Raw genomic sequence first — 144179 nt, 5'->3', positions numbered from 1 at the left:
ATTAGAAATCCCACAGGCGGCTGGGCGCGCAGCGATGCAGACAGAGCCAGCACGTTTGCCAATCACCTCAAAAATATCTTCCAACCAAATCCGGCCACTAGTGCCTTTACTCTGCCGACTTTACCATATGAGCCTCAGCTTCAACATGAACCAATCGAGTTTCGCCCAAACGAAATCGCTAATATCATCAAAAACCAACTAAATCCGAAAAAATCACCAGGCTGCGACCTCATAACTCCCAAAATGATCATTGAGCTTCCATATTGCGCCGTCTGCACTATCACCCAGCTCTTCAATGCCATCGCAAAACTTGGCCACTTTCCAGCGAGATGGAAAAAGTCAATTATAATAATGATAGCAAAGCCGGGAAAAGACCACACAATTCCCACGTCGTATAGACCTATAAGCCTACTTTCATGCTTATCTAAACTCTTTGAGAAATGCATTCTGACTCGAATAAACACATACCTAAGGATCCAGGAAGGAATCCCGTCACATCAGTTTGGGTTTCGTGAAAAGCACGGTACAATTGAGCAGGTCAACCGGATAACAGCAGAAATTCGGAATGCATTCGAAAAACGCGAGTACTGTACCGCAATATTTCTAGATGTCTCTCAAGCATTTGATAGAGTCTGGCTAGAAGGTCTAATGTACAAAATCAAGACAATGCTCCCTTGTAATACCCACAAGCTTTTAGAGTCTTACCTCTACGACAGAAAATTTGCTGTGAGGTGCAACACTGATATATCTGACGAATTCACTGTTGGAGCTGGAGTTCCTCAAGGAAGCGTACTCGGACCAACATTATATGTTCTCTACACAGCAGACATCCCGACAAGCACACGATTAACAACATCTACGTTTGCTGATGATACAGCTATTCTTAGCCGCTCAAAATGCCCGATGCAAGCAACTGCGCAGCTAGCTCTTCATCTGGTGGATGTTGAAAAATGGCTATCAGACTGGCGAATTAAAGTAAACGAACAAAAATGCAAGCACGTTACGTTCACCTTGAATAGGCAAAACTGCCCGCCCCTTACGCTAAACAACACCCTACTCCCGCAAGCAAACGAGGTAACATATCTAGGAGTACACCTCGATAGAAGACTCACATGGCGTCGGCACATAGAAGCTAAAAGAACCCACCTAAAGCTAAAAGCCAGCAGCCTTCATTGGCTTATCAACGCTCGGTCTCCCCTTTGCCTTGAATATAAAGTCCTGCTGTATAACTCGGTACTTAAACCTATATGGATGTACGGCTCCCAGTTATGGGGGAATGCCAGCAATAGCAATATTGACATAGTCCAGCGAGCTCAGTCGAAGATCTTGAGAACAATCACCGGGGCACCTTGGTACGTTCGCAACGAAAACATACATCGCGACTTAAACATTCTTCCAGTCAAAGATGTGATCGCAGAACAGAAGGAAAAGTACTTTAGCAAGCTATTGTCGCACCCTAACCACCTGGCGAGAGGTCTAACAAGGTTGAGTAACCAATCACGACTTCGTCGGAATGACCTACCCACCCAGCGACCGTCTTGAGGAACGTGCAACCAGAATGCAGTCTTAGTCTACTGTTAGTTAAATGTTAATGTTAAGATTTGAAAACTTATTGTTAGTCTCAAAATTAAGAGAAGATCCAATAAATAAAAGCAAAGTTTAATAAAAAAAAAAAAAAAAATCTTGAAGCAGTGTTATTCCTAGACTCTAAAGCAATCACGTAGTTTGGGCGCCAGGTGTAACGAACTGTTTTGCTATGTTTTGCTCGCAACAAACGCCGCGGCTAGCTCACATAGGTTGAGGGTACGTTCCACCGAATTTATTGATTCGACGTGATTGCCCGAGCCCAGAAATAACACGGTATTGCTTCTTTTCAAATAAATCCCCTTTATTGTAATTAATTTACAAGGCAATAGAGAGAATCTCACCGGCTGTCTGGCTCAGCCGACCGACCGCTCGTCCTCCCGTCGATCCCCGATCCCCGCTCCGGGTTGGTGCCAATACGCACGCCCTCCCAAAGCTTGCGCCCGGCAGGTCGTGCGGTCTTGGTGCCTGGCGCCGAAACGGCTCTCGGTTCCCTTTGTTCGGACTCACGGACTCTGGTTGCGGGGCCTGTGTTGCTGCTTGTCGTCTTCCGCTGCCGCTGCCTGTCCGTCGCTGCTGCTCCCTCGTCGACGCTGCTCTACGGTTGCCACTGCTCCCTCGTCGTCGCTGCTATGCTGCTGTCGCTGCTCCCTCGTCGTCGCTGCTCTCCTGTTGCCGCTGCTCCCTCGTCGTCGCTGCTATGCTGCTGCCGCCGCTGTTTCTTCGTTTGGGGTGCCGTGGACTCGGAACCTTTGGCTTGCCGGGATTTGCCCTTTCGCCGTGGCCGGCACCTAATCCGTGTTAACAGACCGAGTGGCTCACTTCCCAGGCATACGCCGGGCAGGATATGCTCCTCGCTGCTTAGCGGCCGGATCAGGGCACGAAGGGCCATCCTACCCTACAGGACACGCCCCCGGTCGCGTTCGCCACTCGCCTCCAAACACCTGCGTGCCTACGCCCCGCAGGATCTATGGTAGGCCAGAGGTTTGGGCGTCGCGTCTCCTTTGACTCCAGGTGGACCGCTGTGCATACGCTCCAGCGCCTGGATCAGGATTCTCTTGACTTCCCGGGGTGTCCCTGCCTGGTTTCACTATTGGGCTTGAGTTCCCGGGTTGGCTATCCCTCGCGTTACAGGATCACACCTGGATCGAACGGTCAGGAGCAGACAAGGCGTACGCCAGGCTGATCCGTCGTTGCCGCCACTACACCAGGATACCTGTCGTGTCCGGGAATAACTCCACCCGACTCTTTTACCCTTGGGCCTCAGCTTTGCCGCGGATCCTTGATCCTTTTCCCCTGACTCCTTGCTCGATTCGATGCGCGTACCGCCGCCGGACTTACCCACAGGGGGTCCTTAAGCAATTTTCGTATATCCTTGCTCACTCGCTTTAATAGCCCGCACTGAAGACTGTCGGACTTACCCACGGGGGGTCCTTCAGCCTGTACTCCTAACTCTTCAAGGAAGCTTTCCAACTTGAATGGCAGACTTACCCACGGGGGGTCTTTCACTCACTCTCCCAGACTCGGCCTCGATTCGCTCCAGGGGCCCTCCTTATATAGTGCCAGAGGCGCCCGTTAATCCTTGCGAATCCACTTCCTGCCGTTAATCCTCCGCTCCTTCACTTTCTCCGTTAGCTTTCTCCAAGCCCGCCGTCTTTCTATCGGCGGGCTTTCTTTATTGTTCCCCCCCGATTGCCCCGTTTGGGCCTCCGATCCGCATTATTTTCGGGACTTTGTCCCGATACCCCGCGATCCCCCCCCTGGACATTCAAATGCATTTCTGTGTTTTTGTGCATTTTGTAAACACAGCTGCGCGGTCGCCGGCCGCTTCGTTCCCCGCCGTCCCCGCTGTTTCCTATGACCTTCGAGCGCCCTCTTCCGTGCGCGACGCCGTGCTGGTTCCTCTTGCCCCCGCTGCTGCCCCCGCATGCCGTCTGTGCTCGACGCATTTCTCCCTTGATACCTTTCTCTTCTTCCGTATTTCTAAACACAGCAGCGCTGGCCCATCCGACGCTGCAGTGCTGACTTGCATGTTCAGCGCGGAGCACTGAACACGTTGGAAATATCGCGAATGGTCTGTTCGGAGTACTCGATGATCAATATGCCAAACGGATGGAAGAGATTATTGGCAAACTAAGAGCCCAAGAAAGCATCACTCATAAAATAGTGGAGAACCAGACTTTAATTGTGGATACCACCATCAATTCTCTGTTGCCGAGTAGTTCTTCCCCGCGCCTATTAGCGTTCGGCTGGCGTAAGCGACCATTCGCTCGCCCTCCTCCGTGTCCTGCGTCAGCACTGCGCCTACGCCGTAATCGCTGGCGTCCGTTTGCAGCACAAACTTCTTCGTGAAGTCGGGGCATGCCAGCACCGGGTCCTCTGCTAACCGTGACTTTAACTTTTCGAACGCTTCTGGCTGTCTCGACGTCCACTCCCACTTTGTTCCCTTTCGCAGGAGATCGTTCAAGGGTTTTGCGACCCCCGCGAAATCGGGAACGAACCGTCGATACCACGACGCCATTCCTATGAACTGCCGTACCCCTTTCACGTTCGTTGGTGGTTCCAATTCCGTGATCGCTGCGACTTTTCCCGGATCCATACCAATTCCGTGACTCGTTATCCGGTGGCCTAGGTACAAAAGCTCTTCCCTGAAGAAATGGCACTTCTCTGTGTTTATCCTTAGGTTCGCCGCCTTCAGTCTTCGGAAAACTTCCCTTAAATTTGCCATGTGCTCCTCCCTCGTTCGCCCGATCACTATTATATCGTCCTGGTACGCGAATGCGTGGGGAGCCATGTCCGGGCCTATGACCTGGTCTAGAGCCCTTTGAAAAGTTGCCGAAGCCGAGTGTAGTCCGAACGGCATCACTTTCCACTGGTACAGACCTTTCACTTGTACAGTAATGGCCGTGTATTTCCGGCTCTCTTTCTCAAGTGGGATTTGCCAATAGCCGTCCTTCAGGTCGAGGCTGCTGAACAATTTTGCCTCCCTCAATTGCTCCAAAATGAAGTTTATTCTGGGCATCGGGTACGCATCCTTCACTGACTTTGCGTTTATCTGCCGAAAGTCTACGCACATCCTCCACTGACCCGTCTTTTTCTTCACCATGACAATGGGTGAGCTGTAGGCGCTGTTTGAAGGTTCGATGCATCCCTTCTCCAGCAGTTCTTCCACCTTTCCATTGATTTCCCCCTGTATTTTGGGGTTCTTTGGGTAATATCTTTGTTTAATTGGGATGTCGTCCTTCATTGTGATTTTATGCTGGGTTATGTTTGAACAACCCTTCTGATTTGTGAACGCCGCCAGCTCTTCTTCGATGAACTTTCTGTCCCGCTCGCGCTCCCATTCCTCCGAGGGTCCCGCTATGGCTATGGACAGCCTATCCTCCAGGCATCCGCTCCATCTTTCTCTTCTTGGAATCGTGACTTGGTGGCCTGCGCAGTTGATTGTTGTTCCGAATTCTGCGAGGAAATCCCATCCAAGCACCGCGCTGTCTCCCATGCCTGGCAACACTATCATATTCAAATCCTTTTTCTTGTTGCCAAAGCTTACAGTTGTTAGGAGTTCCCTTTGAGTTTCTATGTGGCTCCCGTTGGCCAACTTTACTAGTCTCCTTGTCGCTTTCCGTTCTCCGGCGATTCCCGGGTCCTCTGCTAGCTTTTCTGAAATGAAGCTAGCCGTTGCCCCGGTGTCCACCATGGCCCTCACTTCTGCTCCTCCGACCTTGATGACCGCCGCCAATTGCTGATCGTCTCCGGTTAATCCTCCAACTATCTCTGAGAGGCCGCACCTCGCGATCTCCGCCTTCCTCTCTATGGCTGGGATCGCTGCACGTTTCCCGCTCTCTGGCAGCATTCCGTGCTTCTCACCCCCACTGCGCCGCACATCCTGCAGAACAAAATTCTGGGGTTCCTGCACCCGCTGGCCCAATGGCCCATGCCTCCGCATCTGTTGCACGCCTGTGCTGGGTTTTCTACGTGTCCATGTCCAGGCGTCGCTGCCCGCTGCATATTCGGCTGCCTTTGGGTTTGGTTTGCTGCCCATTGTTGGTTCGGCTGTTGTTGCCTTGGGCCTGCCCATTGCTGGCTCGGCTGCTGTTGCTGTGGCATTTGGCGATGCTCCTCCGGCTGCCATCTCTGCCCCCATCCCTGTCCTGGATGGCTCTGTTGCTCCGGTGGTTTATGGTGCAACTCCTCCTTTGGCCATCTTCTGTCTACCGCTGGGGACTGTCTATTGAAGACCTCCTCTTCCAAAGCCAGCTCTTCGAATTCTTCGGCTAGACCCATAACCTCCTCGAATGATGCACATGCGTAGGGTCTCATGAACATCTTCATGCGTGGCATGCAGTTCTCCACGAGCCTATCGATGACCTCCTTTGTGGACTTTCCTAACGGCTTCATTAGCGCCTGAAGGTCCACCATGTACTCTTTGAAAGGCTCTCCTCGCTGTTGCTTTCTCTGCTTTTCCTGGTCTGCCAATTTCTCGAAGGCAGGAAAAAGGCCTCGAAGCTCCTTCTGAACTCCTTCCATGTGAGCCACTCCTCGTCGTTCATTAGGAACCATTTTTGCGCTCTGCCCTGGAGTAGTTCGGGCATCGCTCGTGGGATTGTGTTTATATCCATCCCGTATGTTTTGGCAGACCATGCTACTCGAACTCGAGAGGATCCCCTGTTCCGTCGAATCGGAACGACCACTCTCGGACTTGTCTCACCACCTTCGCATAATCCACCTGTACCGGGACTGGCTTCCGCGCTTGTGGCTCCATGCTCCTCATTCTCTTCATTTCTGGCACTGCCAGACTTTGGATGAGCTTTTCCGATTCGCTCACCGCTCTCTGCCTCGGCGTGGTCCTCTGCGCGAACTTCTCCTGGAATCCCCGCGCGACCACCATCACTTCATCCTCCGTTGTTTCGTCGACCCACCTTGCCACCAGTGCCCTCATGATCTCCACGGTTCCATCCGCTGCGAGACCGAGCTCTCTGCACATTTCGCACAACTCTTCTTTGCGAAGCGCGTAGATCCAGTTTTTCCTCCCCATCTTGAAGCAGTGTTATTCCTAGACTCTAAAGCAATCACGTAGTTTGGGCGCCAGGTGTAACGAACTGTTTTGCTATGTTTTGCTCGCAACAAACGCCGCGGCTAGCTCACATAGGTTGAGGGTACGTTCCACCGAATTTATTGATTCGACGTGATTGCCCGAGCCCAGAAATAACACGGTATTGCTTCTTTTCAAATAAATCCCCTTTATTGTAATTAATTTACAAGGCAATAGAGAGAATCTCACCGGCTGTCTGGCTCAGCCGACCGACCGCTCGTCCTCCCGTCGATCCCCGATCCCCGCTCCGGGTTGGTGCCAATACGCACGCCCTCCTAAAGCTTGCGCCCGGCAGGTCGTGCGGTCTTGGTGCCTGGCGCCGAAACGGCTCTCGGTTCCCTTTGTTCGGACTCACGGACTCTGGTTGCGGGGCCTGTGTTGCTGCTTGTTGTCTTCCGCTGCCGCTGCCTGTCCGTCGCTGCTGCTCCCTCGTCGACGCTGCTCTACGGTTGCCACTGCTCCCTCGTCGTCGCTGCTATGCTGCTGTCGCTGCTCCCTCGTCGTCGCTGCTCTCCTGTTGCCGCTGCTCCCTCGTCGTCGCTGCTATGCTGCTGCCGCCGCTGTTTCTTCGTTTGGGGTGCCGTGGACTCGGAACCTTTGGCTTGCCGGGATTTGCCCTTTCGCCGTGGCCGGCACCTAATCCGTGTTAACAGACCGAGTGACTCACCTCCCAGGCATACGCCGGGCAGGATATGCTCCTCGCTGCTTAGCGGCCGGATCAGGGCACGAAGGGCCTTCCTACCCTACAGGACACGCCCCCGGTCGCGTTCGCCACTCGCCTCCAAACACCTGCGTGCCTACGCCCCGCAGGATCTATGGTAGGCCAGAGGTTTGGGCGTCGCGTCTCCTTTGACTCCAGGTGGACCGCTGTGCATACGCTCCAGCGCCTGGATCAGGATTCTCTTGACTTCCCGGGGTGTCCCTGCCTGGTTTCACTATTGGGCTTGAGTTCCCGAGTTGGCTATCCCTCGCGTTACAGGATCACACCTGGATCGAACGGTCAGGAGCAGACAAGGCGTACGCCAGGCTGATCCGTCGTTGCCGCCACTACACCAGGATACCTGTCGTGTCCGGGAATAACTCCACCCGACTCTTTTACCCTTGGGCCTCAGCTTTGCCGCGGATCCTTGATCCTTTTCCCCTGACTCCTTGCTCGATTCGATGCGCGTACCGCCGCCGGACTTACCCACAGGGGGTCCTTAAGCTATTTTCGTATATCCTTGCTCACCTCGCTTTAATAGCCCGCACTGAAGACTGTCGGACTTACCCACGGGGGGTCCTTCAGCCGTACTCCTAACTCTTCAAGGAAGCTTTCCAACTTGAATGGCAGACTTACCCACGGGGGGCTCTTTCACTCACTCTCCCAGACTCGGCCCTCGATTCGCTCCAGGGGCCCCTCCTTATATAGTGCCAGAGGCGCCCGTTTAATCCTTGCGAATCCACTTCTGCCCGTTAATCCTCCGCTCCTTCACTTTCTCCGTTAGCTTTCTCCAAGCCCGCCGTCTTTCTATCGGCGGGCTTTCTTTAATTGTTCCCCCCCGATTGCCCCGTTTTGGCCTCCGATCCGCATTATTTTCGGGACTTTGTCCCGATACCCCGCGATCCCCCCCTGGACATTCAAATGCATTTCTGTGTTTTTGTGCATTTTTGTAAACTCAGCTGCGCGGTCGCCGGCCGCTTCGTTCCCCGCCGTCCCCCGCTGTTTCCTATGACCTTCGAGCGCCTCTTCGTGCGCAAACGCCGTGCTGGTTCCTCTTGCCCCCGCTGCTGCCCCCGCATGCCGTCTGTGCTCGACGCATTTCTCCCTTGATACCTTTCTCTTTCTTCCGTATTTCTAAACACAGCAGCGCTGGCCCATCCGACGCTGCAGTGCTGACTTGCATGTTCAGCGCGGAGCACTGAACACGTTGGAAATATCGCGAATGGTCTGTTCGGAGTACTCGATGATCAATATGCCAAACGGATGGAAGAGATTATTGGCAAAACTAAGAGCCCAAGAAAGCATCACTCATAAAATAGTGAGAACCAGACTTTAATTGTGGATACCACCATCAACATTATGAGGAGGACGACGATCGAAACTCAGAAGAGGACTTAAAAACCAGTCTGGCCAGAATCAAGGTGAGAAGCCATGCGGCTGATCGGTATCTTCCGCATGCAGCCTCAGAATTGGTCGACATAGCAAGCCACATTCGTCGAGTCCAGGATGCAGTGTTGAATGTACTAATCGGTGCACTCGAAGAAAAATTAAGCCCTGCGTTGGTTTCGGTGGAACAAGTAAAACTGGTGATTACAAAAATACAAACACACCTTCACGGTGTATCGGATGGAGCCAAAGTCCCTACATCACATTGTTGGGTCGAGCTCAATTCAACTCATCAGGAACAGTAAAGATGTCAGGGAGCTATGTTCACGAGTGGCCGTCACTGGAAAACGATAAAGACCAATATAATATTGGAGTCAAACACTGGACCAGCTAGACCGACTACATGAAGAGGTGCAGGGATTAAAAACATGGACGAAGCAGACGCAGGAAAAATGTGGGCAACGAAGCAGGCTGGAATCTAGCTCATCAATACTTCGGGTGATATTGTTGGGAGTAGCGATCCTCGTAGCCGTATGGGCAGGGTACACACGGTGTGCCAGGGAAGACACCCAGCAACCCATCACCAGAGGACGATACCAACCCAAGAAGAAGAATTTCAGCTGATCGAGCAACACCTAGCCGCGGTAACAAGGGATGGATATCACAGGAGATTCGAAGTATACGATCCTGGGACTCCTCAGTAAAAGGCAAGCAAGAAAGCACAAACATAGTTAATAGGAAAAATGTATTAAGTTAAGAAGCATCGCCGTCAACGGTACCCATCGAGGAGCCACCACTATCAGTGGAGAGGTTGTCGTCACTGTCCCAGCCGAACTACGACTAAGACGCCGGATCAGGTCGCGGTCCGCCCATCCCATGAGAGGCGGAGGGTACCGCGGCGAGGCATGATGCGGCCATCGTACCAGAAGTTGACACCGGAGCTACGTAACCGGAGGCTGCGACAATATTCGTCCATAAATTTTAGTATGCTGGAGTCCCGATCGTGACAGGCCCCATATCGTACGACCGTAATAAAGGACCAATAACCTGAAAGATGAGCAACGACATGATCAACAGAGATACTGAAAGTGATGCATAGAATGACCCAACAGCCTCTATTATGAGTAACTCAATGGGGGGGGAGAATGTTGGCACCTATTGACCTACTACCCTAGATTACACACTAGTAATTTGATCCAATATACATCAGCATGTCGCAATATACAACCCATTAACCTATTGGCACACCTAGTAATAATTAGCAATAAGCATAAACAATATCCAACCTAATAACCCAGCACTAGTAGACGGCGCCAGAAGCAGAAATCAGCATTATCAGCAAGAAGAATGACCGACTGACCAAAAACAAGCAAAAACCAAGTATGTACAAGCAATGCATAAACAAGCAATCTGAGTCAGCAGACTCAGAGGTGGGTGACCCTGGCATTAACATCAGGTTTAGCACGACCATAACATTGATCTTCCTTAGATTTATTTATGTATAATTTAGCATCTTATATAAAAAATGTTATTCTGAAATGAAGATACATAGTTGCGAAATCAGAGTCAATCGTCTCGTTACTCAGTGTTGAAACTACGGCACTTAAAATTGACTTCCCGTGATCCTGTGTAAAACGATTCACAAGGTAGGACTCTCTTAAACTATCTACTTCGCGTGCTTCAGTATAAGCGGACCACAAAGAGAATCCGCGGCATACCAGTCTACTTCAAGTGTTGCTCCCGTCAACGGACCATAAGTAGACCCCGCGTTACCTAACTACTTCGAGTGTTGCTCCCATGAAAAGGACCACGAGGAGATCCCGCGGCATACCAGTCTATTCCGAATGTGCTCCCGTGAAACGGACCACCAGTAGACCCCGCGTTACCTAACCTACTTCGAGCGTTGCTCCCGTGAAACCGCCAGTAGGACCGACCGATAAGAACCACCATACCACCGGCACTTGAGGAAAAGCAGCCCAGGACGTCAAGCACCCTACATCAACTCCAGCCTGATCACAGCAAGCGCTTGGTCAACCCGAGCAGTCCCTTGCAGAATCCGGGTAAATTTAGTCAGACTATTTACGTTCTTTGACTACGACTCCGGGACCTACCGCTACTCACCGCGAGTTCAAGTTTGACGTACTTGCCGCATAACGCTCTACTATAAATTATTTCTTTTCTATAAAGAAGCGAATTCGATGCAATTTTAATATTTAAAAATTATTTGAATTTTAAAAAATAAATAAAATTTTAATATGTAAATAAAATTAAATAAATTTTTAATTTTCAACCAACCATTAATTAATTAATTGATAGTCGAATAAATCTATAGTCGAGGAAATGAGTATTTAAAATATTTGTTCGACAGTGAACAATATACCGAACCAAATTGTAGGGTATCGCGTCACTGGGCGTTCCATATATAAATATGAATCTGTAGACTCCAAACTCGCTTCTGAGAGGTAAAATCACAAGAGTTTGGTGACATTGAAGTCCTTTGCATCAAAATCACTCTTGTCCGGTCAATCTTTGTATATTACCTGTTCTTACATACAACCTTCGTCCGAACCGCCAACAAACTGGCAACATTTGTCCGCTATTCGTTTGGTTTCGATCGTCTGTCTGATGGTGACCAGCTGATAGCTCTGGGGTGACTTTAATATCCCAGAACTTATGTGGTCAAATGTTGAAAATTCACCGTCTTTACAGCTTAACTCCCACCACGACTTCCCTGCGGGCATGTTTGACATGTCACTTAGGCAAATTAACCACGTTAGAAATTCTTAGGTCGGCTGTTCGGTCGGACTTATGTTTCGTTTCTGATCCTGATGGAATTACTCTTTCCAGATTTTTGGCCCTTTCTTACCCTGAGGATACATATCATTCCACTCTTGAGCTTTCAATTGAAAACAATTACTTAATTGACCTTAAGTCTACACTTAAATCTCAGAAAGTTCATTTCTTTCGTAAGGCTGACTTTATGAAATTAAATAAGTAATTTTGGAATTTGATTGGTCTGATTTACTGGCATGCGAGGATATAAACATCGCATTACAAAAATTTTATTACACTTTGAACATATTTTTCGACGCTTGCGTGCCGTGGAAATATCCGTCCGCTTCAACGAATCCGCCTTTGTATTCAAGGCATCTTATCAATTTAAAGAATAGTATGAGTAGACTTTTAAATAAACATAGATTATCTGGCTGTACAGTTAGTTATTCAAGATACTTAGTAGCTCGGTCCAATTTCAGCGTGCATAACGCAGAATGTTATAGTAGTTATGCTGCAGGGTTCAGTTTATTCAGGATCCGAAGCAGTTTTATAACTTCGGAAACACTAAGCGTAAACATGTATCTTTTCCCCACTGCTTACGTTTGAAAACTCTTATGCGAACACTGATCAGGCAATGGCCGATCTCTTTGCACAGTTTTTATAAACTACGTATTCACCTAGCTCAGCTCAGCCTTACACTTATAATATCCAATCAGCCAACCTTACATTTTGCCCATCTTTCGATCAAAGTGGTGTGTTATCGGATCTTCTTAAGGTCAAGCCCGTGTATTCGCCAGGCCCTGATGGAGTACCAGGCTGTGTTCTGAAGAACTGCGCCGAGGCTCTGTGCAAACCGCTCGTTAAACTCTTTAATCTATCGCTGGAAACTTTTGGTGACCCCGACGTGATCCTTTGCTAAAGGATCACACCCTGAACACAAGCCACTCGGCAGTTCATCTCAAAAAAAAAAAAAAACCTACACCGCAACCATGGGATCAGAATCAGACCCTGTAAACCCAGAATGCTCATTGATGAGCAAATTGATACCAACATAGCCATCCAAAGGCTAATAAAAAATTTCACAAAGGACTCCGAAGAGCGAAAGCTCAAGGACGGATACTTCGAGGAGAGACTAAAACAGCTCACTCACTCATGGACCCAATTTAAAAGGAACGACGCCAAGCTCGTGAGCTGGCGCTAAACCCGGAAAATGATATTTCACAAAAGCAAAGGCGCTAGAAGAATTGGTGAAGAAATATAAAGCCATATTTCCGATGGAATCCCATCAGGGTCAGGCCCGTCACAAAGGCCCCGAAAAACAGGAGAAATCTTGAGCCAAAGGCACAAGCACAAGGAACCGAGGGAGAAGACCCTCACGTAACATCATTAAAACGCAGACACGAAGGACGGCTAGATGATATGGAAGACTTTCTGTGCAACCGCACCGAACGACGGGAAGTGTCCACCCACGTCAGACCAACACATGAAGGAGCTATGGAAGGAAATCGTCACGGGATACCATAATCTCATCGACCTGGACCTAGCCATAAAAAATGATGACACACCGATGACAGATTTCAGTGCTACGAGCAGAATACTTTTCGTTTATGAGCGAAGGATCGCAATCGACTTCAGCATCAACACAAAAACCCGCGATCGTACCTCCGTGTGTAATACCACCAGTAGAAATTCCAAAGTTTGATGGAGTCTACCGACATTGGCTACGATTCTACGAAATTTTTACGGAATGCATCCACGATCAAAACTACAGCGATGCAGTAAAATTCCGTCATTTGGAGAATCATGTAACAGGTGAAGCACAAAACCTAATCGCAACGTCGATTGGCGGACAGACCAGTTACCAGGATGCATGGCAACTACTATAGAATCGATACCACAATGAACGGCTGTTGATTAAATCCGCGATCCAAGAGCTGTTCGGACACCCCAGAACAAATGATCGCGGACCAGCTGCGCAGCTTACATGACACCGTGCTCCGAACGGTCGCCACTCTCGACGCACGCAAAGTGTCAACAGACAACTGGGACCCGATCTTATACACATCATTGAGGAAACATTGGACCCACACACGCTGTCATTTCTAGAACTAGTCATCACCGATCCAACCAATCGACAATCTCTGAAGATGATGTTAGAAAACCTTGAACGTCAGACAACAGGCCGGCTGTTCGGTGGTATCTTATCAATGTTGGAGATCTCACCCACATGATGCAAAATTTTTTTTTTTGTTATTAACATTAGATTTTTAGTAACTAGTTTTAAGATCCACAATATGTTCTAGTGCAAGGGTACACATCGGTTCACTGAGACGGTCCAACAACAACGCAGAGTCGCATTGATTGAGTCCCTCAATGGGGGGGGTGGGGGGAGAATGTTGGCACCGGCGGCGTCGCAGAAGCAGAATCAGCATATCAGCGGGAATAATGACCGACTGACCGATGCAAGCAAAAACCAGGCCAGCTAAGCCGAAATACATGTACACGCAGTACATGAACAAACAATCTGAGTCAGCAGACTCAGAGGTGGGTGACCCTGGCATAAACATTAGTTTTAGCACGTCCATAACATTGACCTTTTAATTTAGCATCTTATATAAGAGTTGTTCTTCTGAAATAAAGCTAGTTCCGAAATCAGAGTCAATCGTCTCGTTACTCAGTGTCTGAACCACGGCACTTTAAATCAACCTACTTCGAGTGATCCTGTGTAAAACGGTTCACAAGTAGGACTCTCTGAAGGCTACCTACTTCGCGTGGCTCCAATGTAAACGGACCACCAGTAGAACTTTCATCATCGAATCTACTTCGAGTGGCTCCTGTGTAAAACGGACCACAAGTAGAATCCGCGGCATACCAGTCTAATTCAAGTGTTGCTCCCGTAAAAAGGACCACAAGTAGGCACCGCATTACCTAAACACTTCGAGTGTTGCTCCCCGTGAAACGGACCACGAGGAGATCCCGCGGCAGACCAGTCTATTTTGAGTGTTGCTCCCGTGAAACGGACCACCAGTAGACCCCGCGTTACCTAACCTACTTCGAGCGTTGCTCCCGTGAAACGGACCGCCAGTAGGACCGGCCGATAAGGAATCAGCCGGACCACCATACCACCGGTACTTGAGGAAAACCACCCCAGGGACTTCAAGCACATTAACTCCTGCCTGATCACAGCAAGCGTCTGGCCAACCCGAGCAGTCCCTTGCAGAATCCAGGTAAATTTAGTCAAGACTATTTACGGTCTTTGACTACGGCTCCGGGACCTACCGTTACTCCAGTGAGTTCAAGTCTGACGTAGTTGCCGCATAAACGCTCTACGGACGAACACTATGGGTGTGCTTGGTTTTATTAAAAGATGGTCAAAAGAATTTAAAGACCCGTACGTAACTAAAACTTTATATATATCACTGGTCCGTCCGATTCTTGAGTATGGATCGTGTGTCTGTAGTCCTCAATATGGAGTACACCAAGATCACATTGAATCTGTACAAAAAAACTTCCTTACTTTTGCGCTTAGGGGACTTAATTGGGATGCAAATCTTTACCTCCCCTCTTAGGGGGAGGTAGAAGACTTATACTAATCAACTTACTATCATTAACAAATCCGTAGAACGATGCCTGGGTGTCATGTTTTTATATAATCTTATTTATGGAAATATAGACAGCCAGCATTTACTAACACGCATAAATTTTAACGTTCCTATTAGAAGGACTAGAAACTTTCGTCCTCTACTCTTCAGCCATTGTAGTTCGACATATGCCCAACACGATCCGTTCAGGGTATTATGTTCGGACTACAATAGTCTCTACCACATCTTGTCACTCGGCTCTACTAACAATCTTAAATCGGTTATATTAACCGGCTTATCTGTGCAACACTCTTCCTCGTGATATCTAGACGTTATAATTCAATATATTCAACAAAAAGAACTTAAGCCTAGCTTATCTATTGCGGCGAAGCAGGGCGAATTCGCAAGAGAGCGCAACTGAGCTTTTATTTCGCTCCCGCTCTTCCCTATACTAACTTAGACTAGACTTCAATCAGACGCAGACTAGCTCTCACTAGCTAGCCAAGAACGAACCAACCTGCAAATCGATGCTTTGTTGTGATCAAGGATGACCGGCTCCCCCAAACGAGTGAAGGATGGGTCGCATAATCGAGTTACATCCTTGAGAAGATGGGCTTGTTCGCTCCGCTTCATTGAAGACCGTCTCTGAAACCTACAAGCTTTCTAAGCTGTGTCCAATGCCAATCTCCACCTACACTACGCCGAAATATGAGGACGTCCAAACACAATCATGTTGATCCCAGCATACCGTGGGTGGCATGTACGAGAGTTAATTATCTTCTTTCTAACCTCCCTTTTTTATGAGCTCTGAATCCAACCAGATTCTACCTGTAATCTCTGCAAAACATCACTTTGCAGAACGGAGTGAAGGAGAGTGATTGGCTTTATAAAAAACGAGGAATTCAAGCTAAACCATTAACAAATATTACTTGTATTTTGAATTTCAAGTTAATAAATTAATAAAGTTCAATATAATTATCTGCGGTTGGACGTTTTTTGGACATGAAAGCACCATGAGCATAACTTTCCTCAACTATAACATACTGCAAGCTTTTGTCTATATCTAATATTTCATAATTTTTTAACAGTTCAAAATTTAGATTGCGCATGCTGATTAATTGATTGGTGTTATTATTATTAAGCAATCGGACAATTGCATTTGAAGTACGATAGGTACGATAGTGTTAGCTGCATATATACCGGGTTGAATTTCTTGGTTCGAATTAGAATGGTATTTTCATTTTAAGTTAGCTTGACTTTTTGGACAAGCTTGGATCTTGCCGGTAACACTATTGTATTGTGACTGGATCTGTGAGGTATGATTACATAAATAGGATAGTTTAAATAATCTGTTCTTATGGTGATAACTGGCAAAAAAATATAATATGAAAGTTGTGTTGAAACTATATATTTAGTAGATTGCATTTCCAAAGTTCAGTTTTTGTCAGTTTGTCAGGTCAGTTTTTGGCCAGAAAACGTTTACTTCCAAAAACATCTGCCAAGTACTGTGAAGAAAAAAATTACCAAACCTGTGAGAGTAAAGCTCCCTCTTTTCTCTGGAATTACTCTTTCCAGAATTTTGACCCTTTCCAAACCCTAGGATCCATATCATGCCATTCTTAAGGTTTAAATCGAAAATAATAGCTTAATTGACCTTAAGTCTACATGTAAATCTCATTAAGTTCGTCTTTACGAAACTGAATAAATTAATTTTTGATTTTGATTGGTCCGATCTACTGGCATGTATAGATTTAATCATTGCCTTACATAAATTTTATTACATTTTGAATATATTTTTCGAAACTTGTGTGCAGTGGAAATAGCCGTCCGCTTTAAATAATCCGCCTTGGTATATAAAGGTATACACCTATTAAATTTAAAGAACGTCATGAATAGACTTTTAAAGTCATAAGCAGAATTTTTTAGGAGTTATATTCGTCGCTGCCGGATTCATTTTACTCAGGATCAGAAGCAATTTTATAAATTTGTGCACTCAGCGTAAACAAGTATATTTTCCCCCCTTTGCTAACGTTTGAAAACTCATATGCGAACACTGATCAGGCAATGGCCGATCTCTTTGCACAATTTTTTTCAAACAACGTATTCACCTAGCACCACTCCAGCTAAGCCTTACACGTATAATATTCAATCAGCCAACCTTATATTTTGCTCATCTTTTGATAAAAGTGGTGTTCTATCGGATCTTTTTGAGGTTAAGCCTGTGTATTCGTCAGACTCCGATGGAGCCGCCAAGAAGATCTAAGCCGAGGCATTATTGCTAACCGCTCTCAAACTCTTTAATGTATATCTGGAGACTTCGATATTTCACCCTTATGTGGAAGGAATCTTATATTATTCGTTTGCATAAAAAAGGAAAAAATCCGACGCTGCCAATTATAGAATCACTTTCAAATTATCAAAAACTCCAAAGCTTTTTGAAATATTAATCACCCTACATTTGCAAAATCTATGTAGTTCATTAATATCACCGTGCCAACATGGCTTCATGAAGCGCCGACGGTGTCTTCAGTATAGATTCACTAGTGTCCAATCTAGACACGTCAATTTATGGATCTAGCCCCTCACCAGGCTACGTACTTTCTGTATGGATACGCCTTAGAACGATAAACTCAGCTTAACGATCTGGGTGTCCTATTAGATATCAAACTTAAATTTACCGACCATATACCACCATGGTTAATAAAGCAATGGGTGTGCTTGGTTTTATTAAAAGATGATCAAAAGAATTTAATAACCCGTTGATCCGTCCGATTCTTGAGAATGGATCATGTGTCTGGAGTCCTCAATAAGTACGCCGAGATCACAAAGAATCCGTAAAAAACACTTACTATTCTTCCCCTTAGAGGACTTAATTGGGATGCAAATCTACACCTCCCCTTTTATCAAAGTAGACTTTTATTAATCAACTTAGCATCATTAACAAACCGTAGAACGATGCTGGATGTTGTGTTTTTATATAATCTCATTAATGGAAATATAGACAGCCCAGTATTTACTAACACGCATAAATTTTAAACGTTCCTAGTAGAAGAACTAGAAACTTTCGTCCTCTACTCTTCAGCCATTGTAGTTCGGCATATGCCCAACATGCCCTTTAGAGTATTATGTTCGGACTACAATGGTCTTTACCTTATCTTATTAGTATGCTCTACGTATAACCTAATACCTTTTATCCTTAACGCATTATCTGTGCAACAATTATCCCCGTGATACTACTCTTACTATCATGGATCTATCCCCGCGAGTCGTACGTTATGCGCTAGCGTCCCTCGGTCGGTTTGGCGACAGGTGGGCTGTACGTATGCAGGGGGAATGCTGGCACTGTATTACTTAAATTCTTGATACAGGGTAACCTTGATATATGCACATATTACAATATTCAATTCTCTCAATTAATATATTTTTTGGCTATTTTTATAACGGCTCAAATATGGTGCGCACTGAGACGAAGATAACAGGTGAAAAGAAAAATATACGTATGGTATGCTTATTTTTCTTGCATCGCCTGGCTTGCGAGCCTACTATTTGAGAAGAGCATAACTCAAGCACCCTATCACACATTTTTGCTACCAATGCCTTGCAATCGATAATAAATATAAGGAGATTAAAGTATTCAGTTAATCAAAATACAACTACAATAAATAAATATCTAGCTAATTCTGCGGTTATATTATTAATCCTAAAAACTTTCTGGTCGTTCGAGCCGGATGGCCATTTACATTCTTGATATTTTATCAACTTGGCCGTTGTTGAGGTATTCTATAGATTTCATATTCTTAAAGAGTTTCACGATGTTGTTAAAACTGAAAATCGGCCACACAGTATAAGACACAAAAAAATAAAATTGAATTTATAATTAAGTTACCAATTCAAATGTAAATTTCAGTCAATGTATAGAATTACGTCAAAAAAATTCGTGCCAAGAATGCACGTTTTTTAGAAAGTATTCCATCCGAATAAATTGATTTTGTGGTTATTTCGCTCGGCTTTATTTAAAGGCCTCGACTATTTACAATGTAAAAGATTCAATTATGAATTGATGATTAATTATGACGTACTCTGCTCTTGTCCTCCCGTCGCTATTCCAAGAAGAAGGGTCAGCCTGGTGCTTAGCAGCCGGGTCAGTTTGTAGTTCCCTTCGTTCGGACCCGCACGGCACTTCCTCTGCTCCTATTGTTGTTGCTTTTGACGCTTGCTATCTACCAGCTGCCTCACACCTACATGCATACACACTGCCGGACTAGCCCAACTCGACGCGCTTACCCTAGGCATCATCTGCGTCACGGGTCACGTATCGCACGGATCCTTTCGCACTCGCTTATCACTTTACTTTAAGGCGGTCAGACTCTCCAAATGTTATTCCTTAACTCAACACTCCCAGCTTCCAAAAAAGGCTCGTTTCGGGACGCTCTAATGGTCCTCCTTATACAGCGAGAAGCAACCGTTAATCCTCCTCGATTCGATTCTAGCCATCAATGCTACTTTTAGGCATCACACCACACCCCCAACAGCGGGTTCTCTTCCGATTCTCCTGGCCCCGGATCTTTGCTGTTGCTATGCGTGGTGTCGGATCCCTTCCAGAGATCGCACCGTTCCGTGAAGTCTTCCATTTCTTTCTTCTCCGCTGTGATTTGCCCGGCTGTTCCGTCCTTCCAACGACCGCTGCGTTCCACGTCGTTTCTAATCCACCGCACTTCCTAATCACGGCCGCGGTGCCCCTCTGAGAACCGTTACGTTCCAGGCTGTCGCTCCTTTCTTATGTTCCTTCTCGCTGCCTTCGCCGCTCCTTTTTTCCTGCGCTCCGGACTTCTACTTTCGTTTTCCACCTCCCTCCGTGCTGCCTATGACAACAAATCAAGTTGATTCAAACCAAATAATGAAATGGCCGCCCAGTTGAGTGTTAAATGAACACGGGGATTGAAAATGTTTTATGGTAACGGCACCAGCTAAAAGCTCCACTCAGTCCAATCCGGATAACCATGTTTAAAGGCAACGAATTCATGTAGCCATGAGCTAAGCTGGATTTATTTCGAGTAAAGCAACACAGATGGTTCCAACGTGTCATATGGCTAGTAATGTAGTGCATACCGCACCACCAATGGACGTGGCTGTATTCATACCGAATGATAAACGAATCAGAATTTATTACAAGGCAATTCAGCAGAATTTGTACCGCCAGTCGCCAGAATGGATATTATTCCGAATGTCAATCCAAAGAGTCGGTACAAACCTCATCACCACCGGTCCTTATACTGGCGGAATAGGCGATCACCAGCCCCATTTTGTCACAACTCAGTTCTACCATTTTGAAGGCGGCACAGCGCCGTTTATATATTTTAACAAGTCATATGGCGTAGTTGTCATCTTCATCAGCAGAGGTTGCCGGAGGTAACTATACTAGTTCCCTTTGATCACTGGCTATTTGGCGTATCAATAAACGCTACGATGGTACCGGAAGATTACAACGGAGAAGTTATAGGTGCTCCTGGAAAAATCAGACAAGGATGATAAGAAAAATCAAGATACACATAATTTTGCCTCTTGGGACTTGTGCTAGTATAAATATCGCAATTATTACTAATTAGTTCAGTCAGTGTAACTAGCCGCAGCGGTCCACTAATTTCCCGTTATCAGCTGTTCCTTATTCTTTGATTCTCCCAGATTCGCATGCGCTTTGTTGTTCTTTTTTAGCGCATGCACTTTGGGAGCTTTGGTGGAGCTTTTGCGCAAGCTCTTAGTTTTATGCACTTGTTATTAGACATTGTTTTGGATCGGAAGCGGCATTTGTTTTGGGGTTAAATTGACCCATAATAAATTTTTAAAATAGAAATTGAATCTTGTCTATTTAATTCGGCCGCTTTCAAAACGCTGATAGCTCAACAGTGCCCAGGATGTGACGGTGAGCACGAATAAAGTGAGTGCAATAGATTTTTGAGTATGAGGAACTAGGACACAGGATACTAAGATTCTAGGATCGTATCAATCAGGACTATAGTTTGGCTATTTTGAAAAACATACTGTTCGGAACTGCAGAGTGATCCAATTGCTCCACAATCTCCTTCTACACTCGAATAGTCAACAGCAAAAAACGAATAAGTCGGCACTTTTATCGAAAAAGATCGAAAAAATGCAATAGTTCTATAAATACCCGTAAGTTTGTATACTTATGCAAAAAGTGTGGTTGTTATTGCCCTTAGGGTGAAGAGTCTTCCTGTGTTCTCATGGAGCGCAGCTTAGCAGATAAGTTAGACTTGAACGGACCTCAAGAACAACACTGTTCGTCCGTAGAGCGTTATGCCGCTACTATTGGAATCGCGGGAGTAACGGTAGGTCCGGACTCCGGAGTCGTAGTCAAAGCCTAATGAAGGCCTGACTAATGTTATCCAGGATTGTTTCATGGGCCGGTCTGAATTGGGCGCGCCTAGTTGAAGCCAGGATGAGGGGATAAGGTTTGCGGGATAAGAGTCCGTAGCGGATCGTGCTACGGATGCCTGGCCTGGGGTATGTGTAGATTTTGTTTCGGTTAATGATCCTGCTGGTGGTCCTTCTGCCGGAAGCAGCACTCTGAATGTAGTTTCTTCTGTTGTAGTTCGAGACTGTCTTTATTATGGAGAAAGCGATATTTTATAATATGCTTAAATACATACATATGCTGATTAACAATGGTTCGCAGGTCAAGAGGTTTAGCGGTTAGTTGGTAATTCTTACCACTGATATTGCTGATTTCGATTTCTTGCCCGTTTCCAGTAGATTTTGGCGCCGTCATTAGAACAAAGTTTATGCGAAAGTCACCAATCAGTACCCACACGAAGCGTCGAGTATTAAGTATAGTAATGCCCATTTATGCTCCTCTGGGACTTCTTGGGTTTTTTTTTAAATTTTTAGCAAAATAATCCTTCAAACTTCCTCTCTTCCTCTCCTCTCGACTTCCTCTCTTTATCTTAAAGCGGACGGACGTGTTTTTTTTTGTGCGCACTACGTTTTTGTAAAATTTGTAAAAAGCTTTCCATAAACAATCGGTGTTTATTTCTTTTCATATATAAAAACAAATTGCAATTTTTAGATCCGTATCGCTTTGCGTGTGCAGTGATATATTTGGAGGTAAAATAATAATTTGTTTAATTTTCCTTCCAAACATAGCCCTGCTCTGTTTCTTCATCTCCTACGGTGTTGCTTCTATTCTATTGCTTCTACTCCCGCTCAATAGAGATTCTTATCTCTATTTCTTTGAATCTTACTAACTTGCACTAACTTCTCTCTTTAATCTCCCGCTTTCGTTTCCCTGGTACAGTGGTTCAAGGTTCCTTAATAATAAAATCAAATAATATTAATAAATTAATTATTAATTTTTTTAATAATTTTTAATAAATTAATATTAGATTTATTCGTTTCTGAGCTTCATTAGCGGCTGACTTCAATAAAATATAATAGACTGCACGCAGGCAGACGAACTTAGAAACAGTTTACAGTTAAGTACATAACCATCCACATAGTGCGTTGTACACTCATGTATAAATTTATAATTCCAACACTCCTTCTCAACGCATTATGTCTTCATTACAAAAGTCCTAGTAGACTAATACATTTCTCTTGTTTTACTCTATTCAAATTCTTTGTTAATACATCAGCAATCATATTCTCAGTAGATACATATTCAATATTTATAATTTTACTTTTATACATATACCTGACATGATAATACTTAATATCAATGTGTTTGCTTCTCGCATGGAACTTTGGATTTTTGGCTAAACATTGTGCACTTTGGTTGTTGCTAAAGACCTGTAACGTTTTGATGCCACCAATCCCCATTTCGGTAATCAGCTTCTTGATGTACATTGCCTCTTTAGCAGCGCCAGACAACGCAATATATTCTGTACAATCAGCATCCACGTAACAATGGATATCTCGACCTGTGCGTTTGAAACAAAGTTGTAGCTCCGATGTGCCTCTCAGGTATCTCAGTATACGCTTAGCAGCTGCCTCGTGCTCCCCATGCGGACTTGCATTTCGCTGAGCAAGTTTTACTGTTGAGTGTAGGATATCTGGCCGGGTAGTCATTGCCAGATACATAAGCGATCCAATAAGGGATTGGTACTTGACTTGGTCCACTTGGCTGCATCCTTCATTGTCACATTTGATTTGATGACCAACTCTAGGGGTATACTATTAGGCTTACAGTCTTGCATTTTATACTTACTAAGAAGTGTCTCAATATATTATTTGTGACCAATCCTTACTCCACCAGTGTCACCCTCTCGCTCAATTTCCATACCCAGGAAATGTTTCAATGTGCCATTGTCGACCACATCAAACGACTGTGAGATTAGCACCCTTGATCTCATTCAGGTCATCTTTGCTCGAACTGGATATGATCAAGTCGTCAACGTACACAACTACAATTCCCATGATGCCTTGGGTATTGCGTATGTACAAACATGGCTCACTCGGACACGGAGTAAAACCAATCTTCAATAGAACGGCATTGAGCTGCTCATTCCATTCTCGCCCACTCTGCTTAAGGCCGTACAACGATTTGTGAAGCTTCAGGACCCGTTTTGGAAACTGTTTGTCAACAAAGCCTTCAGGCTGCCGCATATATACCTCGTCTTGCAAGTAACTGTTGAGGTATGCTGACGAAACGTCCATCTGATGCAGAAACATCTTATATTCCACGGCCAGGGCGATGACAAGTCTAATTGTTGAATATCTAGCAACTGGAGAAAAAGTTTCGAAATAATTAATTACCTAGGCGCTGTGCGCACCCTTTAGCAACCAGTCGTGATTTAAACGTCTCGACGTTGCCAAACTTGTCTCGTTTAACTGCAAATACCCATTTGCATCCAATGGTCTTCTGGCCTTCGGGTAAGTCAACTAATGACCACGTACCATTGGCTTTCAAACTATTCATCTCCTTCTGATCGATGCCTTCCATTTGTCTCCATGCTCTGAGCTTAGTGCCATGCTGTAACTACTCGGTACTGAGACATCCTCAGTTGTCAGGATATGTTAGCATGGTATATTGCTTCTTCGGGCGTCCAGGTAGCCCAGTGAGTATCATCTTTGGGTCGTCCTGGTCCTCTTCTAGCCTCAACATCTTGAGGTTGCTGTTCCGATAAAATGCTAGAAACTCACCTCAGGTTCTACTTGCAAAAACTCATCAACTGGAGTTTCACATTGGAGTTCAACGATCTGATATTCAGACACCTTAGCCAAATCCTTTTTGATAAAATCGTCTTCAATAAAAATTACGTCACGGGCTGTGATGACTCTTCTTTTCTCAAATTATATAAGCGGTATGCCTTTGACAATTCTGCATATCCTACCAAAATATGCTCTTCACCCTTTGGAGAAAATTTCCTCTTTCGCATCTTGTTAAGAACAATGGTCTTCGCACCGAAAACTCGCAAGTGCCCTACGCAAGGTTTTCTGCCAGTCCATACTTCAAAAGGGGTCATACCATGTAAAGTTGACGTCTCTGCGCGATTTCTCAAGTAGGATGCAATCTTGATAGCTTCTGCCCAGAAACTTGCATTGAGTCCAGCCTGTACCACCATACTACGCGCCATTTCAACCAAGGTTCTGTTTGCGCGCTCAGCTACACCATTCTGTTGCGGTGTGTATGGCACTGATAATTGTCTCTCAATTCCATTGTCAATCAAAAACTGCTCGATATGCCCCACTCAAGTACTATCGGCCGTTATCGCTTCTCAAGACTTTCAACCTTTTACCGGTTTGATTCTCAGCAAGTGTCTTAAATTCTTTAAATTTTTCTAAAATCTCATCCCGTGATTTTAAGAAGTACACAAACACATATCTAGATTTATCATCAATAAATGTTGCAAAATATCGTGCACCTCCAATAGATGCTTGATTAACCGGACCACATATGTCTGTGTGCACCAAACCGAGAATGTCTTTTGCGCGGCTCTCACTGGCCTTTGGAAATTTCCTTCCGCTGATTTTGCCTTTCGCACATATTTCACACACATCATGGTTCTCAAAGTTCGACTTTAGGCCGTTCACCATATGTTCCTTAACCATTTTGTTAAGGCTCCCGAAATTTAAATGTCCAAATCTACTGTGCCATAATTGTGGTGTCGTCACCCGCGTAATATTAAAACACTTATTATTTTCGCTTTCAAATATAAACAAACCGTTTTGTCTCTTGGCAGTCAATATAACCGTGCCGTCGTTCTCAATTACACTTGCGTTATCTCTTGTAAATGTAACATTAAGTCCATTGTCAATCGCTTTTGACACCGATATAAAATTACACTGCAGGTGTTTCACGTACAGCACATCCATTAATGTAATACCGAAATTTTTCCAGATTACACGTACACTGCCACGGCCTTCTGACTCAACAAATTTATTGTCAGCTAAGAGTATACGCTCTTTATGTTCTTTAAAGTTAGTAAACCGCGATTTTTCACAACATAAATGAGCTGTGGCCCCCACTGTCCAAACACCACATCTGTCGACTAATTTCGGCTGCTCACTTAGACAAACGCTGGTATGATTTCTCACTTCTCCCATTCTCCGTTTCTTTCTTAGAGTCATTTCGTTTTTTTGCAGTTTGCAGCTTTGTGGCCGTATTGCCCGCACGACAACACTCTAACGGCTTTCTCGCATTCGATTGGCGCCCGAAATTTTTTCTGTTCTTTGTGTTATCTCTGGTTTTCTCATTTACGGTGCCCGCTGAATATGCATTTTTTTCAACGGCTTCTTCATACACCTCGATTCCTTTATGCCGTTCACCTTCTTCTAGAAGGTTTGACTTTACTTGTGCAAACGAAGGCAGTTATCACGCGTCTGCATAGCAACAACGAAAAGTTCGAATGATTTGGGCAAACTCGATAGAATCATTATTACTTTCACTGGATCAGATAGCACAATATCCAATTCACACAGTTTATTACATATCTCAACAAATTCGTTGACGAATTGTAACACACTCCCGCCCCTTGTTGCAATTTTAGCCCTAACAATCTTCTATAAAGTTGAAATTGTTGAACAGGGCCATCCGGCATATGCAACTCCACATTTCGCGGGAGGTCATACACTTTTTCACTTGTGTCATTTGCGCCCCCGTCATGTTCATAACTATGTATGCTCGAGCCTTTTTATCAGTTTTAATCCATTTGACTAAATCGGCACCGTCTTCTGGTTTAACCAGATCACCACTGATCACATCCCAGAGGTCTGACGCTATCAGGAAACTCTCCATGGTCATGCACCATACATCATAGTTACTTTCATTTAATTTTTCAATTTGCCACGATACACTCATTTTTGCAAATTCGAGTCACTTTTCGGAATGTTCAGAAATTTTAGGTTACACGCAGTTTATACGCACTCTGGGCTCATAACCTATTAGATTTATTCGTTTCTGAGCTTCATTAGCGACTGACTTCAATAAAATATAATAGACTGCACGCAGGCAGACGAACTTAGAAACATAAGTAAGCGACAATTAGTTTACAGTTAGTACATAACCATCCACATAGTGCGTTGTACACTCATGTATAAATTTATAATTCCAACAATTAATTATTAAATTTTTAATAATTTTTAATAAATTAATTATTAAATTTTTAATAATTTTTAATAAATTAAATATTTAAATTTTTGATAATTATGGAATTTAAATTCCATAATTCCATTAAATTCCAAATAAATCTGTACATTGAAGTATTGTAATAAGACAATCTCGTCTTCCCAGCCTACCATCCATTGCTTTTACACGCTAAGTGTGCCGGGTTCACGGCCCTCGGTTTCGGATGCAATCTCACGTAGGTCTGGTCTCCACTTTTGCTGTGACAGTTGTCGTGCTGTTCAGGACGAAATGAGATCGTTCATGAGGCAGACTAAAAGCGGTTTCAAGGAGTAGATTAGTGGTTTTCGTAAAATCAATGACCAACTGTGTGCGCTCGATACACAGTTTAGTAGTCTTCAACTACTAAATGAGTCTCCAAAGCGTAAGAAATCCGCCTTTAGTTATGTGCTTCGAATAATGTGGGTCGAATAATCTTCAGCCTGCTCAGCCGACAACAATGCAGCCGCTTATATCTCTGGCCACCCCAATGGCCGGACCTGAGAAAAATTCGGCTTCCGAATGTCTCGGAATTAATGAGCAATTGTCCGATATGTCCTCTGTGGCATCGCTTCAAGTGATCCCAGATCCAATAATTTAAACCCCTGTAACAGTCACCAACAGGGTAATCAACTGTATTGGTTACGGCGGCACCAAAACCCTTGCAGGTGATCCCACCATCTAAACATATTTTTGTTTCCCAGCTTGCCCCTGATACTTCGGAGATTGATATCTCGGCTTACATCAAAGCCAAAGCAAAAGCCGACATAAAGGTGGTGGATATTACAAAATTCATATATTCATACATCAGGCACACGTCATCTTTCAAAATACGTGTGCCCTTGCAAATGTTCAAAACGATTTGTTCCGCCAGCTTTTGGCCAGAGAACATTTTCGTCCAAGAACATCAGCCAAGTACGGTGGAAAAAAAGAAAACCAAACCTGTGGGTGCAAAACTCCCACATGTTACGGCCATTGATCAATCTTCCACCTCATCTTCCTCAATTTCAAAAAAACTAATGTCTTCATTAACACTTACCTATCAGAATACTAGAGGGTTACCTAGTAAACTTCCCAAACTGTATTCTGATAGTTCTTTTTTTGCATCTCACATTATTGTATTTACAGAAACATGGTTAAAGTCGGAGATCTTAAGCTCCGTAGTTTTTCCTAGTAGGTACACCACTTTTAGATGTGATAGAACTTTGCGAAGGGGAGGAGGAGTGCTACTTTCTGTAGACTCCAAATTCGCTTCTGAAGAGGTAAAATCACAAGAGTTTGGTGACATTTAATTTCTTTGCATCAAAATCACTTTGTCCGATCAATCTTTGTATGTTACCTGTTCGTACATACCACCTTCGTCGAACCGCCAACATACTGGCAACATTTGTACGCTGTTCGTTTGGTAAAAGATACTTTATTTTTCCTCAATTATTTTTGCACGACAAGTCAAGACGGTCATCGCAAACAAAATACGCTGCAGGCAATGACTGGTCACTGCTATGCCACGTCGAGCTAGTGCGCACTGACACGCATATTATGTCAGAACCGCTATGTTTTGGTCGGCTGAATTTCCAAAATTATTTTCACTTTAAACAGAGTGGACCTTAACTTAAAAGACTACATAAACTAAAGCGAAATGTGGAGATGGACTTGGTCTTCATTCGAGCATGCCAGGAGGAAACGTTTGTAGATGAAATTCGTCGCTTAAAGAAAAATGCTCGCCTAGCAAACCGGTAAAGCAGCATATTCAAATGCCCGTCGTTTCTTGACGAGGTTGAATTGGTTTGTATGCATATGAATATGGTTTGTATTCTGTGGACATCGATTAAGTAGGACTACAATATAGATAAGACTGATGTTGGTTTTATTGATTTTTGTAGTTAATCCTGGAATCAACGTATGAACGTTGGCGATGGCAAACTAAAACAAGTTTCGGAATTCATTGTTTCATGGTTTCGTTAAACATTACGTTAAGTTAAAGATCTCACAGGCAATTAATTTTTAATCAAGATATTACAGCGGAAACGCAAATGAAACAAATAAGGAACGATCTTATTTAAAACTCCGGCCAAAATAGATCTAAACAACAAGGATTGTTCTAAAATAATACTATAAAAATTTTATCATATTTAAATGTTACATTTTAAGTATATAAAGCTCAAATTTTGGACACTCTGTAGAGTTAGTTTTTTTTTTTTATCTAATTTTATGTTGGAATTGCAACGTAAGCAACAAACTCAAAACGTACAATCCCAACCCTTACCGTTTGGAAAATGAAATCCCACAAGGATCTGTACATCTGTAACCCTTTTTTCAATTACCTATAACAAAGTCAATAAAATCATAAGTCCCCCGCAAATCGTTCAAATTTACAGCATACCCAGATGACTATACAATTATGAAAATACACGATAGAAGAGACACGTCAATAAACATAAACCCACTGCTCACAAACATTCAAGAATGGTGCAATTACTCTGGAGTCAGTCTTTCCATTCCTAAAAGTAGCTAGCACTTCCAATTTAAAAAACGAATAGACTAAATATTATAAAATGTCTCTCTAGCACAAGTTTCAACTGCCACATTAAAGCCATTATTTATGTAATCAATTCAGTTATCATGTTAAAAATTGATTATGGGTTATTTCTATACGGAAAGGCACCCAAATCAAAACATAATAAAATACGATAGAAACGATATACCACTCAGCTATTAGATAGCCTTCGGGGCATTTCGCTTCTCAGCAATAACATCACTATAGAACAGAGCACTAAACATGCAATATTTAAAAACTTTAAAATGATTTCCACCTTCAAGAAAACGCCTCTAGAACAGTTTATTAAAGAAATTTCAAAAAAAAAAAAACGAATCCCAAAATTTTATCAACAATAAAGATTACGATTGACCACTGCAAAGCAATTGCTACTCTACCCTATCCCCATAACAATTAAAAAGAAACATGCGTCAGAGAAATTTCAGAAATAAACTACAACGTATCAGATACCCTTAAATACATCAGTAATCACATAAAAGCCCAAAATGACCTTATATGGAACCACATATCTGTTCACTACAACTCATCAACACAAAAAAACAGAAATATATCGAACTTTTAAAGACAACTTTATCTTGAATAGATACCATTAAATTTATGAGACTCCGAATAGGACACACTAAACTGACACACAGCACCTATTTGATTAAAACTACCTCCACCCGTATGCCAACAGTGTAACCTTAACCTTACCCTATCACACATATTCCTACAATGCCCTACCTACATTGAACATAGACGTAAATCCTCCAAAAAAAACTTAGAAAAAATAGTAGATCCCATAAATATAACCGCAACTATCCAATTCCTAAAATCCATAATCCTTTACAAACAACATATATGCTCAACCTTTACTGTACATAACTAGAATAAGTTCATATAGAATATAGGACTTGTTAGCATACCTGTAAATACCAATTTAAAAAAAAAAACCGTTATTGTTACAAATATCATATCACATACTATCCACCTATCCACCATTGTTACATAACACATATTACATATTATAAAATAGTTTTTAAGGAGGCCATTTGTAACTATTGCTTAACATAAGCAAACCGGCATAACCGGGAGCCTGTCGCAAGAAATTTTTCGTCCATTTACGTGGTATGAATGAGTACAGGGTGGGCCACGTAGCGGTCACTTTTTGAACTAATAGTTATTTCGAGAACGTCACCACATATGTCAGTCGCATGTTAATAGTTGTTCAATATATCAACTCCGGTTCACGAAATAGAACGCTTCTCAAATGAACAACGCTGGGAAATGGTAAAATTTTACTTCCAAAGACGCTGATGAAGGATTTGGACGAAAAATCATCTTCTCGGACGAGGCGCATTTCCATCTTGGCGGCTATGTTAATAAGCAAAACTGCCGTATTTGGGAACGGAAAACCCTTATGTGATCAAGGAGAAGCCAATGCATCCCGAATGAGTGACTGTTTGGTTCGGATTATGGTCTGGTGGTATCATTGAGCCGTTTTTCTTCAAAGACAGTGCGGGAAGAGCCGTTACGGTCAATGGCGAGCGCTACCGAACCATGCTAACCGAATTTTTGTGGCCTATAATCGACCAAATGGACGTTGAAGACATTTGGTTTCAACAGGATGGCGCACCGTGCCACACAAGCAATGCCACAATCGATCTTCTGCGCGAGAGGTCGCTTGGCCGCCTCGTAGCTGCGATTTGATGCCATTGGACTATTATCTCTGAGGTGCCATTAAGGATAAGTGTTATGCCAAGAATCCACAAACAATTGAGTACCTGAATGCCGAAATCGGCGAAGTTATTGGCCAGATACAGCCCCACACGCTCGAGAATGTCGTCAAAAATTGGTCTGATCGCATCGGCTACTGCCACGCCAGTACTGAAATTCCTGGCACCGCCTTTTCCGGCCGTAATGTCAAATTTCATTCGAAAAACGAAAACAATTCAATAAGGTTTGCTCTTCGAAAGTCAAAACAAAGTAGGCGAAGTAATTCTGTCGGCCCTCTGCTGCTGCTACAGTTCGAAATTACGCATATTTGATATTAGTTATTAACCAATAATATTTTCTTGTCATTCTAAATATTTTGCGCGGAAAACTTTAACCCCATGGTTCAATGATTAAGGTATCTACCTGTTAATCCTAAGGTCGTGGGTTCGCTTCCAAGCAAAAAAATCATTATTATGAGTTGATTTTTGTTTACATTAATTTTTTTAATATCGCAGTCTCAAAATAAACTGTTACATTCAATATTTTTTTTTAAATGGGGATTTTGAATAATTGAGATTGTTTTAAACATACAAATTTGTAGAGGTATATTATAGTCTGTTACAAAGTACGCGCGATTCCTTGATAGCTTAGAGGCTTGCATGTCGGTCCAGTATACAAAAGCACAAAGGTTCGAATCCCAGGGTGAGTAATTATTAAATATAGTTTTCAATGATAATAATGTAATGTTACTTAACATATTAATTTAGTTTACAACATAAATTAACAGCAATTTTTAAGGAATACATTAAAAATAATGATTATTAAATTATGATTAATGAAGTACCGCACGGAGAACCGCCACAAGGCTGCTCTCATGTATATTTACTAAATATAAATAATAATATTTAATAATAATATCTAAATAATATTTAGCCTCGGCAACTAAGGACCCGTCGTCGTCCATCCGTCCTCCAGTTTCTTGAGGAACGTGCATCGCAAAAAGAACGTGCATGCGCATTGTGTTACTGCGTTCGTTCCCAGAAGCCTACCCGCTGACACGCATCAACAATATATTGGAGCGCTTGCGGGCGCATATCTTAGCGGGAAGATAGCCGTGAGTGTACCGCCGTCCCAGAAGCATGACTCTTCTTCGGTAACGAAAGGGTCATCCCACATGTGAGCCGACGACTTGAACAATCTGAATTAAACAAAACTCTGCTACAGAGAAGGATCGCATGGCTATTATTTGGGCTATGCGCAAACTACGCTGCTATCTCGAGGGATATAAATAGCGCATCTATGTTAATATCTATAGCGAAACTGAAGGTCCCGAGAATGAGGACGGCAACGATTAGCTCCGAGCCACATATCAAGAGTACCCAGATCGTAAGTTTACACCATCAAGACCAAGATAATTTTCTGAAGTCAGAGCAAACTCTCACACCCAAGGCCTCTCGATTAGTTATGCTTACATAGGCACTCATATTTTGAGAGCATTTGTAGAACCTGCAAAAAAGATAGCGTCGTGAACTATTCAAGCAACAACGAGGATTCTCAATGGTGCAAGCCCACACGACAAAGCGACTACGCTGGATTCGGTGTTGACACAGAATCGAAGTTATGGACTTGGGGGAAAATGCAATCGAGGACGAAGATGATTTCGAAGAGATCTTTGCAGGCTAAATGAAGAGAATAACGAATCGGGAGAGTCCCATGCGATCGAAGCTGGAGACAACGACGAGGCTGGCAATGGACTCCACCGGGACCCCCATCGGAAGAGGTTAGGTTAGGTTAGGTTTGTAGTGTGTGGATTTCCAACAGGGCACGCATGCGAAGAGCGGTCATAAGATAGACCTTGAAAAGCTTAAAAGCTTATCACCGAATTTCATTGATCTGCGGTCACCTTGGATAAGTGAACGAAACATCACGCGATCTTATCTATGTTTTTGCATGATGGAGATAAGAGTGCCTTATGAAAAGCTTTTTCTCTAGCATAGTTAGGGCTAGATTTGCAGAGGTGAGAGCGGTGACATTCTGTGGGACGAGCTTTGATAAGCTATACGGCTGCAATTGTAAGCCAAGTTTAATTAATATATTTAAATAGTGCTGAATAATAAGAAAATCAAATCCCAGACAAGTTAGCGGGATTCATCTAATAGAGTTTAGTTAGTTGATGCCCAGGTTGTTTATAAATTCAGTGAAGTGCAGTTTGTTTTCATGAAATTATTACCCCCCCTCCCCGAGTGCCACGTGCCAGTGGGGCTAGCACCAGATTTTGTAATCGGCTAGTACAGGATTATGTAAGCGTCTAGCATCCCTATTATGCCACCGGCTTGTACCAGGTGTATGCAATATGGAATGAAATATTGGAATTACCTAGGCAAAGATTCGACGCGGGGATCGCAATCTTTTAATATATTTTGGATTTGACGACAAGCCCTCCTTTTCGCTACACGGAGAGAAAACTCCAGCGAATTATTGATAAATTTGTAACTATAGAAAATGCAATTATGTGAATATTGCCTGCTGAATTTTATTCAAAGCTCTCAAATCCCTTTTGTTAATCATGAAATTATTCTGCGGAAGAAAGAATATTATACATTAATTCGAATTTTGCACATCCTTTAGTTTTTTTTCAATAATTAATATCTGAATATCCTTTGTTATTTTATTATAAATATATAGATTTATGTATATATATATAAGTGATATGAAAATATAAGGAAAGAATTTAGATTTAATTAAATAATGATAACTTTGCGATAATATTCGAGCATGGCCAGGCTAATTTATTGCTCTATTTAAATTAATAATTATAAACATCTCTAGCTATTCCTGTCCTTGAGCTCAACGGCGGCGAACATCGGTGAGTGAATATCCCTAAATTGAAATTTTAATAGTTTTGCGACGCAAACAGTAAATCTTAGCAAGGCATGAATTGAATAATTTTGGATTAATAATAATTTTAACTAATGAAATCGCAAATTTTCTAATTCCTAATTTAATTACTACATTAATCCCAAACGTAGTTAAACTGATTTATTGAATTTAACCTAATATTTTTAAATCTTTTCTTTATATCTAAATATAAATTTAAGTATCACATAGGATTGTGATATGGGGCGAATCAAACGTCGTAGATCTCGCCAAGGTCGGTTGGGTTAAGAATAGGGTATAATGAACATCTAATACCCTAGAAGTGATCAAAGTCATTCTCTCTTTCTTTCTTCTGAGCCTGTTTGCCTTTTAGGTGATTTGTTTCCTTAGTTTTCTTTTGGATTTGAGTCAGTAGGACAATCATCCGGGTTTTCTTTATTAATTTGCATCTAGTTAGTGCACTTAAATTTATTTTGATGATGTGTAGTATGGATACGTGAAAAGAACCACCCCCATCCGTCGAGCTTAGTCTAAGACTACAAGAAGTGCACGCCCTTCACTCCCATCCATACGACCCCAAGGTATATCCTCTGGACCTTGCAGTAGATCTTGCAATTTGGTTCTGTTTAACTACAGCCCGTACACCCCCACGTTAGAAGTTGGCTAACAACGTAGGGAGTTCGAACCACACCCACAGATTACAGGTTAGGGCGGTGATGCAAGGGGGACATAAAAGACCCCCTCGCTTCCACTTGAGCCGCTAGGGCTCCTTGTGCTGCCGCTGGAGCAAGGGTTTCACCGAGATACCACCCCCCTTTCTTTCTACCAGGGTGCATATATATGCCTAGACTACCTGTGGCGACCCATGGTCCCAGCCTGCTTTTTTTATGAAGGCAATCAGTCCGCGTGGAGAAATCTCTGAGAGATCGTTAAGGTCCGAGAGTTCTTCGGACCCGAAGTGTTTGAGTCTGCTGCGTCCGAGTGCCGGGCAGTAGCATAAGAGGTGCGTTACCGATTCTACCTCCTCTTCATCCCTGCAGCTCCTGCAAGCCTGGCCGCCTGTTCGCCTATCAGCCAGTGCACAGTAATTGCCCCAATCGCTAGGCTGCATTCTGGTCTGGTGAGAGCAATAAGTCTCGCCGATCTTTTCTGAGAGCGTGTCCGCCAGATCAGACGAGATGTTCTACAGGTCTGGAGATTACTCCATTTCCTATTGGCCGCCAGGTCGAAAAACTCCCTCCACTTTAGCCTGCAAGTAGCCAAGGGTATGGCTACAAGTTCTTTCTCCGGTAGGAGAGGGTTGGTAGTCCCTGCCCTAGCTAGTTCATCTGCAGCACAGTTTCCCGCGTGGTCCCTGTGACCGGAAACCCAAATGAGGTAGATGTTGTTCAGCCATCTCGTTGAGAGATCTGCGACAGTCATTGACTGTCCTGGAGTTGGATGAGAATCCGTCAAGTGCCTTGAGCGCTGCCTGACTATCTGAGAAGATACATATTGTACCCCGATTGCCCCTTAGAGCTGGGGATTCCAGTGCTTCCTTAATGGCTGCTACCTCAGCCTGGAAAACACTACAGTGGTCGGGGAGTCTGAAGAACTCCTTTAGGCTCAGATGCTCACAAAAGTAACCGCCTCCCACCTGGCCGTTAAGTTTTGATCCATCTGTGTAGATATGAATGGAGCCCTCCGGTCCCGGTATCCGGGCATCCCATTCCTCCCTCGAGGGGATTAAGATTTTGTAGTTAGTGGTGGGTTGTTCGATGGGCACACAGTAATCCGTACCCCCTCAGGCATGAAATGATGTAGGTCCAGTCTGGTATGACCGAAACTATTCTTGCTCCATAGATTTGCCTCTCGCAGTCTTATTGCGGCCAGAGTGGCTGCCTTTACCCCCATTAGTTCCACTGGTAGTAGGTCGAGGATAGTGTCTAGGGCATCACTACGCGTAGTGCGTAGACTGCCTGTTATACAGACTTCCGCCATGCCCTGCGACTTGCTGAACTTTTCCCTGCATGTGGAGTTGTCCAGGGCGGGCCACCAGACCACAACACCATAGAATAAGATTAGTCTGATGATCGCTGTGTATAACCATCTGACCATCTTGGGGGACATTCCCCATTTCAGGCCTACCGCCTTGCGGCAGGTATAGAGTGCTATTGCCGCTTTCTTAGTGCTATCAGCGGTGTTCAGCTTCCAGTCCAGTTTCCTGGTTAGTGTGATGCCTAGGTACTTCGCACTATCACTAAGAACTAGTGTTTCTCCTAGGAGCTTCGGAAGTCTTAGGTTAGGTATTTTGTACTTCCTGGTAAACAGCACGAGCTCTGTCTTGGACGGATTGACTCCCAGCCCTTTCCTTTGCGCCCAGGCCGACAGAACTTCGAGCTTCCTTGTCATTAGGTCGCATAGCGTCTGTGAGATTTTCCCTACGAAGGCAATAGCAGCATCGTCCGCATACGCAATGATCTTACAGCCGCCACCCTCTAAGGATCGCAGTAGGCTGTTAACCGCCACGTTCCAGAGTAGTGGTGAGTGTACACCTCCTTCCGGGGTGCCCCTCTTGACGTATCTTCGAATAGTCGAACCTCCAAGAGTAGCCTCGACACTCCTGTTAACCAGGATCTGCCGTATTAGGTGAGTTGATCGGTTGTCTATTCCAAGTCCCGTCAGTGCGTCGATTATTGAGCACGGCAAGATGTTGTTGAAGGCCCCTTCTATGTCTAGAAAAGCCACAAGTGCGTATTCCTTAAAGTTGATCGCTCGATCATAGTGATATCGTGCAGGGCTGTTTCTGTTGATCGCCCCTGTTTGTAAGCATGCTGAGAGCATGAGATGTCATTTGGGTTAATGTTTAGTTGTAGATGGAGACTTAAGAGTCTTTCCATAATCTTAAGGAGGAAGGAAGACAGACTTATAGGTCTGAAGTCCTTCGGGGTGCAGTGGGATGGTTTCCCCGCCTTGGGTATGAATACAACCTTCGTGCACAGCCACGCCGTTGGTATCATACCAGTAGTGAAGACTGTGCTGAAGATTTTCTTAATCCATTTCCTTAGGTTAATACCGGCTCTGGATGACTGAGCCGGTAGAATACCATCCGGTCCCGGAGATTTGATGGGTTTAAAACTGTCTATTGCCCATTTAAGATTTCTGTCACTAAGTAGGTAGTTGAGTGGGCCCTGGTGACCCTGGCTACGCATCACCTGGGTTGTTCCTTCCGATGAGCAACCCGGGAAGTGTGCGTTGATAAGGGTCTCCAGGGATTCCTGGCTTGAGGTTGTCCAGCGCCCCTCCATGTTCTTAATGTAGCCTGCGATGGGGGCTGTAGTAGACAGAATCTTTCTTAGGCGGGCGGCCTCTGATGTCTCCTGGATGTTGGTGCAGAAATTGGCTCAGGCAACCCTCTTTGCCTTGCGCAATTCTTTGTTATATTGCCTAAGTTCAGCTTTATAGGCTTCCCACGCCTCGTCTGTGTTGGTACGGTGCGCGTGGTAGGGAGCTAACGACGAGGTCCACCACGGAGGCTTCTTCGATCTCTTGCTACCTATTCTTTTCTTGGGGCAGGCCTTGTGGTAAGCTTTTGCGCTAGTCGCAGTAAGCTTATTTACCATGGCGTTGAGCCCCTCATAGGTCTCGATGGTCTCTGAAGGCGGTTCGATTAAGGATCTATCTAGTATCTTTTTATAGAGCTCCCAGTTTGCCTTTCTAGGATTTCGAACTGCTTGCTTGGTGAAGTTTTCAAAATTTACTACTATCTCAATATAGCGATGGTCTGAAAATGAGTGTTTGTCAAGGACTCTCCAGCTGGTGATTGCATCAGCCAGGGAGTGCGAGAATAATGTGATATCAAGAACCTCCCTTCTGTTCTTGACGACGAAGGTGGGTTCTGAACCTCTGTTACCCACTAGAAGCTTAGAGCTGAGGATAAAATCGAAGATTGACTCACCCCTCTCGTTTTTGTCAGTGCTTCCCCACTGATTGTGATGAGCCTATTATTAGGCTATATTTATTCGACCTATTATTAGGTCGATTTCCTTCCTTTCGCTGTCTTCCACAAGCCGCCTGAGTAGCGAGTGCGGTGGAGGTCCTAAGTGGTCATGACCCATATATGCCGAGCATATTCTTAGATGGCCGCCTGGGCCCTCTATCGATGCGGCTACGTGATCTTCATTGCTGAAATTTGGTAGCAAGAAGGTATTAAGGCTTTTCTTTGCGAGTATGCATGCTCGCTTTTTACCTGTTACATCGGCTGTGTACAGCCTGAAGTCCGACGCGCCCAAACCGAGAATCCTGTCTCCCTGGATCCAGGGTTCTTGGATGAGGTCCACGTCAGCTCCACTCTCTGCAAGGTCCGCCGGCTTCTCTGTCAGCCATACGCGGGCCCTCGGTTTGCTGGGGATCTTGTCCCAGTCCACCGCCTCCAGACTGGCTCCTGGGTAAGCCTCCTCAAGCGACGCAATCATTCGCTTGTAGAGGCTTACAGACCTCGCATCTTGCACGCTATCACCTTGATGCTACCCTGGTACCACCCTGCGTCTTCGGCAGTCCGGTGGAGGTCCTCCGCTCTTGAGCATCTCCCCATGAAGTGCCCATGCAGCTCGTTCACCACCTTCCGCCAAAGCGCTTTGGGATCAGGCCATCTTTGGAGCCATTATCAACGACCCCAATGATGGTCCTGCCCTTAGTAACTTCGGCGAAGGATCTGTTACTTTGCTGTGTCTGCACCTTCTTCTTCTTACCTAGGGGCGCTCCACCGTCGGTCGAGCCTCTGCCTTTTCGCACTTGGTGCACTCTCCTTGGCAGAGTCGACTACTCCTGTCGGCTTCTTTGGGTCTCAATCGGCCCCCGCTATTGCTGGGCTGAAAGTCAGGCAGGATTTCCCCCGCCCACTTTATTATTTCAGCCTGATCGGATTGGATTCCGCCGATGGGTCTGCCTCATCAGGATGAAGGCCGCTCTCCTCCTATCCTTATAGAGCCCTTCCGCTGCAGGGGGCCAGCATCGTCGGACCGGGGCCTTCCTGTAGGGTGCCGCCGGTGCGAGAGGAGCTCGATCCTGGATCTTGCCCCCCACACCGTTCGGTGGTCCCATAGTGGGCCCCGTTTTGGGGGGTCGGGGCTTGGCATCTCCCCCGACACCGGCGCCGCTCGCCTTCGGATGTTGTCCCTCAGTGGGGAGCTTCGCCATCCCAGCACCTCTTTGGCCTCTATCTGCCTTGGAGATTGACGGATCCCGTGATCCCATTTTCGGGACTTTCTTAGGGAGTTCCGTTCTCCACTATTTGTTTTTGTTTTTATATTTTTGCAGTTCATTTTTTGGACCCACGAGTAGGCGGGAAGGGGTTCGCCCATCATGGACATAGCCCGCTTGTCATGAAAAGCCTGATTAAAACTGAGGGTCGGCCGGTCCCCCAGAGTCCGCATATAACGTCCGTGCATCCCCCGGACAGCATCCTCGCATATGCTGTTCCACCTTGGAGTGGGGTGATTTGAGGAAGGGAGTTTTCTTCTCCCCGCCCGACTACAATTCGCCAGCGGCCTCGGCAGAGACATGACCTTACCGGGACCTGTTACCAGCCGCCCTCACGTGGAGAGTATAGTCGCACTACCATCGGTGTACACAGTTACGGCACATGAGCTCATGCGTTTCTCCCCCTGTTGTACCCGTTGGCTAACGGCCTATCATATGGTTAGAGCAAAGTCATATACGTGTGCTGCCCCCACCATAGGCAAGGAAAGATACAATAAAAATTTTGCATAGCTTAACAACACTTAACTTAGTTTCAGCACTTTTCGGCCTAGTTCGAAAGCATTTTGTTGTTGGATTGGAAAGTAAAAAAAAAACTTATCGCACATATGTATTTGTGATTTTGTGCAACGGTATTGAATTTTTCTCTGTCATATGCTTGGGCACCCCTGCCCCAGAGGAACTCCGACAGCTTACTCTATTGTCTTATCTTTTTTACCATGAAAGCAGATCTGCCCACTACCTTATTCTACGTTCAGCACGTCCGCTCCAATAACAACATCGTTTAATAACACAGGCCGACAATTTCCAACTTTTTTTTCCTCCACGCATAATTTTACCTGCTCCATAATCTTTAGGCTCCCCTGAACCAAAGTCCAGAACAAACATAGGTTCTATCACCCACAGTTTCCGCGGTACACCTATGAGAAGAAATTGATCAAATTTTACCATATATTGAAGTATGTAGGCCGTGTAATGGCGATGACCATCATTGTTTCTAGTACATATCATTTTTGAAATGTATGTGTACCAACTAAAATTAAAAAATTTTCCATTTTGCCATACCATGCAGTAATCTTGATAATCTCACAACCATATGTCGATTTGTGTTCGATGGTCTTGGAAAAGACATCTTTGGAACATTACTACTCGCCTTCGGGTTGGACCTTCTATTCAGTCTGATCTTATTGGTATATAGTTAGCCTGCGATATGTGTTCGATCCAATGTGTTCAATGAGGACATTGAGAAAATATCGTGTTTTAAAATAACTAGGAGATAAATATAACAACTAGCATGGAGGCAACACTAAGGAGGCGAGTGGCTCTACTGAAAGCAATGTCTATATCACGGTTGGAGCTTAATGCAGCGCTCTTCCTCACCCGTTTATTAATTATATATATATATCATGCTGGACTGATTCCGAGAACCTCAACTTTCATATTCTTACAGCTGAAATTGCTGATCAAGAAGATTCTATCGTGGTCCCGTCTTATTTGAATAGATAGATACTGCTTTCGATTCCGGCAAATGCTAGCCGGAGTCTCTTCACATCACTAAGCAAACACGCACTACAGATTGGAAATGAATTGGCGTACTTCGATTCCGCAATGATGTCCATATACGGTTAATTTAAACCGGCGCTAATAGGAGTGGGAAATGTATTGCCGTGCTTCGATAGAACTGGGATTGAAGTTCTATGTTGATAGCTGACATTTCCAGGAAAGCCTAAAATGTTTAAAAACACGCCCTGCAGCGTACTTCGATTTCGTAACGATGTCGATATAGGGTGATTTTACAAAAAAAAACTTAGGATAGAGGTCTATCTATGTTGTATCAGACATTTTCTAAGAAAAGGATGACCCTGACGCCACAGACTGCATTCCGGCCGCTATAGTTAATCCGGCCTTATTCAAAGCAGTAGAAGCATGGCGCAACAGTTGAATTACACCAACAAACATATTTCCCTTAAAATGCACCTAAATTAAAAACTTCGGACAATAACCTTGGCAACAGCTCGGCTCCAGCAAATTTCAGTTTGAGTATTGGTAGTAAGAACAGGAGCCCGAGACTTTGAGCACAGAAGCTTCAACAAACCGCCGGGAACGGCCAAACATGATTTAGGATGCGTTCCGTAAGTAACCGTATTGAACTTGAGGCTTCAGAAGCTCATCCTGGGGGTATTCTTGCTAGAGAATATATTGAAGGTAGCTGGTAGAATGCAGAAGACATTCTAATAAAATACATTTTTCAAATGTCCCTATTTAGCGACATGGAATAAGGCTGAAACCTTAGAAGAGTATGAAATAGCTTGGGCTAGATGACAGGCTCGGCCATTAAAATGTCATTCAATGTGTATCCCAAAGTTGTAGCAGCGGAGTTATTACACGCAATGATGAGGTAGGAAATACATGCAGACACCTGCGTTTCTGGCTGACGAAACAACTTTCTTTCAGAATCTCCTAAGAGATTGTTTGAGACTTCAACCAAACATTTACCGAAATCACTTCCAACGCAAACCAGCATCACATAAGCCGGAATCTGACACTGGGAATTTTAACTTGCGCAACTGTAGCTGGTTCACATGCCAGTAACATGTTAACTTATAAGCAAAAAGCCCTCTCCAGCAAAAAGGACGTGTAGTTTTAGCATCGAATGAATGTTTCAATCTCACGAAATCAAACAAGCAAATAATAGACACTTTCTCTCAGTGTGCAAGCATAAACAACCGAAAAAGGCAACCGATCCCGGCCCATTTACCGGCCCAGTCTCACATAAAGAAAAAAAATTAATACAAAATATATTATTACAATTGTACCATTAAAAACCAGGTAAATGGTTATTTAAATTTTACCTGTTATCTACGTTTTAATAGGAAGTTCGCGACCACATCATTACCGCGACCACCTGCTTTGCCAGGAATGCTGAATTAACCGTAGAAAAAATCATACGTATTAACGTATGTATAAAATCAATGATGATATTTTCTTGTTTAAATGGTATATGGAAAGCTAAAAAGAGCATATAAAAGTGCGAATAAAGATTAAAGAATGCGAATAAAGTTCGTACCCCAAGCAATGCATATATATATTTTTTTATAACTGAGAGACTAGTTTGCGTAGAAACCGACAGACAGACAGACGGACATGCTCATATCGACTCAGCAGGTGATCCTGATCAAGAATATATACACTTTATAGGGTCGGAGTGTCTCCTTCACTGCCTTGCACACTTTTGACCAAAATTATAATACCCTCTGCAAGGGTATAAAAAATGTGGAAGCATGGAGGAAATGTGGAGGCAATCATATGGCGAACTTAGGATGATTTGTGGTCTACAAGGAGCTGAATGCACATACGCATGCGACAGAAACGCAAAACATACGAACGCATACATGGCAATACAAAAAATGTAATGTATGCCCTTTAACTATGGATTTTTTCAATAGAAAATAAAAAGTTTTGCAGTTTATTTTAATAACTATATTTCAAAGCAACTGAAAAAACGACCACCCACTAGGTTGACTTGAGTTTAACATAATTTTGCACATTGAACTAGCCGCAACTCGTTTTCACTACTGATGCTCCAGAAGACGTAATCGAAGGGACAGTCAAAATCTGTAAGGGAAGAAATAAAAAATAAGCAGAAACCTCTAATACAATCAGCATCGATCAGTTATGCAGATACTTAGATACCTCTGTAAGGGCTCACCCAAATATTAGAGAATCTCACTATCAAAACAATTTTGTAATAAAAATATTGGCAAGCAGCCCCAAGCAACTTTAAAATATTAGGTTTGTGCCATTTCCGATAGTTCTGTATATGGCAGCTATAGGATATAGCCGACGATCCCGAAAACACGTTCATGTAGTGTTATGTAACCGTCACTACGCCTGTCTCGCTCATAACCGGTGTTAAACGCTCTAATCTGAGTCTGTTAGCGAACAGTTTATGAGACTTCAAAACTATATAAGGTACAAAGGCTTTATTTATCATACATTTTTTTAATTCATTTATTTATTAAATAACCACAGTGTTAACCCCAACTTCTGTTTTTTCAATATATTTATTATTTAACATAAATTTGTTTCTATTGTTTTTTGCATATAACTTCTATATTTTGTTTGTATCACCTACGACTTTGCATACTTCCGAAAGTACATCCTTTAAAATAGAGGCCTGGCGACGTTGGGACCCATCTATCGTCACGGTTGGAATAAATGTTATTGCTGGCCTTAATGCATGTGTCAATTCTCCATTCAGTTTAAGCAATTCCAATCCATGGCCGCTGTCAAAACATTTTTGTATAAGGTAGATGTTTCTAAAAATTATATTGTTTAGCGCACTGAAAGAAAAGATTATATTAGAATGTGTATCATCTGTGGCGCGCATATTTTACATAATTTTTAGTATTTTATAATTTATTTGTTTTTAAAATCTTTAGGTTCACGCCATAGCCACAAAGATACAAATTAAGTCCAAATTCAAATAGTTTTTTTAAAATCTTAAGCTGAATCATGATTGCCAAGACGGGTCCACTACTTTTGGTAGCCAACTTCATAGAACCACTAACCATAAAACATAATGATTTCAAACAACGACAAGACAAGAGCACCAATTTGAATGCAAAAATTTCTTGCGACATCGTACTCTCTTCAATTGATTTTTATACCCTTGCAGAGGGGTAATAATTTCATCTCCGACCCTATAAAGTATATATATCTTGATCAGGATCACCTCCTGAGTCGATATGAGCATGTCCGTCTGTCTGTTTCACGCAAACTAGTCTCTCAGTTTTTAAAGGCTCCGATTGATCGAATTGCCTTAACTTTGGTGTTTTTTAAGTCAGAAAAATAGAACTTGGTACAGATTCCATTTTGGGCATATTATCCGATCTGCCAAATTTGAAAGCGATATAGCTGCCATATAACTGAAAATCGGAAATGGCGCAACATGCTATTTTTAAAGATTTTGGGGCTGTTTCCAACATGTTTATTAAAAAATTGATTTGATAGTGATATTCTCATAATGATCGGCCAACTATATACGATCCGATATATATATAATAATATAAGATGCTACCTAACTGCAAAGGTATATCAACTTCGGCTCCACATGAAATGATCTTTCCTTTCTTGTTACGCTTTAATCTCATTAAACGATTTCGGTTGTTCATTTTCAAAGAAGCATGTTACAAAAATAAATATTTTAGCTGGCTTTAAAACGAAATTGAACGAGCACAACATTAAAACGTGTATGTTATTTATATTTTATGTTGTAAAACTTTTATATCTAATATATTGATTTTATAAAAGTACTAAAGTACTACGAAAAGTGAAAAACAGTGATATGTATTATTCTGATTAGTTATTAATAAAAATAATATCTGGAGAGCTAGCGGGTATCCGCGACATAAGCGATTCGGTGGCGCTTGTTTTGTCGCTTCTAATAATTAGGTTCCCATACTACATAACCTACCAACTTCCCATCTCAGAACACAATCTCATACCGGTCAGGACTAAGGCAAAGGTGCGGAAAAGGATGCTGTTCTTCTAGCAACTAGGGAGAGCGGAACCTACGCAGATGGAGAGACCAACTAGTCAGCCCGATTAGTTACGAGTTACAACAAAGAGTCACCCATAGATGACACTTACGGGGATCTAAACTTCGAATTCTGCTCTTTTACAAAATTAAAAAGATAAATAAATGGCCACCTAAATCCGAAAAGCGAAGCGCTCCTTACCTTATGGAACTCTTTCAGCTCGGTCATAGAAACTACAGCTGAAGCAAAGCTTGGGAAAATTTTATGCCAAACAGCCACAACCCTAGACTTTAGTATGATTTTAAAAAAGAAAATTAAACTAGTGGGGAATCTCTTGCTATGTGGCTGGATACACACACTCCAGAAACAGTCCGCAGCAAGCAACCCTCCCACAAACTTTAAACTAGACTTCGACCAGAAAACCCTATACTAGGCAATATCACTAACCATACAACATATAGACTTCCCATTTCCCACTTCCCACGCAAAAATTTATTGCGACAGAGCCCAGCAGGCCCCAGAGAAAATCTTACTCTCATTCGTACGCTTATTTTTACGCTCATAATCTCTTTGAACTTTTTTGGTTGTTCAGCCGCAGAGAAGCGCATCATCAAAAAGGTATGCGTGCTCACACATTCACATATTAGGTTTTATGTGTGTGCGTTTAACTTCGTTTTAAAGCCAGCTAAAATGTTGGATTTTTGTAACTTTTCAGTGGCATTACACAACTTTGAGCCCAAAATTCAGTCGGACGTCTTCACTAGGCAAACTAACTCCCACAAGGGCCGTTTACAGAGGAACCCAAGGAGAAGTCCTCTCACCTCTCCTATGGAACTTTGCTGTCAATTCGATTCTATGTAAGATGGAAGAGGAGGGCTATAAGTTAGTGGCGTACGCGGATCCCACCCGGACTTACCCCACCAAAGCTTAACAACCTGAAGCTTTCATTCAGCGATATCTGAAAGTACCTAAGGATGGGTACTAGATATGTTAAAATGCTAAACTAAATTCGTATCTAAACAACGAATTATCGAAAAATGCAGTAATAGCCCTCTTTATCTTAAAACAAGTAATAAGACCTAAAATAGGGCATGTCTCCTGACATTGTGAGTTGGATCTCGGCGTACTGGTATGGTGGTCAGCACCAAAAAAGAATACCACATAATGAAGTTAAGAAAAATTGAGAGAGCGGCAGCACTATGCCTCAGTGCATAACACTGCATCAGGCTCTCAGAACCATTTCAAACGAATCCCTAATCGACGTACTCAACCTACCCAACCTGAACTAGCTGGTATAGAAATAGGCAAAAACTGCTTCATAGATAGCTGGTATCCGTGCCGTGTGACCGCCTGTGATATGTCTGGCTGGGGGACTCGGATATAAACTCTGCCCTGTCTCCTGGAGATCCCCAATTCTACGACCGTGTGTACTGTCTATTCTCCGCAACTCGTGGGCCCATCTATGAAGAGCCTTATAAGAAAAATAACAAACGCGAAGCTGGAATCTCTTAAATAAAAGCGGAAAGTCGGCAAGTGAGCCCTCCTGTTCAGACAAAAACAATAGGCAGGGTCTGGGAGTACCCCACCCTAAATTAGAGATGAGCGGTAGTAGCCACCGCCATCTGCCACCATGGCGACATCTCCAGGCCTGAGTGCCATGATGCTTCCTTCAGGTGGGCTGTAGGATGGTGTGTTTCTGGCGGCCACCAAAAATGGCAAAATAGACTATTTATAAGCGGAGAAGAAAGTCACCGGCCATAATCTCTACCAACCCAAGTGCCAACCCACACACAGCCGAAAATGTCCTTTGCAGAGATGGCGAATAGTCGCATTCTACTTTGGATAGTCGATAAGGGTAACCCCAATGGCAAAGGGAAAGGTGGAGATTGATGGAGGCAGCGAAGGTACCAGGACTCTCTTCAGGGTAATTCCAGAGAAGTTACATCCCGTTATGATGACGGGTCCGTGCAGTGAGCTTGGATAAGCTCTACAAGGAGGGGCGTCCCAAGTAGACCACGAGCGAGAATTTGGATCCCGGCTTCCGATCCGAACCCGAACCAGATTCCCACTAAGGACTGGCGAGAGGAGTATGTTGAGGAGATGGAAGGGCCAACGAACCAAGATATCCCCATTATTAATATAGAATGCTTAGCTCCCATAGTTCCATTCAGTTCCATTACCAGAAAGGTATATAAATACGACTCCAGCGTCGGAGCCAGCAAAACCCACTCTCACGGAAACTGGCGTGAGAGATGAAAGCGTCCGATACCAAAGACAGCTACAAGGAGAACGACCTGTCGAAAACGAGGCCGAAGTTACGATGGTGGAGGGAAAAACCTGCAGATGTCCTTACGGATTTTGCAGATAACCCTCCACTGCACTTCTACTCCATCTAGCTAAAGATAGAGCCGATATAGTAGGGGTGTATATATAGAAGTATATATAGTGGTAAGAGGAAGGGTTTTTCGGGGCCAGTTTGTATTATAAGCTGTTGCAGCTAAATCAGAAGAAAATACTAGAGCCTGCATTTTATGAAACCTATAAGTATATTTCTGCTCTTTAATTACAGAGACAGTTACAGGTAACGTGGAACTTCGGCCGACTCCATTCTAAATACTGTCGTCCTACACATCTAGGCGATCAAAATTGTAAAGTTTTTTTAAGAAACAAAAAAAAGAAAAGAAAACGATAATCGAGTTTCTCGACTATATGATAACCGGTACTCATATTTTCCACCAAAATTTTAATGAACATTCCCCAAAAAAAATGTTGATGCAAACTTGGTCTGTGTAGGTATCATAGGAGTCTAAGTGCCAAATCTCTGAGATCCGCGCGTTCTAAAATACTGCAAGCTAATATGGGAATCAGAAATAAAGATGTCTGAAACTCCTCTAACATCATCCGATTTACTTGTTTTAAGCTATTCAGATTTAAATTAGATAGAAAATAATTTGGCATTAAAACTTTTTCAAACTACTTTTGTAAACTAGCGTTACAAAAATATGCCATTTTATAGGGCGGTAGGGGGCGTAGCAAAGATTGATTTTTTCAAAGGAAAAGGTGCAAAATCTTATAGCTCTACTTCTTAAAGTCTCTGAAATCCAAGCATTCATACGGACAGACAGACTTTGACTCTGCTGTTGATGCTGATCAACAATATATATACTAAAGTATTGGGGTCGGAGATGATTCCTTCTCGCTTTTACATACAATACGAATACAATATACTAGGGCCGTGAGATCTTGCTAACTACGGGCGGTGCCGCAGTTGATATACCTTTTCAGTAAAGTAGCTCATATTATTAGATATATATCGGAGATATATATATGAGAATTCCAACATCAAATTAATTTTCTAACAATACTGTTGGACATTTACGATCGTTGAGTTATATGGCAGCTATAGGATATAGTCGGCCGATCCTTGTAAAAATTGGAAGATCCAATTAGTTGCGTGCAAAGGAAAGAAAGAAACAGACAGATGGACTTGATTATATCGACTCAGGACGTGATCCTGATCAAGAATATATATACTTTGTGGAGTCGGAGATGTCTCCTTCACTGCGTTGCACATTTTTGACCAAAATCCCTCTGCAAGGGTATTTTTTTTTTTAAATAATTTCCACAGAAGACTAATCCCTCTAACTTAAAAAACACTAAAGCTTTGGCAGTTCCGATCAATGAGTTATGTGGCAACTATTGAATATAGTTGACCAATCCAGGCCGTTCCGACTTAAGAACTGCGTGTAAAGTAAATAGGGATGTGTGCAAAGTTCAAAGTCGATTGCTTAAATTGACTCAGGTTATGATTCTGTTAAAAAAATATTATTATTAAAGGAGTTAAAGACGTCTTATTCTGATTCTTTACTGGATTTTTTGAGTTTATTCCAAAATTTAAAAAATAATGCAAAAAAATTCGTTTTGGGAATCTATAAATTTAAAGATTAAATAAATTTTGGGTCAAATACCCGAATACCTGGTATCGAGTTTCTCGACTTTAGCCGTCCTCTCTTGTCTTCTCTTGTGTATGTACATACACTGACGAGCAAAACTGTAACACGAGTTCATTGTTGCAACTTCAAAGGTCTGTAACTTTTTTTTCTAATACACGCATTTTAAAAATCTTAGTCTAGTTTTATTGGTTATGTCATATACTATTATTAAGCAAAATTGAAAGCCATTTGTTATAAGTTAAAGAAAATGACACGCCAAACTGTAAAAATAGTCAAATGTTACAGTTTTGCACTCTAGTTATTTTTTTAACAAATATTTTTTTAATGATTTTTTAATAATGAGTCCACGTCCCCTTGTATTTTTTCAACTCTTCTATGCGATCGGGCATACTTTGGGTATTTCGTTGTACCATTTCCGGGGGAATAGAATTTCATACGTCCTGTGTCCGTTCCCACAACTCCTTCAATCCACTGGAGGAACTGCATACTTCGTCAGCTGCGATTTCACGTGACTCCACAAGTTTTCTATTGGATTCTTATCGGGAGATTGTCGTGGCCACTTCATAATTGAAATTTCTGTTTTGAAATCAAATTTTTAACTAATATGGACGTGTGCTTCGGGTCGTTGTCTTGCTGAAAAAACGCATTTTTCGACCGAAAGACCTATATTCCCAATAACTTTTGGAAGATTTTCTTGCAATATGGCTAGATATTGCTCCTTTCGCATAATTCCATCGATTAGCACCAAGGGACCAACTCATTTGAGTTAATGCACCCCTGTTAATGCACCGATGGAAAATACAAGGGGACGTGGACTTATTATTAAAAAATCATTAAAAAAAATATTTGTTAAAAAAAATAACTAGAGTGCAAAACTGTAACATTTGACTATTTTTACAGTTTGGCGTGCCATTTTCTTTAACTAATAACAAATGGCTTTCAATTTTGCTTAATAATAGTATATGACATAACCAACAAAACTAGACTAAGATTTTTAAAATGCGTGCATTAGAAAAAAAGTTACAGACCTTTGAAGTTGCAACAATGAACTCGTGTTACAGTTTTGCTCGTCAGTGTATATACAGCGCAAAGTGAGGGTAATTGATCCTACATACATAAATTGTATTCATTGTATGTTTGTTCTGGACTTTGGTTCAGATAAGACCAAGGTTATGGAGTAAGTGAAATTATTCGCAAGTTTTTGCTTTAAATATATCAAAATTAAAATATAAGGACAAGTTAAAAAAATTTTAAGATTAGTAAGCTAAAACCTTTAAAAACTGAGTAAGATAAATCAATTGGAATTGACAGGTTTATAGTTAATATCTGCTTCTTCTGAATCTGGCTAAAACTTAATATATGTATGTATGTACCTGTAAGGCTAAAATATTATAACTCAAATTCAGAATTTACTGATATGTATGGATATACTAAAAGGTAACTATACTATACATATGTATGTATGTTTGTACAATAACTAACCTTTCGCATTGCAGTTTGGGGAAAACGGTTGTCCCGAATCATACAAGAAATTACTTCTAGTCGAACTAGAGGGTCTTTAATTATATCCACTGCACATGCATGATATACATTTGCTTGGCATTCTGTTGGACCATGTTGACATTCAAAAGATAAATTACCATCGGATAGGCTTGTCGTAGCCTTACCATAGGGAACAAGTTTTACATCCATTATGGATGCGGCCAACTTAAATGCTGGTAGCATTTGCTTACTAAGAAAATACTTTGAGTCAGGACATAAAGCCTCGTAAAACACCGTAATTAAAACTGGAAACGTTTTGGCCCTTTGGTTTGTAGATTGATTCTGAATAGGTATATAATACAAAAATTTTAAATGTTTACATTGCATATACATGTACATAAGGTAATTACGTACTGGCAAACCCAAAAATGAATAATTAAACAAAATTAACAACACGAATAGTGGGACCAGACACATAATTATTGCAATAAGTTTACGGGAGAAATTCATTTTGAGATTAATACTGTAACGTTGATATCAAACTAAATAATCATATTCTTTATAAACTATTATTTATTAGGGTTGTTGATAATATATCAAATATCAATATATCGATATTTTTTAAAAATGATGATTTTATATCGTGTAATATTTTTTTCCCCAAAATTTGGAATTTGCGATATATAATTAGATATTTATGAGTTGGAAATCAGTAAACAAAGGAATAAACATGCATACCGCTACGCGTATATACATATAAAGTCCATTAATGCCAAATATTGGCTCTAAAATTACTTAACCCATTGAATTCTAATAAAAAGTTTGTTATGTTTATTAATATTAATTAATATTTATTACTCATTATAAAACTAGAATCTTATTTAAATGTCTCAGCTTTATCTGAAGACAACTTATCTGATAGTATATTATTTTTTTAATTTTTATTATAATTGAATTATAATTAACTAAGAAAATCTAAAGACCTATTATTGGTGTGTTTAATTTATATAACTTTCGTTGTTAGCATTTTTTAAGTTACCTGGAAAACTGAAGATACCAAAGTCATCGATTGATCGATATTTTTACCGATATATTGAATATTATTATGTTTTTAAAATGAAGAATATCGAAAACATATTTTAAAAACGAGATTTCACTATGATGTTAACACCAGAGTTTGACAAAAATCGGTATTAAGAATATAACATTTTTATAAGAAAAATGTCCAGCACATTCGTTCAATGTGAATGTATCTTGTTTTAGCGAAAAGACAAAAATGTTAAGCTTTTATTCCGTTTGACAGGGCTATTACATACTTGCAAGAAGTTTTAGGTTTATTTTTTTTTTATAACTTTGATAAGTTTGATTTGGTTATCATCAATAAAATTAATTATAAAAAATTCGGCCAGCCATTTGTATTTGTAAGATAGAAAGAATTTTAGTGCCAATTTTAGTACGTTAGCTTGAAAAAATGCAGTAGTACGTAAACTTGAAAAAATTAGAAACTTGAAAAATTCCACACTGGAAAGAATACATTTTTTTGCTCGTCTAACTTTCTTTTTTTTATGAGTAATAAGCTTATACAAAAATACACAAGCCAAATAAACCATTTGACAGATTTAACACATTTAATAATATGTCATTCAAATTACTGTCGCCTAGTTAGCGTCGAAGTGGAACGGGACACAGCAACGAACTTTTATTTTCTATTGTTTCACATTTGAAATATTGGCACCATACTGTTTTGGACACTATCTCAGAAATTAGAGGAGGCAAAAGAAATTGTTTTCCATAATGTGAAGCTATTGTAAAAGGCTTGTAGCAAATAGTTTTGCTTAGGAGGTTTTGGAGCGACTTATTTTAAAACTGTCTCAAAGAACCGGCTAGTTTTTAGTGGCAGCGCTGCTCCCCATCGAGAGAAATGGAGAAATTTAGAACCGGGTAAACTCGTTAGAATCTCCCGAATAGTGGGCCCTGGGTTCCTAGTAGCTCTCGGCTAAAAGCCCTTTCTTTTCCAATCGGGACACCATCCAGAGAGGTACCTTGACCTAAACCCAGGAAAAAGGGAGAAAAGGTCTAGTGAAAAAAGACAAGTTGTAAAACAGTTGAAATTTAAAAAAAAAAAAAAAAAAAAGGAAGAAAAAGTATAAAGGTAAAATTATATTACCTAGTGCAAAGTAATAGAAATTTGTGTGGTTGGCGCAGTCTCGGCAGGTAAGCGTTCGGGGGGTTAGCTGAGGAAATATAAGAGAGGAGGATTTTAATTCCCGCGTTCTTTGGCTAGGTTGGAGTGAACACCGCTCCCAAAGTCAGGAACCCTAGGCGAAGAAGCAAAGCTCCGGGACTGGATCAGTTCGCAATTTTAAGGCAACGGAGTCGGCGTGAGCCGGGAGTGAAGTGGTCCCTGGTGCGGGTTCAGGGAGTTCTGCCTCGGCGCGAAAGATTATCGGAGAAAGAAAAAAAAAAAACCAATTTTATTTTTGGATTGGGTTTTTGTTCGACAGTCGTCGCATGCAGACGTGTTTTTTATTGTGCTCCGGGAAAAAATATTCAATAAAATCATAAAAGTGCAGTGACTGGTCTAAGAAATCTACATTAACGCAAAAAGACCCTTTTTGCGATGAAATCGCTAATGTTTATATTGATTAATTAATTAACTAATTAATATAAAACACAACTCTTAAAACTCAAACTAAATCAACCTCGACTGCAATGAAAACACAACGTCAACGTGAGCAAGACGAGAGACGGCTCTCAGTACAAAGAAACAACGCGTACTTCTCTTTTAAAAGCAACCGAAAACCATGCAAGCTCTGATCAAGCGCGGTCAATTACCCCCACTTGACCGAATTCTTAAACGTAGAGAGCGAGAGAGCGCGTTCCTGCTCCCCCTCGATACCATCGATGTCTCTGCAGCCAAAGAGTGCAGTAACTAGCACCTCAATTTCTTGACAACGTCAACAGTAACAACAACAACAACCGCAACTGTATCGACAGCTCGTTTAACGACGTCATCAGCTAGCAGCGCAAATAGTAATACGTCCGCGCTGCCCGAAAACCAAAACAAAAACAATGACTATATTAAGCCGGCTGTGCAGACTGGCATGGATCGCTACATCCAAATCAAAAGGAAGCTGAGCCCCCTCAATTCCAAACGCAAAATAACCCGTGGCAATGCTAGCCTAGCAGCAAAAGAAACGCCCACTAACTCAAACCGATTTAAAATCTTGGCAGACGCCGATGAGGTTGAGGCGGTCGAAACCACTGAAATTGAGAAAAGGAAGCCAAAACCTCCGCCTATCTATATACGCGAAAAAAGTTCCAATGTTCTTGTCAACAAAATTATTGAGCTTATTGGTAAGGATAACTTCCACATAATAACCCTTGTAAAGGGCAACATTCGAGAAACAAAAGTTCAAATGAAGTCTGAAGATAACTACAGAGTATTATCAAAATATCTTACCGAGAATAAAAAGAACTTTTACACGTATCAGCTAAAAAGCAGCAAGGGCCTGCAAGTCGTACTTAAGGGCATAGAGAAATAACGCCTGCGGAGATAAAAAAGGCGCTACAGGAGAAGGGTTTTAGCGCCAAGACAGTCTTTAATATCCTTAACAGGGATAGAAAGCCGCAGCCACTCTTTAAGGTTGAGCTCGAACCAGAAACCAAGCTCCTGAAGAAATACGAAGTGCACCCCAATATACAATCTTCAGTACCTGCTGCACCGCAGAATTACAGTTGAGGAACCACACAAACGCAATGGCCAGGTACAATGTGCGAACTGCCAGGAATATGGCCATACAAGGTCATACTGTAAACTGCGCCCGGTGTGTGTAGTTTGCGGAGAGCTTCATGACTCCGCACACTGCCCAGCGAGCAAAGATGACAGCAACTCGAAAAAGTGCGGCAACTGCGGTGGCAATCACACTGCTAATTACAGAGGATGCCCAGTCTATAAGGAGCTGAAAAGTCGCATCCACCAGAAAGGAATAGCTGCCCCGCACCCAAAATGGACAGTTCACGGCGTCCAGATCAAACCCTGAAGTCTTCTTTTCGACTGCAGCCAGATCTTCACTAGGACCTATTAACTCTGACAAAAATGTGACATACGCAAGCGCCTTAAAATCAGGACTGGCGACACCTGCCTCAAGAAGCTCATCTCTGCAATCAGCATACCAAAAACCGAACACGGCTCAGCAACATCAACCAACAGAGCAGCCAATAAGCAACTTTGAAGCTATGATATGCAGCCTACAACAAAGCCTGACGGAATTTAAGTCGTTTATGCGCACAACTATGCAAGATTTAATGCGAAACCAAAATCTATTGATTCAAATGCTGGTTTCACAACAATCCAAATAATGGCTTTCCTACGGATATCTACGTGGAACGCTAACGGCGTTTCGCAACATAAACTTGAGTTAGCTCAATTCCTACTCGACAATCACATCGATGTAATGCTGCTTTCGGAAACACACCTCACAAACAAATACAATTTTCAACTACGAGGATATTCATTCTACGGAACAAATCATCCAGATGGTAAAGCACATGGTGGGACTGGAATTCTAATCAGAAGCCGCATAAAGCACCATTATCAAAACAAATTTGCTAAAAACTACCTACAGGCCACATCTATAAATATACAACTAAATACTGGCAACCAACTTACACTAGCCGCCGTATACTGCCCCCCTCGCTTCAATATAGCTGAAGATGAGTTTATGCAGTTTTTCAACACACTTGGAGACCACTTCATAGCAGCAGGAGACTACAATGCCAAGCACACACACTGGGATCCCGTCTCGTGACTCCAAAAGGGAAGCAGCTCTATAATGCAATTATCAAAGCCAAGAACAAGCTCGACTATGTTTCTTCTGGCACACCAACATACTGGCCGGCAGACCCAAGGAAACTACCAGATTTAATAGACTTTGCGATTACCAAAAACATCCCTAAAAATCTGATAAGCGCCAATTGCCTATCGGATCTTTCATCTGATCACTCGCCTTTCCTGTTTATTCTACTGCGACATCCAGGAACATTGGAACAACCATTAAAATTGACCTCACAGAAAACCAATTGGGTTAAGTACAGAAAATATATCAGCTCACACATTGAGCTAAGTCCTCATCTCCACGATGGAGCCAACGTAGACAGCTTTGTTAATTCACTTGAGTCTGTACTCGTCTCTGCAGCTCGAGCCTCAACATCGCAAACTATAAATACACAAAGCAATAAAAAGACAAATCTACAAATCGAACAGCTCGTCCTCGAAAAGAGGCGTTTACGTCGCGAGTGGCAACTCCACAGATCGCCATCTTCTAAGCAAAGCTTTAGACATGCCTCACGTCAACTTACTAAAGCCCTACAGCAAGAAGAAGCTTATGTCCACCGCCGCTATATAGAGCAATTGTCAACTTCTAGTACAAAACACTCACTATGGAGAGCTCACCCAACTCTAAGCTCACCGAAAGAAACAGTGATGCCTATTAGAAATCCCACAGGCGGCTGGGCGCGCAGCGATGCAGACAGAGCCAGCACGTTTGCCAATCACCTCAAAAATATCTTCCAACCAAATCCGGCCACTAGTGCCTTTACTCTGCCGACTTTACCATATGAGCCTCAGCTTCAACATGAACCAATCGAGTTTCGCCCAAACGAAATCGCTAATATCATCAAAAACCAACTAAATCCGAAAAAATCACCAGGCTGCGACCTCATAACTCCCAAAATGATCATTGAGCTTCCATATTGCGCCGTCTGCACTATCACCCAGCTCTTCAATGCCATCGCAAAACTTGGCCACTTTCCAGCGAGATGGAAAAAGTCAATTATAATAATGATAGCAAAGCCGGGAAAAGACCACACAATTCCCACGTCGTATATACCTATAAGCCTACTTTCATGCTTATCTAAACTCTTTGAGAAATGTATTCTGATTCGTATAAACACATACCTAAGGATCCAAGAAGGAATCCCGTCACATCAGTTTGGGTTTCGTGAAAAGCACGGAACAATTGAGCAGGTCAACCGGATAACAGCAGAAATTCGGAATGCATTCGAAAAACGCGAGTACTGTACCGCAATATTTCTAGATGTTTCTCAAGCATTTGATAGAGTCTGGCTAGAAGGTCTAATGTAGATATAAATATATATGTAAATATAAATTAGTACTGTTAATGAACTTTAGAATATGTATTTGTATAAACGACTATATCGCAGCACCAAGTGCTTGCCCAATATGCTCATGAGCATGAACATTAATTATAACTAACCGCTTAATACTACGCTTAGTACTACGTACTATCACCTTATGCCGATGTACACAAGCAGGGATATTAAAATTTGTTTCTCTGTTGACTTTAGAGATATTATTTTTTTTTATTTTCTCTGAAATTGTATTTCAGAGATCTGTGTTCCTCGTTTATTTAACGCATTGAGTATTTCCTGCGTCAAAAAATGTAATTAATAATTTTTAATTTTTAATTTAATTATAATATATGAATTATTTGAACTTACGTCCGGTTCCATTTATAGGAGCTCATAAAATTGTTTGGCCTGATTTAAGGGCACTTCTTTGGATAAGGTTATGTTGCTCAATGTTTGCTGCACGGCAATCGAATTCCTGCACATGCGCTGCACTTTGATTTGATTGATGTGCTCCAGAAGTGTAGACGCTTGCATAAGTATACAAAAAAGACAATTTCACAATGTTTGTCTTCAATGGACTCCTAAACCACTTAACCGATTATAATAAAATTTGCACACCATGTGCAGTTTGATTCAACTTGAGAGATAGGATAGTTTAAATCTCAAATAATAGTCACAATTTTAATTTATTGCTAATAATTTGCTGTTATTATTTGACAGTCACAATTATCTGCTAACTCCAAATGATTCTAACAGATGTTTCTACCTTTCGACTGGGTTGAGTAAGTAATCAATAGATGGCGCTGCTATGGTAAATCTATGAACGTGTGTTATAACTTATAAGCTACAGCATATAACAGCATATTTACCACGTGTTTTTGACGCTATAAAATTAAATAAATTTATTTTGTAGTGAACGAAATATCGTATAATTCAATTATTTCCACTTTTTAAATTTTTGGTGTTAGCATAGCCGGCCACGTGTTACTTAGACTGAAGTGTAAATTGAATTCATATTATAACTAGATATTGGGAACGGTAAAATAGAACTGCAACAAAATACGCAATGCATTAAATTACCAGACAATTTTTGCACTGTTGTTCAGGATAAAAATGAATTGATTCAGAGTATTTTCCCGGATACAGAATAATTATTTGAATCATGAATGGCTTAGTCAACGGGCGATTTTGGCAGCCAAAAACGTTGATGTTGACGAAATTAACTTCAGATACAACAGTTGTTACCAGGCGGTCTGATGTCTTTTAAATCAATCGATACTGTTGTTGATGAAAATGAAAGTGTAAATTTTCCGATTGAATTTTTAAATACATTAGATATCCCTGGAATGCCACCACATAATCTTCGATTAAAGATTGGTTCCCCTATTATGCCACGTATTCCGATGATACCATCAGATTCTACCATACCCTTCAAAAGGCTACAGTTTCTAGTTCGTTTAGCTTTCGCCATGTCAATATAAATCTCAAGGTCAAACAATGTCCATTTGTGGTTTAGATTTGGAAAATCCATGTTTTTATCATGGGCAACTACATGTTGCGTGTTCACGTGTTGGGAAACCGTCGAATTTATTTGTGTTAGGTAAAGACATGTTAACCAAAAACATTGTGTAACCAAAAACATATGCATATAACGCATCATTAAGACACCGATTGGTGTTAAATTAAATTGAAAGTATTTATAATTCCAAAAAATTTATATTAATGTTTAAAAGTTTAAGACTGTCTGCCTTGCCCACCTCATTCATGAGTTTAAGCGTCATATTATTTACTATATTTACTGTAATATACTTTATTTGTTATAAATTTAAATAGAAATAATAAATCTGATAAATTTTTATTTTGTACCTATTGATTTCTGCTTAATATCAAGTGTAAGAACATTTTAAATAATTGTGTTCAACGTACTTCCCCTTCAAATCTCAGTCCAGTGAATTTGTATACCAACATCAACATTTTCGTCTTTGTTCGTAAATAATTTCATTGTACTAAAGGGTTATAGTAGCAGAAAGTCAAATAAGGAGATCACCATATTTTTTTACAAATACCATCTGTGTGAAAAAGCCACAGCAACGAGTGTCCGGGTCAAGTAGTAGTATTATCTAATATATAAAATTCTCGTGTCACAGTTTTCGTTACCATACTCCTCCGAAACGGCTTGACCGATTTTGATGAAATTTTTTGTGCTTATCCGGTATCTATGAGAATCGGCCAACACCCCATAAATGTTAGGGGTAGTCCACCCAATTAGTCAAGTAGTCAATTAAATGTGCGAAGAGCTACCTCACGTGCTAGCCGCACTGATGACCAGAGACAGACAGAAGAAAATAGTCGTATTGCTATGTCAGAATTGCGTTCTTTAGTGAGTGACAAAGTAGGAGATAAGCTTAGAATGCAACGAGTTCGTGTACATCAAACATAACAACAGCAAGCTAGACATAATGAAAATGAGCGAATCCGCAGACGCAGTGCTTCTGTGATTCTTGAACGAGCTGCATTCCACTATGATCCGGCAATTGATTATTGTGCCGACAAAACAGTAACAATTGCGGAAATGAAAACACTTTGTAAATATTGTAAGGCGTTAAAGTACACTGGTGAATTTACTGGATTATGTTGTGCTAAAGGCAAAATAAAATTGCCACAAATGGTCCCACCACCAGCTCCTTTACGCTCTTTAGTTTCTGGGATTAAAAATGATTATTATTTATCTATTGCTATTCAATACAGTTCATATTAAATTAAATTCAGTCAATGTGATTATAATTTAAAGCAATTTAGGTGTGTTTCTAACGAAAAAGGGTCAATTTTAAATTTTTTCCCGCTCCACAAAGTTCAAATCCAATCAAATTATTCATCGCGTGCGCTTTGGGGGATCTAATGTCGCGTTTCGAAATTAAACAAAAGTGAATCGCGATCGCGAAAAAATTTCAGAGTCACAAATTGTAATTAGTACTGTATTTTAATTTATTTGGTCAGTTCTTACTGTATCAGATAATATTTTTAAGTTTGAAAAATTTTAAATTTTATCACAAAAGAAGTTTCAAGAAAAAGTCACAAAAGAAGTTTTGTTAAGAAAAGAAGAAAAAAACAACAGCTGGCAGTGCGAAGCCTGCCGGGTCAGCTAGTATATTATGAGAATTTCACAATCAAATAAATTTTCTAATAAAAAAATATTGGAAACAGCCCCAAGCATCTTTAAAAATAGCAAGGCTGTGCCATTTCCGATCGTTCAGTTATATGGCAGGTATAGGATAGAGTTAGCCGATCCTTATGAAAGAATCCGTAGAAAGTCCCATCATTCTAGTTACAAAAACAACAAAGTTAAGCCAATTCCGATTGTTCAGTTATATAAGAGCTATAGAATATAGCCGGCCGATCGGAATAAAATTTTGCAAATCGGATTATATTGGATTATAAAGTTATGCCAATTACGATATATCTTGAGTTATGCCAGATATAAGCGATATATCAAAAGTTGCGTCGTGCCTTAAAAAAAGTTTTTTTTTTATTAAAGCTTGGGTTTATTTATTGGATCTTCTTTTTATGAGTCTAACATTAAGATTGCCAATCTTAAAATAAAACATTATCTAACAGTTTAATTTTAACTGAATAGAGACTACATGGTCCTAATAATTAGCGCTGGATTCGTCGTTGCAGCAAAGACGAGAACTTCTGGGAACTCGCGTGAGGGCTCTCGCGAGAGGATTTGGATGTACTGAAAGCCCATTGTAGTACTTTGATAGGGGCGAGCGCCTATTGTTAAGCCTGGAGTCTACTAGCTTTGAGCTTTAAATGTGTTCTTTTGGCTTCAATGGGGCTGCGCCAGGTAAGACGTCTATCGAGGTGTACGCCAAGATATGTTACTTCATTTGCTATCGGAACCACTGTGTTGTTTAGAGTAAGTGGAGGGCAGTCTTGCCTGTTAAGTGTGAATGTTACGTGTTTGCATTTTTGTTCGTTAACTTTGATTCGTCAGTCGGATAGCTATTCCTCCACTGCCACCAGGTGTTTACCAAGTTTCGCCATTGCTGGCTTAGGGAAATTCGAGCTGCTTAGGATCGCTGCGTCATCAGCAAAAGTGGATATGGTTAGTTGCATGCTCGTTTTGCTCGCGGTGTAGATAAGGTAAAGTGTTGGTCCTAACCCGCTGCCTTGAGGAACTCCGACTCAGATGATATAATCATCGGACATGGCTACATTACATCTTACTAAGAATTTCCTGTTGTAATGGTATGACTTCAGAAGTTTATGAGTGTTGGTTGGGAGCATTTCTGTTATTTTGTGCATTAAACCTTGTAGCCATACTTGTCGAAAGCTTGTGATACGTCCAGAAATATCGCAGTGCAGTACTCCCTTTGTTCGAATGCATTTTTGATTTCAGAAGTTATGCGGTTGACTTGTTCGATGGTTCCTATTTTTCGAACTCCAATGATGAGTCGGGATTTTATTGTGTGTTCTGAGATATGGGGTAATATGTGCCAAGAAGCATTTTTCGAAGAGTTTTGATAGGCACGTTAGTAAACTAATTGGTCTATATGATGATGCAATTGTGCGGTCTTTGCCAGGTTTTGGTATCATTATGATGTTCGACTTTTTCCATCTCTCTGGGAAGTATCTATCTCTCGTTATATGGAAGCTATATGATAAAGTCGGCCGATCCTTATAAAGTTTGACAATCGGATTACTTTGGAATCTTTACCAAGTCCCATCTTTCTAACTTAAAAAACAACAAAGTTATGCCAATTCCGATCGTTCTATGACAGCTATAGGATATAGTCGTCCGATCCTTATAAAATTTAGTAGATAAGATATTTTGGCCAAATATAACATGTGTAGAAAGTCCCAACACAATCTAACTTAAAAAACCCGAAAGTTATGCCATTTCCGATCAATCAGTTATATGGCAGCTATAGCATATAGTTGACCTATCCCGGCCGTTCCGACTTGCAAGGAAAAGAAGGATGTGTGCAAAGTTTCAACTCAATAACTCTAAAACTGAGAGACTAGTTTCCATAGAAACCAACAGACAGACAGACGGACATGCTTATATCGACTCTGGAGATGATCCTGATTAAGATATATATACTTTATAGGGTCGGAGATGTGGTTTTCACTGCGTTGCAAACTTTTGACCAAAACCCTTATAAAATGAGGCATCCTCTGTGAACGACCCAAATATCATATATGTGCCTAACAGGGGCTGTTAATTTGGAACTAGTGAACGATCTTTTAGTTCCGGTTCCCGACTTGGCACCCCTCTTATCAATTAAAATAATTGGGGAACTGTAAATCAATGTTCACAAAATTGTAAGGCGCGATTTGAATGATTTTTACTTCAGACATACTTTTAAAGGTGATAACATAGGCACATAGACTCAACTAATGTGCATAGGGAGCATTCTCTTATAGTGTAATGGGTAACGACTAACAGGCTGGATGTTGCTATCCCGATATGACCCGCACGTTACGCACGGTGGCGTGGTGTTAGGGGGTTTGGCCAATATCGGGTGCCTTGTTGAATAATTATTATTATTTTATTAAACAAACGTGCGAACAAAAAAGGACGAAATAAGCTACCGGATGAGCTAAGACCGTAAACTGAGACATCCTACAAGAAGGACAAAAAAAACAGAAGACACAAATTTGTAGAGTCGGTTCGAATCACTCCTTGATGTTTTAGGAGCTAACTATGCCCTCCCTTCCGTGATCGTGGCTTTTCCGCATTCTTAAGGGTTTTTCCACGATCCCTTGTTTGGCAAGCGCTACTAAGGCGGGTTTAGGAAATCAAAAAAATTGGGTTTTAAGCAGACATTATAAAATAATTTATTACTATTTAAAATGTTGAGGGTATTTAGGCTTCTTCGTATGGAAAAAATTAAATTAATTAAATGGTATGAATATGCAAACGTTTATAACTAGGTTTTCAATTCAAAGAAAAAGTCGTACAAATTATGGTTTATCCTCAAATATAGGGTTTAAAAGGTAAAAATGGTAAAAGTGATCGCTTGACAGGTATTATTTAAAGGGTTAAGGAAATATTTAAAGGGTTCAATGGGGTTATTTCAATTTAGAATTATAATTATAAAAATGTTTGGAATTATTGTTGGTTAAACAAACTCACTCACTTTCTGCATCCACCGTCGAAAGCTTTCGCTGGCTGCTGCGCTGTGAAAAAATGTTTATCGCACAAAAATGATATTTCTCTAAATTGAACATAACTTTGTAACCGCAAATTCCTGACTAAGGGAATTTTTTGTTGCTTTCTGGTTGTTATCTCACTCCACCATAATTACAATTAATCCCTAAATTCACAATATTTCTTTTCTTTTTAAAAAAAATAACATTTTAACTTAATATAAGCTCAATACAGCTGTTTTGCAAATTCTTATGCCTATCCCTTTCACCACTCTAACAAGGGTTCAATGAACCCTGGTGAGCATTGGGGAGCTATGCTCTGTCACTCCTTCTCCTCGGTGATTCTCCACCGCGTGTTATCGCCTATTCGCTTTTTTCCGCAAAACCGCAACGGCTCCCTTGCCGGCAGAGGTGGTCTCCCTTACTCCTTTACTTAATCGTGGATCATTACATGAGACTTTTGGAGCTTTTTCGCTTCTCTTTTTGGCAAGGTGCGTTTGGAGCTGGATCGAGAGGTGAGGGGGGTTTATAGACAGCGGTTACATTCTTAAACTATTTGAATTACACGACTTAAACTAGAAATTCTCTAAATTTATATTCTAACACTACGTTGGGGACAGATTAGGCTGGTTGAGGGTCACAAATTCCACTATTTATAGACCGTTTTTTTTGGGTTTTTTTCCCTTTTTTTTTTAACTTAGCTTACACATCTCAGAACACACAACAAAATCCCGACTCATCAATTCGGTTTTCAAGAAAAACATGGAACCATCGAGCAAGTCAACCGCATAACTTCAGGGAGTACTGCACTGCGATATTTCTGGACGTATCACAAGCTTTCGACAGAGTATGGCTACAAGGTTTAATGCACAAAATAACAGAAATGCTCCCAACCAACACTCATAACTTCTGAAGTCATACCTTTACAACAGGAAATTCTCAGTAAGATGTAATGTTGCCATGTCCGATGATTACATCATCAGTGCCAGAGTTCCTCAAGGCAGCGTGTTAGGACCAACTCACCACATCCACTTTTGCTGATGACACAGCGATCCTAAGCCGATCGAGATGCCCCAAGCAAGCAACGGCGCAACTTGCTAAACACCTGGTGGCAGTGGAGAAATGGCTATCCGACTGGCGAATCAAAGTTAACGAACAAAAATGCAAACACGTAACGTTCACACTTAACAGGCAAGACTGCCCCCCACTTATTCTAAACAACACAGTGGTTCCGGTAGCAAATGAAGTGACATATCTTGGCGTACACCTCGATAGACGTCTTAGTTGGCGCCAGCAACCTCCACAGGCTTATCAATAGCCGCTCGCCCCTTAGCCTGGACTATAAGGTACTTCAGAACACAGTTCTGAAACCAATCTGGATGTACGGCTCTCAGTTGTGGGGGAATGACAGTAAAGAGCCCTCACCCGAATTTCTAGCAGTTCCCGCCTACCCCGCAACGACCTTCCAATCCAGCGCTAATTATTAGGACCATGTAGTCTCTATTCAGTTAAATTAAACTGTTAGATAACGTATTATTTTAAGATTTGCTGTTAATTAAACTGTTAGATAACGTATTATTTTAAGATTTGCAACCTTATTGTTAGACTCATAAAGAGAAGATCCAATAAATAAAATCAAGCTTAAAAAATAAAAAAATATATAACTGTCGGAATATATATAACTGTCGGAACGATCGGAATTGGCTTAACTTTGTTGTTTTTGAAGCTAGAATAATAGCACTTTTTACACTTTTCCCTTTCAGACAACTCCGATCTGCCATGTAACTGAACGATTGGAAACGGTACAACCTTGCTGTTTTTAAAGATGCTTGGGGTAGTTTTAAACATTTTTATTAGAAAATTTATTTGATGGTGAAATTCTCATAATATATAATACTACTACTTGACCCGGACACTCGTTGCTGTGGCTTTTTCACACAGATGGTATTTGTAAAAAAATATGGTGATCTCCTTATTTGACGTTCTGCTGCTATAACCCTTTATTACAAAGAAATTATTTACGAACAAAGACGAAATGTTGATGTTGAAATACAAATTCACTGGACTGAGATTTGAAGGGGAAGTACGTTGAACACAATTAAAATGTTCTTACACTTGATATTAAGCAGTAATCAATAGGTACAAAATAAAAATTTATCAGATTTATTATTTCTATTCAAATTTATAACAAATAAAGTATAATATAGTAAATAATATGTGACGCTTAAACTCATGAATGAGGTGGGCAAGGCAGACAGTCTTAAACTTTTAAACATTAATATAAATTTTTTTGAATTATAAATATTTTCAATTTAATTTAACACCAATCGGTGTCTTAATGATGCGTTATATGTATATGTTTTTGGTTAACCTGTCCTTACCTAACACAAATAAATTCGACGGTTTCCTAACACGTGAACCAATATATAGCCAAAATATAGTTTCCCATGAGAAAAACATGGATTTTCCAAATCTAAACCACAAATGGACATTGTTTGACCTTGAGATTTATTTATAGACATGGCGAAAGCTAAACGAATTGGAAACTGTAGCCTTTTGCAGGGTATGGTAGAATCTGATGGTATCATCGGAATACGTGCCAGCAGGACCACTTTTCCTTTAAACTTCCCAGACAAAATGGATGCTTCAAGAATGTTTCCGGTGATCTTTTTGATGACCAAACGCGTACCGTTACATAATTGAGGTGGATTCAAATTATGCAGGGGAATAATAGGGAAACCAATCTTTAATCGAAGATTATGTGGTGGCATTCCAGGGACATCTATTGAATTTAAAAATTCAATCGGAAAAATGTACACTTCCATTTTCATCAACAACAGTATCGATTGATTTAAAAGACATCAGATCGCCTGGTAACAACTGTTGTATCTGAAGTTAATTTCGTCAACATCAACCTTTTTTGACTGCCAAAATCGCCCGTTGACTAAGCCATTCATGATTCAAATAATTATTCTGTATCCGGGAAAATACTCTGAATCAATTCATTTTTATCCTGAACAACAGTGCAAAAATTTTGTGGTGGCCGGCTATGCTAACACCAAAAATTTAAAAAGTGGAAATAATTGAATTATACGTTATTTCGTTCATTACAAAATAAATTGATTTAATTTTATAGCGTCAACAACACGTGGTAAATATGCTGTTATATGCTGTAGCTTATAAGTTATAACACACGTTCATAGATTTACCATAGCATCACCATCTATTGATTACTTACTCAACCCAGTCGAAAGGTAGAGACATCTGTTAGAATCATTTGGAGTTAGCAGATAATTGTGACTGTCAAATTTTATTATAATCGGTTAAGTGGTTTAGGAGTCCATTGAAGACAAACATTGTGAAATTGTCTTTTTTTGTATACTTATGCAAGCGTCTACACTTCTGGAGCACATGCAGGAATTCGATTGCCGTGCAGCAAACATTGAGCAACATAACCTTATCCAAAGAAGTGCCCTTAAATCAGGCCAAACAATTTTATGAGCTCCTATAAATGGAACCGGACGTAAGTTCAAATAATTCATATATTATAATTAAATTAAAATTAAAAATTATTAATTACATTTTTTGACGCAGGAAATACTCAATGCGTTAAATAAACGAGGAACACAGATCTCTGAAATACAATTTCAGAGAAAATAAAAAAAAATAATATCTCTAAAGTCAACAGAGAAACAAATTTTAATATCCCTGCTTGTGTACATCGGCATAAGGTGATAGTACGTAGTACTAAGCGTAGTATTAAGCGGTTAGTTATAATTAATGTTCATGTTCATGAGCATATTGGGCAAGCACTTGGTGCTGCGATATAGTCGTTTATACAAATACATATTCTAAAGTTCATTAACAGTACTATAATGGCCTAAAACAATAAAAGAGAATTTAACAATGATTTTGTTTTCTATTATTATGCATTATAGGGGTTACATAATTTTGTCAAATAGTGCAAATTAAAAAATTTTAAAAAAATTAATATTTTTCTGATTTGTAGATACATTCTCCACCAATAAGCATAAAAAATGTATAAAATATTTATCAAATTTTGTGTCAAATTTTCTGGAAGATATTCCTTTATAAATGAAGTAAAATGAAGGAAATATACATGGGGGAACATCTAGGCCCCGCCGATGGCTATATTTTGAAAAGTATTGCTAACAAGTCATTCTACAAATTTTCAATATCTTTTATAATGAAATGGCGAGACATTGGCATTTCCCCCATGTTGGATATTTTCTCTCTTCTTTGGATAGGCATAGCTCTCCCATCCGATCTTTTCATCCGATCCAGAAATAGCGTAACATTTTGCAATCAGCGAACCTTCTGTCACTTTTCCTCGTTCAAGGTATTGCCTAAAAGTCAAATTCAGGTCTGCACTGGCTGCGTTGGCGCTAACCAGGTCAGCGCTGGCTGCGTCGGCTCTGCCAACATACATACTCAGCATACCAAATACATAACTCCCACGGCGTGACTTGCCTTATTCATTAAATATAACTTTCTAAAACACAAGGAAAACATTAAAAAAAAACAAGAAAGGGAAGACCGCGCGGTTTCACTGTTCCCAGTGAAAAGCTAACTTCGGGCGGAGCCGAAGTTGATATACCCTTGCAGTTAGGTGCCAGCTTATAATATTATATATATAACAAATCGTATATAGTTGGCCGATCCTTATGAGAATTTCACCATCGAATCAATTGTTTAATAAAAATGTTGGAACAGGCCCAAGCATCTTTAAAAATAGTAAGGTTGTGCCATTTCCGATCGTTCAGTTACATGGCAGATGGGATTAAGTAGTTCAAAAGGGAATTCTAGCTTCAAAAACAACAAAGTTAAGCCAATTCCCATTGTTCAGTTATATGGTAGCTATAGGATATAGCCGTTCCTTATGAAATTTCGCAGATCGGATTAGATTGCCTAAAATGTAATCTGTTCCAAGACCCATTTTTTGAACTTAAAAACCACCAAAGTTATGGCATTTCCGATTAATCAGTGATCTGGCAGCTATGATATATACTTGACAGATCCCGGATGCAAACAAAAGAAGAATGTGTGCAAAGTTTTAACTCGATAGCTTTAAAACTGAGAGACTAGTTTGCGTAGAAAGGACAGACGGAAATGCTCATATCGACTCAGGAGGTAATCCTGATAAAAAATGTATATACTTTATAGGGTCGGAGATGTCTCCTTCACTGCGTTGCACACTTTTGACCAAAATTATAATACCTTCTGCAAAGATATGATGCGTGTTAGTAAATGCTGGCTGTCAATATTTCCATAAATAAGATTGTATAGAAACATGACACCCAACATCGTTCTACGGTTTGTTAATGATGGTAAGTTACCTCCCCGATAAGAGGGGAGGTAAAGATTTGCATCCCAATTAAGTCCCCTAAGCGCAAAAGTAAGGAAGTTTTTTTTGTACAGATTCCATGTGATCTTGGTGTACTTCATATTGAGGACTCCAGACACACGATCTCCATACTCAAGAATCGGACGGTCCAGTGATGTATATAACGTTATACATCACTATAAGTTAATATAAGTTATGTACGGGTCAGTAAATTCTTTTGACCATCTTTTAATAAAACCAAGCACACCCATAACATTATTAACCATGGTAGATATATGGTAGGTAAATTTAAGTTTCAAATCTAATAGGACACCTAGATCGTTAACCTGAGTTAATCGTTCTAAGGCGTTGCCATAGAGAAAGTACATAGCCTGGTGAGGACTAGATCGATAAAAAGACATAAGCTTACATTTCGATCCATTAAGCTTTATGTTATTTGCTAAACACCAATTTTGAAGTTTATCCAAATAGGATTGAAGTCTAGACTGGGCGCTAATGAATTTATACTGAAGGCATAGCTTAACGTCATCAGCGTACATAAGTACAAGTGAATTAGTTAAGGCAAGGGGCAAGTCATTAATAAACAGTGTAAAAAGTAGGGGTACAAGATGGCTTCCTTGGGGCACCCCCGATGTGGCGCGGACTAGACGCGAGGTAACATCTTTAAAGAAAACACGTTGGGTTCTCCCAGATAAGTAACTCGAAATCAAGATAAGATCAGTTTGGAATCCCAAAAGACTGAGTTTACTTATAAGAAGCGAATGGTTAACAGAGTCAAATGCTTTACTAAAGTCAGTGTAAATGACGTCTGTTTGTAAGCCATTCCGGAACCCATTCGTGATAAAAGATGTTAGCTCCAATAAGTTGGTAGCGGTGGAGCGGCGCTTCATGAAGCCATGCTGGCACGGAGTTATTATTGAACTACATAGGTGTTGCAAATGTGGAGTGATAAGTTTTTCAAAAAGCTTTGGAATTGCTGACAATTTAGAGATTCCTCTATAATTATCAGCTTCGGATTTTTTCCCTTTTTTATGCAGCGGAATAATGAAGGATTCCTTCCACATAAGTTTCCAGCGATAGATTAAAGAGTTTAACGAGCGGTTTGCACAGAGCCTCGGTGCAGTTCTTCAAAACGCAGCCTGGTACTCCATCAGGGCCCGGCGAATACACGAGCTTGACCTTAAGAAGATCCGTTAACACACCACATTGATCGAAAGATGGGCGAAATATAAGATTAGCTGATTGGATATTATAAGTGTAAGGCTGAGCTGAGCTGCTGCTAGGTGAATACGTAGTTTGAAAAAACTGTGCAAAGAGATCGGCCATTGCCTGATCAGTGTTCGCATAAGAGTTCTCAAACGTAAGCAGTGGGGGAAAAGATACATGTTTAGGCTTGGTGTTTGCAAAGTTATAAAACTGCTTCGGATCCTGAGTAAACTGAATCCTGCAGCGGCGAATATAACTCCTATAACATTCTGCGTTATGCACGGTAAAATTGGAACGAGCTACTAAGTATCTTGATAACTAACTGTACAGCCAGATAATCTATGTTTATTTAAAAGTCTACTCATACTATTCCTTAAGTTTACAAGGTGCCTTGTATACCAAGGCGGATTCGTTAAAGCGGACTGATATTTTCACGGCACGCAAGCGTCGAAAGCGTCGAAAAATATGTTTAAAGTGTAATAAAATTTTTGTAATGCTAAGTTTATATCCTCGCATGCCAGTAAATCAGACCAATCAAATTCCGAAATTAACTTATTTAATTTCATAAAGTCAGCCTTACGAAAGAAACGAACTTTATGAGATTTAAGTGTAGACTTAAGGTCAATTAAGAAGACGTTTTCAATTGAAAGCTCAAAAGTGGGATGATTCCTAAATCTACTTACGCAGTTTTTAATGTAAATTGAATTCCTCTCCATATTACTTCAAAAATGAAGATGGGGATAGCCGCCCATTCAGTGCTGGAAATAGGCCAACACAGGTGGGCCTGTTGAGCTTTAACACCGTGCTGTGAAGCGCCTGTTAAGCATGTACAAATTTCAAGACTTCATTCTGTTGAATCGTTGAATTTTTAGTGAAATCCCGTGCAAAATGGGCCATCCTCTATAAGGTGAGATAATGGGGAAATTTAAATTCGATCATGGCGGCAGCCGTGTTGGGCGTTACATTCGAAAAAACAAACCCTCGTGAAGGAACTGCAAAGGCTTCTCGCTTTGACAGAAAGGCTAAACGACACATTTAAATTGATTGTCCCCAAATTGTGTCCCCAAATACTCATGTATTACTCACATGGGCGATGTAGATCTCATGCACGGCCTAATGGACGCTATCATATCAGAGCAAAAACTAGGGATGCCGCAACACGTATTTTTTATCACCTAATTGATATTATACCTAAACCATTTCCTACATTGGTTGGATCGAAACAGTGGAAAAGAAGTTGCAATCACTGTAAAAACTTCAAAAATGCAATGCATATGCAGGAAATGCAGTCTTTATTTATGCTGCACAGCGAATAAAAACTGTTTTGTAGAATAGCATAAGAAAAAATAACTAAATATTCATGACTTGAAAATGTTTTTTTTCCCCTCAAAGCCCCAAGCGTGCCTTCAGGCCCGCTTACCTTTCTTCTCACCTTACAGGTGAACCGAAGACTATACGATATTTTTAAGCATATATTTGAGCTTAGAAGCATTCATTCACTTAAAAAAAATGTATTTGAATTATTTTTTTCTATTATTTTGGAAAGTAGTCTTAGAGGGTTAAGAACCCAGTATTGGTCAATCAGGTTCAGAAATTTTTGGGGGATGATTACATCGGATCGTAGGGAGCCATTTTGATAGAAATATTCTCATTCGATTCGATACAGTGGTATTGCGTGCAAAATGGTGCATCCTCCATATAGAAAGCATGAGGGGCCATTTAAATTCAATATTGGCGCAATTTTTGTTTGGAAGCGTCACAATATGTGATGCTGACAAGGTCCAGACTTGGTTAAATCTGTTCAGAATTTTTTAAAGATAAATTGCATCAAATCGTAGGGAGCGATTTTAATGCAAATAGTCTTATCAGATTCTATGAAAAAAAGCTTAGCAACGGACATACAATTTGTTGGGATTATTTTTGTATGGGCTGTTAACGAGATTGTTAACGAGATTAACAAATATTATTTATTTATTTTCTCAAAAACGTAGGGAGCGATTTTTATGGAATTTTTAGCTATTATTCTCTATATATATTGGCCTATATGCTGGTATATTATTTAGTCATTTTAGTGGCTAAACAGTCAAATAATTGAAAATAAAAAAGTTCGTTGCTGTGTTCCTATTCCACCGTTCCACTTAAATGCTGACTAGTCGTCACTATTTTGATACTCATCAAAGTAACATTGTTTTAGCTTTATATAAGCTAAAACAACATCGTTGTTGCAATTAATCTCTATTCAAATTCGATGTACCATCTCTATATTATAAAGGTTCTATAATTGGTTTTTCTTGTCTCTTAAACATGTGCGGCATATTTTGTACTGTATCTTTAAACAGCAAAATAAATTTTTGGAAAATGTATAATTCACTTAATTTAACCATGAAGAATCGTGGTCCAGATGCGCATAACGAAATATTATTGAATCATGATTCTGGATTTATATTTTTTGCTGGTTTTGTGCTATGGCAACAGGGAGAAAAATTGCAAAAACAACCCGTGGCTAAAAATGATTTTATAATATTGTTTAATGGAGATTTATACAATATTAACAAATCGCTGTCTATGTCAGATACAACATGGTTGGCGAACAGAATTTCCGAATGCCATACCCATGAAGATTTAGTATCCCTAGTCAAAGTATTGGAAGGACCTTTTTGTTTAATTATTTATAATAAGGTCAATCAAATGTTATACTTTGCACGTGATACATTAGGAAGAAATTCATTAATTATTGAACGCCATCAGTCTGGGTTAAACTTATTAAGTACCTCGCGTCATTATAGCAAAGAACAATTGTCTTCAATTGAATTGCCTCCCTTGGGCCTTTATCAAATACGAGTTAATGATTTATCATCATGTGTACTATACCCATGGCAACCAATTAACGAATATACGGGACAACTTATTCGCATTCTTGATCTAACACTGAATTGGCAAACAAAAGTGAAGAAAATCATATCGCCTTCTTGGCTACTAAGTCATGAAACGCAGTTATGCTACGATTTCTATAAATATGATTATAGCGACAACTTTAAAACATTGTATGATAACTTGATAAGCCAACCTCAAATAAAGCTGGCTCTCGACAATCTGGATATACTTCTATGTGCCTCTGTTAATGCTCGTATTAAAAGTAAGCCCCCATTTTGTTGTGTTTGTCTAAAAAGTAAACCAACTGAATGCAGACATGCTAAAATTTGTATTTTATTTTCCGGCGGAATCGATTGTACTATTTTGGCGTTTTTATCTCACAAATTACTTCCAATAGAAGAACCAATAGAGCTTATAAATGTTGCGTTTGAACGTATCTCCGGGCCAAGTACTTTTGAGCAAGCTTGGAGTGTTCCGGACCGGAAGACTTCTTTAAAATCTATTAATGAGTTAAAGCGCATTTGTCCAGGACGGTGCTGGACGCTCTTGGAAGTCAATGTAACTCGGTCTGAATTGACAAACATCCTTTCTACACATATTAAACACTTGATATATCCACTCCAAAAGATATTAGATGAAAGTTTAGGGTGCGCATTTTGGTTTGCATCGCATTCTTCTAGTTCAACGTCTAGAGTCGCCATTATAGGTAGTGGGGCGGATGAGTTATTCGGTGGATATACTCGCCATCGTAATTCTTATACTCGTTGTCATGGTAATGAAGCAGTCCGCCAAAATGCGGTCAAAACAGAACTGGAATTCGACTGGCAACGAATACCAGCACGAAATTTAGCTAGAGATGATCGTGTCATTGCAGACAACGGAAAAACAGCTCGTGCCCCTTTCCTAGAAGAAAACTTTGTAGCATTTGTAAGATCTTTGGAACCATATCAAAAATGTTGCTTTGCTTTTCCTGAAGGTATCGGGGACAAATTACTGTTAAGATTGTACGGATACAGATTGGGGCTGACAGATGTTGCTTTTTTAAAAAAAAAGGCTATACAATTTGGTTCCAGGATTGCAAACAAGAAGCAAAATGCATCGCAAAATTCAGACATTTTAATATTTTAATCGTAACATATATATGCAATCTTATTTCATTATTTGTTAATCGTATTTGAAATATATTGTTAAGCTAAACGCATACATACACAAGCATTTTTTTATAACTTTGTCGGGTATAAAAATATATAAGCTATAAATTATTTATATATGTAGCTATTATATATATCATAATATACATATTATTCATATGGGTATATTATTTTTTAAGGCATTTATCTCTAAACTAAATATATTCTTGATCAGGATGAAGAGATAAAAAGATAAAAATAAATTAAGTGTTTGTTTTTATGCTGCAAATATTTAGCACAGAGCCCTATGCATGTATGCATATCATAAAACTACCATAGCTCTATGCCGACCACTTTTTTGGCATAAATTAATAAATCACAAACGAAACAAGATTTTTATATATATATTTTTGGAAAACCCATAGAGAGCAGAAATTCAAAAAAAAAAAAAAAACAAGAACGGAAAGCTAATTTCGGGCGGGACCGAAGTTGATATACCCTTGCAGTTAGGTAGTAGCTTACATTATTATATATATATCGGATCGTACGTAGTTGATCCTTGTGAAAGTTTCACCATTAAATCAGTTTTCTACAAAAACAGCCCGAAGCATCTTTAAAAATAGCAAGGTTATGCCATTTATAGGATATAGGCGGCCGATCCTTATGAAATATGGCAGATTGTAGAAAGTCTAGCTTAAAAAACGCCAAAGGTTTGCCAATTCCGAACGTTCAGTTATAAGGCAGCTATAGTCGACCGATCATTATGAAATTTTTCTAATCAGATTACTCAGGTAAAATTAGCACAATTTCTTCTCTTAGGTTAACCGCGGAAACTGTGGGTGATAAAACCTAAGTTTGTTCTGGACTTCGGTTCAGGGGAGCCTAAGGGTTATGGAGCATGTAAAATTATGCGTGAAGGAAGAAAAAAGTTGGAAATTGTCGGCCTGTGTTATCAATATTCTAATCGGCTTCTCTGGTGGCTGCTTAGCGCAACAACCCAGTCGTTTTCCGAAGTTGAAGGGAAGGGGATAGGGTCATCCAAAACATACAAGGAAACATACCAAAGAAGTGGAGAAGTGTGGGAAGATTAAATCTCCGGCGTCACAATTTCCGTAAAGCTTTATCAAACCAGCTGAATCTGCAATAGATGCTTTTTGAACATAGAAACAGTTTTAGATAGCCATGACTTTTTGAAAATATGAGATTAAAAACTCCAATTAAATTGAAGAAAATATTGTTTAACCACCTATAATAAATTCAATAAAATTATTTCGAGTTTTTCCTTAAATCCAAAATTAAAACATGGTATGATCTACTGATTTCAATAAGAAAACAAGAAAGGAAAGCTAACTTCGGGCGGAGCCGAAGTTTATATACCCTTGCAGTTGAGTCGCAGTTCGCTAGGTGGCTCCACGAATCTTATATAATTAGATATATAGCGGATCGTATATAGTTGGCCGATCCTTATGAAATTTGGCAAATCGAATTATTTTGCCAAACGAGGAATCCTTTAAAACTCCCATCCTCCTAACTTGAAAAACAACGAAGTTATAGCATTTCCGATCAATCAGTTATACGGCAGCTATAGGATATAGTCGGCCGATCCTTATGAAATTCGACAAATCAGATTGTTTTTCCCAAAATAGAATCTGTACCAAATCCTATCTTTTGAACGTAAAAAACAACAAAGTTATGCTAATTTCGATCGTTCTATGACAGATATAGGATATAGTCGGCCGATCCTTTTGAAATTTTGTACAGAAGATACTTTGAATATATACACACACAAATATCAACATGTGTGGAAAGTCCCAACCCTCTAACTTAAAAAACACCAAAGTTATGGCATTTCCGATCAATCAGTTATATGGCAGCTATAGGATATAGTCGACCGATCCCGGCCGTTCCGACTTATATACTGCCTGCAACAGAAAGAAGGGTGTGTGCAAAGTTTCAACTCGATAGCTTTAAAACTGAGAGACTAGTTTGCGTAGAAACAGACAGACGGACAGACGGACCGACGGACAGACGGACATGCTCATATCGACTCAGGAGGTGATCCTGATCAAGAATATATATACTTTATAGGGTCGGAGATGTCTCCTTCATTGCGTTGCACACTTTTGACCAAAATTATAATACCCTCTGCAAGGGTATAATAAAAATCTTCCATAGAAAAATGTTTGGGGAAAAATCATAGAAGACCAAAAATTAATGTAGAAAATCTGAGATTTCAACTTTGGATGAGTATTCCAAAGATATGGTAACTGCTAGATACCATTTTTTAATTTTAGTTGGTACACATACATTTCAAAAATGATATGTACTAGAAACAATGATGGTCATCGCCATTACACGGCCTACATACTTCAATATATGGTAAAATTTGATCAATTTCTTCTCTTAGGTGTACCGCGGAAACTGGGTGATAGAACCTATGTTTGTTCTGGACTTTCGTTCAGGGGAGCTTAAAGGTTATGGAGCAGGTGAAAATGCGTGGAGAGTTTTTGCTGTTGGCCTGTGTTATTACTAAAATGGATTTACAGAAGAATATTGTTTTCAAAATGACTTCCATGGATTATGAAAAGGTATGCGTATTGCGGCCACTACTGCAAACTGTGACTCGTGGAAGAACTGATTCGTGGCTGACTGATTCTTACGTGGATTGTCTAGTTGACGGAACTGCACGTTAAGGAATTTTGAGTCAAATATCGCACTGCTCGAGCGGTAAAGCAACACGCTGAGAAGATTGTAACGGTAATGAGTGGGACTGGGATGCCCTTTGTTAGGGTGGCACAGTGGCAATATGCTACAATATTTACATTTTGTTGGTTAATAAGAAAATGGATAAAAGTTGCTAAGAAAGCCTCTATGACATTGCATATCGCTCGGTCCGCTTCACTCCAGCCATCAGCCCCGTTGGGACTGGGCGAGATCCATGGGACTGGGCATCCCTGCTTTATATTACCCCAATCTGCACAATAGGATTAGCAAAAAGATTCAGAAAATTCGTTTAATTTGCTATATACCTCTGCAACAATTAATTTAATAAATAATAAAATAATAAAAACGCACCTCGAGTACAGTACCAGCACGATTACAGAAAGTGTCCAATAGATGTGCAAAGGTATTACCTGGAAGGAAACCTCGAGATCTGCCGCTAAACGCCAAACTCGGGATTCATCCGACGCGCCCGGATCTGACAGTCGTGACCACCACCAAAAGTGCAATGAAATGTCAGCTGTAGCCGATGGAGCTCCGACAGTGTGGTGCACGCAGATTAGGATTTTAGCCAGAACGTGATAACTAGAGGGCGCTAAGCACTACTCAAGCGCCACTAGATGGATCTGGGCAAAGATTAGGCACATTGGCATATTCGCCTGCTGGCCCTCATGACCCTGGCGGTATAAGGACAATGGCTCCAACAACAGAATCCACAACCAACAAAAAAAACCAAATACTTTTAAGGTACACAGGGCACACAGGGTTATAAAAATCGACTATGCTACATACTGCACGGACTCAAAGACAATATTGAGGTGGGAAGTTAACCTACGTGGACCAACGGACATGGATGGAGCATGGAACCCGTCCGGAAAGCTATTTAAAGATCATTTGCCAAATTACCGTTTTAACGACGAATGAGTACATGCCGTTGCCAAAAGGAGGAATGAATCTGAAGCATAGATTAAATGAGAGCTTTTGGGGAACATATCCACAATCGCCCAAACTTGGAGATGATTACGTATAGGCGGCTCCCTTCTGACGGGAGCATCACTCTACAACCGAGTAACTAGCCGATTCACTCTATATTCGCGCTCGGAGACGACCTTGCGCTGACGTCATAGTTATCCAGGCTGAGGACAGTCAGGTCATAAGCATGGTAACGCGAGCTTGATGACTAAGGCCAATGCGTAAATAAGGTGAGGAGAACCCCCGAAGGCGGGCTGCTAGTGCGGCGAGACGCAGACCGCATTCGTGCCAACCTTGGCAAGGCCATCACAGTCAAGTGAAAGTGCGATGGTGAGTCTGCCAAATTAAGTAGAAGGAGGTAGTTGCACGATGTTAGAGGTGCCTAGAGATTTGGCGCATCGCAGGACATGCGGTAATGCCCGGTGCTTCTCGTGCAAAGTCAAGGGCCTGAAGGACGTGGGGCACCAGACCGGCAGTAGCCGTTACCCCATGTACAACAAAGTAGGTGGTACAATGAGCAGGGTATGTTACTACTTTAGCTTAGACTTAACCATAGCGGCACAGGATGTGCCAGCGCTGACTGTGCGGGTGTTAATGACTGACGTAGCTTTCCTCAGAGTGTCTCAAAGGGTTGGATCAGACTACTGCTGGGCAGCACACCTCTCGGGAAACGTGCAGCTGCGGTGCAAGCGTTCCAACAATGTGCACAGCCGGTGCACAGCGCGGAGGGCTAAGCCAGGGCTCGGATAGCTTGCATCGAACCTAACCAGTAATGCATTCGAACGGATTATGGTCAACCTGGGGAATTCAATGTAGGTACAGGATTGGGGCTCCACGAGAACGAATGCACGAAGAAGAGTGAAAAATCTTGTGCTGCTTCCCTCTATCTTGTGCTACTAAGTGAGGGAAGCTTCTACTTGTGCTACTACTCAATCCGACTTCCACGTTATGGAGTTCGCAGTGTAAACTGCGCAGTGTAGCTTCGTTTCTCTGGCAAAGTGTTTCGAGGAATTTTAATAAATATAAAATAATAATGAATAATTATGGATTTCAAACTTTTCTGTGTGATAAAGTCTTTTAACAAGAAAATTTCTCCATCCCAGCATACCATCAATTGCTGGCTCTGGGTTCTGGCTGGGTTCACGGCCTCAGTTTCGGATGCCATTTCACGAAGTCACTTCACTGGTCTCCACTTTTGCTGTGACGGCTGTCGTGCTGTTTAGGACGAAATGAGGTCGTTCATGAGATAGACTAAAAATGGATTTAAAGAGTTAATTAGCGGTTTTCGCCAAATCAAAGACCCACATTGTGAGCTTGATTCACAGTTTAGTAGTCTTCAGCTGCTAAATTAGTCTTCAAAGCGTATAAAATCCGCTGTTAATAGTCTGCTTAGCTGTCAATTATGCAGCTCATATCTTTGGACACGCCAGGGGCTCGACTTGAAAAAAATTTGGCTTCCGAATATCTCAGAATAAATTTTCATCCAAAAACATCAGCCAAGTGCGGAAAAGAAAAAAATTACCAAACCTGTGGAAGTGAGGTACTGACCATCCTTCTACCTCGTCTTCCTCAGCTCCAAAATCGGAGTTCTTTACTAAAACTTACCTATCAGCATACTAGGAGGCTATGTAGCAAACCTCACAAACTGTAATATAATACATTCATTTTCCTTAGTATCCAAAATTATACAGTCTTTACAGAAACTTGGTTATTTCTGTAGACTCCAAATTCGCTTCCGAAGGTAAAACTACAAGAGTTTGGCTACATAGAATTTCTTTGTATTAAAATGATTTTGTTCGGTCCACCACCTTTATCCGAAACGCCCATATACTGGTAACACTTGTCCGCTATTCTATTTGATTCTAATCTTCTGTCTGATTGTGACCAGCTGATAGCTCTGGGTGTCTTCAATTTCAATGCTGGACACGCACCATGACTTTCCGGATGGAATTACGCTTTCCAGAACTTTGTCCCTTTCTAACCCTGAGGATCCACATCACTTTAATTGACCTTAAGGCTCCCACTTAAATTGCATAAAGTTCGTTTCTTTTGTAAGGCTGACTTTACGAAACTGAATAAATTAATGTTGGATTTTGACTGGTCCGATCTACTGGCATTACAAAAATTTTATTACACTTAAACATATTTTTCGACGCTTGCGTGCCGTGAAAATATCCGTCCGCTTTAACGAATCCGCCTTGGTATACAAGGCACCTTGTAAACTTAAGGAATAGTATGAGTAGACTTTTAAATAAACATAGATTATCTGGCTGTGCAGTTAGATATTCAAGAAACTTAGAAGCTCGGTCCAATTTCACCGTGCATAACGCAGAATGTTATAGGAGCTATATTTGTCGCTGCAGGATTCAATTTACTCAGGATCCGAAGCAGTTTTATAACTTTGTAAACACTAAGCGTAAAGCGTTCTTTCCCCGTTTGATATATATCTATCTATGGTTAATGAAGCTATGGGTGTGCTTGGTTTTATTAAAAGATGGTCAAAAGAATTTAATGACCCGTACATAACTAAATCGTTATATACATCACTGGTCCGTCCGATTCTTGAGTATGGATCGTGTGTCTGCAGTCCTCAATATGGAGTACACCAAGATCACATTGAATCTGTACAAAAAAACTTCCTTACTTTTGCGCTTAGGGGACTTAATTGGGATGCAAATCTTTACCTCCCCTCTTATCGTAGTAGACTTTTACTAATCAACTTACCATCATTAACAAACCGTAGAACGATGCTGGATGTCATGTTTTTATATAATCTCATCAATGGAAATGTAGACAGCCAGCATTTACTAACCCACATAAAATTTAACGTTCTTAGTAGAAGGACTAGAAACTTTCGTCCTTTACTCCTCACCAATTGTAGTTTGACATATGTTCAACATGGTCCCTTTGGGGTATTATGTTCGTAGTACAATGGTCTCCACCACATCTTGTAGTTTTAAATCGTGTCTCGTATATTTTACTCTATCATACTTTACCCTTACTTTATCTCGGATTATCCCCGCGATTCCAACCTGGTAATCCTCGCAGTTAAAGACAAAATCCAGAAGGAAAAAGTGTCCTAACGAAAAAACTATCTGTAGTATTAAAATTCTTGTTAGATACGGTGTGTTTAGTTTTAGTTTTTTTGGGAATCATGGGCGCAGCTTTAAAAGCTATTTTGCGTGACACTTTTTTCTTGAAAGCAAGAATATACTAGATGTTTGCACCTATTGCCAAGACCTACTACCCTATATACCCTATATACAGTATATGCATCAGCATGTCTCAATATACAAGCACCAGACCCATTAACCTAATGGCACACCTAGTAATAATTAGCAATAAGCATAAAACAATGTCCAACCTAATAACCCAGCATTAATAGACGGCGCCAGAATAAGAAATCAGCATTATCAGCGGGAAGAATGACCGACTGACCGAAGCAAGCAAAACCAGCTAGCTAAGTCGAACCTACCTCGAGTGATCCTGTGTAAAACGGTTCACAAGTAAGGACTCTCTAAAAAAGCTATCTACTTCACGTGGCTACAGTGTAAACCGACCACCAGTAGAACTTTCATCATCGAACTTACTTCGAGTGGCTCCTGTGTAAGCGGACCACAAGTAAGGCTTCATTATCTAATCTACTTCGAGTGTTGCTCCCGTGAAACGGACCACAAGTAGAGCCTTTGGTACCCAATCTACTTTGAGTGTTGCTTACGTGAAACGGACCTTAAGTAGAACCCGCGTTACCGAACCTAATTCGGGTGTTGCTCCCGTGAAACGGACCACAAGTAGGACCAGCCGATAAGGAATCAGCCGAAACCCCGTACCATCTGTACTTGAGGAGCACCAACCCAAGTACCCCACATCAACTCCAGCCTTATCATAGCAAGAGCCCGGTCAACCTGAGAGGTTCCTTGCAGAATCCAGGTATATTTAGTCCGACTTTATACGTTCTTTGACTACGACTCCGGGACCTACCGTTATTCCCGCGAGTTCAAGTTCGACGTAGTGGTCGCATAACGCTCTACGGACGAATTTGTAATACCACCAGTCGACATTCCAAAATTTGACGGGGATTATCTTATCTAATCAAGAGTATAGCGATGCGGTAAAATTCCGGTATTTGGAGAACCATGTGGTTGAAGAGGCCAAGAATTTAATCTCCACAACATTTGGAAGATACGTCAGCTATCAAGATACTTGGCAGCCAATGAAGTCACGGTATCAGAATGAGAGAATCTTCATCAAATCGACACTTGCAACCTTGTTTGCACATCCAAAAACAAATGGATCAGCAGATCAGCTACGTAGCTAACATGATGCGGTGCTTAGAACAATCAACGCCCTTCACGCTCTGAATATACCAACATTAGGTTGGGATCCTATCCTGATACACATTCTTGAAATGAAATTAGATTCCCATACCCTATCATGTGTAGAACTCGGCATCATAAACCCAACCAGCCGACAATCATTAAAACAAATGCTTGACCACCTAGAGCGGCAAGCAACCAGCCAAGTTACGCTACAAAAGGCAACGGCCAATAATGGATTTCGCTCATCAACTCAAGCACCGGTTGAAAAATGTGGCATATGCACCCATGGCAATCACCGACTTCAAACCTGCCCAAAATTTTTAAACATGACTCCGAGTGAAAGGACACAAAGAATAACAAGGATGAACGCCTGCACAAACTGCCAAACAACCGTATACCATACGAATAAAGGTCCTACCGAAGCACGACATAAATGCCGCGCAGTATTCGATTCCGGATCAAAAGTGAATTTAATATCTCAGGAACTGGCAGATAAACTCGGAGTTCAATCAGCACCAATCGACATTACCAAAATTGACATATCACAAAACGAGCAAACTCCATAGCAGTAATTTCAAAACACAAGTAGTGACGTATATACTACCAGAAGTCATGATGAATCAACCATCTGAGCCAATCTGCGACCGAAAAACCAGAACTTCGTTTTACAGATCTTCGTTTTCACCAGAACTTCGTTTGGCAGATCCCACCTTCACTCAGCCACAAGGTATCGATTTGCTGCTCGGGGCAGAATATCTCCCACAAACTCATCGAGCCGCTACATATAAACCTAGGACAAGGATAGCCATTACTTCAACGGACCCCGTTAGGATGGATTATATCCGGACCAGCAACAACCAGTTTAGTGGTACAAACAAATTCACCCATGAGCAGTGCCATATCAGCCATGGAAGAACCAAGAATCGAGAGCCTCCTCGAACAGTTTTGGAAGTTAGACACCCTCGAAGAAAACCAAAAAGCCCTTACCCCGGACGAGAAGTTATGCGAACAGCATTTCATGGAAACTATAAAAAAAAGGGGAAGATAAAAGATTAAGTGTGCGGCTACCATTTAAGGAAGATCCACAAAAATTGAGAAGTTCCCTTCCAATGGCATATCGGCGTTTCTACGCATTGGAAAAGAGACTTCAACGGGATCCTGATCTCCAGAAATAATAAGTCAAATTTATGGATCAATGCGAGGAATTAGGGCATATGACTAGATTAACAACCAAATAATTAACATCAAACCATTATGTCATTCCACATCATTGTGTGCTAAAACCTGACAGTAGTACCACAAAACTTCGGGTTGTATTTGTAGAATGATTAGATTAGAGTAGTAGCATAATTAAGAGTCGAGAAAAACTTGAAGTCTAGTATAAGTAACCGGGAGCGAAATAAAAGCTCAGTTGCGCTCTCTTGCGAATTCACCCCGCTTCGCCGCAATTGATAAGCTAGGCTTAAGTTCTTTTGGTTAAAATATAGCGAATAGTAATAATAATAATAATATAGTAAACAATTTGGCGCCCGCGGGTGGACTTGTTTACTATAAGTTCTAAATAAAGCAACTAGTGACAGTGACACAAAGAATAAAAAGAAATAAAAAGTTGCTCGCGACGGTAGTGTGGTGAACATTTAAAAACAATAAACAAACAAACAATTTAAAGTTCGCGTCGCGAATCAACATTTTTATCAACTGGAGTCACCGTCATCTCCATGTCCTGCACCTCCATCGAGTGTCCTAGGGAAGTAGCCGAGGGTTAAAGGATCCAAAATCAGAGCTGCAGGTATTTGTGCAAAAAATTGAAAGTAGAGAAAAGACAAAATAATATTCGTCTTGTGCTGGAATATTGCACCCTCCTTTTAATTCTTGGCGCATACATACTTTGAAAATAGTAGATCTAAAGTGAATAATAAAGTTATATATAAATTTTATTAAAATATTGCCAATACATATGAACAATTGCCAGTGGACAATATTAAGACGCATAAATTATTTCAAAATCACCGTCGCCCCCTACCCCTTGTTTTCGATATTGTAAATATTTGCCAACAAAATACATAAAGTGCAGCCAAAAAATTATTTTATATATTTGTGCATAAATAATTGGTACATACTAATAGATGCAGCGGTGAACTTATCGTTTTTGCCTCCCTCCGTTATCCGCTGCTGTATGTATGCACGTATAGGCATTTTTGGCGCCTTTTGTTCAACGGAACGCCAAGTATCCCGTCACCCGTCACCCTACAATTTGGTTCGGTATATTGTTTCGGTATCACTGGCGGACAAATATTAAAATACTCAGTGCCTCGACTATATTTTATTCGACTATCAATTAATTAATTAATTATTGTTTTCGTTGGTTGAAAATTTATCATTTATTTTTTATTATAAAAAATAAAAATATTACAATCCAAAGAACTTTACTTTAAAATAAACATTTTAAATAAATTGCAACGAATTCGCTTCTTTTTAGAAAATAAATAATTGTAGAATAGAGAGTAATAATCGCAAAAATAATTCCACGACCCTTCATGATTTTAAAAAGAAGATTAAATGTTAAAGTAAAAATCATTCGCCGGTTAGAGGAACGTTTGGAAGCTGGATCACTTCCTCTTGAAAAGACTGAGCTAGAATGTAGGCTTCAGGTTTTATATGAGACAATTTCCAAAGCAAATGAGTTACAAGACCAGATCGAGCAGTTAGACGAAATGGGTGAATTTGGAGCCGAGTTGGAAGAATTAACAATCACAACCAAGGCAAGGATTATGTCCTTATATAATGCCTTCAGTACAGCTGAGGACTCCCGCCCAGCTACTGCAATTTCTGCAGCCCCAACTCGAGCTAGATTTCCCAGTTTAGCATTACCAAAATTCAGTGAAAATTATTCGGAGTTAAAAAATTTTGTAAGTTTTTTGTAGACCTTGTTACACAAAGATGTGAACATTCCTGTTATTGAGAAATTTAATCCTTTAATTTCTTGCCTCTCTGGTGAAGCCTTGTTCCTAAGGCATTCCAAGTCACCGAGAGTAATTACGACAAAGCTATCGACAAAGCAATTATTCAGCCTTCCGAAAATTTCCCAGCCGTCTGCGTCGTCGTTAAGGGGTCTCATCGACACTGCGTCATCGATTTATGGATCATTATTATTATTATTTTTTTTCGCGCGGTTCTCACTGCATACGTACAGCCCACCTTCCGCCCAACCGACCGAGGACGCTGCCGCGTGACGTACGGCTCCAATCGCGAGGATATATCCGAGATAGTTAAGCGAAAAGTAGGATAAAGATATCACGAGGAAGAGTGTTGCACAGATAAGGCGGTTTATATAAGCGATTTAAGATTGTTAGTAGAGCAAAGTGACAAGATGTGGTAGAGACCACTGTGGTCCGAACATAATACCCTGAACGGATCGTGTTGGGCATATGTCGAACTACAATGGCTGAGGAGTAGAGGACGAAAGTTTCTAGTCCTTCTACTAGGAACGTTAAAATTTAAGCGTGTTAGTAAATGCTGGCTGTCTATATTTCTATATTACACGTTGGGTTCTCCCAGATAAGTAGCTCGAAATCCAGATAAGAAGATCAGTTGGGAATCCCAAAAGACTGAGTTTACTTATAAGAAGCAAATGGTTAACAGAGTCAAATGCTTTACTGAGGTCAGTGTAAATGACGTCTGTTTGTAAGCCATTCCGGAACCCATCAGTGATAAAGATGTTAGCTCCAATAAGTTGGTAGTGGTGGAGCGGCGCTTCATGAAGCCATTCTGGCACGGTGTTATTATTGAACTTCATAGGTGTTGCAAATATGGAGTGATAAGTTATTCAAAAAGCTTTGGAATTGCTGACAATTTAGAGGTTCAAAACCTGCAAGGGTTTTGGTGCCGCCGCAACTAGTACAGCGGCATCAGTACGTACCGGGGGTCCGGGCGGTTGATTGCCCTGTTTGGTGACTGTTACAGTGGTTTGAATTATTGGGTCTGGGATCACTTGAAGCGATGCCAAGGAGGACATATCGGACAATTGCTCATTAATCCTGAGATATTCGGAAGCCGAATTTTTCTCAGGCTCGGCCCTTGAGGAATTGCCGCTGTGGTCCGATTTCGAAAAGATATTAAATCGTAGGTACCAGCATCTATCCGCTGAAGAGACTGGCAAAACAAAACAGGAGAAAACTGATCCCAACAAAACCGAATATACAAGAGCATAAACCTAAGAACTTGCGCAGAAGCTCCACCAAAGCTCCCAAAGTGCATGCGCTACAAAAGAACAACAAAGCGCATGCGAATCTGGGAGAAACAAAGAATATGGAACAGCTGATAACGGGCAATTAGTGGACCGCTGCGGCTAGTTACACTGAGAGACTTAAATAGAAATAATTATGATATTTGATGCTGGCACAAGTCCCAACATCCTCCCCCCGTTGAATTTCATCTTTCAACAAAAATCCTTAGGCGCATGGGACAGCTTCATCACATAATATTGCTGATGATCTCAAGGTCCATAATTCTCATTTGAAGGCTGCCGTGTCCATCCAGATCCAGAGAGCGCTCGAGACAGGCGTCAATAGAGTGGCGAGAGTGCAAGGAAACTTCTTTCCGAAATTGCGCGAAGGCTCACCTTTTGATTGCAGGATCGGGAGCCTTCACGGCTGGAGCAGCAGCCACCTTGGCAGCTGCAGATGGCGGCAGCATCGATGCGGACGACGTTCCCCCATTGGAAGGGTGCAGGCTAGAGTCCAGAATGGAGCCAGACCTGGGCGCTGACTTAATCGGCAACGGTGATAATAATCCTAAATCAACGGGATCCTGATCTCCAGAAACAATAAGTACAATTTATGGATCAATGCGAGGAATTAGGGCATATGACTAGATTAACAACCAAATAATTAACATCAAACCATTATGTCATTCCACATCATTGTGTGCTAAAACCTGACAGTAGTACCACCAAAACTTCGGGTTGTATTTGTAGAATGATTAGATTAGAGTAGTAGCATAATTAAAAGTCGAGAAAAACTTGAAGTCTAGTATAAGTAACCGGGAGCGAAATAAAAGCTCAGTTGCGCTCTCTTGCGAATTCACCCCGCTTCGCCGCAATTGATAAGCTAGGCTTAAGTTCTTTTGGTTAAAATATAGCGAATAGTAATAATAATAATAATATAGTAAACAATTTGGCGCCCGCGGGTGGACTTGTTTACTATAAGTTCTAAATAAAGCAACTAGTGACAGTGACACAAAGAATAAAAAGAAATAAAAAGTTGCTCGCGACGGTAGTGTGGTGAACATTTAAAAACAATAAACAAACAAACAATTTAAAGTTCGCGTCGCGAATCAACATTTTTATCAACTGGAGTCACCGTCATCTCCATGTCCTGCACCTCCATCGAGTGTCCTAGGGAAGGAGCCGAGGCTTAAAGGATCCAAATCAGAGCTGCAGGTATTTGTGCAAAAAATTGAAAGTAGAGAAAAGACAAAATAATATTCGTCTTGTGCTGGAATATTGCACCCACCCTTTTAATTCTTGGCGCATACATACTTTGAAAATAGTAGATCTAAAGTGAATAATAAAGTTATATATAAATTTTATTAAAATATTGCCAATACATATGAACAATTGCCAGTGGACAAAATTAAGACGCATAAATTTCGATATTGTAAATATTTGCCAACAAAATAGATAAAGTGCAGCCAAAAAATTATTTTATATATTTGTGCATAAATAATTGGTACATACTAATTGATGCAGCGGTGAACTTATCGTTTTCGCCTCCCTCCGTTATCCGCTGCTGTATGTATGCACGTATAGGCATTTTTGGCGCCTTTTGTTCAACGGAACGCCAAGTATCCCGTCACCCGTCACCCTACAATTTGGTTCGGTATATTGTTTCGGTATCACTGGCGGACAAATATTAAAATACTCAGTGCCTCGACTATATTTTATCAATTATCAATTAACTATCAATTAATTAATTAATTATTGTTTTCGTTGGTTGAAAATTTATCATTTATTTTTTATTATAAAAAATAAAAATATTACAATCCAAAGAACTTTACTTTAAAATAAACATTTTAAATAAATTGCAACGAATTCGCTTCTTTTTAGAAAATAAATAATTGTAGAATAGAGAGTAATAATCGCAAAATTAATTCCACGACCCTTCATGATTTAAAAAGAAGATTAAATGTTAAAGTAAAAATCATTCGCCGGTTAGAGGAACGTTTGGAAGCTGGATCACTTCCTCTTGAAAAGACCGAGCTAGAATGTAGGCTTCAGGTTTTATATGAGACAATTTCCAAAGCAAATGAGTTACAAGACCAGATCGAGCAGTTAGACGAAATGGGTGAATTTGGAGCCGAGTTGGAAGAATTAACAATCACAACCAAGGCAAGGATTATGTCCTTATATAATGCCTTCAGTACAGCTGAGGACTCCCGCCCAGCTACTGCAATTTCTGCAGCCCCAACTCGAGCTAGATTTCCCAGTTTAGCATTACCAAAATTCAGTGGAAATTATTCGGAGTTCAAAAATTTTGTAAGTTTTTTGTAGACCTTGTTACACAAAGATGTGAACATTCCTGTTATTGAGAAATTTAATCCTTTAATTTCTTGCCTCTCTGGTGAAGCCTTGTTCCTAAGGCATTCCAAGTCACCGAGAGTAATTACGACAAAGCTATCGACAATGCAATTATTCAGCCTTCCGAAAATTTCCCAGCCGTCTGCGTCGTCGTTAAGGGGTCTCATCGACACTGCGTCATCGATTTATGGATCATTATTATTATTATTTTTTTTTTTCGCGCGGTTCTCACTGCATACGTACAGCCCACCTTCCGCCCAACCGACCGAGGGACGCTGCCGCGTGACGTACGACTCCAATCGCGAGGATATATCCGAGATAGTTAAGCGAAAAGTAGGATAAAGATATCACGAGGAAGAGTGTTGCACAGATAAGGCGGTTAATATAAGCGATTTAAGATTGTTAGTAGAGTAAAGTGACAAGATGTGGTAGAGACCATTGTGGTCCGAACATAATACCCTGAACGGATCGTGTTGGGCATATGTCGAACTACAATGGCTGAGGAGTAGAGGACGAAAGTTTCTAGTCCTTCTACTAGGAACGTTAAAATTTAAGCGTGTTAGTAAATGCTGGCTGTCTATATTTCCATAAATAAGATTATATAGAAACATGACACCCAGCATCGTTCTACGGTTTGTTAATGATGGTAAGTTGATTAGTAAAAGTCTACTACGATAAGAGGGGAGGAAAAGATTTGCATCCCAATTAAATCGTTAACCTGAGTTAATCGTTCTTAGGCGTTCCCATAGAGAAAGTACATAGCGCTAGTGAATTTATACTGAAGGCATAGCCCAACATCATCAGCGTACATAAGTACAAGTGAATTAGTTAAGGCAAGGGGCAAGTCGTTAATAAAGAGTGTAAAAAGTAGGGGTCCAAGATGGCTTCCTTGGGGCACCCCAGATGACATCTTTAAAGAAAACACGTTGGGTTCTCCCAGATAAGTAGCTCGAAATCCAGATAAGAAGATCAGTTGGGAATCCCAAAAGACTGAGTTTACTTATAAGAAGCAAATGGTTAACAGAGTCAAATGCTTTACTGAGGTCAGTGTAAATGACGTCTGTTTGTAAGCCATTCCGGAACCCATCAGTGATAAAAGATGTTAGCTCCAATAAGTTGGTAGTGGTGGAGCGGCGCTTCATGAAGCCATTCTGGCACGGTGTTATTATTGAACTTCATAGGTGTTGCAAATATGGAGTGATAAGTTATTCAAAAAGCTTTGGAATTGCTGACAATTTAGAGGTTCAAAACCTGCAAGGGTTTTGGTGCCGCCGCAACTAGTACAGCGGCATCAGTACGTACCGGGGGTCCGGGCGGTTGATTGCCCTGTTTGGTGACTGTTACAGTGGTTTGAATTATTGGGTCTGGGATCACTTGAAGCGATGCCAAGGAGGACATATCGGACAATTGCTCATTAATCCTGAGATATTCGGATGCCGAATTTTTCTCAGGCTCGGCCCTTGAGGAATTGCCGCTGTGGTCCGATTTCGAAAAGATATTAAATCGTAGGTACCAGCATCTATCCGCTGAAGAGACTGGCAAAACAAAACAGGAGAAAACTGGGTGTTGAGCTATCAGCGTTTTGATAGCGACCGAATTAATACAAGACTCCACAATTCAATCGCAATATTTTTATTGGGTCAATTTAACCCCAAAACAATGGCAGCGGCCAATCCCAACAAAACCGAATATACAAGAGCATAAACCTAAGAACTTGCGCAGAAGCTCCACCAAAGCTCCCAAAGTGCATGCGCTACAAAAGAACAACAAAGCGCATGCGAATCTGGGAGAAACAAAGAATATGGAACAGCTGATAACGGGCAATTAGTGGACCGCTGCGGCTAGTTACACTGAGAGACTTAAATAGAAATAATTATGATATTTGATGCTGGCACAAGTCCCAACATCCTCCCCCCGTTGAATTTCATCTTTCAACAAAAATCCTTAGGCGCATGGGACAGCTTCATCACATAATATTGCTGATGATCTCAAGGTCCATAATTCTCATTTGAAGGCTGCCGTGTCCATCCAGATCCAGAGAGCGCTCGAGACAGGCGTCAATAGAGTGGCGAGAGTGCAAGGAAACTTCTTTCCGAAATTGCGCGAAGGCTCACCTTTTGATTGCAGGATCGGGTGCCTTCACGGCTGGAGCAGCAGCCACCTTGGCAGCTGCAGACGGCGGCAGCATCGATGCGGCCGACGTTCCCCCATTGGAAGGGTGCAGGCTAGAGTCCAGAATGGAGCCAGACCTGGGCGCTGACTTAATCGGCATATAATCCAAATCCCGGTCCAGATGTGGGATTAAGTACAGCAGCTTCAGAAAATCCATCGCAGAAATAGCGACCACGGGGGGAGCGGTGGATAGCAGGGGCACTGATGAGACGCAATTGCCCACGTCCTGGCTAGCGTGATCGTTGTTCAAGGTTTGTTCCAACTTCAAATCCCGCGGACCCGATGGGATGTCGCGGTCCAGCGGGTAATCCCTGACTGCATGAGCGACGATTTTTCAACAGACCATCTTGCACCTCCACAACCGCTATGGTTGGTTCTGCTATTGACGAAGCTGTGGGACCATTGGTGCCGTCGAGACGAGTGGAGTGTGCAGGTACCCTAATGGAGTGCTTTGCCATTCCCACCTGAATGTCAAAGCGCACAGCAGCGGCAAGCTGGGAGAACTTCCAGAATAATTCGCTCCCAATTTCACTAGAGCTCAATCGCTCTAACTCATCCTGGAGTGTGGTGAATTTCTTGCGCAACGCAATTTCCAACGGCTCCAGTACCATGATGGTCAAATCTTCCTTCTGCACTGCTGCCTTGACCTTATTATGCAGGGCTTCCATCTCCTGGTAGGTCACCTCAGCTCTTCGCCGCAAAAGCCTTTCCCTGCTTGCAGGAACCGAGGCACTAGCTACGTCTCCAGACTCCATTATGTAATTTGTTTTTGTGCAAGGTGCAATGTAATGGAAACAACAGCAACAAGTTTTCCTTTACAAGGATTCCTTTAAGCACTTTAATGATCACAAATCAATTAGAGCGCGATCACGTCGGGGTCACCAAATGTTGAGCTATCAGCGTTTTGATAGCGACCGAATTAATACAAGACTCCACAATTCAATTTCAATATTTTTATTGGGTCAATTTAACCCCAAAACAATGGCAGCGGCCGATCCCAACAAAACCCAATATACAAGAGCATAAACCTAAGAACTTGCGCAGAAGCTCCACCAAAGCTCCCAAAGTGCATGCGCTACAAAAGAACAACAAAGCGCATGCGAATCTGGGAGAAACAAAGAATATGGAACAGCTGATAACGGGCAATTAGTGGACCGCTGCGCCTAGTTACACTGAGAGACTTAAATAAAAATAATTATGATATTTGATGCTGGCACAAGTCCCAACACTGAGTTTAGCAAGAAACTTATTAGAAGTTCGTTGGCTTGCTCCTCTGCTAACGCCAAACCAGCTTGCAGTTATTGCAGTAAATGCAAGGTTTGAGTTTGTCAAGTCAGCATCTCTCTGTCTAAATTGTCTGCGAAAAGGTCACACCGTTGCGAAGTGCAAATCAACTTGATGTCGAATCTGTGAAAGATCGCACCATAAACTTCTGCACCGATACAGTGACTAAAAATAACTTAGCGTTTCCACCACCACCAACAGAAAATCCTCCTCCAGCGTTAACGAATCTCTTCTACTTCACATGCTTTGCATGCGTCGGCTCTAGAAAGGGTATTGTTAGCGACGTCGATCGTAAGCGTTCGAACAAAAAGTGGCGAGTACATATTGGCCCGAGCATTACTTGACTCAGGGTCACAAATGAACTTCATTACTGAAGATCTTGCTCAACGCTTACAGATCCGTAGGGAGGAATCAGCAGACCCAAATTTTATAAACCTCAGCGGATAGATATGTTAATTGGAGCCGAGTCATTTTTCTAACTTTTGTCCGTTGGCCAAATAAAAGCAAGGTCCGAACCATCCCATACTACAAAAAACGCTTTTTGGATGGATAGTATCGGGAAAATATATGGCAAATTCCTCAACTCCTCAACAACCGGTCTCTAGCCTGAATTGCCAGGAAAAAATATTAGAATCGATAGATCACAATTTGAAAAAATTCTGGTCATTGGAAGGAAGTTGTGTGAGGAACATTATCAAAAGACTACTGAAGGCAGTATTCTGCCTTCAGGTCGATTCGAAGTCAGACTTCCATTTAAGTCGGATCCAAGCTTTTTGGCGCCCAAGAGAAGATTATTTCGAGATCCGAACTTAAAGAAAATGTATGTGGAATTCATGGAAGATACCAATCTGTAGGTCATATGTCCCCTGTAAGCAATGAGGTTCTTGCTACTCCACTACTCCACCAGTGTGTCTTACGGCCAAAAGTACAACGACCAAACTACGAGTCGTTTTTGATGCGTCCTGTAAGACATCCACACAAAAATGTTTGAATGATTTGTTGATGGTGGGTCCAACAATTCAGGAGGAGCTGTACTCAACTCTTCTTCGGTTTCGTCTAAACAAATTCGCTCTGATAGCCGACATCAAAAAGATGTATCGCCAAGTAATGGTGAATGAAGCAGATAGGTGATACCAGTTGATAGTGTGGAGAAAAGAACCATCGGAGCCCTTAAAATTGTGCAAGCTCAATACCGTTACATATGGCACTGCACCAGCCCCATTCCTGGCCATAAGGTGTTTGAAGAGGTTGAGTGAATCCGCGAAAAATACATTCCCCCGAGCAGCTAAAGTTATTGGATCTGACTTTTACGTCGACGACATGTTAACGGGTACTGGTTGCGTGGAGGAGCAATTAAGCCTGAAGTAACTCAGGTTCTTCAAAACGCTTGGTTTGAATTGAGTAAGTGGTTTTTAAACTCGCCTGAAGTTACTGCATCCGAGAGCACCGTTAAGCCAATAACACTTTCGGACTCAGAGCTGACTAAGGCAATGGGAATCGCTTGGGTTCCCAAAGATGACGTTTAAATTTGAAATCGATAAGTCAAAGGGCGACTAAGCGGAACATTCTTTCGGTGATATCGAAGCTATTCGAACCCCTTGGCTTATTGAGTCCAATCCTTATTAAAGGAAAGATCCTGTTGCAGGATCTTTGGCTCAATAAGCTAGACTGGGATAAGTTGATTCCACTGCATTTGGAATCAGCGTGGAACAAAATTCAGCTCGCCATGTCACAGTTAGAAGATATCTCAATACCGAGATTTGTGATGAGTGAGCCGAAGTCACCAATTCAAATTCATGCCTTTTCTGACGCATCGATGAGAGCCTATGGAGCCTGCGTCTATATTCGTAAAGTAGCGCCGCTAAAGACAAAGACGCTCCTCCGTCTTGAATTATGTACCGCCCACCTTCTCGCAGACCTCTGCCGTAAAATCAGGTCTCTTCTAAAAGTACCGATCGAACGCAGTATATATTGGTCAGATTCAGAAGTTTGTCTTCATTGGAAACGTTCCCATCCATCGTCGTTGTCAACATTCGTATCAAATAGAGTTGCTGAGATTCAAGAGTGGTCAGAGGATAGCACGTGGCGGCATGTACCAACTAAACAGAACCCGGCAGATATCGTGTCAAGAGGTGGAGACGTAAAGGAGGCGGTGGAATCGATCTGGTTTACAGGTCCATCGTTTTTAACGGAGCCGGAAGATAAATGGCCAACGAGTCCCCGGTTTAATCCGTCACCAGAGGTGTTGCAAATGGAAGTAAAATATAATACAGTCGGATTAACCGCAATGGTCTCCACTTCATATTTATTGGAAGTGATAGAAGGATTTTCCTCTCACTTAAAACTGCTAAGAGTGTTCGTTTACATGTTCCGCTTTATAAAGAAAAGTAAAAAATTAGTAGTTCCTTGTGATAGTGTACCTTCACCTGTCGAATATCAAGAAGTATTTAATAAAATTGTCCAGATAGTTCAAGAGCACGATTATCAAGAGGAAATATAAAATATTCGAAAAAACCTTGTTGTTAGTCCAAGTCTACAGAAGCTAAATCCATTTGTCCATGAAGCTTCTCAGGCTGGGCTTACCTTTTCGTTGTTGTGGGTCGGGGGACGACTAGCTTACGCTCCTATATCGTACGATGCCAAGTTTCCATTATTAAAGCGCTCTCAATTTGTCTAAAGCTATGTCCGATACTTGCACGAGTCGAATTTTCATGTGGGTCCACGAGCACTGGTGAGTCTCTTGCGACAACGTGTTTGGATAGTAAACGCGCAAGAAGTCTGCAGTCAGATAGTGCGGTCATACATACGCTGTTTTAAATGCAAGTCTCATCTGATGACTCAAATCATGGGAGATTTACCCTCAGATCGAATCCGTGTTCTCCGCCCATTCTCCATTTGTGGCGTGGATTTCTGTTGAACGACGTGGAAAATTCGTGGTAGAACACCCTACAAGTCTTACATTGCCCTTTTTGTTTGTTTTGCATCCAAGGCAGTTCATTTAGAAGTAGTATCTGATTTATCAATTGATTCCTTTTTATTGGAATTTCAAAGGTTTGTTGGGCGCCGAGGATGTCAGCAGATCGTGCACTGCGACAACGCGACGAACTTCGTCGGAGCGAGTCACCACTTCGCGGCACTACGGCCGCAAGTTTCAAATTATATTATGGAGACGGACGCCGGTACCATTAAAATATTATCAACTGAACACTGTCACCTAATGCACAGCAACAGCTCCATACCTGGCCACCCGATGCTTGCAATATTTGGGGGGGACAGAACCCGAGCATCTGGGCCAGGGTGCTGCTGCACTTCGACAGGGCACCATAGATGAAGCACTAAGTAAAAAGGATCAACTAATAAACCTGTTGGGAAAAGCAAAATTCAAACTAAGAAAATGGTGCTCTAAACCACCTAGCATTACTGGGACACCGAACTGGGCTCAGGACTGACCCATCAGTGGCAAGCATTCAGACATGAAGTTCAGATCCTGACAACAATAAGAATTCCAAGATGTGCACTCCCAGCAGATACATCCGGAGGCAGCTCAGGTCGCAAAAAGAGTAAAAAACTGATCTTAATTCAAAACTAGAAGCAATATATTTATGGTCCGACTCTGAGATTGCATTAAAATGGATTAACGCCACTGCTTCCTCATTCGAAACGTTTGTCACGAAACGGGTCGCCCAAATTCAAGAACTGACAGACCCAGAGTGGTGGAGACATGTGGCAACAAGGGATAATCCTGCAGATATTCTCTCCAGAGGCTGCACGGCAGCACAATTAAGAGATTCGAAACTTTGGTACACCGGACCACCGTTTCTGGTGCCAGATCCAGAGTCCTGGCCAAGGTTCCACTCAACAGGAACAAAAAATGCAAACGAAGATAAAGAAAGAAAGAAGGAGACGGTCTGCAACATAGCCATTAAATCAGAAGAATGGATGGAAAAAATCAACCACCATGGATCATTCGATACGATGTTTCAAATAATAGGAAGAATGCGGCGATTCATTTTTAATTGCCGCTAACCAGAGAACAAAAGGACTGGACCATTGTCACCAGTAGAATTGAATAAGGCGATAGGAGTGGTAATTCGGGAAATACAGTCCCAGCAATTCCTACCATCCATTTTGCAACTCAAGAAGATGAAAACTGTCGGGGCAAACGATCCATTACGAGCACTAGATCCGTTCGTAAACACGGACGGAATAATTCGAGTAGGGTGACGGCTACAAAACGCCACATTATCGTTTGATGCCACACATCCAATGTTATTAGCTCCGAAACACCCATTGACAATACTCTTCTTTCAATGAAAACATCAGCAACTGGCACATTGCGGACCACAGGCATTGTTATGCAACATTAGGCAACGATTCTGGTCATTAAGAGGAAAGGAGCTGGCTCAAAAAACAGCTAGCCGTTTTATCATATGTTGCCGAGTTCGACTAAAATTGTTGAATCAAATAATGAGTTCACTACCGGCAGATCGATTTCAACAACATAGACCACTCAAAAATTGCGGAGTGGATTACTGCAGGCCTTTTTGGACTCACTATAAAATCCGAGGAAAACGACCACATAAGGTGTATCTAGCAGTGTTTTGTTGTTTTTGAACCAAGGCAGTACACCTTGAGGTAGTAACAGATTTCACTACCCAAGCCTTCCTGGCAGCATTAAAGATATTTTGCGGATGACGAGAGCTGCCATCGAAAATCTATAGTGACAACGCGACTAATTTTGTTGGAGCCTACAACGAATTATCAGGAAGCAATTTTCGCCGAGGAGGCACAAGCGATGAATAGAATTCAAATTTATACCACCTCGGACACCCCATTTCGGAGGCCTGTGGGAAGCCGCAGTAAAATCAGCAAAACATTTACTGAAACGAACGCCTTATACCGCACTAACCCAAGAAAAACTTGAAACCATAGTGATCGACATTGAAGCTATTCTAATTTCTCCCCCGTTGACATCTGTCTCTTCCAGCCCAAGGGATCTAACAGCATTAACGCCAGGGCATTTCCTGATTGGGGAACCTCTAACGGCGTCACCCGATATTAACCAATCAAGGCGGTGCACTGGGTTACTCACTCGGTGGAAGCGTCTCGAACAATTACGGAAAGAATTTTGGACACCTGGAGCCACGAGTAGGTAGAGAAAACCAATCAATAAAAAAAAAAAAATGCTTGCCCTAACAATGATACTTATCTGGGTGATACCCGGACTGTCACTGTCCACCTCCCCACTACCAGAAAGGAACCCTGTTGTCATCACTCCAATCAACAACTTGACCGGGACCATCATAGAGGCCACCGATCGGATATCAATTAAATCCGTCGAGCAGGGTATTCGATCTATAATACAATGGTGCCCAACAGCATACGAAGCCTGCCCCACGATCATCCACACGTTACAACAGGAAGTGGCGGAAATCCAAGATGCCGATCAGTTAATGCATCTGTCGGGTTAAGCAGTCGCCGGAAAGAAGTTTGGCCGGCAATAATTTATTGAGTTCGTGACGTCACTTTCTTTTATACTTATGTTCGCGTCGCCCGCTCTCGTGCGGGCGAAAAATTTCAAATAAATTGTATGAATTTTCTCTAAATTGAACTGTGCTTGTTTTTACTAAAGCCAATATTTAGAACGTTGAATATAGCTCCCGAAAATATAGCATTCTCAGTCTAGCTTTCCTTGCGTTCGGACGTTTATTTTCTGCTATGTCGCCGCTCGTGTGTTCGGAGTGCAGTGGGGAAGTTACTGCTACGCAGCTTCGTGGGTGTGAGGCCGTTCGGTGCTCATCGATCTGCCGCCGTGCCTATCATACCGACTGTGTGGATTTACCATCCGAGGCCATAAAACTTCTAATAAACATTCCAAACTTACTGTGGCAATGTGATAGTTGCGTCATTGGAAACGACTCTCATTCAAAAATTGATGAGCTTAATATGAAGGTTTGGACCTGGAATCCCTTCACATGAGCATCAATGCAAAATTGGATCTTGCTCTTGAAAGTTCGTCTGGGCCCATGGCTGCTTCAGAGGGGTCTCAAAGAGTGACACCCCCTACTACTTCTACTAACGCCGAAAATAAAAAGTCATCATTGGCCCAGATCCCCACTGGGTCAAAAGTGGCTGTCCCAAGAAATAAGAGGAATAACCCTAGCAGGCGTATTGTCGGACATGCACCAAGCTGTGCGCATCTCCAAGTTCTTCCCACTCTAAAATACCTGCACATTGGTAAATTTGCAACGGCTACCCAACCGGAGGCACTGTGCAAATACGTTGCTGATAAGTTGCAGCTGGACCCCAGTGATATAGCCTGTGCTAGATTGATTAAAAAAGATGCTGATATCAACGCTCTAAAATTCGTCAACTTTAAATTGGGAGTTCCCGAGCAACATTTCCCCGCTGTCTTCAAGGTTGATTTCTGGCCCATGTCGGTAAAAGTCTCTCGATTTCTTCATAGAGAGCCTGCTAAGGTTATTGACCTCCCTGCGAGACTCCCTCGATCAAACCCTGGAGCGTCAAAAAACCCCCAGTAAGCGGCGCCACTGGAGCCGCTATTTTTCCCTCTTCATATTCCTCGACCGGTCATCATATTCTCCTTCTCCTGAGCCGCCAACAACATTCGGCGCTGGCAGTTATGGATACTGTTGATGTTACTTCCTACGTTATTCTGCTCCCGTCAATGCACTATTTGCTCCAACAACAGCAGCTGATCCCAAGGTGGGCTGTTTGCATATTATCTTCGCTTGTGGACCTCCAGCAACAACAAATGGTTCGTTATCGTCTTATTGTGAGCCCCTCTCTGTTTATCTTATCTCTCCTGGATGTGTTGTCCACTGTGAGGCTGACCACTCGTGCTCACTTTTCGGCGTCTGGAGAAAATGTTTGTTTACATCATGGTCTGGAGCGTACAGCATCGCTACGCATGGACGCTCAAAACTCTATGAGCTCTATATCTTTAGCTGTACCTGCCACTGGATTTGTTGGGCGACTGGACATTCATAGGTCCAATCTGGAGATTAATGAAAATTTATGTGTGTCCACGTTGGCTATCTTGGAAGCTATACGTTTGGGATATGTGGCCTCTAGCATCAGGACCCTGCCAGTGCCTTCACATATACCACACTCCCGCCCAATTCCGTCAGTGGACTGCATGGATAGTGCTGCCTTGGGCTCTAATAAGTGCCTAAGAGTTTTCTTCCAAAATATATCTGGAATGCGGACCAAATTCCGCATGGTGCTTTTGAACTCTTCAGTCAGTGATTTTGATGTAATCGTTCTCGTTGAAACATGGCTCAATAGCAACTTTAGTTCCTCCGAGTTCTTTGAACCCAAATTGTTTCAAGTATTTAGAAAAGACCGAGATTCATCCAGCACCCATTGTGAGCGAGGAGGTGGTGTGATTATTGCTATCCGCCGATCCATGTTGGCCACGGTGGTTAGCCTTAAGGTTGGCGACCCTATACTGGACCAGCTAGCCGTCTCAATCCAGGGCATTCAGGGCCCTTTCGTCAGCATTGCATCGTATATCCCGCCAAACAGCGCATTCAGTACTTATCAAGCGCATATGGAAAATATCGCCAGTGTCTGTGATAGCATGGAGGACCCTACGGCTCTGATGGTTGCTGGCGACTTCAACTTGAGCTCTATAGTTTGGACTTGGGACCCGGAGTCCCTTGGCATGTTACCCAGCAATGTTCACCAATCGCATGAAATCGTTGTTTTGGATGATATTTTTAGCATGGGCCTCTCCCAAGTAAATAATATTTATAATGATTTATCGAAAATTCTGGATCTGATATTTTTAAATAATGTCGTTCATAGTAAAGTAGAAAATTGTAATGTACCATTAAGTCCGTGTGATATGCACCATAAGCCATTGTTGATACACATCGAATTTTATAGTTTTCTGCCTTCCCCCTCACCTATTTCTTATTATCACTTTAATGAGTCTAACCTTTCACTTATTAATAACGCTATTGTAAGTTTTGATTGGGTTTCCCTTTTTTCGGATGGCACGATTGATGATTGTTATACCAAGTTTTTGATTGCTCTTTTCAATATTATCGACAATAATGTCTCCGTTAGGGTTCGAAGGTCGTTCAAGCTGCCTTGGTATACTGAGGGTCTAAAAAACTTAAAGAATAGAAGGGATAAATTTTATAAGCGATTTCTAAAGACAGGGGAACTAATGGCTGGTGAGTTGTACCGGCAATATAAGCGGGAGTTTGAATTCCTCAATAAATTTCTATACAACCAATATATTACTGATGTTGAAGCGAGCCTCATATCCAACCCTAAAGCGTTTTGGCGGTTTGTGAATGGGAAAAAATCATCCTCTGATATACCTTCTTCCATGTCTTATGGTGGTTTGGCAGCTAACTCCGATAAGGGCATTTCTGAACTTTTCGCGAAATATTTTGCCTCAAACCTTGAGCCGAAGGTCTCTTGGGATGAGCGGGAGGTACTTCAAAAAATTTTGCCTCTTCTTGAGGTTGGATGCTTGGACATTCTAGATTGTGACATTGTTGAGGCCTCTAGTCATTTTATTGAGTCGCATACTCCTGACTTAGATGGTATCTCCCCATTCTTCATTAGGAAGTGTATTGCATCCTAAACCACACCTCTGCAACTTCTGTTCACTTTATCATTATCTTCGGGTAAGTTTGCTTTTCGATGGAAAATTACCTCGATCTCGCCCATTCATAAAGGTGGCAGCAGGGCAGACGTCACTAACTATAGGCCTATCGCCAAGATATGTAATATTGCCAAGTTACTTGAGCGTATTGTCACCAAAAAGTTAACATTCTTGATTCGTAACTTTATCTCTCACAATCAACATGGATTCCTGCCTGGGCGATCCACCACAACCAACTTAGTGGTATTCTCTAAGCACTGCCTGGAAGCCTTTGAACGCCGATGTCAGGTCGATGCCATTTATACGGACTTCTCTAAAGCCTTTGACAAAGTTTGCCATGCAGCCCTACTTGCTAAATTGTTCAGATTAGGTGTTCATTCCTCCATGTTAAATTGGTTTGAGTCTTATTTGGCAGACCGACCATGCCACGTTCCCATTGGTGATGCTACCTCGAGCCCCTTTATTGCCTCATCTGGCCTCCCGCAAGGTAGCTCTTTGGGGCCGCTCCTATTCATCATTTTCATCAATGACATTTCCTCTTGCTTTCTTTATTCGAACTTTTTGTTATACGCGGATGACCTTAAAGTGTTTAAGGCCATTAGCTGCATTAGGGATAGCTATCTACTGCAGGATGATTTGCGCCGTGTCTCTTCTTGGTGCGCCCTCAATCTCCTTCCTCTAAATTTAGCTAAATGTCATTTCATTCGTTACAGTAAGAGGGCGCTAGACTTATGTACTTCCTATGCAATTGGCAACCATGACCTGCAACTCAAGGAGGAGGTGGTTGATCTTGGCGTCCTTTTTGACTCAAATTTAAAATTTTCCAGCCATTTAGACTTTATAATGCCTAAGGCGTATGCCATGTTGGGTTTTGTGAAGCGGCATACAGACCAATTCAAGAGCCCGTACGCGAAGCTTAGTGTTTACGCCGCATTCGTCCGGTCGAGGCTGGAATATGCCTCTATTGTGGATCCTCTATCCTCATACCACAGCCGGTGCCTTCTTCTCCACATATGTACAATTGAGGATCGGCGCACTGTGGCTTTACCTTTCTTTCTTTGCTTTAACTTTCATTAATAATATAGTAATTAGCAGCATTGATTGCCCTATGTTATTGGAGCTTATAAACTTCAATGTGCCCCAGAGGGATCTTCGCTCGTTTGCTCCCTTTTGGATTGCTTGTCGTAGGGCCAATTACTTTTGAACGAGCCTATTGATAGAGCATTATCATTTTTTAATACTTTGCCGCCTAGCCTCCGAACTAAGTGGGGCTCTGATAAACAAGCGTTTAGGGTCTTATTGGTTAGGCATTTCTTAAGTAGTATGTAAGTTAGATTGTATAGTAGCCATGTAAGATTAAATAATCAATGGCGAAAGAGAAATAAATAAATAAATAAATAAAATGCTCGGTAACTGAACATTTGGTGATCCCGACGTGGTTGTGCATAGGAAAATAAGTTGTTAAATTATTTTCCGTTGAAAATTTGAGCTGCGCGGCTGAAAACATATAAACATAAACAAATTAAAAACATTATTCGGTTTGTGATTTGTGCGAAAAATATTAGCATCTGTTGACATACATACATACGCTGCTTGCAGAGTGCTACAATCCCTCATACATATATTACCCCGTTATATAGATGTGGCACAGTGGGTCGTGAGCTGACAATAAATAAACAAAATAAAATAAATTTTTTGTTGCGAAAATGAATCCGTTTTTTGATTGTGTCTCTCCGGGAAGGAAAGTATTCCTGAGCCAAAATGCGGCTGTCCTTTTTGAGGATCTTCAAGGGTTGTTGTCTTCCTTAAAATCAGTGGAGACATTTCCGGAGGCGATGTTAAATGTGCGGCTCAGCGAATTGGAGGGAATATTTGCGGATTTCAGAAGCACCCACCAGGAGCTGTCCGAGATGGATGTTGCAGAACTCAGGAGCGATCTGCGCGTCAACTTCAACGATGCGGCGAGGGAGGCACGATTCATCCTGGATCAGGAGATTATGAGGCGCTCCAGTTTATTGCCGGCGAGTTCGACGCTGATCAACGCATCTTCTGCCACCAATTTCGATGCATCGTTTGGCAGAACCTTTCAGGCTTTGCCGCCACTGCCACTTCCCACTTTTAGTGGAGGTTATGCGGAGTGGCTTGAATTTCGGTCACTGTTCTCGACCATGGTGGACACAAACGCATTCATCAGTCGGGTCGAGAAGCTTCAACGGTTGCGGTCCTGCCTTCGTGAATCTGCCTTGGAGACTGTTTGATCGTTGGAGCTCATCGCAGCCAACGTTGGAGGTCATCGCCAGTTTTCTTGAGAAAAGATGCCGGACTTTGGAGAGCATGGATTTGCCGACGACATCACATGCACCAAACTTTGCGGTAGGACGACGTAAACCCTTTCATCCAGGTAACTGTGCATTTGTGATCACAAACTCTTCCGCATGCATGATCTGTGATGGCCATTCTCACGTGATAAACTCCTGCCCAAGATTTTTTAAGCTTGTCGCCTGAGGATCGTTTAGGCGAAGTTAGGCGATTGGATTTATGCCGTAGGTGCCTTGGATCTGGGCACCTATCTCGGCATTGCAATTCGTCAAGCTGCCGTGCGTGTGGGCGCATGCATCATAATCCGCAAAGTGCCCCTTCATGAAGTTGTTGAAAGCTCATCTTCCAACGGGGGGAGTATGTCGGGTCAAGCAGCCGCAGGAAAGAAGTTTGGCCGGCAATAATTTATTGAGTTCGTGACGTCACTTTCTTTTATACTTATGTTCGCGTCGCCCGCTCTCGTGCATTCGATCGGGCACCTGCATCTGCCGTCATGCACTAGCGTTTGTCTCGCTCTCTTTGATCGCTCCGCAGCATCAAGCGTTGAGCCGCGCTCCCGCGTTTGTATTCTAATTTGGTCTTCACACCTCGCAGTCACATCTATACATATATCATTTGTATAAACCCAAACATTTCAAATAAATTGTATGAATATCTCTAAATTGAACTGTGGTTGTTTTTACTAAAGGCAATATTTAGAACGTTGAATATAGCTCCCGAAAACGCTCGGTATCTGAACAGCATCATCAACGACGAAAGCGCGGAGCCCAGAACACCGTTGGAAATATAGCGAATGGTCTTTTCGGAGTACTCGATAATCAATATGCCAAACGGATGGAGGAGATTATTGACAAATTAAGAGCCCAAGAAGGCATCACTCATAAAATAGTGGAGAACCAAACGTCAATCCTGGATACCACTATCAAACTTATGAGATGGTCAACGATCGAAACTGAGAAGAGGATGAAGGAGTTAGAAGCCAGTCTGGCGAGAATGAATAAAGGTGGGAAACTATGCGTCCAGTCGGTATGCAGTCTCAGAGTTGGTCGTCGTAGCAAACCACATTCGTCAAGTCCTGGATGCAGTGTTGAATGTGCCAATCGGGGCAAACGAAGGAAAATTAAGCCCTCTTCGCGATCAGCCAAGAACACCTTCAGCAGTGTATCAGCGGGACGAACGGAAATAAGGTTTGCGAATTTAAGCAGACGCTCTTTGGCCCGGACGCCCATCAACTACCGCGTACAATGGCAGCACTATCAAGACATCGTGTAAAGGAACGTAAACCAGAGCCAATCAAGGGAACCAGTTATTGGTTTTAATTGACAAAACAGAATGCATGGATCTTTGGGACCAAGAAGCAAATAACAATGACATATGTATGCTCGGCCGAAAAGAACAAAATTATCATCGAAGGTATAGGCAAACTAACAATCAGGCTAGATTGTGTGATCCAAAGCCCTACAATTACATAATTGGGACGAGCGCAATTCAACTCATCAGGAACAGTAAAGATGTCAAGGAGTTATGTTCACGAGTGGCCTTCACTGAAAAAAAGATAAAGACAACAGAAGGGCAATTGGAGTCAACACTGGACCAGCTAGACCGACTACATGCAGAGGTGCAGGGATTCAAAACATGGACGAAGCAGGCGCAGAAAATGTGGACAGCGAGGCAGGCTGGAATCTGGCTCACCAATACTCCGGACTAATAATGTTAGGAGTAGCGATCCTCATAGCCGCAGTGTGCCAGGAAAGACACCCCAGCCGGCTCAAAGTCGGCTAAATAGCGGTGTCCAAAACTGGGTCCAATGCGACATATGCAAGCTATGGTTTCACTTTGCCTGCGCTGGAGTCGATGCCAACATAAGAGAGCGTCCGTGGAAATGCACATTCTGTAAGGAAGAGTAAGACGACGTAATTTCAACTTGCAGCGATTATCCAGTACCACCGCGTCCACAGGAAGTTCAATCCATTAATAGCGCTAAGTCTGCCCAGGAACAGCTGGATGCCTATCAACCACAAATTCAACCCAACAAGCAACAAGCCTTCAAGTTAGCTGAGCCGACAAGCACCCGAGCAACAGCAATGCTTGAAGAGACGCGTGAAGCTGAAAGAAAGTACATTCATCAAAAGTATACCTTTCTTGCCCAGCAACAGGGAGTAAACACAATCCCCTTCCCAGAGATTGGACCAACTACTGCACAACTAGCCGCAAGACAAGTCTTGCCAGCGGATCTTCCCCCATTTAGCGGTAATCCAGAGGAATGGCCCATGTTCATAAGTATGTACGAAAACAGTTGCGCTGTAGCAGGCTTTTCGAACGCAGAAAACATGCTGCGGCTTCAAAAATTCTTGAAGGGAAAAGCGTACGAGTTGGTCCGTGATAAGCTGCTGATACCAACACTGGTTCCAGAAGTCATCAGTACGCTGAAAACATTTTTTGGACGACCTGAGCAAATCCTCGATCGACTGATAGACAGGATCCGTAAAATCAACGTACACAAAGATAAGCTGGAGACACAAATAGACTTCGCCATGGCAGTCCGCAACGCCTGCGCCACAATGGAAGCTTGCCGGTTACATAGACACATGGACAATCCAATGCTGCTACGGGAACTCGTTGACAAGTTACCTACTCATCACAAATTAAGCTGGGCTATGCATCAACGCTGCGATTCGATTCCCATAATACAATCTTTCAGCGACTGGCTATATAAACTAGCGGAAGCAGCCTCTACCGTACTACCCGGATCAAGCGCAAAGACCAACAGTGTAAACACCCATTCACAAACTCGACGAGGATCGTCGAACGAAGCAACTTTCGATACGGAGGTCGATCTCCAGGAAGAAACCAGAGCGAGCCAAACGTGCATTATGTGTAATTCTACTGAACACACCGCCGCCCAATGCGAAAAATTTAAGCTGCTAACTGTTCCAGAAAGACAAAGAATTATAAACGACTCTCGGGCTTGCTACAGATGTTTGAAGGCCCATCGCCGTAAATGTTTTTCCAGGCGCGACTGCGGAGTCGACAACTGCCAATCCAAGCATCACCCGTTACTTCATAGAGATCCACCTCAATCAGAGCTAGTTAGTGCTCATCATGAAGAAGGCATTATGGAAGAACAATACTTCCGAATTCTGCCAGTCACTCTGTATGGAAAAGGAACTTCCATTAATACATTTGCCTTTCTGGACGAAGGCTCCATCAGTAACTCTCATCGAAAGCGTACTCCTGAAGGATCTAAAAATTGCCACAACAAATTAACCGCTATGCCTACAGTGGACCGGCGGCACCACCAGAATGGAGGATACTTCAGAGAGAGCGCAACTTCAAATATCAGAGACTGGAAATTCGAAAAAGATGTTTAGCTTAACAAAGTGCACTCTGTTAAAAAGCTGTCATTACAAAGCAGACCGTTGATGCAGACAAACTATGCAAAAGGTATAAATATTTACATAGATTGCCTCTGAAATCACATTATATACGCAGAGCCTATGATTCTTATCGGTACTAACAACTGGGCATTAGCAGTTCCCCAGAAAAATCCGTGAAGGAAGACGCAACGAACCCATCGCCTCAAAATGTGCTCTAGGATGGAGCATCCAAGGAACAGGAAACTCAAGCAAACATGTTTCTCTACATCACTGCGAATGCAACTGGGGCGAACTCGACAAAGCCATCAAGGATAGTTTTAATGTAGACCCTATAGCTCCACGAAAGCTTCAATCGGAAAATGACAAAAAGGCCATACGCATTCTTGAAGACACATGCAAAAAGGTAAATGGCCGCTACCAGGTTGGTCTTCTTTGGCGAGATGACCGTGCTACGCTCCCAGAAAGCCTTTCAACTACTTTAAGACGCCTGGAATGCCTGCGGTCAAAAATCAAGAGAGATCCAGAATTTTTCGAGCGAGTTCAAGACCAAATCAACAATCTTGTGTCTAAAGGATATGCAAATCGAACTAGAACCTGCAGACATAAATAAGGAAGAACATCGGGTATGGTATCTCCCAATTTTCATCGCCTTAAATCCTAATAAACCTAATAAAGTACGATTGGTTTGGACGCAGCTGCGAAAAGTCCACGGGAAAACTCTTAACGATTTTATTTTAAATGGACCCGATTATCTAAATCCACTCGCAGAGGTTCTTATGGCATTTAGAGTTGGCCGTATCGCCGTGTGCGCCGACATTGCAGAGATGTTCCATCAAATTACCATACAAGAAAGCGATATGCAAGTTTAAAGGTTCGTTATGGTTCCATAACGACAAAAAAAACCCCAGGGACCTTCGTCATGCGTTCGATGACATTCGGAATTTGCTGCGCACCTTGTATCGCCCATTATGTACGCGACAAAAACGCAGAGGCATTCAAAGACACAAATCCTCGAGCATACGAGTCCATAACCAAGGCACACTATATGGACGACTTCATCGACACCTACAATAATGATTCCGAGGCGGTATCAGTGGCATCAGCAGACAAGGATATTCATGCGAATGCAGGATTCACTATAAGAAAACTGGATCTCAAACTCCGCCGCGGTTATGCATCATTTTGGAGAGCGCCAATTAAACACCCACAATCCAAAGGAACTTGGTGGACTGAAAAGGTTCTCGGTATGTATTGGGATCCAAAACACGACGTTGTTAAGTATATATTTAGGTTCGCAAGACTTCAAAGAGATGTCCTGAACGGAGACGCTACACCAACCAAGCGAGAAATCCTGCAGGTACTCATGTCCGTCTTTGATCCACTGGGCTTAATCTCTTGCTACACAATCGGCCTAAAGATGCTACTTCAAAATTGTGGCGGTCAGGCATAGACTGGGATGAGGAACTTCCCGAAGAGCTACTTCAGTTTTGGATGCAATGGAAAATCGTCCTTCTACAAGCTACTAAGTTGGAATTTCCCCGTCACTACTCCAGATTGCTACCAGAAGCAGAGCAAATCGATAAGCCGCAGTTTCATATCTTCGTATAAAAAAGGAAAACAATGTCGATACAGTCATAGTAGCCGCAAAATGCAAGGTTGCACCGCTGAAACCCGTCTCCATTCGACGTATGGAACTCCTGGCAGCCGTTATGGGAGTCGGACTAGCAAAAAAATCAAAAACACGCGAGGTTTACAAATCGATAACTGCACTTACTGGTCAGATTCTAAGACTGTTCTTCAGTGGCTAAAAATCGACCCACGCAATTTCCAACCCTTCGTCATGCACCGAGTTGGCGAGATCATTGATAATACTACTGTTGAGCTATTAATGGTTTTTAATAGCGGCCAAACGAATTAAATTCCACAGTTCAATTTTCAAGGCAATTTCAATATTTTTATTTCTCGAGGGTTCAACTCTAACCCAACTTGCAGCTGTTCCAATCAATACAATAATACAAGTACCCAAGCTTAGCAATACGAACTTAGCAATACGAACGCACACAAATGCACGATTTGCTGGTGTGCAGCAGCTCTCCAAAAAAGCTCCCCAAAGCGCATGCGCTACAAATACCAGCAAAGCGCATGCGAACGGGGAGATGTAAACAAAAACCAGAACTGCCGATAACCCGCCGCTGCTACTCAGATTTATAACATATGTGACTTATTTAGCAGCTTCGCCCTTGTCTGCTTGGCTCAACATCCTCCCCCGTTGAAGGCTGAATCTTCAACCGAATCCTTGACAGGCAGCAGACACAGCCGTGACACCGCACGCTTAGTCACTCCCACCGCTGTTTTGAGAACGGCCACACGGTGCACTCCGTCACGCCCAGGAACCAGCTCCAGTATCCTGGCCAGAGGCCACTTCATTGGGGGTAGATTTTCATCCTTCACCAGGACTATGTCTCCAACAGCAATTACAGGGCCAGGGGTGCGCCATTTGGAACGCTGCTGCAACAGCGTAAGGTACTCCTCCTTCCAACGAGCCCAGAAAACCTGCTGCAGGAAGGAGACTCTCTGCCACCCATCCAGCCGATTAAAGTTTAGCGCAGTAAGGTCCGGCTCGATGAATGTTGAAGGCGGTCCGCCATTTAAAAAATGAGCCGGCGTCAGGACATCTAGATCCGCAGGATTCTCTGAAATCGACACAAGGGGCCGAGAATTAATAATTGAGGCGATGCGGCACAACAAAGTCCTTAATTCTTCAAAGCCAAGAACTGCGGGACCAACTGCACGATAAAGATGGTGCTTAGCCGTTTTCACTGCTGCTTCCCATAGACCACCAAAATGAGGAGAGCGTGGAGGAATAAATCGCCACTCGATAGACTCAGACAGGCAAAAATCGTGCAGAGAAGCCTGGTGCTCCTGGCTGAGGAATCTTTGCTTCAACTCCATAAGCTCATTCTTGGCACCCACAAAGTTGGTGGCATTATCCGACCATATCTGTCTGGGTTTACGTCGCGTACAAATAAACCGTTGGAGGGCGCTCAGAAACGAAGCGGTGGAAAGGTCCTTAACTAACTCCAAATGGATTGCCTTCGTACTGAAGCAGATGAATACGCTTACATAACATTTAATAGGGCCCTTATTCCGAGTCTCTGCCTTGTAGAAAAACGGTCCGCAAAAATCCACACCAGTGACATCAAAACATTGGAATCCTGCAACTCTCTCGGTCGGAAGATCGGCCATAACATGCTCCAGTAGACGAGGCTTTGCGCGAAAACAACGTACGCATTTGTTCACAACCCTTGAAACGGTCTTCCTCCCCCCAATGGGCCAGTATTGAGAACGGATTTTCGCCACTAGTGCCCGAGGACCAGAATGCAGGTTCTTCTCGTGAAAGTGAGTCACTATGGCCGAAGTGACGGGATGGCCTCTGGGAAGGATGATCGGATGACGTCCGTCAAAATCCAACGCAGAGTTCCGCAATCGCCCGTCAACACGAAGCAAACCATCATTATCCACAAAGGGAGCAAGCGAGGCCAGAGGGTTTGAGGGCGGAACCAATCTGCGTGACTTTAGTAAGCTTATCTCTTCCTTAAACTCGGCAAGCTGGACGGCGCGCAACAGTAGATGGGTTCCTCCTTTGAGATCCTGAACAGAAATCCCTTCGTGACGGATGCGGCGGCAAAACTTGAAGACGTAGGCGAACACTCTCTGTAGGGAGGGAAACGAGTTGGCAAACTTTGACAATGCGGCGATATCCCTGGGTGGAGCCGTAGCCAATAAAGTCCTGGCGCGAAGTTCGATGGCTGCCTTTTCGGCCACAACAGCAATGGGCCAATCATCCTTGGAACCACGAAGAAATGGAGGGCCTTGGGACCAAAGCTGGGAGTTTAATAGCTCAGTGGGAAGAGAACCTCTGGACAGTAGATCGGCTGGGTTGACGGCAGTAGGAACATAAAGCCATTTCATTGCCTTGGTGAGCTCCTGAATGGAAGAAACGCGATTAGAAACAAACACGTTAAATCGAGCAGGTTCATCTTGAATCCAGGATAGGGCAACCAAGGAGTCACACCAACAATAATAATCTCCTTTATATGTCCCAAGATCAGCAACTTCAGCCATTAGTCTTGCTAGCAACTCAGCTCCACATAACTCTAGCTTCGGTATTGTCTGAGTTTTAATGGGTGCCACTCGACTCTTTGAGCATAACAGCCGACAATCAGAACCTGACAATACATACACGCACGCTCCATACGCATCTAAACTAGCGTCGCAAAATCCGTGGACCTCCAGCCTTTCTTGACAGGGAATGACTAACCGAGGAAACTTAATTCGCTGAATTTGGTCAAAACTGGAACAGAACTGTAACCACTCGGAGAGAAGGGATTGAGGAAGGCTTTCATCCCATGACAAATTTTCTCGGCACAGCTTCTGCAACAGGATCTTTGCCCTGGTGACTACAGGACCTACCAAGCCCATTGGGTCATAAAACCGAGCGACGGAAGATAGTATAGATCTCCTGGTGGGTTTGGCGGTGGGCTGAAGAGCTTCAAAGGAAAAAAGCAGCAGGTCAGCTGAAGGATCCCATGCTAATCCAAGAGTCTTTGTGAACGGACTGCCATCGTCAAATTTCAAGTAAGACTCTCTATCACTTTCGGGCACGCCTTCCAAAACCTCTGGGATGTTGGAGCACCATTTCCTTAATTGAAACTGACCCTTGTTCAACAGGCTCGATGTCTGAGCTATTATCTCAAGCGCTTCAGTCTTCGTTGGGGCACCAGATATAAGGTCGTCCACATAAAAATCCTGGAGGACAACACGAGAGCCAACGGGAAAACCGGCACCTTCATCCTTAGCCAGCTGGTGCATTGAGCGAATAGATAAAAAAGACGCTGGCTTTGTGCCATACGTCACGGTGTCGAGCTTAAAAACCTTCACGTCATCGTGGATAGAATCTCTCCAGAGGATGCACTGCAGCAAACTATCATCCGGAAAGACCCTTACGCAGCGGTACATCTTGCAAATGTCCCCAGTCAAAGCTACAAGGTGGGACCGAAACCGAAGCAATGTATGAAAAAGCTTAGGCTGAATCACGGGGCCGGACATCAGGACATCATTGAGGGAATAGCCGGAAGCCGTAGCAGCCGAACCATCGAACACAACTCTCAGCTTAGTGGTGGAACTTTCTTCCTTCAGGACGCAGTGGTGGGGAAGGAAATACTGGCACTTACCTCGCAATTCCTGCGGCACCAGAGACATGTGACCCAGATCCAAGTATTCCTTGATGAAAGACGAATATTGGGTCCTTAAATTCGGATGACGATCCAGCTTGCGCTCAAGTGAATGGAACCGCCGCAAAGCCTGTGCGTAGGATTTCCCTAACAGATCCACACTGTGCTTGATTGGCAGGCGAACGGAATAGGCACCTGATTCAAGGCGGACGTGGTGCATGACGAAGTGGGCCTCGCAATCGAGCTCCTCCTTAGTGGCCTGAACGATAGGCGCAGTGCAGGCATCCACTTCCCAGAATTGGCGGAGAAGATAATCGAGGCGATCGTCAAACGAGGTTGCTGAGTCAGCAGAAATCATCTTACATGATGCGGCCAAGCGAGGGTTTCCCGGGGTGCAACCTCCTCCAGAAACTACCCATCCAAAACGTGTCTTCTGCAACAGAGGCAGACCGTCTCCTAGCTGGATTTGCCCGACTGAGAGCAGATCAAAAAACAGGCTTGCTCCAATCAGCAGATCCACACGCTGAGCTCTGTGGAAGTCCGGGTCAGCTAGCACCACATTGGCGGGAACCTTCCAATTGGACACATCTAAGTTCAGGCCAGGTTGACGCTCTATGATGTGAGACGCCACAATTGCCTCAATGTAAACGGAATACGTGGATAGGCGAGACTTCAGGCAAACGTTAACCGATGCCCGATCCGTAATAAACTCAGCGTCTCCAAGGCCAGTCACTGCTACAGAGCATTTGGACCGATGAAGCTGAAGTTGGCTGGCCAGCCGGGATGTGATGAGATGAACTTGGGAGCCGGAGTCAAGTAGCGCTCGACAAGGAAGAAAGGCTCCTGATCTGCCACGGACGAGAATGTTGGCGGTGGGCAAGAACACTATTTCAGCGCTGCGATCCTGTGCAATAAGAGCATTAGCAGGAGGAGCCTGAGAGGTCGCAACCCCTGCTACATTGGCCGGATTCGATCCAGAAGCAGGAACGGAAGTGGCGCTGGCTAAACGCTCGCAAGGATGCAATAGCGCATGGTGTCGGCGATGGCAAGTTGGGCAGCGGGAGGATGAGCATCCGCGGGCTAAATGATCAGACTTGAGGCACACAAAGCAGAGGGCAAGACGTCGAACCTCATCGTATCGTTCCTCAACTGACAAGGCGAGAAACCTTGGGCAAGAAGGCACAGCGTGTGCCAGGTTGCCGCACAGGGCACACGAAGCAGGCGGAGCATTCAGGAGCATGCAGGATCGGTTGTTAAATGGCCTACGACGGCCCGGTTGATTCGCTGACAAATGCGGAGCTAAGGCCAAATCCACCGTCTCCAGGGTACGGCACCTTTGCTCCAGAAACCGAGCCATAGATTCCCAAGTTGGCAGGCTATCATCAGTGTTTCCTGCCAGCGAGTCTTCCCATTTGGCCTTTGTGGCAGGGTCCAGCTTTTGAAAGATGATCTGGATGAGGAGGCACCCTTGAATTTCAGCCGACGTCCCGGAACTCATAAGGGCCCGCATATGTCCATTAAATCGGTCGGATAATTCTCGAAGAGTAGCAACGGATCCTGGCTCAACCGTCCTTAACTGCAAGATCTCGTTGATGTGAGACTGGAAGATTAAGCGACGGTTGCTGAAACGGTTGCGCAAAAGGTCGAGGGCAACCTCATAGTTCGCGTCGGTAATCTCAAGCGCCCTCACAGTCTCCAGGGCTGAGTCCCGCAGGCAGGAAATGAGCCACCTGAGCTTCTCCATGTTGGTCAAGTGCGGGTGGCTGTCAATTGTTGTCCTAAATAGGGCGCAGAAATCCGGCCACTCAGCATAGCCGCCGCTAAATGTTGGCATTGGCAACGGGGGCAATGAGGGAGCAGGCCTATATGGAGCGTTTGAAATCCCAGCACCATTGGTAGCATCTAACAGCGTAGAGTGAGCAGCAACCCGCATAGAACGCTTGGCCACCTCCACCTGGATGTCAACGTGCACGTCTGTAGCCAGCTGAGAGAATCGCCAATATAAATCGCTCCCGATCTCGCTGTAATTTAGCTCCTCCAATTCCTCCTGCAGCGTGGTGAAACGGTCGCGCAGACGCTTCTCCATAGACTCGAGGGTCAGAATGGTTGAATCTTCAGTTTGCATCGCAGCCTTGACCTTCCGATGCAGTACCTCCATTTCCTGGCATGTTACCTCTGCGCGTCTCCGCAGCATCCTTTCACGGCTTGACGCAGCAGATGCAGTGGCTTCAGCTCCAGATTCCATTGAATTATTCCAATTAAGATGCCAATTAAATTAAAATGCGACAACAAAACCAACAACGGTGTTTTAGTGGCACTTTTAATGCTGATCGCGTTAATTGAACGGATGATAATCACGTCGGGGTCACCAAAATGTTGAGCTATTAATGGTTTTTAATAGCGGCCAAACGAATTAAATTCCACAGTTCAATTTTCAAGGCAATTTCAATATTTTTATTTCTCGAGGGTTCAACTCTAACCCAACTTGCAGCTGTTCCAATCAATACAATAATACAAGTACCCAAGCTTAGCAATACGAACTTAGCAATACGAACGCACGCACGATTTGCTGGTGTGCAGCAGCTCTCCAAAAAAGCTCCCCAAAGCGCATGCGCTACAAATACCAGCAAAGCGCATGCGAACGGGGAGATGTAAACAAAAACCAGAACTGCCGATAACCCGCCGCTGCTACTCAGATTTATAACATATGTGACTTATTTAGCAGCTTCGCCCTAGTCTGCTTGGCTCAACAACTACCATTAATCAGTGGCGCTGGGTTCCCACAAAAGAAAACATAGCAGATTTAGCCACAAAAATCGTAAAGGCTCCAGAGGCTTCTCGATGGATTAAAGGGCCCCACTTTCTTATCCAGCCGGAGGGTGAATGGCCAGAACCGGACGTGTCCTTTAATGAAGAAACAAGCAAGATTGAATTACGTAAGCATGTACTCATAACAACCAATCTAAAGAATTTCGAATTTGCAGTTTACTATTTTTCGGACTGGAAACGCTTATACAGGGCTGTGGCTAATTTCCTCCTATATATCGAGAAGCTACGTGCCAAATGCTGTGGCAAACCTTTGCCTAAACGTCTAAACCCTGACATCGTTCGCTCAGCCAAGACATGGCTATATAAACAGGCGCAGTTTGAATTGTATGCTGCCGAGATCACATCTTTAAAATCCAGATCATGCATCAATAAAGCCAGCCCGCTTATCGCCCTAAACGTCTATTTGGATGCATCAGGTGTCATACGTGTGCAAGGCAGAATGAACAAATTGAACCCAGCAGGTGACGCCATCGTACTGCCCAAAAAATCACGGATTACCTTCTTAATCGCCAAGGATTATCACGAAAGATCTCATCACATGCTCCATGAGACAACAATAAATTTGATACGTACCGACTTCTACATTCCACGTCTGCGAGTTCTTTTTAAGGAAGTCCGAATGAGTTGCCAAAAATGCAAAATCATAACCGCCTTACCTAAACACCCACAAATGGCCCCTCTACCAGCTGCCAGACTCGCTTCCTTTGAGAGACCCTTTACGTATACCGGAATGGACTACCTTGGCCCGATCCTTGTCAACGTTGGAAGGCACAAGGAAAAGCGTTGGGGAGTTTTGTTCACGTGCTTAACTTTGAGAGCCGTGCACTTAGAAGTAGCCCACAAACTCGACGTTAGTTCCTGCATAATGTGTTTAAAAAACTTCATGGCACTTCGTGGAGTACCGAAAGAAATCTACTCAGATAACGGCACTTATTTTAAAGCCACAGAAAAGGTAGTGAAGGAGGAACTAAAAAGGATTAACTTCGACAATATAACCATACTCTATGACGCAATTATATGGAAATTCAACCCTCCGGCAGCGCCTCATATGGGAGGAGCGTGGGAAAGGCTTGTTCGATCTGTTAAATCAGTCCTAAAATCGATCTGCCCAACAAATAACTTTAACGACGAAACTTTACGAACTGCCTTAATGGAAGCTGAAACTATCTTAAATTCCAGACCATTAACCTTTGTTTCTCTAGATTCCGAAGACGAAGAGGCTTTAACCCCAAACCATCTACTCCTGGGATCACCGAGCGGTTACAAGCCAATGTTAGAAGACAACACTGACCTGAGGCTACGATGGCACCAAACGCAGCTTTTCGCCGATAAATTTTGGAAGCGTTGGATAAGGGAATACACGCCTACACTAACCAGACGATGCAAGTGGTTTACCAAACGCCCACCGTTAGCCATTGGAGACATCGTAGTTGTCGTCGACGATCAACTTCCCAGAAACTCGTGGCCCAAAGGACGCATAACTGACGTAGTGATTGCCAAGGATGGACAAGTACGCAGGGCAACAGTATGGACGCGGAATGGAATTATGATCCGCCCAGTAGCCAAAATAGCAGTCCTGGACGTCGGCTTAAAAGAAAGTGAAGATCCAAAGGACGTTCACGGGGGAGAATGTTGCCGCCGATATTTAAATTCTGCTTCGATACCTTCAATATGGTCCTATTAGAAAAAAGAAGGGATTTGGCTTATATGGGTGAACGGCCACACAACTGATCTACCGTTACATTGCGATACTATCGACCGGAGAAAAAAGACAAAGTTTTTTAAAGTTTTTCTTTTCCAACTTGTAGTTAAATAATAAATAATAAAGTCGAATTACTAAAGAATTTGTCAATACTAATTGGTCGGTCGAGCCAACACATTTGTGCCGCAACACTAACAGTAGAAAGGTTGTCGTCACTGTCCCAAGCCGAACGACGACTAAGACGCCGTCGGGAAACACGTCCAAACGGTCGGAACTGCACGATAATCATGTCGCGGTCCGTCATCCCAAGTGGGGCGGGAGTACAGTGGCGAGGGAGGATGCGGCCATAGTACCAGAAGTTGATGTCGGAGCTACGTAACTGGAGGCTGCGACAATATTCATCCATAAACTCCAGTATGCTGGAGTCCCGATCAAGAGCGACCCATTTCAGACGACCGTAATAAGGGCCGGTAACCTGAAAGAAAAGCGACGACATGATCAACGGAGAAACTGAGAGTGGTGCATAAAATGAAACACCAGCCTCTATTATTGAGTACGTCAATGGGGGGAGGATGTTGGCACCTATGGCCAAAATCTACTACCCTATAAACACTCTGGTAATTTGATCTAATCAATATGCATCAACTTGTCACAATATACAAGCACCAGACCCACTAACCTATTGGCACACCTAGTAATAATTAGCAATAAGCATAAAACAATATCCAACCTACTAACCCAGCACTAGTAGACGGCGCCAGAAGCAGAAATCAGCATTATCAGCGGGAATAATGACCGAAGCAAGAAAAAACTAGCTAGCTAAGCCGAAATGCATGAAAAAGCAAAAAAAAAACAAAAAGCTATCTACTTTGCGTAGCTCGAACCTATTTCGAGTGGCTCCTGTGTAAACGGACCACAAGTAAGGCTAATCTACTTCGAGTGTCGATAATCTTCGATAATCTACTAATTACATGGTGCGACAGTGAAAAAACACTTGTGAAACGAGATAGTGTAGGTTGTTAATCTGGTCGAAGAGAACTCAAAAATATTTTTTTATATTTTTGGAACCCTCCAATTTTTATTTATTTAAAAAAAACCGTTTTTCGGGACTTTTTTGCGCTTAAAAATTCCTGAACGCGTTTTTTCAAACCGAGTTCAAAATTTTTGCTGTTTTTCAATAGTTAAATGTTTTAGCTTTTGAAAAAAAAATATATCTTCGATTTTGTTGAACAAAAAGGACAAAATTTTTACACCTGAAACGGAAGTTTTCGACTTTTATTCGAGTTTTTCGGATTACGATGCCAGTTTTTCGGTACAACTTACAAAAATTCGGCCATTTTTGACACATATCAATGTTGTCTCATTCATTCTGAATAAAACGAGACAAATTTCATCAAAAAATAATGAAAATTGGTGAAGTTATAACGCTTTTCCCAAAAAAGTCAATTCAACCTAGCGTGCGCTCCGGAGTACCTGTGTGTATAAGACAGGAATATGCTCTTCTTCTTATAGTGCTCCCATGGTTTTATTGACTTTTTTTGGGAAAAGCGTTATAACTTCAACAATTTTTATTATTTTTTAATGAAATTTGTCTCGTTTTATTCATTATTAATGAGACAATATTAATATGTGGCAAAAATGTCCGAATTTTTGTCAGAAGAAAGCAATATACTCTTATTTTTATACACATTGTTCCTCCGAAGCGCTCGCTAGGTTGAGTTGACTGTTTTTGGAAAAAGCGTTATAACTTCACCAATTTTCATAATTTTTTGATGAAATTTGTCTCGTTTTATTAAGAATGAATGAGACAACATTGATATGTATCAAAAATGGCCGAATTTTTGTAAGTTGTACCGAAAAACTGGCATCGAAATCCGAAAAACACGAATAAAAGTCGAAAATTTCCGTTTCAGGTGTAAAAATTTTGTCCTTTTTGTTCAACAAAATCGAAGATATATTTTTTTTCAAAAGCTACAACATTTAACTATTGAAAAACAGCAAAAATTTTGAACTCGGTTGAAAAAAACGCGTTCAGGAATTTTTAAGCGCAAAAAAGTCCCGAAAAACGGTTTTTTTTAAATAAATAAAAATTGGAAGGTTCCAAAAATATAAAAAAAATATTTTTGAGTTCTCTTCGACCAGATTAACAACCTACACTATCTCGTTTCCCAAGTGTATTTCGTTTTTTTTTTTGTCGCACAGTGTTATCTAATCTACTTCGAGTGTTGCTCCCGTGAAACGGACCACAAGTAAAACCCGCGGTACCCAATCTACCTTGAGTGTTGCTCCCGTGAAACGGACCACAAGTAGAACCCGCATTCCCCAAACTTCTTTGAATGTTGCTCCCGTGAATCGGACCACAAGTCGGCCGGTCGATAAGGAACCAGCTGAAACCGCGTACCATCTGTACTGAGGAGAACCTAATTGTTACACAGCTTTACAGGAGCTCGCAAAAAATGCGTCCGCTCTGTGCTTTACTCGCATAATGGACAATTTATCTATTTGCATTTTGGAGCTCTTTCGATTGTTTCATTTCTGGCCATAGCCAGATGTTCTGTTAAGTGAGATTATTTTATCTCAACAAAATTTCAAAAGAAAGATGGCTGCCTTTTATAAACTTTCGAAACCGCAAATTCGATATGTATTCAATAATAAAGCTTAAGCCTAGCTTATCTATTGCGGCAAAGCGGGGCGAATTCGCAAAAGAGCGCAACTGAGCTTTTATTTCGCTCTCGCTTCGCCCTATGCTAACTTATACTAAACTTCAGTTTGTTTTCGTTATTCATTAATTTACTATTACTATTACTATTACTATAACTATTGTTATCTAATCATGCTCCTACCCTATCAGCGTTTTGATAGCGGCCAAATTAAAACAGACGATTCAATTTAATATTTCATATATATTCAATTCAATTATATTTCAATTTAAATTTCAATATTTATTATTGGTCAATTTAACCCCAAAACAAATGCAGCGACCGATCCAAACAATGCCGAATATACATAAAACTAAGAACTTGCGCAGAAGCTCTACCAAAGCTCCCAAAGTGCGTGCGCTACAAAAGAACAACAAAACGCAGGCGAATCTGAGAGAATCAAAGAATATGGAACTGCTGATAACGAGCAATTAGAGGACTGCTGCGGCTAGTTACACTGACTGAACTAATTAGTAATAATTACGATATTTGATGCTGGCACAAGTCCCAACATCATTCCCCGTTGAATTTTAACTTTCATCAAAAATCCTTAGGGGCATGGGACAGCTTCTTCACATAGTATTGCTGATGATTTCATGGTCTATAATTCTCGGTTGCAGGCTGTCGTGTCTATCAATAGAGTGGCGAGAGTGGAGGAAAGCTTCTTTCCGAGATTGCGCGGAGGCGCATCTTTCGATTTCAGGATCGGGAGCCTTAACGTGTGGAGCAGCTCCCACCTTTCGCTCCAATTTCAAATCACGAAAACTCCATTGGATGCCGCGATCCAGCGAGGAATCCTTACTGCAGGCATCTTCATGGCCGCTATGGTTGGTTCTGTCATTGACGGACCATTGGTGCCGTCGAGACGAGTGGAGTGTTCAGGCACCCTCATTGAAAACCTTGCCATTCCCATCTGAATGTCAACGCGCACATCAGCGGCAAGCTGGGAGAACTTCCAGAATAATTCGCTCACATTTTCATTTTAACTCAATCGCTCTAACTCTTTCTGGTTTTCGCAGTGCACGATCTGCGGACATCCTCGGCGCCCAACGAACTTTTGAAATTCCAATAAAAAGGAATCGGTTGATAAATCAAATGCTTCTTCTAAATGAACTGCCTTGGACGCAAAACAAACAAAAAAGGCAATGTAGGACTTGTAGGGTGGCCTGCCAAAAATTTTCAATGTCGTCTCAATAGGGCCACAGAAATCTACGCCACATATGGAGAATGGGTGGAGAGCACGGATTCGATCTAAGGGTAAATCTTCCATGATTTGAGTCATAAGATGAGGCTTGCATTTAAAACAGCGTATGCATGACCGTACTATGCGACTGCAGACTTCCTGCGCGTTTACTATCACAACACGCTGTCGCAATAGACTCACCAGTGCTCGTGGACCCACATGAAAATTCGACTCGTGCATGTATTGGACATAGAGAGCGGACATAGAGATCTGGACAAATCGAGAGTGCTTCGTCAACAATACTAGAAACTTGGCATTCCCCGACCCGCAAAAGCGAAAAGCAGTTTTAAGTGAGAGGAAAATCTTTCTATCACTTCCAATAAATATGAGGTGGAGACCATTGCGGTTAATCCGACCGCATTTTTGTTTACTTTCATCTGCAAAAGCTCTAATGACGGATCAATACGGGGACTCGTTGGAGATTATCTTACGCAGGCATAGATGCGTCAGAAAAAGGCATGAATTTGAATTGGTGACATCGGCTCACTCATCACGAATCTCGGTATTGAGATATCTTCTAACTGTGACAAGGCAAGCTACATTTTATTTAGCTGATTCCAAATGCAGTGGAATCGACTCATCCCAATCTAGCTTATTAAGCCAAAGCTCCTGCAACAGGATCTTTCCTTTAATAAGGATTGGGCTTAAGGTATTAGACCAATGTGACGGCTGAAATTTGAACGTTTTTTGAAATTTTTTTTCCAAGAAAATAAAAGGCAATCGTCTTGTACAACAAAAATTTTTTGACTCAATTTTACTTTAAATTATAATAGGTATTTTCTGTTAAAGCAGAGTTCACGAAAGAATGGTAAGCTGTTTCGGGGAAGCACACAACCTTTGGTAGACATCTGAAATAAAAAAATCAAAGAAATTATTATTATGTAGACCCTATTCTAATGATCTAACCAATAATATACATAGAAAGTAAAAAAAATTGTTAAATTCTAGACTTTTGAAAAAAAAAGGTACTCAAAATCAAATTTTTCCGTTAATAAAATGTTTTAAAAAATCGATTTATTTTTTGAAATTTTAGATATGTGTATGTAGAATAACTAGTTAAATTTTAAGCCAAATCGGTTGAATAGTTTTGAGTCAGTGCTTCCCCGAAATTTCAAAAACCTGGTTTCGAGAAAAACGCGTTCAAAGTTTCGACAACAAATAAAACTTACATACATACTCACTAAGGCGCGCTCTTTTGTTTTTTCTATAACTTTAAAAATATTCTACATTTCGGTCTGAAAATTTAAGCGTATGTTTTTAAAATGTGGTTCTTTCAAAAAATGTAAAAAAAAAAATCGATTTTTTGAACAAATCACTACTACCTTAATAAGCCAAGGGGGTTGAATAGCTTTTGATGTCACCGAAAGAATGTTCCGCTTAGTCACCCTTTTACATATGACTGAAATATCAATTTCAAATTTAAATTCATTATCTTTCGAAACCCAAGCGATTTCTAATGCTTTAGTCAGCTCTGAGTCCGAAAGTGTTATTGGCTTAACGGATGCAGCAACTCCAGGCGAGCTGTTAAACCATTTATTCAATTGAAACCCAGAATTTTGAAGAACCTGAGTTACTTCAGACTTAATTGTCTTTAGCTTATCCATGCAACCAGCACCTGTTAACATGTCGTCGACGTAAAAATCAGACCCAATAACTTTAACAGCTCGAGGGAATGTATTTTTCGCGGATTCACTCACTCATTTATGGCCAGGATTGTGGCTGGTGTAGTGCCAAATGTAGAGGTGTTGATCTTGCATAATTTCAAGGACTCTTTTCTCTACACTATCAACTGGTATCTGCTTCTATCTGCTTCATTCACCATTACTTGGCGATACATCTCTATTATGTCGGCTATCAGATCGAATTTGTTTCTTCTCTCGAAATGGAAGTCTGACTTCCAATCGACTTGAAGGCAGTATTCTAGTAGTCTATCCATAATGTTTCTCATATAACTCCTGATCGGGCGACAACATGTTTTTAGAAGATGAAACTTTTCCAATGACCAGAATTTGTTCAAATTGTAGTATATTGATTTTAATATTTGAGGAGTTGCGGAATTTGCCATACATTTGGCAGTATGGCAGAGTTCGAACCTTTAATTGACCAACGGACAAACGTTCGAAAAATGACTCAGCTCCAATTAACAGATCTATCCGCTGACGTTTATAATAATATGGGCCTGCTAATGGCAAGTTCTTTGGTAGAGTACAATCTTTCACTTTCACTGACTGCTCAGGGTGATAGCCTGAAATTGTTTTTAAAATCCAAAAGTCGAGCGGAAACTCACTACTACTCACTACTGATTCTCGACTTCCCCACGGAGTATATCTTTTTCTTTACTTGTGAATTGGATTGGCCAATTCCAACCAAGTTGATCCACGATTCCTTCCTACGGGTCTGTAAGCGTTGAGCCGATTTCAGTTATGAAGTTCCTTTGTGACCTTGAGTCAAGTAATGCTTGGGCCAATATGTGCTCGCCATTTTTTGTACGAACGCTTACGATCGACGTCGCTAAGCATGTGAAGTAGAAGGGCCATTATTATGGTGCGATTTTGCACAGATTTGACATCTAGTCGATTTGCACTTCACTACGGTGTGACCTTTTTGCAGACAATTTAAACAGAGAGATGCTGACTTAACAAACTCAAACCTTTGTATTACAGCAAGGCAAGCGAACGGACTGCACTTGGCCAAAAAATGGTCTTGAGCGTTGCAATAACTGCAAGCTGGTTTGGTGTTGGCAGAAGAGCAAGCCAACGAACTTCTATTACTTTGCTTGCTAAACCTAAACCCAGTTTGGTACCCAGTGCTGGTACCTACGATTGAATATTTTTTTTGAAATCCGACCACAGCGGCAATTCCTCATAATCCAGACTCTTCCCATTTTTGCCTGGTCACTGGACCTACTCTACTCAAAACTAAAGCGGGAATCTTCAAATATTTTGAAGGCATTACATAAGGACATAATCCTTGCTTTGGATATTATTGCTAATTCTTCAAACTCGGCTCCTAATTCATCCATTTCGCCTAATTGCTCGATCTGGTCTTGCAACTCATTTGCTTTATTGTCTCATCTAAAACCTGAAGCCTGCATTCTAGCTCTGTGTTTTCTACAGAAAGTGATCCGGCTTCCAAACGTTCCTCTAACCGGCAAATGCTTTTTAGTTTAACATTTAATCTTCTTTTTAAATCATTAAGGGTCGTAGAATTAGGTTTGGGTTTATTACTCTCCATTCAATAAAAATTATTTCTTTTCTTATTGTTTCCGAAAACAATATACGCAACCAAATTGTAGGGTCACTTGGCGTTCCGTTGAACGAGAGGCGCCAAAAATGCATATACGTACATAAATACAGCAGCGGATAACGAAGGGAGAACACCAAATTAGCACAAAATATATAAAATAATTTTTGGCTGCACTTTATCTATTTTATTATTTGAAAGGCAGTGGTCAAGCGATTATAAAATAAAAAAAAAGAGGAAGAAAGACAAGAAAAAAAACTCTTTTTCTTTCTCATGTTTTGTGGCGCAAAGGAATTGTAATTTTGCCGGATCAAAAGGAAATTGAAGGAGACAAAGCGGGAAGCAGGATCGGCAGGAAGATAAGGTAAGAGGTCGGTCCAGGAAGGAGAGCCGTAATTAATGGGCTTCTTCATTCCAGGACCGACCAGACTCGCATCTCCGGGGAAGAAGCCAGGCCGTGAAAAAGAAAGCTAGGCCTGGCGAGTTTTTTTATGGGGGATTTAAAAAAGTCCCAAAAATTAAGAAACCCAACGGTCGTTTGATCCCCCGCCTTTTTTTTCCTATTGATTTTGGCGCCGCAGTTTTTTTGGCGCCTTGCTAAGGATTGAAGCCGAACCTGAAATGTGATTGTGAAGGGCGGCTGAAAGTGTTGCGCTATTGATTGTTTATTTCTATTTTATAATTATATATTATTTAATTTTAATACCCATTTATTTTTGTGTTGGTGTATATGTATTTCATTGTTCTTTAATTATGCCGTTATTTTTTTTTATTCTGTTTTTTTTTTTTATTTTATATATATTTATTTATTTTTATTTGTACATTTAAATGTAAGTTCCGATCGCGGCCGTTGGAGCTAACGGTTTCCCAAGGAAATTAAATAAATTTCCTTTTTGTTTTGGCGGTAATCCCTACGTCTTAAGGAGAGCTCTCTCAGGTAGGGATATAAACCCGGGCGGAAAGTGAGTTTGTTATAATATTATGATAATTGCCGTATTATTATGAGTTAAGCCCAGAGCGAAACCAAAGCGTCGGAATAAGAAAAAGTAGAGGATAAAGATAGAAAACTGATTAAGCATAATTTGTATAAATTATTTAATAAAAATTTGAATGAAAGAATGAAGACTGAGTAGAGGATAAAGTGGGGGTACGGGATAGGATAATGGGAAAGTAGGAGGGGATTGAGAGGAAAGAAATAGGGGCGGACGCAAGAAGTGGCGGGCATTCCGCTACGGAAGGGAGGGCAGGCCCAACTACTCCATGTCAGCAGGAGTAGGATAGAGATCCCGTGTTGATCAGGTGAGGATGAGTGTTAGAAATTTGTTTGTCTCGGTATGTTAGGATTTGAATTTAAATGTTGTGGGGAATTTAGTGTTGCGAAACGTCTAACATGTGCTGTTACACTGCGGCTAGTTACACTGACTGAACTAATTAGTAATAATTACGATATTTGATGCTGGCACAAGTCCCAACATCATCCCCCGTTGAATTTTAACTTTCATCAAAAATCCTTAGGGGCATGGGACAGCTTCTTCACATAGTATTGCTGATGATTTCATGGTCTATAAGTCTCGGTTGCAGGCTGTCGTGTCCATCCAGACCCAGAGAGCACTCGAGCCAGGCGCCAATAGAGTGGCGAGAGTGGAGGAAAGCTTCTTTCCGAGATTGCGCGGAGGCGCACCTTTCGATTCCAGGATCGGGAGCCTTAACGTGTGGAGCAGCTGCCACCTTTCGCTCCAATTTCAAAGCGATTGGATGCCGCGATCCAGCGGGGAATCCTGACTGCATGCACCTTCATGGCCGCTATGGTTGGTTCTGTCATTGACGGACCATTGGTGCCGTCGAGACGAGTGGAGTGTTCAGGCACCCTCATTGAAAACCTTGCCATTCCCATCTGAATGTCAACGCGCACATCAGCGGCAAGCTGGGAGAACTTCCAGAATAATTCGCTCATATTTTCATTTTAACTCAATCGCTCTAACTCTTTCTGGGGCGTGGCGAATTTATTACGCAACAAACTTTCCAATGGCTCCAGCCTTGCACCCTTGACTTTATGAGGCAAGGCTTCCATCTCCTGGTAGGTAACCTCTGCTCTTCGCCGCAAAAGCTTTTTCCCGTTTGCTGGAACCGAGGCAATAGCTACGTCTCCAGACTCCATAATGTAATTTATCGTGCAAGGTGCAAAGATGGAAACAAAAGCAACAAGTCCGCCTCGTCCTCGATTTGCTGCCGCAGTACCGCGAAGTGGCGACTCGCTCCGACGAAGTTCGTCGCGTTTTCGCAGTGCACGATCTGCGGACATCCTCGGCGCCCAACGAACCTTTGAAATTCCAATAAAAAGGAATCGGTTGATAAATCAAATGCTACTTCTAAATGAACTGCCTTGGACGCAAAACAAACAAAAAAGGCAATGTAGGACTTGTAGGGTGGCCTGCCAAAAATTTTCAATGTCGTCTCAATAGGGCCACAGAAATCTACGCCACATATGGAGAATGGGTGGAGAGCACGGATTCGATCTTAGGGTAAATCTTCCATGATTTGAGTCATAAGATGAGGCTTGCATTTAAAACAGCGTATGCATGACCGTACTATGCGACTGCAGACTTCCTGCGCGTTTACTATCACCACACGCTGTCGCAAGAGACTCACCAGTGCTCGTGGACCCACATGAAAATTCGACTCGTGCATGTATTGGACATAGAGAGCGGACATAGAGATCTGGACAAATCGAGAGTGCTTCGTCAACAATACTGGAAACTTGGCATCCCACGACCCGCAAAAACGAAAAGCAGTTTTAAGTGAGAGGAAAATCTTTCTATCACTTCCAATAAATATGAGGTGGAGACCATTGCGGTTAATCCGACCGCATTGTTTTTTACTTTCATCTGCAAAAGCTCTAATGACGGATCAATACGGGGACTCGTTGGCCATTATCTTACTGCAGATTCGAACCGAATTTAGGCGCAGGCTCTCATAGATGCGTCAGAAAAAGGCATGAATTTGAATTGGTGACATCGGCTCACTCATCACGAATCTCGGTATTGAGATATCTTCTAACTGTGACAAGGCAAGCTAAATTTTATTCCACGCTGATTCCAAATGCAGTGGAATCGACTCATCTCAATCTAGCTTATTAAGCCAAAGCTCCTGCAACAGGATCTTTCCTTTAATAAGGATTGGGCTTAAGGTATTAGACCAATGTGACGGCTGAAATTTGAACGTTTTTTGAAATTTTTTTTACAAGAAAATAAAAGGCAATCGTCTTGTACAACAAAAATTTTTTGACTCAATTTTACTTTAAATTATAATAGGTATTTTCTGTTAAAGCAGAGTTCACGAAAGAATGGTGAGCTGTTTCGGGGAAGCACACAACCTTTGGTAGACATCTGAAATAAAAAAATCAAAGAAATTATTATTATGTAGACCCTATTCTAATGATCTAACCAATAATATACATAAAAAGTAAAAAAATTTGTTAAATTCTATACTTTTGAAAAAAAAAGGTACTCAAAATCAAATTTTTCCGTTAATAAAATGTTTTAAAAAATCGATTTATTTTTTGAAATTTTAGATATGTGTATGTAGAATAACTAGTTAAATTTTAAGCCAAATCGGTTGAATAGTTTTGAGTCAGTGCTTCCCCGAAATTTCAAAAACCTGGTTTCGAGAAAAACGCGTTCAAAGTTTCGACAACAAATAAAACTTACATACATACTCACTAAGGCGCGCTCTTTTGTTTTTCCTATAACTTTAAAAATATTCTACATTTCGGTCTGAAAATTTAAGCGTATGTTTTTAAAATGTGGTTCTTTCAAAACATGTAAAAAAAAAATCGATTTTTTGAACAAATCACTACTACCTTAATAAGCCAAGGGGGTTGAATAGCTTTTGATGTCACCGAAAGAATGTTCCGCTTAGTCACCCTTTTACATATGACTGAAATATCAATTTCAAATTTAAATTCATTATCTTTCGAAACCCAAGCGATTTCTAATGCTTTAGTCAGCTCTGAGTCCGAAAGTGTTATTGGCTTAACGGATGCAGCAACTTCAGGCGAGCTGTTAAACCATTTATTCAATTGAAACCCAGAGTTTTGAAGAACCTGAGTTACTTCAGACTTAATTGTCTTTAGCTCCTCCATGCTGTAATATGCACATATATGCACTATTAATATCATATATATATATATCGACCACCCACTGTACCAAGAGTACTTAAAGGGTACCCACTGTAACACTTTGTCGCAGTGTTAATGTTATCCAAGGTCTCGGTCATAAACCTAAGTGCACCGAAATATGAATAAAGATATGCTGAAAACTTAAACCCAACCGATGTAACAAATAACAACTTGGAACACGACCACAAACCTGGGGAGCCTTCAACATAACACTACATGGCGACCGTGACAGGACCAAAAGGACATCGAAGGATCCCCAACGCAGAAGGCATCATAGGATCAACAACTGGAGGAAAAAACACCAACGAGAAAAAAAACACACACAGCAGCAGCCACTCTTAAATGGAATTCCAATGATCTAAATGGAAAAACAGAATATCGCAGTAAGTAGAGTGTATTGTGTGCTAAACGTAGTGGCGTGGTTAAACGTTTAAAAGCCAGGAAGGCTGAATTACTGAAGCTACTAAATAGCGGAAGTAAATTAGAGTGGAACAACTCGGTGAAAATACACGCCGAAGTTGAACACATCAAAAACCTATTAACGCAAAGAAATAATAAAACCACAGCCACTCACACATCCACCTACACTGCAATACCTAATATATGCAAAGACAAGATAATACTTAATCCACCACCAAAACAGGAATTACCGAGAATAAAGAGAAAATGCCCCAATGACTGCAGAGGACCCCTGGAATCCCCCTTCTGCGAACAAACCTGTGCCAGCACCGGTGCCCCAACAATCAAATAAGGAAGACAAGCCTGTGCAGCCAGCACCGGCCCCGCCTAGCGCTCCAAGCTAAGCCCGGATCAGTGAACCGATAGCGCTACCAAGAGCGCAAAAAATTTTTTCCCCCTGCACTGCGTTGCATATTTTTTGTATTGCACTGCGATGCATATTTTTTTTAGTATAAAGAATCATTTGTAAAATTGAGCGATATTAAAGTTGCACGATTAGCATGTGGCCTGAAAACCATACAAAAAAAATAGCCAGGTTTTTATGTAAAAAAAAATACAATGAACAACAAAGAAAAACTACCAATATATATATAAAGAAAATTATAGGCAGGTTTTATAAAAAAAAAATTTAAATAAACGCAATATGCATATAGCCAAATAAGACAAGTCTTTAAATGAGCCAAATTGAATGGCAAATAAATAATAAATTAAATCATACAATTTACAAAAAAAATTATATACCAATTCAAGAGAAAATACCCAAAATGGGTTTAGTAGATGTAAAACAAGTGGACTCTACAGCAAATGTAATAAATAAAATTGAGTCCAGCACTACTAACACCGAATTGACAAATATCCTTTTATCAATTATTGTATTTATTTTGATTGCATTCATTTTGTATAAAGCATACATTTTTCACAATAAATGTATAGCCAAAAGAGCGATTAATAAAAGCCAGGCTATCGATCTGGACAAAATATAAAAAAAAAAAAATAACGAAAAATAAAAATTAATTTTTATACATTAAAAAAAAAAAATAATAAAAACGCTCCATGCCAAATGCTGATATATTAAGAATGCACCTATGATATATACAAAAAAAAAAAAAAACGATTTCATATGTTCATGAATAACCCTATCTTTACGTACAATGAAAATAAAAATAAAAAAAATAAATAAAATAAAGAAAGTTTAAAAAGAAAATAATTCAAGTATGAGTACTCAGAGAGCCATAGAAAAAACATATGAAAAGGACCCCTATTTCAAAGAAAGGATCAGGCAGTTAGTATCGACAAACCCAGTTAGTGTGTATGAGCTAGAAATACTTTATATAGAAACATTTAACTGCCATGTTTCACCATTGTTTCACTGCACGGCAACCCAAAAAGGAATAGTATTAACAACAGTTCCGGGTGTGCTAGTGAAATCAAGAATAGACGAGCATCTACTTTTAGGTAGAACAATTGTGATGATGGTGTCAAAAAGATAATCCACACCCATAATATAATGGAATGGAATGAATTATCAAAGGAACTATCAACCATTAAAGCAGAATTTGACAAATCTCATAAATCACTAACACAAAATAGACCGATACAAAAAACAACGGTCAATAAACACGTAGAAATATAAGTTAAATGCTTTAATGAAGCTCGAATATTAATATATGAACACAGAGAAAAGTTAAATCCGGATCACTGGTCTCGAGTATCAAAGTTTTTGATCAGACTAAGATCTAATCTAACTTCTGTTAAAGAAAGGTTCAAGCTCGATATTTCAATACCTACTATTCTAAATACTTCAATAACAATTGAAGCTGGTGACGAACCAGAATCAAAAGAAGTTATTGACCAACAAGAAATAGAAGAAAGCGATATTAACAACCTTACGGTTCCGGCAGTCCTTATTCAATCTGAATTATCAGACCAGGACTTGTCCGACTCTGAATTTAACGACAGCGTTGTAGAATTAAAACCAACCACAATGGCTGACGAGAGCATTGCCCAAAGGGCATACATTAGAGAAATATCGAATGCCATCCCTGAATTTAACGGGCAAAGGTTACACCTTCAAAGATTTATAACAGCTTTGAGGTTAGTTAACCTAACGAAAGGCACATTCGAGAATTTGGCTGTAGAAGTAATTAAATCCAAAATAATTGGATCAACTTTATACAGAGTCCGAAATGAAACCACGATTGAAGCAATAATCAGAAAACTGCAGGATAGTCGGAGAAACATCTGACATAGTTAAAGCCAAAAAGGCAAAACAGCAGAAAAATTCACGGAAGAAATAGATAACTTACGAAAACTCCTAGAAGCTTCGTATATTGACGAAGGCCTATCGGCCGAACACGCTGACAAATTCAGTACCAAGGAGGCCATCACCACAATGGTTAAAAACTGTGAGCATGGCCGCCTCAAAACAATATTGGAAGCAAGCAATTTTGCAACTATGAATGAAGCCGTCACAAAGTACATACATACCCAACGAGGAAATAATTATCGTGGTAATAATTTCAGAAACCAATTTTACGGTAGAGGTAATAATCGAGCTAATTATAGTAATACCGGATGTTACCAAAATAAAGGATATAATCTAAATCTTACTACAGAATTAACAATAACCAGAACAACAGAAACAACATCCGCGGTGGAAACAACCGTGGGGAAAACAACAATAGTAACGGCAATAATAACAATAACCAAAATAACAACATTAGGATAGCCCAAACGAATTCGGAAAACTCCCAAACACCTTTAGATACACGGAAGTAAAAAACAACAAAATTCGTCAGTTTTATAAACGCAGCAACAGGAAAAGAATTAGTTTTCTACTAGACACAGATGCGGAAATATCTACATTGAAGGAAAATTCTGATAATTTTTAAAATATTCTAGAAATCACATCATAAACATACAGGGTATAAGCCAGGAGGATACCAAATCAAAAGGCATGACGTATATAATCATCATGAACCACTTTTAAACTACGAAGTAGTAAAAACAGACTTAGAAAACCGACAAAAACTTGTATTAACCCAACTTTTAAAAAACTTCCCACCTCAATTCAATGATCAACTTACAACATTATGCACTCAGTATAGTGATGGATTCGGGCTAGAAACCGAAGCGATCACTACAAATAATTTCTACAAACAAAACCTGAGATTAAGTTCTCAGGTTTAACTTCTTTCGAAATTCAAACTTCTAAGTACATTATCCCACATGATTTCCATATAGTAAATTTGCAATTCGCTATTACTTGTGATGGAATACTGGGAATCGATTTTATCGAAAAATACAATTGTCAATTAGGCTTCAAGCCGTCTGAAGACTGGCTTTTAATTAGACCAAATACCCTAAAATATCCAATTTATGTTCCGATCCCAAGTAAGATCCCAAGTCGTCCGAAAAATTGAAATAAATTCCGAAGAAAACAGTGTATTAATTCCGAATCAAAAAATTCAAAAGGGTATCTATATAGCAAATACAATAGCAACAGTCCGGAATACATATATAAAACTACTAAATACCACAAATATAGATCAGGTAGTTTATATTAAAAATATTCACCATGAACCATTTTCAAACTACGAAGTAGTAAAAACAGACAAACCGTCAAAAACTTGTATTAACCAAACTTTCAAAAAAGGTGGGAAGCACCTTAATTCAATGATCAAGATACAACATTATGCACCCAGTATTGTGATGTATTCGGACTAGAAACCGAAGCGATCACTACAAATAATTTCTACAAACAAAACCTGAGATTGAGTGATGATGAACCCGTATATACAAAAAATGACAGAAATCCTCATAGTCAACAAGACGAAATTCAAAAACAAGTCCAAAAAACTCATTAACGATAAAATAGTGGAACCCTATGTATCACCTATTATAATAAAGCACTTTTGCTAGTACCAAAAAAGTCACTCCCAAATTCAGAAAATAAAAAAAGGCGATTAGTAATTGACTATCGTCAAATTAATAAAAAACTCTTATCGGATAAATTTTCACTTCCTAGAATCGACGACATTTTAAATCAACTAGGTAGAGCAAAATATTTCTCATGCCTCGACTTAATGTCCGGTTTTCACCAAATTGAACTCGAAAAAAGTTCACGACATATAACATCCTTTTCAACAAACAATGGTTCATATCGTTTCACGCATTTACCATTCGGATTCAAAATAGCTCCAAACTCCAGAATGATGACTATAGCTGTCTCTGGTTTGGGACCTTTGCAAGCATTTCTTTATATGGATGACTTAATAGTCATAAGCTGCTCCGAAAAACACATGCTCAAGAACCTAACTGATGTTTTCGAGAAATGTATGAAACACAACCTAAAGTTACATCCCGAAAAATGTTCATTTTTCATTCATGAAGTCACCTTCCTAGGACATAAATGCACAAATAAAGGAATCTTGCCTGACAACAAAAAATACGACGTCATTGAAAATTACCCAGTCCCACATGATGTGGACAGCGCTAGAAGATTCGTTGCATTTTGCAATTATTACAGACGTTTCATAAAGAATTTTGCAGAATACTCCCGTCACATAACAAGATTATGTAGGAAAAATGTAAAATTCGAATGGACACCAGAATGTCAAAACGCTTTCGAACATCTAAAATCAGCATTAATAAACCCAACTCTGTTGTAATACCCAGATTTTATCAAAGAATTTTTCATAATTACAGATGCTAGCAAATACGCTTGTGAGCAGTCCAAACTCAAAATAAAAATGGATTACAGCTTCCAGTTGCATACGCATCCAGATCCTTTACGAAAGGTGAAAGCAACAAGAGTACTACAGAACAAGAATTAGCAGCTATTCATTGGGCAATAACATACTTCAGACCATATTTATGGTAGACACTTCACTGTCAAAACAGACCACAGAGCAATCAATGATAAATCCCAGTTCCAAACTAACACGAATGAGACTTGAATAAGAATATAATTTTACAGTAGAGTAGATACTCTAACGATAGTAGATACCCTTTTATCTAAAGGGTAAAGATAATTATGTAGCCGATGCGCTGTCTAGAATAACAATCACCGACTTGAAAAACATACATTTAAACATTAAAATTCTGAAAGTCACTACCAGAAACCAAAGTAGACAAAAATCCTGCGCAGGAAAAGAAAAAACAGAATTGCATAAGCAATCCATAGAAAAAGCTTCAAAGCCCAACGTATAAGAAGTCATTAATAATGATGAAATACGTAAAGTAGTCCCCTTGCATGTAAATAACAATATGTGTTTATTTAAGCATGGAAGGAAAATTACAGCAAGATATAATGTTAGCGGTTTGTGTACTAATGGAACCCTTGACTTAGGTCAATTCTTTCAAAGGCTTGAAAAGTAAGCCGGTATGCACAAAATCAGCCAACTTAAAGTGGCACCGTGGGAAAATATCTTTGAACATGTTTTAATTGATAATTTTAAAAATATGCAATTATATATTGAAATCATTAAGAGTAGCGCTACTCAACCCGGTGACCGTAATAAAAAAAAATAAAGAAAAAGAAGCTATATTGTCTACATTTAACGATGATCCAATACAAGGTGGTCACACAGGCATTACTAAAACCTTGGCCAAGGTCCAGAGACACTATTACTGGAAAAATATGTCCAAAGACATAAAAGAGTACATAAAGAAATGTCCTAAATGCCAAAAGTCTAAAACAACTAAACACACTAAGACCCCATTAACTATAACTGAAACTCCACAAAGAGCTTTCGATAGAGTAATTGTGGCTACGGTTGGTCCACTACAAAAATCAAACAGTACGCAGTAACACTCATATGCGATTTAACTAAATACCTGGTAGCGATACCAATACCAAATAAAGGTGCAAATACAGTAGAAAAAGCTATATTTGAAGATTTTATTCTAAAGTACGGTCCAATGAAGACGTTCATTACGGACATGGGAACGGAATATAAAAATTCAATTATTGAAGGTCTATGTAAAAATTTAAATATTGAAAACACAACTTCGACTGCACATCATCACCAAACTGTAGATACCGTGGAGCGAAGCCACAGAACACTCAATGAGTACATTCTTTTATACATCTCAGTTGACAAAACGGATTGGGATGTATGGCTACAATACTTCGTTTATTGTTTTAATACGACCCCCTCTATGGCACATGACTATTGTCCATACGAGCTAGTTTTTAGTAAAACTTCAAATTTACCAAAGCATTTTAATAGCATAGAAAACTTAAAACCTCTTTATAATATAGAAGATTATGCTAAGGAATCAAAATTCAGATTAGAACAGGCATTTGAGAGAGCCAGACTAATGCTAGAATCTCACAAAAAAAAAACAAAAAATTATTTACGACAAAACTAGTTTAGATTTTGAGTTGAAAATAAGAGATAAGGTCTTATTAAAAAATGAAACTGGACATAAGCTAGATTTTAAATATACAGGCCCCTATAAGGTAGAACAAATAGGAGATAGGGATAATATAACTATATTAGACAATAAAAATAAAAAACAAATAGTACATAAAGATAGATTAAAACTTTTTATTTCATAATCAATCAACATTCATAAATATATCACGTATGGCCATACATAGATAAATAAAAAAAAAAAAGAAAAAATAAATAAATAAAAAAAAAGAGAAAAATAAGCATACCAAATATAACACCAAAAAAAAAAAAAACTATTGTTAACATGATTTATTAAATTTTGTACAATCTATGTTAGAAAATAACTTCATTATATTACGTTATTTTTCAAAAGGAGGGAGATGTAATATGCACATATATGCACTATTAATATCATATATATAATATCGACCACCCACTGTACCAAGAGTACTTAAAGGGTACCCACTGTAACACTTTGTCGCAGTGGTTAATGTTATCCAAGGTCTCGGTCATAAACCTAAGTGCACCGAAATATGAATCGCCCGCTGTGCCTTTGCTGCCGAAAAGTGCATATGTCCGCATATACGTAACACGAGTGGACCTTATGCATGTCCACATACCTCCGCCTAAGCGAACATAACATAAATATATATTCATATATAAATATTTAAGAATACATAAACATCTCTCCGCTGCCGCTTTGGGCAGCGCAGCTACGAGACTTAGACTTCCTTTAAATCATAAGTAAATTTGTTAAATCAGAAACTCCCATGAGCTCGGAGCGGCAACAACAGCTGCTCCGAATACAAAGCAAACATTAAATAAAGATATGCTAAAAACTTAAACCCAACCGATGTAACAAATAACAACTGGGAACACGACCCAAACCTGGGGAGCCTTCAACATAACACTACAATGCAACCAGCACCTGTTAACATGTCGTCGACGTAAAAATCAGACCCAATAACATTAAAAAGCTCGAGGGAATGTATTTTTCGCGGATTCACTCACTCATTTATGGCCAGGATTGGGGCTGGTGTAGTGCCAAATAGAGTGTTGATCTTGTATAATTTCGAGGACTCTTTCCTCTACACTATCAACTGGTATCTGCTTCTATCTGCTTCATTCACCATTACTTGGCGATACATATCTATTATCTCGGCTATCAGATCGAATTTTGTTTCTTCTCTCGAAATGGAAGTCTGACTTCCAATCGACTTGAAGGCAGTATTCTAGTAGTCTATATATAATGTTTCTCATATAACTCCTGATCGGGCGACAACATGTTTTTAGAAGATGAAACTTTTCCAATGACCAGAATTTTTCAAATTTTAGTATATTGATTTTAATATTGAGGAGTTGGGAATTATATATTACATATATTACATATATTTGGCAGTATGGCAGAGTTCGAACCTTTAATTGACCAACGGACAAACGTTCGAAAAATGACTCAGCTCCAATAAACAGATCTATCCGCTGAGGCTTATAATATTATGGGTCTGCTAATGGCAAGTTCTTTGGTAGAGTCCAATCTTTCACTTTCACTGACTGCTCAGGGTGATAGCCTGAAATTGTTTTAAAATCCAAAAGTCGAGCGGAAACTCACTACTACTCACTACTGATTCTCGACTTCCCCACGGTGTGGATATCTTTTTCTTTACTTGTGAATTGGATTGGCCAATTCCAACCAAGTTGATCCACGATTCCTTCCTACGGGTCTGTAAGCGTTGAGCCGATTTCAGTTAAGAAGTTCCTTTGTGACCTGGAGTCAAGTAATGCTTGGGGCAATATGTGCTCGCCATTTTTTGTACGAACGCTTACGATCGACGTCGCTAAGCATGTGAAGTAGAAGGGGCCATTATAATGGTGCGATTTTGCACAGATTTGACATCTAGTCGATTTGCACTTCACTACGGTGTGACCTTTTCGCAGACAATTTAAACAGAGAGATGCTGACTTAACAAACTCAAACCTATGCATTACAGCAAGGCGAGCGAACGGACTGCACTTGGCCAAAAAATGGTCTTGAGCGTTGCAATAACTGCAAGCTGGTTTGGTGTTGGCAGAAGAGCAAGCCAACGAACTTCTATTACTTTGCTTGCTAAACCTAAACCCAGTTTGGTACCCAGTGCTGGTACCTACGATTGAATATTTTTTTTGAAATCCGACCACAGCGGCAATTCCTCATAATCCAGACTCTTCCCATTTTTGCCTGGTCACTGGACCTACTCTACTCAAAACTAAAGCAGGAATCTTCAAATATTTTGAAGGCATTACATAAGGACATAATCCTTGCTTTGGATATTATTGCTAATTCATCAAACTCGGCTCCTAATTCATCCATTTCGCCTAATTGCTCGATCTGGTCTTGCAACTCATTTGCTTTATTGTCTCATCTAAAACCTGAAGCCTGCATTCTAGCTCTGTGTTTTCTACAGGAAGTGATCCAGCTTCCAAACGTTCCTCTAACCGGCAAATGCTTTTTAGTTTAACATTTAATCTTCTTTTTAAATCATTAAGGGTCGTAGAATTAAGTTTGGGTTTATTACTCTCCATTCAATAAAAATTATTTCTTTTCTTATTGTTTCCGAAAACAATATACGCAACCAAATTGTAGGGTCACTTGGCGTTCCGTTGAACAAAAGGCGCCAAAAATGCATATACGTACATAAATACAGCAGCGGATAACGAAGGGAGAACACCAAATTAGCACAAAATATATAAAATAATTTTTGGCTGCACTTTATCTATTTTATTATTTGAAAGGCAGTGGTCAAGCGATTATAAAATAAAAAAAAGAGGAAGAAAGACAAGAAAAAAAACTCTTTTTCTTTCTCATGTTTTGTGGCGCAAAGGAATTGTAATTTTGCCGGATCAAAAGGAAATTGAAGGAGACAAAGCGGGTAAGCAGGATCGCAGGAAGATAAGGTAAGAGGTCGGTCCAGGAAGGAGAGCCGTAATTAATGGGCTTCTTCATTCCAGGACCGACCAGACTCGCATCTCCGGGGAAGAAGCCAGGCCGTGAAAAAGAAAGCTAGGCCTGGCGAGTTTTTTTTATGGGGGATTTAAAAAAGTCCCAAAAATTAAGAAACCCAACGGTCGTTTGATCCCCCGCCTTTTTTTTCCTATTGATTTTGGCGCCGCAGTTTTTTTGGCGCCTTGCTAAGGATTGAAGCCGAACCTGAAATGTGATTGTGAAGGGCGGCTGAAAGTGTTGCGCTATTGATTGTTTATTTCTATTTTATAATTATATATTATTTAATTTTAATACCCATTTATTTTTGTGTTGGTGTATATGTATTTCATTGTTCTTTAATTATGCCGTTATTTTTTTTATTCTGTTTTTTTTTTTTATTTTATATATATTTATTTATTTTTATTTGTACATTTAAATGTAAGTTCCGATCGCGGCCGTTGGAGCTAACGGTTTCCCAAGGAAATTAAATAAATTTCCTTTTTGTTTTGGCGGTAATCCCTACGTCTTAAGGAGAGCTCTCTCAGGTAGGGATATAAACCCGGGCGGAAAGTGAGTTTGTTATAATATTATGATAATTGCCGTATTATTATGAGTTAAGCCCAGAGCGAAACCAAAGCGTCGGAATAAGAAAAAGTAGAGGATAAAGATAGAAAACTGATTAAGCATAATTTGTATAAATTATTTAATAAAAATTTGAATGAAAGAATGAAGACTGAGTAGAGGATAAAGTGGGGGTACGGGATAGGATAATGGGAAAGTAAGAGGGGATTGAGAGGAAAGAAATAGGGGCGGACGCAAGAAGTGGCCAGCATTCCGCTACGGAAGGGAGGGCAGGCCCAACTACTCCATGTCAGCAGGAGTAGGATAGAGATCCCGTGTTGATCAGGTGAGGATGAGTGTTAGAAGTTTGTTTGTCTCGGTATGTTAGGATTTGAATTTAAATGTTGTGGGGAATTTAGTGTTGCGAAACGTCTAACATGTGCTGTTTAGTATATGTTGGATGTTTATTATTGTTAGCGGTCAGTATGGGAAGGGTCAGGGAAACCACTGCCCTGGTTGAGCTAGCCGGAGCCAGACCCATGCCGATTGGCGGACCGTAGGACCAGGAGTAGGTCAAAACAGTATGGCGCCCAAGTTGAAACCAACGCTATAGCCTCCACAAGAGGAACCTCTACTTTCGTGGGTCCAGAAAGCTAAATAGAGAACCGCTCGAGAGGTCCTCAATTAGTAGGTTTCTGGACTGCGAAAGAAGCAAGGAAAAAGAGTCAATTTATGGCAGTACAAATCAAAGTTGAATTGGAATTCCATATGCGACATCGGGCCTGAATAGACCAAAGGCCGATTTGCGCAGCAAGGAATGAACTGTGATATGTACTCTGATAAATATATAGGACTTAAAGTAGAAATAGATAAGAGTCGGAAAAGGATAAGATTAATAGAAGGGGAAAATACAACGGCTGTGTCTTAAACTACAAAGGATACATATGCGTTGATAGAAGAATAGGATAGAAAGGATTTTTTTTATATTTGTAGGGGTTCTGAACCAAAAACGAAAGTCCCAAACGGCTAAACACAAATAGCCTTTGCGTTGCTCCAAGAAGGACCAAAAGAAAAAACCCTACAAATAGAAAACAAAAATATTAAATATTGTATATATGTCGGATATAAGATAGATTTAATTCAAATAATATTTACTGATTAATTATAAGTTAAGTGTATGGTCCAAAAGGAAATAAATGAGCATTGAAAATGAAGAGAGAGAAGCTTATTAGAATAAGAGCGCGGTAGGGAAAGAGAGTAAAGCCCTGCTGAGCGTGGCGCAATGATGGAAAGAAGGAAGAGGAAAGGGAAGGCAATCAAGAACAGTCATCCGAAGTGAACGGTCATAAGAAAGAATATCGTTGCGACTCGCTGCGCGTGTAAAATATAAAATGACTGAGAAAAACGACCAACATTTCCCGACATCAGAAGTGGGATCACCGCCCCTACAAGATAACTCGGAAGATAGCTGGCGCAGACTATTAGAATCGCAAAATAGAGTGATAACCGAACTATTAAAAGCAACGCCGCAACCTGACACGCGCGCCGCATCCGCGATGTTACCGATATTCAACCCCGAAGCTGCAGAAGCCGACGCGGCAGCATGGTGCAAAACGGCGGATATGATTTTAAGTGAACATCCACGAGAAGGTGCATCCTTGGTGACGACGCTCAGCAAATCGCTACTCGGTAGTGCATCGCAGTGGCTTTCGCAAATTTGTTTTCCCGGAATGAGCTGGTCGAAATTCCGAGAATTGTTCATGGAACGCTACGAAGGCAACGAGACGCCGGCAGCAGTGTTGCTCAACATGCTCAAGGGACGTCCCAATGCAAATGAATGCCTTCGGTGTATTCCAGCCGACTAATTACATCGTTATTGACCAAGTGGAAATCAATGACCCATGAGGAGATCGCTATATTCCCTAGTCTTGGCTCATGTATCCCAAATTGACCCCAGACTGCAGCGTGTAGCGTTCACCACAAACATAAAAACACATGCTGAACTGCAACAACAACTCAAGGCGCACACGTTCAGCAGAAATTTAGAATTTTCTGGATCAGAGGAACCCGAGAGAAAGAGATTCAAAATGCAGACGCCGATTAGATGCCATAATTTCGGAAAACTTGGATATAAGGCAATGGAGTGTCGCAAGAGGAGAACAGAAGAACGAAACGAGACTAGACAAGGCGAAAGCAACAACAGAACAACGATGGTACGAGAGAGATCAACAATAACTTGATTCAAGTGTGGCGGCGTTGGACATATCGCTTTAGTGTGCACGAGAGGAACAGCAACAGCGAGCCGAAGCAGCAACGAAAGGAGAGTGGACATGTGCGCAGTACATCAGCCAAATGGGACCGCAATTCAATTTGGTGAGAAGTTTCCATTTTTCTTTCATTCTGGATCAGAATGCTCTTTGGTGAAAGAAACAGTCGGTGCCAAGCTGGCCGGAAAAAGAATCCATAACATTGTTGTTTTGAGAGGCATAGGCGACAATGTTGTCAAGAGCAATATGCAAATTCTGTCCACCATACAAATTTCTGAATTTAATTTTGAATTGTCATTTCATGTAGTAGATAATAAGTGCCTTAAATATGATATGATAACACAGGCCGACAATTTCCAACTTTTTTTTCCTCCACGTATAATTTCACCTGCTCCATAACCTTTAGGCTCCCCTGAACCAAAGTCCAGAACAAACATCGGTTCTATCACCCACAGTTTCCGCGGTACACCTATGAGAAGAAATTGATCAAATTTTACCATATATTGAAGTATGTAGGCCGTGTAATGGCGATGACCATCATTGTTTCTAGTACATATCATTTTTGAAATGTATGTGTACCAACTAAAATTAAAAAATGGTATCTAGCAGTTACCATATCTTTGGAATACTCATCCAAAGTTGAAATCTCAGATTTTCTACATTAATTTTTGGTCTTCTATCTAAAACTGTTTCTATGTTCAAAACGTATCTATTGCAGGTTCAGCTGGTTTAGTAAAGCTCTACAGAAATTTTAGATAGCCATGACTTTTTGAAAATATGAGATTAAAAACTCCAATTAAATTGAAGAAAATATTGTTTAACCACCTATAATAATTTCAATAAAATTATTTCGAGTTTTTCCTTAAATCCAAAATTAAAACATGGTATGATCTACTGATTTCAATAAGAAAATAAAAATCTTCCATAGAAAAATGTTTGGGGAAAAATCATAGAAGACCAAAAATTAATGTAGAAAATCTGAGATTTCAACTTTGGATGAGTATTCCAAAGATATGGTAACTGCTAGATACCATTTTTAATTTTACTTGGTACACATACATTTCAAAAATGATATGTACTAGAAACAATGATGGTCATCGCCATTACACGGCCTACATAATTCAATATATGGTAAAATTTGATCATTTCTTCTACTAGGTGTACCGCGGAAACTGTGGGCTATGTTTGTTCTAGACTTTGGTTCAGTGGAGCTTAAAGTGGGTGCCAGTAGGGCAAATGGCCAGGTGGAGCGCGTTATGAGTGTGCTAAAGGGCATGCTAACGGCTGTAGAGACAAGTGAGCGAACATGGCAAGAAGCATTGGGCAAAGTACAATTGGCAATAAACTGTACCATGAACCGGGTAACTAACCATAGTCCATTAGAGCTGATGATTGGCAAAGAAGCGAGACCCTTGGGAATGCTCACTGTAAATGAGGAAGAGCGTGTAGATCTGAATAAGGCTAGGAAGGAAGCTAAGGAAGGCATAAGTAAGAATGCTCAGTATGATAAGGCAAGAGTAAATAAAAAGCATGCTCTGGTAGTAAGGCATAAAATTGGCAATCATGTATTGCTGAAAAGCGAAGAGCGGCACCAAACGAAGTTGGATCCAAAGTTTAAGGGACCATTCGAAATTGTACAATTGCTAGATGGTGACCGATATTTGTTAAAATCATTGACAACTAGAAGAGTGTATAAATACCCGCATGATAGTGTGCGTAGTGTGCCCAAAGATCGAGAGACCTTGGAATTTGAAGAAGAGCTTGACGACGGCAAAAAGTAGTGCGTGCAACAAGAGATCTGTGACCCAAGAGGGGTGCGAGGGAAACATTTTATGTAGAAGAGAGCGTAATACTCTGATTTGTATGAGAGAAGCCTGCTAAAATTATGATTTGATGATGAGTGAAATGGTATCCAGATGATTGAGCTTGAGCGGAAGAGAGCGTGTACTCTAAGATATGTGAAAGAGAAGAAAGTTATCCTGCTAAGCTAATCTCTGATGGATATCCAAGTGGTTGGGTTTGTACGGAAGGGAGCTTGTACTCTAGAGAATTTGAGAAGTGTTATCCCCGTCAAACTAACGCTTGAAGGCACAAGAAGTGGAAATTCATATGGAAAACTTGAGTAAAATAAAAATAGGACTCTATGGGCGGACCAAGCCTATCGATGCTCGAAGGGGGGGAAAGAGATTTGGACATGGAGGAAGGAGCACAGAGAGGTACCGAGCAAAGCAGAGAGACCACTCGACTCAGCGCACAACAAAGGGGGGCAATCCCGAGGAACCTCAGCATGGAACAAGCATCAACTCCATTCGGGACGTACTTTCATGTCCAATTAGATCCCATTCAGGAGCAGTATAGCCTGGAAAACGCAGAGGCCTATGCATCCTTCAGCGTGTAGCGTTCACCACAAACATAAAAACACATGCTGAACTGCAACAACAACTCAAGGCGCACACGTTCAGCAGAAATTTAGAATTTTCTGGATCAGAGGAACCCGAGAGAAAGAGATTCAAAATGCAGACGCCGATTAGATGCCATAATTTCGGAAAACTTGGATATAAGGCAATGGAGTGTCGCAAGAGGAGAACAGAAGAACGAAACGAGACTAGACAAGGCGAAAGCAACAACAGAACAACGATGGTACGAGAGAGATCAACAATAACTTGATTCAAGTGTGGCGGCGTTGGACATATCGCTTTAGTGTGCACGAGAGGAACAGCAACAGCGAGCCGAAGCAGCAACGAAAGGAGAGTGGACATGTGCGCAGTACATCAGCCAAATGGGACCGCAATTCAATTTGGTGAGAAGTTTCCATTTTTCTTTCATTCTGGATCAGAATGCTCTTTGGTGAAAGAAACAGTCGGTGCCAAGCTGGCCGGAAAAAGAATCCATAACATTGTTGTTTTGAGAGGCATAGGCGACAATGTTGTCAAGAGCAATATGCAAATTCTGTCCGTCATACAAATATCTGAATTTAATTTTGAATTGTCATTTCATGTAGTAGATAATAAGTGCCTTAAATATGATATGATAACACAGGCCGACAATTTCCAACTTTTTTTTCCTCCACGTATAATTTCACCTGCTCCATAACCTTTAGGCTCCCCTGAACCAAAGTCCAGAACAAACATCGGTTCTATCACCCACAGTTTCCGCGGTACACCTATGAGAAGAAATTGATCAAATTTTACCATATATTGAAGTATGTAGGCCGTGTAATGGCGATGACCATCATTGTTTCTAGTACATATCATTTTTGAAATGTATGTGTACCAACTAAATTAAAAAATGGTATCTAGCAGTTACCATATCTTTGGAATACTCATCCAAAGTTGAAATCTCAGATTTTCTACATTAATTTTTGGTCTTCTATCTAAAACTGTTTCTATGTTCAAAACGTATCTATTGCAGGTTCAGCTGGTTTAGTAAAGCTCTACAGAAATTGTAGATAGCCATGACTTTTTGGAAAATATGAGATTAAAAACTCCAATTAAATTGAAGAAAATATTGTTTAACCACCTATAATAATTTCAATAAAATTATTTCGAGTTTTTCCTTAAATCCAAAATTAAAACATGGTATGATCTACTGATTTCAATAAGAAAATAAAAATCTTCCATAGAAAAATGTTTGGGGAAAAATCATAGAAGACCAAAAATTAATGTAGAAAATCTGAGATTTCAACTTTGGATGAGTATTCCAAAGATATGGTAACTGCTAGATACCATTTTTTAATTTTACTTGGTACACATACATTTCAAAAATGATATGTACTAGAAACAATGATGGTCATCGCCATTACACGGCCTACATAATCAATATATGGTAAAATTTGATCAATTTCTTCTACTAGGTGTACCGCGGAAACTGTGGGCTATGTTTGTTCTAGACTTTGGTTCAGTGGAGCTTAAAGTGGGTGCCAGTAGGGCAAATGGCCAGGTGGAGCGCGTTATGAGTGTGCTAAAGGGCATGCTAACGGCTGTAGAGACAAGTGAGCGAACATGGCAAGAAGCATTGGGCAAAGTACAATTGGCAATAAACTGTACCATGAACCGGGTAACTAACCATAGTCCATTAGAGCTGATGATTGGCAAAGAAGCGAGACCCTTGGGAATGCTCACTGTAAATGAGGAAGAGCGTGTAGATCTGAATAAGGCTAGGAAGGAAGCTAAGGAAGGCATAAGTAAGAATGCTCAGTATGATAAGGCAAGAGTAAATAAAAAGCATGCTCTGGTAGTAAGGCATAAAATTGGCAATCATGTATTGCTGAAAAGCGAAGAGCGGCACCAAAACGAAGTTGGATCCAAAGTTTAAGGACCATTCGAAATTGTACAATTGCTAGATGGTGACCGATATTTGTTAAAATCATTGACAACTAGAAGAGTGTATAAATACCCGCATGATAGTGTGCGTAGTGTGCCCAAAGATCGAGAGACCTTGGAATTTGAAGAAGAGCTTGACGACGGCAAAAAGTAGTGCGTGCAACAAGAGATCTGTGACCCAAGAGGGGTGCGAGGGAAACATTTTATGTAGAAGAGAGCGTAATACTCTGATTTGTATGAGAGAAGCCTGCTAAAATTATGATTTGATGATGAGTGAAATGGTATCCAGATGATTGAGCTTGAGCGGAAGAGAGCGTGTACTCTAAGATATGTGAAAGAGAAGAAAGTTATCCTGCTAAGCTAATCTCTGATGGATATCCAAGTGGTTGGGTTTGTACGGAAGGGAGCTTGTACTCTAGAGAATTTGAGAAGTGTTATCCCGTCAAACTAACGCTTGAAGGCACAAGAAGTGGAAATTCATATGGAAAACTTGAGTAAAATAAAAATAGGACTCTATGGGCGGACCAAGCCTATCGATGCTCGAAGGGGGGGAAAGAGATTTGGACATGGAGGAAGGAGCACAGAGAGGTACCGAGCAAAGCAGAGGAGACCACTCGACTCAGCGCACAACAAAGGGGGGGCAATCCCGAGGAACCTCAGCATGGAACAAGCATCAACTCCATTCGGGACGTACTTTCATGTCCAATTAGATCCCATTCAGGAGCAGTATAGCCTGG

General features: G+C 41.3%; 2 protein-coding genes and 1 long non-coding RNA gene across 4 annotated transcripts; 2 read left to right on the top strand and 1 right to left on the bottom strand.

Moving 5' to 3' along the window:
• Positions 1–43088: 43088 nt before the first annotated feature.
• On the bottom strand, positions 43089–51036 carry LOC6502600 (gamma-interferon-inducible lysosomal thiol reductase). Of its 2 annotated transcripts, none has more exons than XM_044716150.1 (3): positions 50492–50704; positions 50263–50419; positions 43089–43445 (listed from the first exon to the last, which is right to left on the bottom strand). In XM_044716150.1, the coding sequence occupies exons 1-3, from the start codon at positions 50585–50587 to the stop codon at positions 43438–43440; spliced, it is 261 nt and encodes an 86-aa protein (XP_044572085.1). In that variant the 5' UTR covers positions 50588–50704; the 3' UTR covers positions 43089–43437. The 2 variants fall into 2 exon arrangements, with proteins under 2 accessions (XP_044572085.1, XP_044572086.1); XM_044716151.1 differs by adding an exon at positions 47258–47266 and having other exon boundaries at positions 43214–43411; positions 50048–51036.
• LOC116655231 lies at positions 49082–50115 on the top strand. The gene is made up of 2 exons (XR_004310374.2): positions 49082–49772; positions 49907–50115. It is a non-coding gene; the product is annotated as an uncharacterized LOC116655231 (long non-coding RNA).
• A 20095-nt stretch (positions 51037–71131) lies between the features above and the next one.
• LOC26514887 (asparagine synthetase domain-containing protein CG17486) lies at positions 71132–73034 on the top strand. The gene has a single exon (XM_014904673.3). The coding sequence runs from the start codon at positions 71262–71264 to the stop codon at positions 72957–72959; it is 1698 nt and encodes a 565-aa protein (XP_014760159.1). The 5' UTR covers positions 71132–71261; the 3' UTR covers positions 72960–73034.
• The last annotated feature ends 71145 nt before the right edge of the window (positions 73035–144179 follow it).

This window comes from Drosophila ananassae, chromosome 3R, assembly GCF_017639315.1.
Source record: "Drosophila ananassae strain 14024-0371.13 chromosome 3R, ASM1763931v2, whole genome shotgun sequence".
NCBI lineage: Eukaryota > Metazoa > Arthropoda > Insecta > Diptera > Drosophilidae > Drosophila > Drosophila ananassae.
The sequence above is the reverse complement of the archived record's forward strand: the minus strand, read 5'-3'. Positions and strand labels throughout refer to the sequence as shown.

Excerpts from the sequence above, each read along its gene's own strand:
- LOC6502600 (XM_044716151.1), bottom strand. The coding sequence starts at position 50,587 with ATGAATTTCTCCCGTAAACTTATTGCAATAATTATGTGTCTGGTCCCA.
- LOC26514887 (XM_014904673.3), top strand. The coding sequence starts at position 71,262 with ATGTGCGGCATATTTTGTACTGTATCTTTAAACAGCAAAATAAATTTT.